Source organism: Stenella coeruleoalba (assembly GCF_951394435.1).
Source record: "Stenella coeruleoalba genome assembly, chromosome: 2".
Classification (NCBI taxonomy): domain Eukaryota; kingdom Metazoa; phylum Chordata; class Mammalia; order Artiodactyla; family Delphinidae; genus Stenella; species Stenella coeruleoalba.
This window is the reverse complement of record NC_137147.1, coordinates 175,533,748-175,677,926: the sequence shown is the minus strand read 5'-3', so window position 1 is coordinate 175,677,926 and position 144,179 is coordinate 175,533,748. Positions and strand designations below refer to the sequence as shown.

Sequence of the window (144,179 nt, the reverse complement as noted above, 5' to 3'; positions counted from 1 at the left end):
AGAAGACAGTGTGGTGTAGGTGGAGGGATAAACAAATGCAGAGGCCAAAAAACGATTCTAACTATTCTATGTTGCCCCTCATGTTTGCTCCTAAACCCACTCTAATCAGGCTTGCCCCCCTCCCGCGATGACTGCATCACCACGTCCCTTTAGGTCATCAGTGATCTTGACAATGACCTAAATCCCGTTGTTAATTCTCAGTTCTCATCTAACCTAACACACTTTCTCACTCCTTAAGCTTTCTCAACACCGCATTCTCTTGGTTTTTCTCTTACTTGAGTGATCACTTCTCTGCCTCCTTTGCTCCTTCTTCCTCTTCTCCCCAAACATTTGGTGTTGGGATTTCCCATGGCTCACTCCTCAGTTCTCTCTCCTTTTCTCCTCTATACACATTTCTTTTCTAGGGCCATCCTGTCTCCAGGTTCTAAACACCATCTCTATGACCATGAGTCCCAGATTTATATACCCAGCCCAGTCGAGACTTGAATATCTACCTGCCTATTCGGCGTCTCCACTTGGATGTCTGATATCTCAAACGCAGCATGTCCAAAACTCCACTTCTGATCTTTGCCACCCCACCAAGCCTACTCCACCTATGGTCCTTCCGGTTACTCAGGGCAAGCATCTTGGAGTTATCCTGACGCCTCTCTTTCTCACATTGCACGTAGAATCTCTCAGGGACTCCTGTTGACTCTACCTTCAAAATACATCCAGAATCTGAACGACTTCTCACTACCTCTGCTGCTACGACCTGAGTTGGAGACCCCCATAAGTTCTCCCCTGGATTATTATTACAGTAAGAATCTTGCTTCCAACCGTGTTCTTTGTAGTCATAGCAACAGGAGTGATCCTTTAAAAAAGTAAGTCAGATCATGTCAGTCCTCACTCAAAACCATTCAGTGGTTCTGTTTCACTCCCACTTGAAGCCAGATGCCTTTGTGCAAGGTCTCATATGATCTGGTCTCCATCTCTTTCGCTCTTACCTCCTCTCTTGCTCCTCTGCTCTGGCCACGCTGGCCCCTCGCTGTTCCTCACATCTGCCAGGAAGCTCATTCCTTAGGGACTTTGTACCGGACGCTGCTTTTGCAAGGGAAACACTTCCCCAGGGATCTTCCAGGTCCGCTCCCTCATCTCCTTCAGTTTTTACTCAAATGTCATCTTCCCAAGAGGCATACCCTGATCACCGTATTTACAGTTGCAAGTCATCTCCTCACTCCACATACACAAGATCCTCCATCCCTTTGCTCTGCTCTTTTTAAAAATAACACCTATCACCTAACATCTTTTAATAGACTATATAATTTGCTTATTATATGTGTTTATTATCTGTCATCCCCTACCAGGATGTGACACAGGGATAGGGATCCTTGTTTGTTTTGCTGACTGATGATTCTCAGAAACCTAGAATGGTGCCTGGCTCATGGTGGCACTCAGTAACTATTTGAATGAATGAATGAATGAATAAGGCAGATAGGATGGATTGGAAAGAGGAGAGTCACAAAGGTAAAGGGAATGTTCTGTTTCTTAAACTGGCGGTATGTTCATACATGTGCCCTTTATTTTTAAAATTTTACTTATGTATGTATGCATACTGGTTTATAATCAATATTTAATTACATAGTAAAAAAAAAAAAGAACTTGATTGTCCAACTTGACTGACTCCCTAAGGGTTCCACAAAGCTGAGTTTTCACTATACCTAGTATGTTATTATCGCTGAATAGAGGACACCAGTGTTTCCATTGTCTCTTTCTTTTTGCTCCTTGAGACAGGCCATCAATGGCTCTGGCATCCAGTCGGAGGATGGTAAGAGAAGAACATGTTTTGAAAAGAGTTCTTAAAAGAACCTTCTAGACTCAGAGGATAAAATGGAGGATAAATGGAGGATAAAAAAATATCTTTTCTCTCCTCTTCTTCTGATTTCTTATAATGACTATAATGCCAAATTATCTCGGCTGCAAATGCACACCGATATTGGACCTCACTGCAGTATTTCCCTGCTGACACACTGATAAACAGGGCTCTCCCCAGCAGACAAGAGCGCTCGCTGTTCTTAAGCTGCTGTTTCCTTTGCGCCTTTGTGTTTCTCATAGTCGGGAAATTAGAAAGAAAAAAAAAATCCTGCCCAGTACATTTTTCTTTCTCTTCTTTTCTTTTTTTTTGGCCACGCCACAAGGCTTGTGGGATTTTAGTTCCCCAACCAGGGATCACCAGGGATCGAATGGGGCCCTCAGCAGTGAAAGTGCAGAGTCCTAACCACTGGACTGCCAGGGAATTCCCCCCAGTATATTTTTCTAAAATTTGTTTTTGTTCTTTATTTGGAAACTCATTGATTTCACCATGGAAATATTTTCGAGGAGAAAATAAAAAATCAAGGGATTTACATGAAAAAATAGCAAATAATTTTTAAATGTAATTTTATGCAAAAACAAGCTACGGTGTTTCGGGGCCTCGAATTGCTATACGTTGTTGCATTGTTAGACATTTCAAATCAATAACTTTCTTAAAACTAAGTTTGCCGTTTCTTCCAGTCACTTTGCCCCACTAAGGCTTCTATGTAAATATAGAGTCCGAAATGAACTCCTCGGAAGACCAGAAAATGCAGTTCCAGTTCTTTGAAAATTTAATCAAATGTGAATCAAAACCCCATCCTGTGTCTGCAGACTTGGAGTGACACTGGGTTTGTTCCCCTGGAGAATGGGGTCAACTTGAAGAGTCCTGTGCTTTTTACCCTAATTCGGGGTGTTTGCAGCGCGTATTCAAAATCTAAGTGGCCTAACGAGGAGAAAAGAGACAAACTACCACCAGCCTTTTTCATTCCTGATGGGCTGTGCGTAGAGACCGGTGGGGAGACCAGAGAGGTCTGAAGAAACACCTGCCTGCCTTCCAGGTTTTTAGGAATCATGCAGAGGACAGAGATACATATCAAAAGAAATCCCAAGTGAGGTCCGTGCCCCAGGGAGACAGACCTCTCTGGATTTCCTGCAAACAACCTCTTGAGAAAGAATAGGGCAGCGAGCCAGAGGCGGAGTAGAACTCATTTGAATTCCTGTCCCTTAGCTTTGCCCAGCCAGGCGCCGCGGGCAGGGCGGGCGCCGCTCACCGCCCAGCCCCGCTCTCCAAGGGCAGCGACCAATGGGAGACGGGCGGGCCCGAGAGCACGGCCAATGGGAACCGGCGGGCGGAGGCGCGCTGCCCTTTAAGGAGCGGCGGGCCGCGGCGTCGGGGGAGCCCAGCGCCTGGGGTGGCGCAGCGTTCGGGCGTCGCGCAACCGTGTCCCCGCAGGTGAGCTGGGGGTGCGTCGGCCGCGGGGGGTGGGGAGAGGCGTGCTTCCTGCAGGGAAGCGCTCGAGTGGGGCGTGGGGCCGGCGTGATACCCCCCCGGATGGCACGGCGCTTCGGGCAGCCCAGGGTGCTCGCCCCCGCAAGCCGTCTGCGGGGACCCCGAGACACGCCCACTCCATCGCGACCGCCCCGTGGTTGCCGGTAGCCAGCGGTGGTGCCAGCTGTTGACGGCGAACCTAGCTCCCTATGGCAACTCTTGTGAACCCCGGGGATTGGTTAGACGCAAAATAGGCATGGGCCGAGGGGGAGGGCGGGCGCCGAGTTGCTCCGGGAAGATCCTCCGGCTCTTCCCATCCTGGAGAAGAAGGTGTAGGCGCCTGCGGTCTCACCCGCGCCCCTTGTTCCTTGGTGTGTCCAGGGGCTCTCCCAGGCAAGTGCAGTCTGGAAAACCACGATCTAAAAATACTGTTTTTATGATCTTTGGGAAAAAAATGTTCAGTGTGGAAATTTGCAGGAAAGCACAAATATAAGGTAAAACCATCAGGTATTCCTTCACCCAAGTGATAACCACGTTAACTGTCTATGTGCGCATGTGCATATATATGTGCGTGTTTATACACATACCGATTTTGCTATTTATATAGTTTTGCTCTTTTTTTTTGTATTATGAGCGTTTTGTCAAAACTAAATATTCTTTAAAATGTTTTAAATGTCTGCATTGGGTGCATGGCAGGATGCACCCGATGCGAGTGTCGGTGGTGACACGGGGGTCACTGCTACATTAGGGGCGGGGTCGGGGGCCTTGTGAAACCTGAAAACATGAACAGAAGGTCTGAGGAGAGGCCTTCAGGCAGTTGTTTTGAAGAGCCTCGAGTACAGATGCGGGGGAAATGAAGTGCACGCACATTCAGCCGGGATGCTGAGGACCCAGCTCCAGGAGAGTCAGCTCAGCGGAGGCTGAAATTGCTCACCAAAAGCACTGAGCCCAGCTCTACAGCAGCGCGGGAACATGAAACTTTCCCTTTGGCCCAGAATGCTTGGAATCGAATGTAAACAGCTGTACGTCTAAAGCTGTGGCTCACCTATGGTAACTCTCAGGCCCTCCTAATATCCACTCACGCATCATGCATTCCTTCAACAAGGAGGCGCAGGGCTCAGATGGGTTCCTACCACCTGCCGAGGCTCTTGCTACCAAGATGAATGTTTGTGCCTGTCCTCTAGCATGGTTGCGTGGGGGAACAAATAAATACGTTTCCAGCAGACTTTGTGCCGGGTCCTAATAAATGCTGTCCGGGGCTGCCTGCAACCCTTCCCTGCCTCTGTCCATCCCCCAGGCGCTGACCCCCCAGGCTCAGCTAAGCACCATCTCCTCTGCGAAGCTTCTTCCACACCCGCTGCTGCTCCTTCCTCTGTGGTCCCAGAGCACCCACTGCTCCTCCGTTAGAGCAGGTATCCCAGGTCACTGTGACCTGCTCATCTCCCTCTAGATGCCGAGATCTGTGAGAGCCGGCTGCCCTGCTCACCCCTGTGTGCTCCGCCAAGGCCTGGCCCATCAGGGGTGTTCGATGCGTGGCGAATAGTACGATACAAGTGATGAGCTCTGGGTGGGCAGAGTTAACAGAATGAAATCAAGACTACGTTATTAATCTTGTTTAATCCTCACACTTCCCTGCTGAGGTTGATATTATCCTTTTTTTGGCCGAAGCTGAATCTCAGAGGAACTTCATTGCTTGTGCAGAGTCCCGTGGCAGTGTGTCTCAAAGCTAGATTCAAATCCAGGTTCCTGATGCAAGGCCGATGTTTTTCCCACGGCAGCTCGTCATGGTTGGACTGGGGGAGCTGTACATTGGAACTACCACATACAGCAGGAGTGTATCAAGTCGGGACGCTAGGGAAGGGCATGCTGGAGAGGAAGAGCGGTCCTGGGCCCTGCTCTGGAATGGGCTTCTCTCTACCTGGGGAGGGAGGAGGGAGGGGACCCCTGAAATTGCCTGGGAAACTGTCAGGGGCTGCATTCTTGTGTGGAGCGGGTCCGAGACATTCATGGGATCACCAAATGGTTCCCTACCCTCAAAACGTGAAGCACAATTTTCCAGAAACTCCTTCCTGGAAGGCAGGGACTTAGCATGGTTTTTAAGAAGCCTTAGAATTCTAATCGAGTCTTAGCTTGCCAAAAGGCACTGAGTTGCTGTCATTGGAAAATGGCATGAGACTTGACAGCAAACAACACCTGAGATGCCTGCCAACCCTGCAGGGGAGGATCCCTATGCCTCTGGACAGCCTAGCCCTGCTCTGCCCTTAGGAAGCTGAGGGCAGTAATGTGGCGTTTTAACTTTGTCCTTGTTATAGATACGATATGTGCACATTATAGGAAATTTAGAGAGTACAGACAGTAAACAAACAAACAGGAAACTTACCAATAATCAGAGGCAATTAGTATTGACACGTTTTAGTATATATTTTCTATTCATTGTTTTCTAAAAGCTGAGTGTATACTAACATTTGTTAAGTCATAAAAAGCACTTTTCACATCTTGTTTCATTGCAAGTACTTTTTGCATTTTATTCTAGAACTTTTTTTTTCAAAAAACCTTATAATAAAAATTGTAGCAGCTGTACTTTATTGAACACTCATTATGTGCCAGGCACTATTTAAAATATTTTGCGTGTGTTGTTGTCAACTTATATCCTCATAAATAAGTTTTACAAGTGGGTGGGTGGTGGTATTGTAGCATATATTGTTCCATATTTCAGATGAAGAAACAGACACACAGAGGTTAAGTAACCTGCCCAAGACCACCACCCACCCAGCTCTTAAGTGCTGAAGCTGAGAGTCAAACCAAGGCAGTCTAGGTCCAGGGCTTGTGTTCTTAACCATATTATCTATAAAGCAGCTGACAATTTCCTAGAAAAAAACTCAGATGAGGCAGGGGGTCTGTGCTTCATCCTAGTCACATGTACCCACACTTCTCAGATCCCCATAAAGATTGATTAGGTGGCTGGGCTATTTTCAAGGATATTTAGGGTAGAGACACTGGTCTCTGGCTTACAAGTGATTGTTGTTCATCGCAATACAACTATTCTAGTTGTGCTACTGTCCTGTCTTTGGAGGTTGATGGAAGTTTTACCCAGCAACTCTGCTGAGATCACAGGGATTCTGATGTCACAGTGGTCTCTCCACTTTCTCTACCAGGTCTTTGGATCAAAAGGGAGCTCTGGCTTCAAAGAAGGAAAGTAGTAGGTAGGGGTAGAATGCTTCTTTGAACCTCTCTTGTTTCATACACAGGCTGCTGACAATTCCCGCTTACTCCTGATTTCAAACAAATAACACAAGAATGGAAAAAAGAAAAGAATGGGAAAAATGGAGAAAAAAAGAATGGAACAATTCCATTGTTCAAAGTAATCAGCAAAGCCTTTGTATATAAACTAAGAGGTTAAAAGGAGAAAGGAATAAATCTGCTAGGAGCACCTTATCCCTATGTGGAACAGTACAGGGGAAGGGGATGACTGCTGGCCGAGCCCCGGGCTGAGAACGCTGGGCCAATCCTAGCGCCTTGGGAACTAGGCAGGTCAGGGTTTTCAGAGGTAAGTCATGAATGGGGAGGAGAGGTTTATTATTCAGTATATTTATATACAGAATTTCCGGGAAGTCAGTTTCTTTTTACTAATCAGCTAAGTTGACTGAACAACTTCTCTTTTCTGGAAATCAATTGAAATAAGTCTTAGAAGTTTTGGTCTCAATTTTTAAAGGAATCTATACAGGCAACTCAGCGCAATCAGAAGTACTGCCCTCAGAAACTAGCTAGCCCACTCAATAGGTATAAATAAAACTGCTGTTGAAGCATGTGGGCAGAGAGGCGCTGGGAGATGAATGCCCTGGACAAAGATATTCATTGGCAGCAAAGCTATTGCACACAGCAAAGTGTAGATTTTGGAAGAAGAGGAGGACGTGCTCATGAGGTGATCAAGAAAGTGAAGGTAATGCCATCTAAAAAAATTAATAGAAACTTGTATTTATATACTTCTAACTTATGAGAAAAACTTTGCGTTGGAATTTCTCAGATATAATTTTTTTGCATGTTTTTCTTTTACCTTTTCACCATCTTCAACCATTCTTCCCCCCACCTCTGGCAACTACCGATTTGCTCTCTGTTTCTATTAATTTCTTTTTATTTTTAGATTCCACATATAAGTGAGATCATACAGTATTTATCTTTCTGCGTCTGACTTATTTCACTTAGCATAATGTCCTCCAAGTCCATCCATATTGTTGCAAATGTCGATAGCTCCTTCTTTTTTTTTTTTTTTTTTTTTTGTGGTACGTGGGCCTCTCACTGTTGTGGCCTCTCCCGTTGCGGAGCACAGGCTCAGTGGCCATGGCTCACGGGCCCAGCCGCTCCGCGGCATGTGGGATCTTCCCGGGCTGGGGCACGAACCCGCGTCCCCTGCATCGGCAGGCGGACTCCCAACCACTGCACCACCAGGGAAGCCCGATAGCTCCTTCTTTTTCATGGTTGATTAATATTCTGTTATATCTATATAATGGAATATTTTATATATATATATATATATATATATATATATATATATAACATTCTTTATCCATTCATCCATCAACGGATACTTAGGTTGCTTCCATGTCTTGGCTATTGTAAATACAGCTGCAGTGTACACAGTGGGTGCAGATATCCCTTTGAGATAGTGATTTCATTTCCTTTAGATAAATACCCAGAAGTGGGATTGCTGGATCGTATGGTAGTTATTTTTTAAATTTTTTGAGGAAACTTCATACTGTTTTCCACAGTGCCTGCACCAATTTACAGTCCCACCAACAGCGTATAGGGTTTCCTTTTCTCCACACCCTCCTCAACGTTTGTTATTTCTTGTCTCTTAGATGATAGCCATTCTGACAGGTATGACGTGATATCTCACTGTTGTTTTGATTTACATTTCTGTGTTGGTTAATGGTGTGGCCACCTGTATGTCTTCTGTGGAAAAATCTCCTGGCTATTTTTAAATCAAATTGTTTCCTTTTGCTTTTTTTTTTTTTTTTTTTTTGCTTTTGAGTCATATGAGTTCTTTATATATTTTGAATATATATATTCAAAGGCCCCTTAGACATATGATTTGCAAATATTTTGTCCCACTCAGCCTTTTCATTTTGTTTATTTTTGCTTTAGCTAGTTTTACTCTTGGTGTCAAATCCAAAATAAATCATTAAGATTGATGTTAAGGAGCTTATTCTCTGTCTTTTTCTAGTTGTTTTACAGTTTTAAGCCTTATGTTCAAATTTTTAATTCGTTTTGAGTTGATTTTTGTATATGGTGTAAGGTGGGGTCCAGTTTCATTTTTTTTTGCATGTTCTCTTCAGTTTTCTCAGCACCGTTAATTGAAGACACTGTCCTTTCCCCATTGTATATTCTTGGCTCCTTTGTCATAAATTACAAAGGGTTTATTTCTGGGCTCTTGATTCTGTTTCATTGATCTATGTGTCTGTTTTTATGCCAATACCATACTGTTTTGCTTACTATAGCTTGTAATATTGTTTGAAATCAGGAATTATGATGCCTCCAACTTTGTTCTTCTTTCTCAAGATTGCTTTGGCTTTTGTGGCTCCATACACATTTTAGGATTGCTTTTTCTATTTCTGTGAAAAATGCCATTGGAATTTTGATAGGGATTGAGTTGAATTTGTATTGATAGATGACTTTGGGTAGGATGAACATTTTACTACTATTAACTCTTCCTATCCATGCACATGGAATATCTTTCCATTTATTCATGTCTTCTTCAGTTTTTAAACATAGATAAATTAAACATTTTAAATATTAACTCATTGTTGACCAGGAGATTTTTGCAGAAACTAACACCTGTGGCCAGCGATTTGTTACGTAAATGAATATTGAAATGTCTCTGGTCAATAACATTCGGGTAACAAAAAATGTGTTAATACGTCTGTGGTCAGTAATGTGTTAAGAATTTTATTTAGTTCTCCGTATCTAATACGTGGGTACATTGTCTATGTAGCAGGTAAGGACCAGGAGAAGTGTCCACGAATTAAAATAGGTTAGGATAATTCTGGTGGAACCAGAGCAGTAATAGTTCATTTCTGTTTGAAAGCTCCCTCCTCCTCTTTACGTTTCCCCAAAGCAGATGGACCTGCCGAAAGTTAGCAAATGCACACTTTGTGCCTTTTTGCTTTAGGCTGATTTTGAAAAGGCGGCCAAAGACATGAGGAAGCTGAAAACCAGGCCAGATGATGAGGAACTAAAAGAACCCTATGGGCTCTACAAACAATCTGTAATTGGAGATGTAGATACTGGTACTGGGTTGTCATTTAAAAAATAACAATACGTTTCACTGAACAGTATTTCTAGAAGCATAGAGTAAAAAGTAACCCTGAAAATATATCTGTCCTCCTTTTGGCAGAGTGTCCAGGACTGTTAAATCTAAAAGGCAAGGCTAAGTGGGAAGCTTGGAACCTCAGCAAGGTGGTTAATTTGTAAATAAGTGAAACAAACCTTCTTAATTTCCCAATAACATCGGTCAGTGAGTCAATCTGTTTGTATCTTTCTAGGATTATCAAAGGCAGATGCCATGAGTGCCTGTATTTCTAAAGCAAAAGAGCTAATAGAAAAATATGGAATATAGAATTCAGTATGTGAGAAAATTTTCCTTTTGAAGACTTCATAATGGTACCGTGACCTAATATTTTGGGGAGAAATGCACGGTTAACTCTTTATGTATCATCCATATTTTTGCTAGTAACATGAATTGTAATTCCTATTTAGAGGTATGCTGAAACTACATATTTAATGAAATTTTTAAATTTTCAGGTGATTTTTAAAAGTTCTTTTTAAAAAAGTGTTGCTCTGATGGTACGTTGTTGGACTTATGACCAAATTGGACTTACGGACGCACTGTCAGAATGGAACTCGTTCATATGTAGGGGACTTAACTTACTAAGTTTTGCCTAAAGACATTAACAGCTGTTCTTTTGGCTTCTGTTTTTTCTGCAGTGAGGTGGTCTTACTGGTATAATCAGAACAGTTTATTAAGAACTAATCACAAGACTCTTTGTTTCACTGTGTAGCACTGGGTTTCACACTTACACAGGGCTTTGGCAGTCACAGGCACACCTGGTTCCAGTCCCAGTTCGGTGACTATTTACTAGGTAACCTGAGGCAAGTTACCGAAGCTTGCTAAGCTCATCTGTGGAGTAGGGGGAAAATGTCAGTCTCACAGGGGTGTAAGAACTGAATGAGGTAACTGTAGTTACCCTACGTCCATTTTAAAGCATACACTGTATAAAAGCTGACAGTAATGGTCTTCATGACAATTTTTTTTGTTTTGTTTTTTAGATTCCATATATATGTGTTAGCATACGGTATTTGTTTTTCTCTTTCTGACTTACTTCACTCTGTATAACAGACTCTAGGTCCATTCACCTCACTACAAATAACTCAATTTCGTTTCTTTTCATGGCTGAGTAATATTCCATTGTATATATGTGCCACATCTTCTTTATCCATTCATCTGTCGTTGGACACTTAGGTTGCTTCCATGTCCTGGCTATTGTAAATAGAGCTGCAATGAACATTGTGGTACATGACTCTTTTTGAATTATGGTTTTCTCAGGGTATATGCACAGTAGTGGGATTGCTGGGTCGTATGATAGTTCTATTTTTAGTTTTTTTGAGGAACCTCCATACTGTTCTCCATAGTGGCTGTATCAATTTACATTCCCACCAACAGTGCAAGAGGGTTCCCTTTTCTCCGCACCCTCTCCAGCATTTATTGTTTCTAGATTTTTTGATGATGGCCATTCTGACCAGTGTGAGGTGATACCTCATTGTAGTTTTGATTTGCATTTCGCTAATGATTAATGATGTTGAGCATTCTTTCATGTGTTTGTTGGCAATCTGTGTATCTTCTTTGGAGAAATTTAGGTCTATTTAGGTCTTCTGCCCATTTTTGGATTGGGTTGTTTGTTTTTTTGATATTGAGCTTCATGAGCTGCTTGTAAATTTTGGCGATTAATTTTGTCAGTTGCTTCATTTGCAAATATTTTCTCCCATTCTGAGGGTTGTCTTTTGGTCTTGTTTATGGTTTCCTTTGCTGTGCAAAATCTTTTGAGTTTCATTAGGTCCCATTTGTTTATTTTTGTTTTTATTTCCATTTCTCTAGGAGGTGGGTCAAAAAGGATCTTGCTGTGATTTATGTCATAGAGTGTCCTACCTGTGTTTTCCTCTAAGAGTTTGATAGTCTCTGGCCTTACATTTAGGTCTTTAATCCATTTTGAGTTTATTTTTGTGTATGCTGTTGGGGAGTGTTCTAATTTCATTCTTTTACATGTAGCTGTCCAGTTTTCCCAGCACCACTTATTAAAGAGGCTCTCTTTTCTCCACTGTATATTCTTGCCTCCTTTATCAAAGATAAGGTGACCACATGTGTGTGGGTTTATCTCTGGGCTTTCTATCCTGTTCCATTGATCTCTCTTTCTGTTTTTGTGCCGGTACCATACTGTCTTGATGACTGTAGCTTTGTGGTATAGTCTGAAGTCAGGGAGCCTGATTCCTCCAGCTCCGTTTTTCTTTCTCAAGATTGCTTTGGCTATTCGGGGTCTTTTGTCTTTCCATACAAATTGTGAAATTTTTTGTTTTAGTTCTGTGAAAAATGCCAGTGGTAGTTTGATAGGGATTGCATTGAATCTGTAGATTGCTTTGGGTAGTAGAGTCATTTTCACAATGTTGATTCTTCCAATCCAAGAACATGGTATGTCTCTCCATCTATTTGTATCATCTTTAATTTCTTTCATCGGTGTCTTATAATTTTCTGCATACAGGTCTTTTGTCTCCTTAGGTAGGTTTATTCCTAGATATTTTATTCTTTTTGTTGCAATGGTAAATGGGAGTGTTTTCTTAATTTCACTTTCAGATTCTTCATCATTAGTGTATAGGAATGCAAGAGATTTCTGTGCATTAACTTTGTATCCTGCTACTTTCCCAAATTCATTGATTAGCTCTAGTAGTTTTCTGGTAGCATCTTTAGGATTCTCTATAGTATAGTGTCATGTCATCTGCAAACAGTGACAGCTTTACTTCTTCTTTTCTGATTTGGATTCCTTTTATTTCTTTTTCTTCTCTGATTGCTGTAGCTAAAACTTCCAAAACTATGTTGAATAAGAGTGGTGAGAGTGGGCAACCTTGTCTTGTTCCTGATCTTAGTGGAAATGGTTTCAGTTTTTCACCATTGCGGACGATGTTGGCCGTGTTTGTCATATATGGCCTTTATTCTGTTGCGGTAAGGTCCCTCTATGCCTACTCTCTGGAGAGTTTTTATCATAAATGGGTGTTGAATGTTGTCAAAAGCTTTTTCTGCATCTATTGAGATGATCATATGGTTTTTATTCTTCAGGTTGTTAATATGGTGTATCACATTGATTGATTTGCATATATTGAAGAATCCTTGCATTCCTGGAATAAACCCCACTTGGTCATGGTGTATAATCCTTTTAATGTGCTGTTGGATTCTGTTTGCTAGTATTTTGTTGAGGATTTTTGCGTCTATGTTCATCAGAGATATTGGCTTGTAGTTTTCTTTCTTTGTGACATTTTTGTCTGGTTTTGGTATCAGGATGATGGTGGCCTCGTAGAATGAGTTTGGGAGTGTTCCTCGCTCTGCTATATTTTGGAAGAGTTTGAGAAGGATAGGTGTTAGCTCTTCTCTAAATGTTTGATGGAATTCTCCTGTGAAGCCATCTGGTCCTGGGCTTTTGTTTGTTGGAAGATTTTAAATCACAGTTTCAATTTCAGTACTTGTGATTGGTCTGTTTGTATTTTCTATTTCTTCCTGGTTCAGTCTCAGAAGGTTGTGCATTTCTAAGAATTTGTCCATTTCTTCTAGTTTGTCCATTTTATTGGCATATAGTTGCTTGTAGTAATCTCACTTGAGGTTATTTTTAGCTCAAATTTATTACATGAATTCTAACTCAAAACCCAAAACTGCCCCCATAATGAAATGTATATTATTTGCACTTGGTTAAAAAGGAATGATACATTCTAAAAAATACCTCCTGTGTGCACTTTAATCTTATGTACTAAGACTCTCTATATACTATTTTTAAATCATAACAAAAACATGAACCCATATTATGTGATCCTAAATATATCCATGCTTTAAAAGGTGACATTTTAGTGTATAATGCTGTGTCAAGCAGTTTAAGCCATAAGGAAGAGACATCGGTTGCATCAAGTAGGGGGGTTTATTGCGAAGATCAGTGGGAGATAACAAATCAAGATACCGATTGGACAGCCAGGATTCCAAGAGACAAACACGGTCTGGGAATTGCTGGAGATCGCAGGATGCACGCAGCTCTGGGTATATGGTGCCTCTTCATTCCCTGTGAATCCTGTCTGTAGTGTTCTGTCATTGCTCCGTCTCAGATAATTTTCCGTATTTCCCTTTTTATTCTTGTCTGTTTCCAACTGTTGCGCTTTCTCCCTACATCTGAGGCAGCCTGTTGGGTGTGTTTGACCCTCTGTACGCCAAGGGCTGTCCATGGTAGGCTCGCCCTGGGTCCCTGTCTGTCACCACCAGAGCAACAGCAGGACCACACAGAGACAATGGGCAGTCCAGGTCGGAGGAACCCCTTAGAGGAGAACCAGGGCTATGGGCATTCCGAGGACTTGCCAGGACAGGCAGCAATGATTAGTCGGGACTGTCTTATTTTTAAAAAAATTTTTTTGTGTGTGTGGTACGCGGGCCTCTCACTGTTGTGGCCTCTCCCGTTGCGGAGCACAGGCTCCGGACGCACAGGCTCAGCGGCCATGGCTCACGGGCCCAGCCGCTCCGTGGCATGTGGGATCCTCCTGGACCGGTGCACGAACCGTATCCCCTGCAACGGCAGGTGGACTCTCAACCACTGCGCCACCAGGGAAGCCCGGGACTGTCTTATTTTAACAAAGCAGTAGGCTGCTTTTCCTCATTGAATGGGATGACCCTATATTTCAAAAGATGAGATCAGGCTTTGAGCCACAGTGTGTTTATGAAACAATCATTTCATTTCAAGCACTTCCCCTGTCTATCATTTTCACTGTCAAAATAACTGAAGGGAAGAAATGGATCACTGACCAAGCAGGAACTTCATTGACAGAGCTTCCACAGATGAGACTCAAATGAGATTCTAATATGAAGAAGAAAGACCCTCCCAGAAGTATTCTCGACTGGTTTGTCTTTCATCCCCCAGATACTTAAATGCTCTGTGGGGAAATACATTTGTAGGTAACAAATCACCCTGACAGTAGCAAATGTATCTTTTTCCAATCTCTGAATCAAACTCATGAGCTACTCTGAAAACTGAAGAGGAGTATCGGATAATCATTTGGACTATTTTAAGACCTAGAGGGAAAATATCCAACAACAGTGAAGCATCGATACTTCTAGAGACTTGGTTATGTAACTCTTGATGAAGATCTCGTTGGAAGGTTCCAAAAGGTAAAAGTGGCGTCCTGGAAGCGCACGAATATCAAAACTTCCACTGGTTACATCTTCCCAGGCTAAAAAGAAACAGAATTATATTCAATAACAAATGATACCACCACCAATAGAAGATTAACTTCCAGATGTTACATTTCTAAGAGCTGCCACCAGTGATAGAGTTACTTCCAAGGTCTCAGGTTCCATATATCCTGTATTTTTTTTTTTTTTTTTTTGCGGTACGCGGGCCTCTCACTATTGTGGCCTCTCACGTTGCGGAGCACAGGCTCTGGACGCACAGGCTCAGTGGCCATGGCTCACGGGCCCAGCCACTCCGCAGCATGTGGAATCTTCCCGGACCAGGGCACGAACCCGTGTCCCCTGCATCGGCAGGCGGACTCTCAACCACTGCGCCACCAGGGAAGCCCTATCCTGTATTTTTAATTTCTCAGAGACCTATCAGTATACAGCAGTATTACCTGCCTTCTCTCATTTCATACACAACCAACATCTCTCCATTTACACTAAATAAAACTTGGGCCAATTTTCTACTCCATGTAAACGCTAGTTGACATTAGCTGAAGAATCATCAGATATCTCAATAAAATACCTCAAACCATCAAAATAATTTCACCTTCCAAATCTGCTGGTGTATCTTCAGATACAGTAATGCATGTTGAGCCATGTTAACTCACAAGAAAGAACAGCCTCAGAGGGTGTATCAAAGCTGCAAACATAGAAGAGCTGGGTGGGAACTTTTCACAATAGACATGCCCAGAACCTTTTCCTATTAATAACTTCATTTATTTATTAAAAAATTTATTTATTTATATTTTTGGCTGCGTTGGGTCTTAGTGGCGGTGCACGGGCTTCTCACTGCGGTGACTTCTCTTGTTGCGGAGCATGGGCTCTAGGCACACGGTCTTCAGTAGTTGTGGAATGAGAGCTCAGTAGTTGTGGCACCCTGGCTTAGTTGTTCCGTGGCATGTGGGATCTTCCCGGACCAGGGCTCGAACCCGTGTCCCCTGCATTGGCAGGCGGACTCTCAACCACTGCGCCACCAGGGAAGCCCTAATAACTTCATTTAAATCAAACATGGCGTGTCCTCACTTCTTTCCCTTTTGCTATTTACAGCAATACAAACATTTTTTTATCCATGGTTCTTACCTGTCAGCACCTGTCTGAGAGTCACTGTGGTCCAGGCTATTTTCCAAGATCATCTGGCTTCTAGAACAATGCCAGTGGCAGCAGGATGGCACCTGGGCACCCAGTCCAGCTCAGGGTGAGGCTGGTTATATAGTATCTTTAAGCGTCATTCCCCCAAAATGACCACCTCTCTATTCCCCAGCCCTCCGTTGTCCGGCAGAGGGTTGCTGTGTACAGAAGAGAAGCAGGTTTATGGAAGCAGGGCCCCCGAGTTGGTTCCACCAATTCTCAGTTTAATCACAACAGCAGGAAATATTGACTGAGCTCGGTGCTGGGTGCTGTGTTAGCCCCTAGGGACACTCAAATAAATAAGCACAGTCCCTTTCCTCCTGCAGTTTAGAGACTGGCTGGGGAGACAGACATTAATTAAATCATCGGACGACTGGAGAAATGTGTCACCAAGTTCAGGGTCATCTGTGAGCTCTTGACAGGTGGGGGTAGGGTGTCATCAAGCAGGGACTCCCTGGGAAATGGACCTGAGATCTGAATAAATAGGAAAAACTTGGCAAAGGGGAGAGAGGCAGCAGGGGAAGAGGGAACAGATGAGCACAAACCAATGGCTATTGTTCCAAGAGCGAATGGGGAATTGGGACAAACTGAGGTAGAAAAAGCAAGCAAGGGCCAAGTGTAGGCCTCATGAAGGACTTCGGTCATAAGACAGCCAGGAAGCCCCCAAGAGGATTTAAGGGAGGCAAATCATGACCAAACTTGACTGTTATCCCTCTGGGTATAATGTGAGGGACACATTGTAATGTGGGACTGAAAGGGGCAAAGGGTTGTTTCAATCGTCCAGGCAAGAATTCCCACTTCTGCTCAGAATGTAGAAAACTAGGAACATGACTCGTAGCCTAAGGAGGAACAAAAGCCCAACAGACTGCAACATCGTAACTTCTCTCGAGCCCATCAGAGAGCTGCGTTTGCAAGGCAAACTAGAAACCGAACTCCAGGGAAGGTCAGGCCCCTCTAAGCAGAGGTGGTACATGTGGACTGGCTCACATGGGCAAAGCATGGAGGAAGGGGTGCCTGCTGTCCATGTGGGTAAGAAGAAATCCGCTAAAATGTGCAAGTGCTGGAGACCAAGCGTGGGGTGGTGTGTCAGATGCAGTTCACACTGACTCACAGGCTCCCGTCCATGGGCCCCCACTAGGGGTGTCACGAGAAAGACTGGGAACAAGGCGAGAGGCCAGAAAGAGCCTTCTCTGTGGGGCAGGTGGGCAGCAGGAAAGTGGATGTGACCATGAACTGGGCACTAACCCTGCCCCCTGCCCAAGTCCTCCCCTCCTACTAAGCAGGCCTCAGCTGCTGGAGTCGGGGCATCAAACACTTCCACCCCCAGGCGCAGGAGGAGACCCACAGATGTAGAGGATAGAAGCATTAACCCTCTACCCTTGGGGAAGGAGTGCGAAAGGGTCTTGGGGCCACAATTCTTTTTCTTTGTTTACATAAAGGTGACAGATCATGAGTCATTTTTATTGGATAAGCTTGAGAAACACAACTACACATCTAATTCCCTTTAAATACCAGTTTCCCATAGAAGTTCTCCCTTGCTCCATTTTCTTTTTTTTCTTTTTGCTCTCTTTTTTTTTTTCAGGCATGCCATGTGGCACGTGGGATCTTAGTTCCCCGACCAGGGATCGAACCTGTGCCCCTTGCATTGAAAGCACAGAGTCTTAACCACTGGACTGCCAGGAAGTCCCCGGGGCCACAGTTGTATACAAAAACCAAGAAAACTGGCTAGGATGTCCAAGAACTCCCCATGTTACCCCAGAGGCTAGCACCTCACATAGGGTACCAAGCAACAGCTGTCTGTCAGTGGCGCGAGCCTGGGGAGAGACTGTGCTATGAGGCATAGAGAAGACGGGAAAATTGAGAAAAATTCTCCAGCAGCCCAGACTCCACAGTACGCACACAGTAACTTGGGAGCAGTGTTGTCCTGGAGTAACCATAGTAACAACAAAATCCAAACACAGCTCATCTCCAGTCTGGGTTGACCCAACTCCCCACATTAATGGCCTGACAGAAGAGGGGATGTGCTCAAATCCAAGTGTAAAAAATACTTATGTCAGTTTCATGCATGATATCTAGCTTTCAATCCAAAAAATTGATCAGACACAAAAGAAGGCAAAAAATAATTCCATTGTCAAGTGCCAAAGCAATCCAAAGAATCAGACTCAGATAAGACCCAGATGTCAGAACTATCAGACACAGGCTTTACACGACCTACGGTTCAGATGTCAAAGCATTTCATGGAAAAGGTAGGCATGCATGAACAAACGGGGAAGTTCATTAGAGAGATGAAGGCTGTGAGAGCCCAAAAGAAATTCTAGAAAGAAGCAGCCACAGCAAGGAGGCATTCCTTTGTGAAGCTCATCAGGAGACCTGACACAGCTGAGGAAAGAATCAGTGAACCTGAAGATGGTTAATAGCAATTACCCAAACTGAAACATACAGGGAAAAGGTTAAAAAAAGAGAACATCTGAGAGCCCTGGGACAATATCAGGCAGCCTGACATGTGGTGTTGTCAGGGTCCCAGACGGAGAAGAGAGCAGCACCTTAGGCCAGGTAGGGCAGGAGGACAGCTTAAGTGAGGTGGGAGCTGACAAAGCTTTCCCACCTGTCACAGATTTGCATTTTGGCCGCCAGGCTCTGAGCCTTGGGGTTGGGTGATGGGAAAGAGCTGAGAGACATTCTGATTTCATTTCTATTGGAAAAACCTGAGAGCTACAGCGAGGCAGAGAGAACAGAACAGACTGAGCAAGGGGAAGGGGCAGGAGTGAAAAGAGAAGACTGCAATGAGCAGGCCTGGGGAGAACGTTTGGGATTTGGGGAGAGGACGCGAAGCGTTGTGAGTAGCTACTGTGATTTGATTCTCTGGGGAGAGGGGGAGAATGTTACAGAGTTTTTGTTGGTTTTTTTGTTCTCTGAGTGGAATATCCCTGTGAGTGATTTGTCTTATTTTTGGTTTGGAGGAGGTTTCTTTTGAGAGCTCTTGGGAATTTAGCAGAAGTACTTTATAATACTGCTGCCTCGGCATCCACGCTGCGTGGCCAAGTGGCCTGTGGGAGCTTTGCACGACACTAGCCCTTCCTGTGAGCACACGTAGAGTCACAAATAAGGGTCAGTTCCTGGGAATTGCCTGGCGGTCCAGTGACTAGGACTCTGCGCTCTCGGTGCCGAGGGCCCGAGTTCGATCTCTGGTTGGGGAACTGAGATCCCACAAGCCGTGCAGCTTGGCAAAAAAAAAGTGAGTTCCTCATAGGACCCTCCCAACAGCTTTTGTGATAGGTTTCTTCTGGCCTCCCAGAGCCTTCCCTCGTGTGCCTCTTAGAAAACTCTCCCGTGAAGTTTACCAAAACCCGCTCTTTGGGGTTTGAATTGACCAGTTTGGCCTATAGCCTGGGAACCCCAAAGCCCTCCACCCATGCATAAAGCACCCCCTAGTAAGGGCATGTCCTTCAGGTCCTGCCACCTCTCTGCCTGCAGCCCGCCTTGACCTCCCTGTGTGGCCCCTCCCGTTGTGCCTTGGACATCCTCCAGGACCTGAGTTGTGAGCTTCTCTATTTCACTTTCTCTTGGGGTCTGTTATTGAACTTCTGCTCCCTTTCCAACACCCAGGGTTCTTCTTAACAAATGTTAATTCAACAAAGTCACAAGAGCCTTTGGTAGTGAATTGTTTTGTTGTGTTTGGTTTTTAAAATTGCATGAGGTTTGTGAGGTGCCGTGCTGTCTCCTAAACACGGTCCCCTTGAATCCCCACCACCACACCTGGAGAGTTACTCTCATCAGATGAGACCCTTGCTGTGAATCTCACAGCTACTAAGCCAAGGGTTTGGATCCTGGGAAGCAGACTCTACAGACGGCATGCTTGTGCGAGGCTTAATGATTAAAAAGCAGCTTTTGCCTACGGTATCACTTCAGTGAATGCCCACGGGGGTTTGGATTTTGCCTTCGTTACCAGCGGGAGCTGGAGGAGGAGATCAGGGAACTCTGAGAACTTCTGCGAAGCACAAGGGTAGCAAGGATGGCTTCAGCACCTTCCAGATGCAGTGCCCTTCACAGGCATGTGGCTTTGTACATAGCCTCAGGCCTCACTGGCTTTATTGGTCTAGGTGGTGGCTCAGCTGTTCAGCTGTACGGTGGGACTGCTGTTAAGAGCACTTCTCACCCGGGGATACATCAGGTGCTCTGGTCAGTATCGTGAGCTGGGCGGTGCTGTTGATTCTGGTACAGCGTATGCGTTAGAACAGGCCACTTCTCACGTTGGTAATTCCACTCGGGCTGCTGGGAGGGAAGCAGTTGTTGGGAGACCATCCTTGGATAAAAACGCTCAGTAGCATCTTAACAAGAGGATGCAGCAAGACCCTGGCCCGCCCCTTCTGATTTCTGGGCTTCTGCCACGGTCACAGGTCCGTGGCCGGACGGGTGTTTCTTGGATTCTGACTCTGTGCTAAGCCAGGAACACAGACAGCTCAGCCCTGTGAGGACCACGTTTGCTTAGATGGGGTAGAAATGGAGAGCGATGGTCAGACTTGGGGCAGCTGGGAGACGGATGGTGGACCTAGTGATAGAGTAGAGGTGGGCATTAGGGTGAATGCGGGGATGTGATGAACGCGATTGTCTCTGTTCTCAAGGTGCTTCAAATCTGCTCCACTTTTTTTTTTTTTTTAAAGCTATTTGTGTAAACTTCTAGTCACAGGCAGTGCCCAAGGTGGCGCTAGGCCCAGTTCCAGGGTTTTTTGGTGGAAATAAACACAGGCCCAAGCATCTACCTCCTCCACAGAGGAGACAAAGCCCAGACAAACTAGAAGAAATGCATGACGGTAGATAACGGTGACCAAGGGCTGCATGCTGGCCCCATAGTGCCTGCCATGGGGAAGTTAGAATAGGAAGAACCGTTTGTAGGTTCCGATTATTGGGGCCAGCATCTGGAATGTTAGGACGTCAGTCCTGTTAGAAGAGTCAAGTGTCAATGAGACATCTCAGGAGACAGAGGAATGGTCATGTACCATGGAGCCAATGAGCTCTGGAACAAAATTCCCAGAAAAGCAAACCACTCCCCGGTCCTGGGTCACCTCCACACTTAATAAGTGGGGATCCCCTTTTGCTGACCCCCTAAGATGAGAATCCTTTGGCATTAGTAATTTATTCAGCAAATATTTATGTGATAAAACATACATTTTTTTTTGAAGAAAAAGATGCTCTATTCATCCTTGATTGATGTAATTTCCAGGCCCAGCTCCATTCTAAGGCAGCAAAAATATTACAGATGGGCCTCAAAGGGAAGGAAGTCAAACTGCCTTCCTGGATAAGCAGCCCCAGAGAACCGCCAACCTGCATCTTCCATAGATAATTATATATCAGAAAAAAACTTGTCTCGATTACTTACATGGAATTACTAACAATGGGACTATCTGTCACCAGTTTGGGAAATGGTTGGTAAAATGCCTTGTCATCAACAAAATCCACAGGAGTGCCTCCCAAATCCTTTAGGAGACAGGTAATTTGTTCTTCTGACAGATCTTCGGAAAAACAAAGCCTGGCCTTTGACTTAAAACATTAAGAACATTAGTCTGATGTTTCATGTAACACACCTGTTCAGACACCAAAAGCTATCCCACTCTCCCTTTTGGTGATTTCAAGAATTCTCTGATCCAGTTAGTTTGCTGAAAGTTAAGTTCTCATCTGCCTCAGAATGAAAGAAAATACACCTAGAGTCAATATTAGCTTGGAGATGCTAGGGCCAGTGCAGGCACTGACCAGAAACAGTTAAAGTGCATTTCAGAGGAGAGGAGAGAAGATACTGAAAGAGATTTGTGGGTGTTTCATTAACCAATAGTATCGTTCATTAATCCTTCATTCCGCTGGATCAAAATTCACCAGATAGGAAAATAACAACTTGATTTCCGCCCCCTCACATTTCCCTCCTTTCCACCACCCTCCCTCAGGAAAACGAAATTACTTACATGAGGAGCACTATACCTGACACAAATAAATGCACCGGTTCTAGCTTATATTTTTCTTTTAGATGTAGCACGGGCATAAAAGTAACATAACATCCGATACTACATTTAGGGAAGAAAAACATGATAATAACTGTTCAACCAAACTCTTGATAATCCATCGGGACTCCACAAGAACACGCATCATGCGCACGGCAATGGTCATGAAATAGTCCAAAGAAAAGCATACCTTAGTTGATAACTAACTTATTTGTAAAAGGTATATTTTCAATGATTTATAGCAGCATGAGAAGTGTTTCAAGACATCCTAGGTAATTCAAACTAAGATCTGGTACTGATTTCCACAATGTCTTAAAATTAATTTCAATTTCCTTTTCTCTATGAAAGATAGATATATCACTATGTCTTTAATAATAGTTATCAGCAGTTCTCAAAGTACAGTCTGGGGACTTCCAGGAATTCCTGAGACGTTCTCACATGGTCTATGAGGTTTTATCAGGTGGCCTATGAGGTTAAAACTAGTTTAGGATAATACTAAAATATCGTTTGCCTTTAAAACTCTCATTTTTTCATGAGAGCATTGTTGAATTTTCCATACCGCATTTGTGATACGGGGTATTGCCGCAGTTGGAATGCAGAGGCAGAAGGGAGAATCTAGCTGCCTTCTAATAAGCCAGATGTTAAAGATATGCCAAAGTGTAAAATGGTGCTACTCTTCTCACTATGTTTTTTGGAAAAATATATTCTTTTACATAAAATATATATTCTTTATGTCAGCATATAAGGGATTTATTAATGTTAAGTCAAGTATTTTTATAAATTTATTTATTTATTTTTTGGCTGTGTTGGGTCTTTGTTGCTGCGTGTGGGCTTTCTCTAGTTGCGGCGAGTGGGAGCTACTCTTTGTTGAGGTGCGCGGGCTTCTCATTGCGGTGGCTTCTCTTGTTGCAGAGCACAGGCTCTAGGCACGTGGGCTTCAGTAGTTGTGGCACGCAGGCTCAGTAGTTGTGGCTCGTGGGCTCTAGAGCGCAGGCTCAGTAGTTGTGGTGCACGGGCTTAGTTGCTCTGTGGCATGTGGGATCTTCCTGGACCAGGGCTTGAACCTGTATCCCCTGCATTGGCAGGTGGATTATTTTATTTTATTTTTTTTTGCGGTATGCAGGCCTCTCACTGTTGTGGCCTCTCCCGTTGTGGAGCACAGGCTCCGGACGCGCAGGCCCAGCGGCTGTGGCTCAGGGGCCCAGCCGCTCCGTGGCATGTGGGATCTTCCCGGACGGGGGCACAACCCCGTGTCCCCTGCATTGGCAGGCGGACTCTCAACCACTGCGCCACCAGGGAAGCCCGGCAGGTGGATCCTTAACCACTGAGCTACCAGGGAAGTCTCAAGTGTTTTTAAAGTTTCATAGTTTTAATTTCTAATATGGTAAATATTGACAGATATATCACACATAAAACTTCATTGAGGTCCTCAATGTTTTTTAGAAGTATTAAAATAGTGCTGGGACCAAAAAGTTTATGGGCTGCTGTGCACATTATGTAGTTATATTTTGTAGACAATATTGCCAGAGGTAATTTTTTGTAACTATATTTGGAGGATGAAGAAAGGGCAACTCAGTCCCATGTTCACTGCTGATGGAGTGTAAATTGCAGGTAATTTGGAAATATATATCAAGAGCTTTATCAATGTCATATCAATAACCTAAATTCTGGAGATATGTCCTTAGGAAATTTATAAGAGGTGTATACTAAATTTTCTACAAAAGTGTTAATTGAAGTGCTTTCATAACAGAAAACACTTTTCTCTCCACAAAAGGGGATTGATAAAGTCATGAAGCAGTGTAATCTGACAGCAGTAAAAGGTCTCCACAGCAATAGTAAGTGGGGAAAAAAATCAGGAAAAAATATAAAATAGGATCTCATAATGCAAAAATACTATGAAGCCACATCACAATTCTGAAGGCTTATCTAGGATACTGGATACTTTTTATTTTTCATTTTTTGCTTGAGCATATCTATAAATATTGCGTTAGCCAATAAATTTGTTCATTTTTTCCCATAAGATGGCTCTAGCAGCACTTGGTTGTCTTTAACTTCATTAAAAACAATCTTGTTAGATTGCATGTGACAGCTGTCATATCAGTGTGCATTTAAAAAAGACATCAAAATTGGTGAATTTTTGTCTAGCCATTTTAATATTGAAGGTGGAAGAAAAAAGCAACATTTTCGGCATATTATGCTTTATTATTTCAAGAAAGGTAAAAGCTCAACTGAAATGCCCCGAAGGATTTGCGCAGTGTATGGAGAAGGTGCTGTGACTGATCGAACGTGTCAAAAGTGGTTTCATGCTGGAGATTTCTCGCTGGACGATGCTCCACAGTCAGGTAGACCAGTTGAAGTTAACAGCGATCAAATCGAAACAATAAATGAGAATAGTCAACGTCATACCACGCGGGAGATAGCCGACATACTCAAAAATACCCAAATCAAACGTTGAAAATCATTTGCACCAGCTTAGTTATGTGAATCACTTCGATGTTTAGGTTCCACAGAAGTTAAGCGACAAAAATCTCCTTGACCATAGTTCCTCATGCGATTCTCTCCTTAAACGTAATGAAAACGTTCCGTTTTTAAAACAAATTGTGACGAGCGATGAAAAGTGGTTACTGTACAATAATGTGGAATGGAAGAGATCGTGGGGCAAGTGAAGTGAACCACCACCAACCACAACAAAGTCCGGTCTTCATCCAAAGAAGGTGATGTTGTGTATATGGTGGGATTGGAAGGGAGTCCTCTATTATGAGCTCCTTCCGGAAAACCAAACATTAATTCCAACAAGTACTGCTCCCAGTTAGATCAACTAAAAGCAGCACTCACCAAAAAGCGTCCAGAATTAGTCAACAGAAAACGTATAATCTTCCATTAGTATAACGCAAGACCACAGGTTTCTGTGATGAGCAGGCAAAAACTGTTAGAGCTTGGCTGGGAAGTTCTGATTCAACTGCTGTATTCACCAGACATCGCACCTTCATATTTCTGTTTATTTAGGTCTTTACAAAATTCTCTTAATGGAAAAAATTTCAATTCCCTGGAAGACTGTAAAAGGCACCTGGAACAGTTCTTTGCTCAAAAAGTTTTAGGAAGATGGAATTATGAAGTTGCCTGAAAAATAGTAGAAGGTAGTGGAACAAAAGGGTGAATACGTTGTTCAATACAGTTCTTGGTGAAAATGAAAAATGTGTCTTTTATTTTAACTTAAAAACTGAAGGCACGTTTGGCCAACCCAATATATATAATATAGTAGCCAAAATTATTGAGTCCTTACCATAATACCAAGTAACTTATGATTACTATCCATTTAATCCTCACAAATGGGAACCATTATTATTCCAGCTTTACAGAGAAGGAAACTTAATTTAGAAGCCTAAGGAAGTTGCCCAAGTTCGAACGGAGTAGGAGGCAGACAGAACTCCAGAATTCATGACCTAACCGTACAATTCTATAACTTAGCTTAAGAAACATATACTATTTATATCCTTTTTAAATTTTAAAAATAAATGGAATATAAGTTGCTGCCTAGAGTCTTGATTTTACAAGTCTTGATTTTTTTTTTTTCCTAAAAGGATAAAAGGTAAGAAGACTACACAGGCCATTTGTAAGAGCTGTGGCTGGTTAAAATTACCCAACATGCTGGGACTGTTTTCAAAGGAGAAGATACCAAGCGGAGCCTAGGATTTACACACTCCTGAAAAACAGATTTCAGTTAATCTCACCACCTGACATTTCTATCTTTTTGGTCCCTACTGCAGGGCTTCTTTTGGTCTGACTTTCTCATCTGAGAACAGCTATAACCATATTGAATCAATCATTCTTTCAAGCAGTGGTGAAGCAGTGTAACCAAAACAAAGGCATGCGTCCCACAAGACACAAAGGACAACATTAACCATAGATTTGTGGTGGAAGAAACTCCCCCAAATGTCTTTCAAAACAGAGATTAAATACCTGTGGCCAAAAAATGCAAAATTTTTACCCTGGAGGACCGGCAGCAGAGCACAGGCAATTTCATCAACCATCTGGTAGATGTCACTTGGAAAAGGATCTTCCAGCCAACTTTCTCTCCCAGCAAGCCTTATGGCATGCACTGGAGATTGAGGAAGACAGTTAATACATAGAGACAGCGAGAGGAATGCTGTGATACTGTGAGAGAGCTTATGTTAATATGATGGGAGCAGTTTCAAAGACATGAATAGCAATGGTCAATGTAAGGAGAGAAAAGTTTTGGAATTTGCTGACTAGAAAGAGCACAAAGTACAGCAGACTAAGTATCTGAAAAATATTCTCCAACTATAAAACATTTAGAAATACTAGCTGAGTCACATGTGTGCAGGGTTTGGCTCACAGTAAGGTAAATGGAATACCTAGAAGAAAAAAAATAAGAGGGAGTGAAAATTCCAGTCATGAACCTGTGCTAACAGAATGGCTGTTTATTGCTTGTATCAGGAAAATAAAATACCAGGTTTAAAGGGTGACCAAGAGGGACAAGGCATTGGAGTGCCTTAAATTTTTGAGAAAGGCAGATAGACCAATGGAACAAAATAGAGAGCTTAGAATCAATATTGTGAAAGTACTATACTACCCAAAGCAATCTAAAGATTCAATGCAATCCCTACCAAATTACCAGTGGCATTCTTCACAGAATTAGAACAAATAAGTTAAAAATATGTATGGAAACAACAAAAGACCCTGATAGCCAAAACAATCTTGAGAAAGAAGAACAGAGCTGGAGGAATCACGCTCCCTGACTGGACTACAAAGCTACAGTAATCAAGACAGTATGGTACTGGCACAAAAACAGAAATATAGATCAATGGTACAGGATAGAAAGCCCAGAGATAAGCCCTCACACATATGGTCACCTAATTTATGACAAAGGAGGCAAGAACATACAATGGAGAAAAGACAGCCTCTTCAATAAGTGGTGCTGGGAAAACTGGACAGCTACATGTAAAAGAGTGAAATTAGAACACTACCTAACACCATACACAAAAATGAACTCCAAATGGATTAAAGACCTGAATGTAAGACCAGACACTATAAAACTCTTAGAGTAAAACATAGTAAAAACACTCTTTGACGTAAACCACAGCAAGTGGTCTTTTTTGACCCACCTCCTAGAGTAATGAAAATAAAAACAAAAATAAACTATGAGACCTAATGAAACCTAAAAGCTTTTGCACAGCAAAGAAAACCATAAACAAGATGAAAAGACAACCCTCAGAATGGGAGAAAATATTTGCAAATGAAGCAACGGACAAAAGATTAATCTCCAAAATATACAAACAGCCCATGAAGTTCAATATCAAAAAAACAAACAACCCAATCCGAAAATGGGCAGAAGACCTAAATAGACATTTTAGCAAAGAAGACATACAGATGGCCAAGAGGCACATGAAAGGATGCTCAACATCACTATTAGAGAAATGCAAATCAAAACTACAATGAGGTATCATCTCACACCGGTCAGAATGGCCATCATCAAAAAAATCTACAAACAATAAATGCTGGAGAGGGTGTGGAGAAAAGGGAACCCTTTGGCACTGTTGGTGGGAATGTAAATTGATACAGCCACTGTGGAGAACAGTATGGAGGTTCCTTAAAAAACTACAAATAGAACTACCATATGACCCAGCAATCCCACTCCTGGGCATATACCCTGAGAAAATGATAATATTAATATTAATTAATTAATTAATATTAATATTAATAAATATGCATGTTTTAATTTCTAAGGCAAGCCTTTAAAAGAACAGAAACACATGATATGCCACCCAAACTGGAAGAGAGGAATGTTTAGTGAATCAGAAAGAAACGAGAAAAGTAAGGAAAAACATAGAACAGGTAAAACAAGCAGAAAATACAAGATAGCAGATTTAAACCCCAAATATCAGTGACTGTGTTTTATATTACAAATTAATGGACTAAATTCTCTAGGAATGATGCAAAATTATCAGATTTGGTTAAATGCTGTGTGTATGAGACATATCTAGTAAGATATTACTCTTATGATTTTGAAATAATTTCAAATGTGAAATATTCACTGCCAGGCTCTGGCACAGAAGAAACAAGTTCTGAAAGATGACTAGCTACCAGCTAGGCAGTGGAAAAGAAGGCATGGAGAATGGAGTGCCAGAGAACAAGGCAGAAAGAACAACAGGTGCCTTAGCCCCAGAAGTGAGATGGTGCATGGTCAGTTCAGAAACTGAAAGGATGTGGATTTGTATATGGATGGAGGGCAGAGCATGGATGGGAAGGTGGTGAAAGAACAAGCAAGTATATAAGTAGGAGACAGATTGTGAATGACCTTGTGAGCAAGCAACTTGAAAGGTTTGGGACTTGATCTTAACAACGATGAGAATCCATGGAAAGGTACACTGACCAGAATCACCTTTCAGGATGATGCCTCTGACTACAAGGTCATGGCAAAGAGAAAGTTAGGAGGCTCTTGTAAGATCTAGGAGAGAAAGGATGATACTTGGGGTAATCCTAACATTAGGAAACACTTAAAGAACAGTTACTAAGGGCCAGGCATCACTCATAATTTTAATATGTATTAAGTCTTTAATTTTCACAATTATGTGGACATTCTTCCCCCCACATGGTGAAGGTATTATTATAAAATATTATAAAATTATTATTTTATTTTATTTGTTTTTATGGCTGCACTGTGAGGCTTGTGGGATCTTGGTTCCCTGACCAGGGATCGAACCCATGCCCCCTGCAGTGGAAGCACGGAGTCCTAACCACTGGACTGCCGGGGAATTCCCAAGGTATTATTATTATCTACATTTTGAAAATGAAGAAACTAAGGCACAGAGATGTTAAGTGAGTAAAAGACACATGTTGGCAAGGAGTAGACCCAGATAGCCTGGTTCCAGAAGTTGTGCTCTTAAACCCTGGATACGCCACCACACTCTGCATTGTGCATTGCGTGCCACAGCTGCTTCCACCCCTGGAGTCCATGGGATTTGGTGATTTATTAGATGTGAGGAGTGTGGGAGAGCTCCAAACAGGATGACTCCCAGCTTTCTGGCTTAGGCAACAGACAGAGTGTGTGGTGATGTCATTTCTAGAGACAGAAAACAGGAGAAGTGGATTTGGGGGAAAGGTGGTGTGTTTCGTTTCGGATTGTTAAGGTTAAGGTATCTGTGAGGCATCTGTGGGGGGATTTCCAGAGAGTATTTGGCTGTAGGGATCTGGATCTCAGGAGAGTGTGGGAGTAGATTTGGGGATTGTCTGCCTCAAGGGCAGGGCATGAGAAGGCCTGCAGAGAACTGAGAACAGTGTTCTCAACTGGGAGTGGAGGCTGGGGAGGCGTAAGAGACTCCACGCCATATCAGACATGTACGGCGGACGCTCTTTCTAGAAGAAATGCCCCTGCCTATTTATTGCATTTGTGCCTGGTGCCATTGTGGGAGTGGAGGTGAGGGTTGTGGATGCCCTCTCTCAAACCCACCCATAGATTCCGTAAGGGTCAGTGGGTTTCAGGTTAAGAGCGACAAGAAAATGGCTGAGGACAGAGCTCCAGGATTCACTAGTATCGAATCCAAGGGAAGCTTGGATGGGGCAGCCAGGAAATTAGGAAAAGTGAGCAAGAAGCCCCCTCAGGAAGAGGGCCCTCTGCCGCAGCTTGGGCCCTACACTCTGGACAGTGGTGTAGACATCATTTCAGCAGGACAGTGCTGGCTGAGGGTCTCAAAAAAACACCTACAAGTGCAACTTTATAGGGAGATATTTAAGACTCCAGCTTTTTTTTTTTTTTTTTTTAATGAGCTGACCATTTTTGCCAGAGTGCAGCGTGGTCATGCTACAGACACATGAATGAGATTGGCAAATTCTCTGAGAACCTGCCCTTCAAAGCTACCACCGCATCCCCTCTTAGTGACTTTTAGTACATCCAGTGTTTTCTCCTGAAATCTCTCCAGTATGGGTCAAGTTGCCAGAGACTCCTACACCTGCTGTTTGCCCCGCGGGCCGGGGTGTGCCTCTCCTGATCCATCCAGACTGCGGTCTTGGCCTTTGGCTCTCTGCCTTGGCCGTACAGCTTGGAGAAGTCTTGTTCTCGGGCAGAGTTGTTGTCAAACAGAGTAAAGACCAGCACTTACAATGAAGAGGCCGCTTAAGTTCAATGCCTCCCAAATGTAGAGACTTCAGGCCCAGGAGCTGTGGGCGTGCAGGATTCCTGGACCATTCCTTTGCCCCATTCAGATGCTCCACTGTCTGTGGACAGCTCAGGAGAAATGGGTTGCATATTTGCTGAAGAGACCACCAGGGAATGAAGTCTGCCCGTGTAGACATCCTGTATGCATTTTATTCTAAATGAATTAGAAAGCTAAATATTTTTTCCCAAAAGTTATAAAGCTAAAAGTGAAAAGGTTATAGGAAGATACTTATGTAATGTTGGAATTGGGAAGACTTTCTAAGCAAGGTAGCCGTAAGGCCATAAGGGAAAATTTTAAATAGTAGACCCCATAAAAATTTTGTGTCTATAAAGGAGAAAATACCATAAATTAAGCTGAATGCTAAAAACTAAACTGGGTAAAGTATTTGCAGTCTGAACAATAGACAACAAACTAGGCAATGGAATATAAGCAGAGGGGAGTATCTCTCATAGGCCTGTTGTGAGGATTAAATGAGATTAAAGTGCCCAAAGTAAAAATTCTTAATAAATGACAGGTTCTATCCGTGCTTTTATAAAGGACACCTACAAATCATTGTTTAAAAAGATGGATAAAGGAAAAAGGATATGAATGAGCTATTTGTGGAAAAATATAAACGGCCCATAAACATATGAAAAGATATGTAGCCCCACTCCTGGTTAAATAAAGGAACATTAAATCTACAGTGAGATTTTTTTCTACCTTTCAGATTGTCGGGGATGAAAAAGAATGGTTATATTTCAGTGCTGGCAAAGACATAGGGAAATTGCTGTTCTCATTTACTGTTTGGTCCTTTGTTCTTCTACAGGTAAGGTAATTTTTCCTCTCCGGCTCTTTTCATCTTTGATTTTCTGTAGTTTGAGAATGATTTGCCAAGATGCCATTTTAGGGGCATTTATCCTGTTTGGTGTTCTCTGAGCTTCTTGGACCTGTGGGTTAGCACCTGCTTTTGACTTGCGGAAATCCCCAGTCATTATTGTTTCAAGTATTTCTTCCATTTCTTCCTCTCTTCTCCTTCTGGTTCTCCCATTACACATATGTTATACTCTCTGTAGTTTTCCCACAGTCCTCGGATGTTCCGTTCTGTTTTTTCCATCTTTGTTCTCTTTGCTTTTCAGGTTTAGGGGGGTCTCTGAGGTTTCCACTGCTGTATCCTCAAGCTCAGAGATTCTTTCCTCAGCCACGTCCAGTCTACCAACAAGCCCATCAAAGACATCCTTCATTTCTGTTGCAGCGTTTTTGATTCTTCTCGGTTCTTTCTTAGGATTTCCATCTCTGCTTACATCGCCTGTCTGTTCTCACGTGCTGTCTGCTTTGTCCATTTGAGCCCTTAGCATATTAATCAGAGTTGTTTCGAATCCCATGCCTGATCATTCCACCGTCCCTGCCACGTCTGGCTCTGATGCTTGCGGTATCTTTCCCAGGCATGTTTTTGGCCTTTTGGAATGCCTTGTAGTTTTTTCCTGATAGCCAGACATGATGTCCTGGGTGAAAGGAACTGCTGTAAGTAGGCCTTTGGTCATGTGGTGGTGAGGCGTGTGGGGCGGGAGGCATTGCGGGGTCCTGTGATCCGGCCTCAGTCTTTCAGTGATCCTGCGCCTCTGGACCGTGAGCTCACAAATGTGAACAGGATGGCTAACGGGGGCTGGAGCCAGGTATTTCTTTTCCCCAGATTAGTTAAGCTCTGACCGTAGCCCAGGCTCTGACCGTAGCCCAGCTGCTTAGGCTCTGGTTGACTAGTTTCTGCTGAGGACAGACCTTGTTAAGAAGCACAGAACGTCTGGCGTTTTTCAGAAATGATTCCTCTTCCCCTCCCTCTACCAGAAGCACGAGGGGATTTTTCTCTGCTCTCTACTGTGGGAACCTGACTGCGCTCCTGAGGGTAGAACTCACAAAAGCGTGGGAGACCCTGTGACTGGGCTCCTGACTCTGGGTCTTGTTTACATGTAGCCTCCAGGGCTTTGTGAATTGCGGTCCAGGGGTTCCTGCCTGAGCGCTGGCTCCCATGGAGGTTACCACGCGTGAGTCTCTGCTCCCAGAAGCTGTCTCTCCAATCTTGGGGGCAGCAGTTTGTCCTGTGTCCCTGCCTCCCACCCTTAGGGATCTCAGAAGAACTGTTGACTTTTCAGTCTGCTGGGATGGAGTGGTAATCCGTGGTAATCAGCCTCCAGAACAGGCTGATTAACTGTACATTTTCTTTTTTGGGGGCTGCACCTCGTGGCTTGTGGGATCTTAGTTCCCCAGCCAGGGATCGTACCCACGACCTCGGCAGTGAAATCTCGGAGCCCTCACCACTGGACCGCCGGGGAATTCCCCAGACGAGGGCCTCTCGAAAGGTGCATCTGCAGTGTTTCCTTAGCGGCCTCCTCCACCCAAGCCGACACCACTGTGGGGAGCTGGAGGCGTCTGGGCTACTTCTCACATCTCAGCCACCCCGAGGCAGTGGCAAAGCACACACCTCTGTGGGCCTGGATTTCCCCCACGGCCTCAGGGGATGGGTGTGAGATCCGAGGACAGTATGAACGAGGAAAGGAGGGGTGCTGGGCCCTGTGGTCTCCAAGGTGCCTTTTGGTTCTGACATTCTTCGATTTCATGACTTGCCAAGTTGGAAAATGGCATGCGATGCGCCTGTGCTCCTTCACCCCCAGCGGGTCAGTTCTACCTCCGTACCTCCTCCTGGGGTCTCAACCCAGCCCCACGAAAAGAAAGGGTGAGATGCTTTCGACTCGGAAGAAAAACAGGGCACGGAAGATGGTGTCGTTGGTGCTATTCCCAGGATTTGGAAGGTCACTGCTCCAACAGGCCAAGCGTTCTCTGGTCTGTGGCCTCCTTTTCTCTCCTGTTGCTTTTCTCCACGTTCTAGAAGGTGCGGCGCCTTCCCTCGCTGCATTCTCTCCCAGCTCCTTCTCAACTCCTACTTCCAGCAAGTTGAACGAAGGACCCCAGCTTTTCAACTCTCAGGGCTTCCCAGTGGAAAACTGACTCTACATCCTCAGACACTCTGCAGTGTCAGCAACAGCTACAGTGGTACCCAGGGTGGACTCCCAAGATGACACGTCATTCGTCCATCGTGGAGAGTACCTACAAGACCAAGATGGCAGGCCGCAGGCTGTTTCCAGCCTCAGCACAGTCTGCCACAGGCTAGCTTTCCTTCACCACCATTAGACCCCAGGATGGCCTTGGCCTTCTCCCATCACTGCCTTTTCTTCTGGAGTTCCTTGCCCATCAAAGAAGGCTTCCGTGCCTCCTGTAAAAATTTCTTCACCTCTTTCTCTACTAGCAGTTCTACGTGCTAAGGATTATTGGGAGGGGCAGCTCTCCTTGAGTTAGAAAAGGTCCATACTCTCCTTAGGGCCATAGGTGGCTATCTGGCCCCAGCTCACTTAACTAAGAGGAGGGACTTTGTTGAACAGCCAGCAGGCTCCCACCACCAGCAGCTTTCCCTAAATTTCCACATTACCTGGCCCTGTCTGTCTGTCTGTCTCCTTTACTATCTCCACACCTCTCCCTCCCCTGCCCTCTCTTCCTCCCTCTCTTCTTTCCTTCCTCATCCTCTACTGCTTTCTTTCTATGCATATGTTAATGGTAAAGAAAAAAAAGGAGTCGGTCATGCTTTTACGCCTAGATTTTTAACTTAGGAAAGGACTTGACCTTTTCTGTCACCCAGTATCTTGATTAAGTACATCCAGAAATCTGAACTTATGACCCTTAAAAAGTTAGGAACCACTGATTTCTAGCAATTATTCTTGCTAAGTACAAAATCCAAAGTCAGTAAAATCGCTGAACGAGATCAATACTTTCCTTCCTTGATAGGTATCAGAACGAAGAAAGCTGTTTTTCTCATGAGATAGAAAGGTAGAGAGGAATTTAATTTCCACTTCTCTGAATTTAAGAACATTTTGACCTCATGCCTTCTGAGAACCCCTTTAGAAATCCCTTCTCATGCCAGAAATGGCAGTAGTGAGAAGCCTAATGTATGTGGCACTTTGACCAGCAAGTCACAAAATTCTCTGCGATGCACCTGTTGGGGTAGTTTTCACTTACAGGATTTATTTGTGTTCTTGTTGAGAAGCATCATGCTAAGATTTCCACAAACTGCCTATTACCTTCCGGGCAATAAGGCAACACACGAAAGATGCTGGACAGTAAAGATGCTGGACAGTATCCGTACGGCCCTAGGGCAGTTTTCATTAAAGTTTTCATCTTTGTTTTATAGATTATGTGTGGTAACAAGAGGAACCCTGTACACCACTAAAAAATCATTCTGTGAAAGACAGAAAATAACACGATAAATTAAGCGAAAGTAAAATAGCTTTTCCTCAATGCAGAACGTCTAGGTAGCTGCAGTTTAGAATGACTAGAAAGGTACAGGGAGGGCTTTGAAGCCAACATGCCGAGTTCATCTCCCAACTCTACCATCTAACCAGCTCTGTGACCTGGGGCCAGTTACTGAATCTCTCTGTGCCATATGGGGTTACCGTGAGAATTCGGGAGTCTCAAATGTTAGCTGTAGTCCTTTTGGTTAGAAAGAAATACACCAACATTGTAATATGTTTGGTATTTGAGCATGAAACCATAGGTGACTTAATTTTTCCTACTTAGGATAATTTCCTAAATGTTGTTTAATGAACGTGTACCACTTTCAAATAAAAAAAAAAAAAAGAAAAAGAAATTCATCCAGAGTTTCCATTTCGGAATCCACTTGGATTCCATTTTCCAATGGACCCAACTTATTCTGGTAATAAATTATTCCTACCTTTCTATCCTAGAGTTCTACCTCAGTTGTAACAATAGAATTCTATTTTGTTAGTTACTAGTCATTGGTACTATTCTTACTAGTTTGTTTAGTATTAGTATTATTCATTCATTCATCTACCCACCCATCCGTACTAGGTCTTCGGTGCTAAGTGACACAAAGACGATAAACACGGGCAGTTCTGCCTCCTTGACTTCATCGTCTTGTAAGGAGACAAGGGGCGTGAGAAAACTGTGACAAGTGCTGAAATAAAAGGGCTCTATCAGGGGAAGGACCTCTCACCCAGATTGGAGGCGGTGGAGACCGTGACGAAAGTCTTCCTCTGAAATGTGGCCCAGCTGAGCAAGAGGAAGAGTGGAAGCCAACCAGGAAAAAAGCATCGGGCTGGCTTGTGGGGAGAGCCACATGCGGCCAGTGAGAAGCCTTAACGGTCTGAAAACAGGTCAATTAGGTGTGGAGGCTGGAAGCTTTCAGAGAAGACGCCCAAGGACTAAACAATGACAAAGTCATGAAGGGCCATGCGGAACACTGGGTGGCATCGACGCTTCATTTTCAGAATGATAGGGAACTTCCAAGAGTTTTACCAGCGAGGCAGCTTTCAGATTTGCGGTTTAGAAAGCTCACTCTGGCCGCAGTGAAGATAATGGGTCGGAAGGGACGAGAGCGGAGGCTGGGAAACCAGCGTGGAAGTTGGGTGAGGCCTGGGAAGGTCCCAAGGTCGGGAGCTTCTGTCCCTGTGGAGTTGGGGCATGACACCCTCTCCATACAGATGTTTGTCCCACACCCTGGGAAGCTGTCTGAACCCTCTGCTACTGGGATTCTGCGGACGCTTCGTCACTAGGCACGATGGAACATTAGCTCCATTTCTAGCCCCTCTCCCTTCTCTGGAGGATGTGGGGTTAGGGCTGAAAATTCCAAGCTTGATCTTTTTGGTGACCAGCCCCCATCCAGGAGCTCACCCAGAGTCGCCTCAGTGGAACAAAAGATGCGCCCAGTCCTCTTGTCACTTAGGAATTTACAAGGATTTTAGGAGCCCTGTGTCAGAGACGGGGGTCAGAGATGAATATGAGAGCAAGAGATGCTTCTGGGGGGGGGGGGTCTCACACTTAGGAAGTTGTGAAACCGTGCCATCCAGATTGGGACTTGAACCCACATTCTTCTAACTTAGGTCGCACACCTGGTCTCAGGACTTAATGAAGCTCAGGTTCTTGATGTCTCATCGCAGAGAGAATTCAGTGAGAGACAAAGTGATAGGTAAGAAGTGGATTTATTTAGAGAGAAACACACTCCACAGAGTGTGGGCCATCTCAGAAGGCAAGAGCAACACCAGGGTATGGGGTTCTCTGTCTTTATATAGGGCTGGGTAATTTCACGGGCTAATGAGTGGGAGGAGTATTCCAGCTATTTTGGAGAAGGGGCGGGGATTTCCAGGAATTGGGCCACCGCCCACTTTTTGACCTTTATGGTCAGCCTTGGAACTGTCATGGCGCCTGTGGGTGTGTCATTTAGCTTGCTGACGTGTTACAGTGAGCGTTTACTGAGACTCAAGGTCTAGTGGAAGTCGACTCATCCACCATCTTGGACCTGTTTGGTTCTAATCAGTTTACGTCGTGTCCTCGGGCTATGTCATTCTTTTAAAGGTTGTGCCCTGCCCCCTTCCCTCCTGTTTCAGTTACAAGGGTTTCAGGAACTCTGTGCTAGCAACTGAGGACAGATGTGTGTGTGTGTGTGTGTGTGTGTGTGTCTGTGTGTCTGTGTGTGTGTATAGTTTTTTCCCTATGATCTGACCCCAGAGATTATGGTTTAACTGGAATGGGGTGGGGTCCAGGCATCAGTATTGTTTAAATAATGCCTTGTGCTATTCCAGTGCACAGCCGGGCTAGAGAACCAATGAATGTGGAAGAATAAATACATGGTTAGTGAGTAATCAGCTGCTTCTTGACAAGCATCACCAAGTGCAACTTAATGGCAGAAACGAAACAGGTTTCTGATCCCCTGGAGAGAGGGGTCCTCCCCAAGTGCTCACTCATACTGGGGATGTCCTGCCAAGCTGGGGAGCCTGGCCCTCTTGCTGCTTCAGTCTGAAACCGGCACCTGCGTGTTAGGACAGCTCTTCTCCAGTATCTAGTATGGAACAGGACTGGGGTTCTCTTGCCATCATGGACCAAAGCCTGTGGGCCAAGTCCCAACACAGAACAGACACCCTACTATGAGTGACTGCCAACGCCGCTCTCCACAGCACCATACTGGTTAGCTGGCACAAGCACTTATGAAAAGTGGCCAAAAGGAGCTGAGAAGAAAGTGGCTTACCCATTTTTTAAGAAAGATTGGCACCCGCTATGCTCCCCATAAGGCACATTGGGAAGGCACTGGTCACACGGACTCAGCGAACCAAAACTGCATCTCGTGGTCCCAAGGGCCATGTTTCTGAAGTGAGTCTTGCTGCAGAGAGATACTGTCACATTTAGAACATTCGAGCTAATTACTGAGAGCTTTCCAGATAAAAACTGCCTGACCAACTTCCTTGGATTGAATCTGAACCTGTAGCAAAATGTCCAAAGTGGCAGGCCACGGCTGACCCTCATGCTTACTTCGAGACTACGGATGGTTACGGCTTCATCTATTCCATGTCAGTGTCCACTTCCTACCGCTGCTCTAACAGATCACCACAAACGGTGTAAAACAACATGAGTTTATCCTGTTACGGTTCTGGAAGCCAGAAGTCTGAAACGGGTCTTATCTGGTAAAACCAAGGGGTTAGCAGGGTCGTGTTCCTTTTGGAGACTCTTGGGGCTTTGTGTATTCTATGCTCCTTCCTTGCACGTCTCAGGCCTCTGCCTCCTTCATCACATCTTCTCTGACTCTGACTTGTCTTCTCCCCTCTTTAAGGTCCCGGGTGATGACACGGGGTCCACCTAGGTTTTCCAGGATAATGTCCACATATCAAGTTCTTAATCACATCTGCAGTGTTTCTTTAGCCATATAAGGTACCACGTCCACAGGTTCCAGGAATAAGGATGTGGTTGCCTTTGCAGACAATTATTCTACCACAGTAATTTTTTTTTAAAAGCATTATCAGATTCAGAAGACCTCCTATGCCCAGCACCCAGTGGTGTGCCAAACCTGGAAGACAGACAGTGACAGAAATCCTGACCATAGAGGTACAGATAAATGACTTGAAACAAGTGCTAAATAAGATGACCCCGGGCAGCATGGGAAAGGCACAAAAGAGGCTTACCAATCTATTTATCCTTTCCACGATGTGTTTGTTCTGAAAAGGCACACTTTTGTTTTTTAAATGTTCACATCTTTTGCCTAATTTTATTATTTTTATTTTTTTGCCTAATTTTAATTGTCTTGTCTTAATATTGAGAATTCATTATATACTGTGGACATAAGTCCTTTATTTTGTGTATGTTTTGCAGACTTAGTCTCCCAGTCAGTGCCTTGCCTTTTCTTTCATTTTTCAAAATATTTATTTATTTATTTTTGGCTGTATTGGGTCTTTGTTTTTGTGCGCGGGCTTTCTCTAGTTGCGGCGAGCAGGGGCTACTCTTTGTTGCGTGCGTGGGCTTCTCATTGCGGTGGCTTCTCTTGTTGCAGAGCACGGGCTCTAGGCGCGCAGGTTCAGTAGTTGTGGCACACGGGCTCAGTAGTTGCGGCTCACAGGCTCTAGAGCACAGGCTCAGTAGTTGTGGCGCACGGGCTTACTTGTTCCGTGGCATGTGGGATCTTCCTGGACCAGGGCTTGAACCCGTGTCCCCTGCCTTGGCAGGCGGATTCTTAACCACTGTGCCACCAGGGAAGTCCCAAAGGCACAGTTTTGAACTGGGAAAAACTAACGGAGCTTCGTGGGGCAGGTAGTTCTGGAAAACAGGACCTGAAGTTGAATGAATTGATATATGTGAGCTCGTAACCCAAAAGCTATTTAAAGGTCAGAACTTATCAATGGGAACAAAAAGTCTTATCAGTGACAAAAAAGTTATAATGAAAATGATATCTTTCATCTAGTTAATTTCAAAGCCTCAAGGCTCACTGATCTGGGGGGACTTCGTAAGTCTCCCGGGGTTTAATTGTCTTCTTTGCACATTAGCACTTGGGCAGTTTCTGCAGTGATGCCAGGCAGCACTGGAACACGTCTTCTATGGTGGTGGTGGCGGGGAGGGGACCCAGAAGCTGACCCCAGGACCAGGCTCCAAGTCCCAGGAGGTGATTCAGGAGGGAAAGAGCCGCTGGCAGGGGAGTGGGGGAAGGGAGCAAGGACGGAAGAGAGCCAGTTGCCTGCGTCATCCAATGAGTTACTGCTGCACGTGAGCAAAGATTAACCTCAGGTTGATTCCTCCCTGCGGAAGCAGGTGGCTGGGCCTTTGATACCTCTCCGCCCCAGGCACCATCATTTCTTGGCATTTTCACTCAACTCAGTGAGAGGCAAAGGACTCCAGAGGCAAGAGAAAGCCCCTCGGGCCACAGAATGCAGATCTAGCAGTTCAAAGTGATGGGCGTGGGGGGACTAACCTCTACACAACCTCTACACAACCGCTGCAATAGTTTCAAGTGGGGCTCTTTCTTCCCCTGCGTAGTACAGTAAGTCTCCTGCATACGAACCTTCAAGTTGCGAACTTTCCAAGATACGAACGTGCGTTCCATCAGTGTCAGGCGTGAGTGGAATTGCCGCTCGCCCTCCGTCTCCTATCGCTGACGATCCTTCAGCTCTACCGTCGCCCACCTCCTCTCCCTCCTCCAGTCAGTAACTCTTCTTGCCGGCTCACTCGATGTCAGCCCCTGGATGCCAGCTGTTGTGCTGTACTACTGTCCTTTTCAAGGGACTGTACTGTAAGAGTAAAAATGTCTTCTTTATTTTTTGTGTTTGTTTTTTATGTATTATTTGTGTGAAAAGTATTCTAAACCTATTACAGTACAGTACTATATAGCCGATTGTGTTAGTCGGGTACCTAGGCTAGCTCTGTTGGACTTACGAACAAACTGGACTCACGAACGCGCTCTCAGAACAGAACTCGTTTGTATGTAGGGGACTTACTGTAGTTCTGCTACCACGGTTAAAACGGGAAGAACCAGACCAAGGCGGGCACCAATGGAATGCTACTGCAGTTATATTTTAGAACAGAATGGGATGATTATTGGAGACCAAGTTTCATGGCTTTTGTGTCTCAAAACATTCCATTGAAGTCTGCATGTTGGAGTCTTTTGTAAAATGACACTTACATATGTAGAATCAAACAGTGGATTTTTAAAAAGATAATGACAGGTAATACAAAGAAGTAAGGCTAGTAAGCATAAATTTTCACTTTGTGGACTTCCTTGTCATCACATTCCCTCTGTCTGTTGTAGTAATAGAAAGTATTGTCCCGTCTCTGAAGTTTCTTCACATATCCTGTCTCTGGCCAACGATCTACCTGTATATTGAAAACCAGAGTACCAATATTGTAATGTTGATGTTCTTTTTATATAATATTTCACTATCAAACAGTTAAAAACACAAGTCACATCAAACAATTAAAGTACAACATTAAATTTAAAACTACTTGAGCTCTTAGTGATATCTTACACACACACACACACACACACACACACACACAACACACACAACATACGTTAAGTGGCAGCCTTACACTGCAGGGCAACTAATTCAGATCCCAATTTCTACTCTGCAGCCAAGATAAAACATTCAAAATAATCTAAACTTTATCCTTATGTTTACAAACTATTTTAAGCATTATTACTTACTAACTTCTAAAAATAATACCCAAGGAGGAAATTAGGGCTAGGCCCAGGCCACAGGGGTGACTAAAGGAAGCAGTTAGACTAGAGATATCTAAATCTCTACATCTAGAAAATCTCTATATCTAGAGAAATACACGTGTATTTCCTCATGTCCATGTTTCAAGTTCACACCTGAAAACTCAATTTTTCGTAGAAATTGAGGTCATGAACATAGTCCTTAGCAATCTCTTCTTACCTTCTCCCCACTAGTCTCTCTCGTTCGCCACATTGGTTTGCTTACTTGATCGTTCGGCTCGATCTTTTTGGACATTTTCCTCCCCTTCCTCTCTGAATTCGCGTTATACTTTCTTGCTCAGGTCAGTGCATTTTTGCTGTGGTTAGGTATGTTGCTTCTGGATTGTGTGACATGTACTCCACCACTGTCAAGACCCTAGTATTTCGATTTTGTGTTCCCGGCATAAAAAACAAGTCCTGTCCTTCAACATCATCTCTACAGGCAGCTACTCATTCGCCAATCCCCCACTTATAAATCACAGCTTCCAAACTGGAACACGAACATGCCACGCATACAAAAGAACACACATCCTTTATTTTCTAGCAACATATTTTCGCTTTCTTCTGTGGTCTCGTTTATTTAGGAGTTAGCAAAAACGGGTAGCAGCCTATCTGGTAAACCTTGGCAGGCTCTCTGACACGTACATCATAGAGAAAAGCAATGCTTTCCATCACTTAGGTCAAGCCTGCCCTTTGTTGCTTCCATTACCCTCAGCAGAGAAAGGAAGAAGTTCTCAAGATACCGTTACCGCTGTCTTCCTCTTGGGGCCAAGAGGCTCTCTCATTTAGTAGGGTCCCCCAACCACCTTATTCAGTGAAGAAACAGTACACTGCTGCTGCTTCAGAATACCCACAGCACTTTATGTGGGATTGAGGAAGGAGACAGATGGGCCCAGGCTGAGCAGCTGCAACCAGCCTCCTGCTGACACCTCGAGATAAGAGGCCAGCAGGAGCAGAGCCCTGATTGGGTGGAAGACAATGTGACCACAGTCTTCTCATTCTTGTGGCAAAGGGGATTTTCCAGCTGGACACGTGCGCAGAGAAGGTCCTCAGTCTCGGGAGGTGCCAAAGGAGAGAGGAGCCACCAGCCCATAATATGTCCTGCCAACCTCCCAGAAACCTTCACGCTGGAATCCATCTTGGCTGAGAGATACGTGTGCACCCACCAGGAAGGACCCTGAGTCAGGCCAAATGTGGGCACGAACAGGACGATTGGCCAGAGGTAACCCAGAAGACTGCCCCCATATAAGCGATCTCAGCCACCCCTATTGCGTGCAACTCGGAGTCTGCCTGTGTGTTCTTCAACACGTACTTTACTCCCAATGAACACTTTATCTGCTTCACAATCTTTGTCACTTTGCTGAATTATTTCTTCAAAGAAGACAAGGACTGAGGTCCTGCTTCCAGCTGCCTCACCCTAGGAAATCGGGGGGGCTTCCAAACAGATGTGCTGGTCCTGCCTCATCAACCTCTAGGATTTTTTCTTTCTATAACCCTTTGCTCTTTCATAATTTTTTCTTCTTGGCTTTCTACCCATCACTCCCATTCAACCTAGGAAACCTTCATTCCTTAGAGAATGGTGGAGGCGGGTGCTATGGTCCTCAAGTCAGCGCTCCTTGGGCAGGAGATCAGTAAGCACTAATAGTGCCCATAAGGACGTGTGCTTTAGGTAAGGACAAGAACATCACCCAAACCCTTCAGACCACTGCCAATCAAGGCAAGCCTTCAGTTATCCTCCTGTCCATCCTTTAAGGCCCACTGCAAATGCCTCTCGGGGCATGAAGCCCTTTTGGAAGATTGTCCATGAAGGAAGAAAATTTTATCTTCCTTTAATTTGGGGGGGCATATATTTTCACTTGCATAAGTTTTTATTGTTCGTCACTCTTAATCTTCCACTCCAAGATACAGGAATAATAAAAGCTATCATTCACTGAACACCATTCATTCACTCAACAAACTACTACTGAGCACTACAATAGGAGGCACTTGCAACACATGGTTTCATTTTGTTCCTGAGACAATTTTCTAAAGCAGGCAGTGGCATCGCCATTTTACACTTGAGCTCAGTAAGGGTTACGAACCCTGTTCAGGGTTCCCTAGCCAAGGAGGAGAGCCAGGATGCAAGGCCTGGGCAGACTGATTCCAAATCCTGTACTCTAAATTTCTTGAGGTCAGGCACTTGCTTTTATATTTATCTTTTTAAAGCACCTGGCACAGAAATTTGCACATGGCGGGTACCCAATAAATATACACTGAAGTGAAATGCAAAACCTCTCTACAACTGTCAAGTCATACAGTGGATCGGGCTGTTACACACACACACACACACACACACACACACACACACACACACACACACATACACAACCCTCAGGTGCTTTTTGGGACTTCCCCTTTAAGGGTGTTGTTTGTGTTCCCTTAAATCTGATCTTATCTCAGTCTCTTATCTCTTATCTGATCTCAGTCACAGCAGTTTCTGGGGTGGTTGGTGGTGTAGGTGCATCAGCGCCTGTGTGATCACCTTGCCTATATGATCCTGGCTCTTACACCCCTTTCAGGGGCATTGCCTATCCCAATCTCAAGGCAAGTGTATGAAGCTTATGTTTGAACTGTATTAAAATGCTGATGCTTGTGTTTTACAACTATTTAGAAGCCACAGATGATAGAGTAATGAAAACTCCCTTTTGGTAATGGGGACCAAAGAGTAAAATGCTAGTAGATATGAAGAAATGGATATGTGAAAGTCATAGTCAGCCATCAAACCCTCATTTGATCAGTATGTTTAATTTCATTCCTTACCACCCCTAATAATCTCTACTGAATTAACATCCGTTAAATGAAAGAGTCTATTACATTTTAGCTCTGTATTGCCTCCATCTTTTTTCCTATCTACTTTTTTAGGACGTGTTAAGTAGAGATCAAAGAGTAGAATGAAGGAAGAAAAAGAATATGGGGATCTGAAAAACCCATCTAAGAATTAGTCTCTGAACAATGGTGAGTTAATAATAAAAAAACATAAAACAAAAATAAAAAACAAGTTAATAATAAACACTTTGTTGCAACCTCAGCTCTAAAAATTAAAATACATTTATGAATACTATGTTATATTCTATAATATCCTTCCGAACTCAGCCTCCTAGTATTCAGTAGAATAAATGAATTTAAAAAATCACATTATAAACTGGGGCCGTATCTAGATTTTGGTATAATCTCTGAAAAGCAAAACCATGTCTCTAGTCTCTCAAGAAAGTCTGGACACCGCGATGAAGAGTGGCCCCCGCTTGCCACAACTAGAGAAAGCCCTCGCACAGAAACGAAGATGCAACACAGCAAAAAAAAAAAATAAATTAATTAATAAACTCCTACCCCCAACATCTTCTTAAAAAAAAAAGAAAGTCTGGAATACACAACCAAAGTCGGGAGATTTTGTCACCTAAAGAAGAATTTAACCCCTTTATAATTTGTGGTAAAAATAAAAAAGAAACAGGAAAGAAATAATAGTTCCACAGCAAACTGAATATCTGATAATAGAATTACCTTAGGGAGAGAAAATGACTCTGCTTTGATGGTCTACCATAAAAGATTCACAGCGCAGTTGTCAGTAAAAGCTAGAAAATTCTTAATGTTTCTGTGCTGAGGAACCACCTCTTGCCTCAGTCTGCCTGAAACTCATTCTTCTGGGCCTCAGCTCCCCATCAGTAAAACGAGAGGCTGGAGTAGAATTCCCTTTTAGTATTCTCTGGTTCTTTGTTGGTGGTGGGTTTTTTGGTTTGTTTGTTTGTTTGTTTTTATTAATTAATTAATTTATGGCTGTGTTGGGTCCTCGTTTCTGTGCGAGGGCTTTCTCTAGCTGTGGCAAGCGGGGGCCACTCTTCATCACGGTGCGCGGGCCTCTCACTATCGTGGCCTCTCTTGTTGTGGAGCACAGGCTCCAGACACGCAGGCTCAGTAATTGTGGCTCACGGGCCCAGTTGCTCCGCGGCATGTGGGATCTTCCCAGACCAGGGCTCGAACCTGTGTTCCCTGCATTGGCAGGCAGATTCTCAACCACTGCGCCACCAGGGAAGCGCTGGTGGTGGGTTTTTGTTTTTTTTTTTTTTTTTTAGTGCTTTTCACCACCTAACAAACTCATATTGAGTTCAGGTTTGTAGAGGCATAAGTCTTACCATAGCAACTTGCTTCACTTGTTTATATTCAATTTCATCTCGATATCCTGCGTGTTGAAATCTGTACAGATTTTCTATCTCTTCTGACCACTTTTTGGCATGACTTACTGATTTTGGTTTCACGTCAGAACTAGCCATGCCTACAGAGGTCTTATTACCAGTTATTTCTGAAAGATGTGAAAACAACATTAATAGATAACATAATAGTGACAGTTTGGGAAATCCCTTTAAGAATGGACAAAACTAGCATTTAAAAAAAATTAGAGAGTTAAGAATCCCATTAAATATATTAGATTTTTAAACATTCAATTCCAAGAGTGAGAAGGATTCATGTTCTATTTTGGAAATAAAATAAAATCAACCCTGAAAGATACATAAATTTGCATTCAGAGTTACAGAGTGCTGTCCTAAATGCTGCAGACTAATTCTGCTATTTCAGACAATAGTTTATACATTTCTGAAATCACACTCCTGGTTTTAACTGCTCAGGAGATTGTCAAAATATCCCACCACCATTTCATTTAATCATATTCAAAACTTTATCTCCCTTTTTGTCCGTTAAGGGAATGTAAGATCAGTCTTCTCACTCTCTTCCTTTTCTTCTTACTGGGAAGCAATGGTTTCTTCCTCTTCCTTTTCTTGACTGTTTGGAAACATGCCAGTCACTGCAGTCCACTGACTTAGGCCACTGTGTCCTGATGTGAGAAGATGGACTACTGACACAGTCAATGACAGCTGTGTGGCTGTCCTGACACTGAGATCCCTGACTTTAAAACAATGTAGTCCTTAAAATTAAATTTTCAGCTCTAGTTCACATAACAGTCTAGTCACCAAACTTGTATAGCCAGTTTTTCAAAGACATAATCTTGCACTTGTGTTTTTGGTGACTTCTTATTTTATTACCAAAATATATCATTCATTTAACATTTATTATTATATGTAATATTATATAATACCTATTATATACAATATATGTATATTTTAATATTCTATAATTATTATATATTAATATATGTTACAGTCATTTATTAAAATAAAGTGCCCAGAATTTTCACCATGATTCCTTGAATTCATTCTTCTATTTAAATATGTTTCTATTGGCTGAAATACATTAAAATCAGACCTAATAAAGTAGGTCTCATCCTGTAAATGAAATCAAAGTTTTGAATTTTTTCAGTTATAATTACAAATGCTTATTGCGTTTTGTTGTTGTTGTTGTTTTTTTGCGGTAAGCAGGCCTCTCACTGTTGTGGCCTCTCCCAGGCTCTGGACGCGCAGGCTCAGCGGCCATGGCTCGTGGGCCCAGCCGCTCCGCGGCATGTGGGATCCTCCCGGACCGGGGCACGAACCCGTGTCCCCTACATCGGCAGGCGGACTCTCAACCACTGCGCCACCAGGGAAGCCCAGCAGTGACACTATCTTAATTTTTGTTTCACCCAAGCCATTTCTGCTTGAGGCTTGGCTTTTTGATATATAATAAAATACTTCTATTTACTCAAAGTCATTCAAAAAGTATTTTCCGGGCTTCCCTGATGGCGCAGTGATTGAGAGTCCTCCTGCCGATGCAGGGGACACGGGTTCGTGCCCCGGTCCGGGAAGATCCCACACGCCGCGGAGCGGCTGGGCCCGTGCGCCATGGCCGTTGAGCCTGCGCGTCCGGAGCCTGTGCTCTGCAACGGGAGAGGCCACAACAGTGAGAGGCCCGCGTACCGCAAAAAAAAAAAAAAAAAAAAAGTATTTTCCTAAATGTTATCTATGTAACCTTTCATCATTTTCAAACATTTAATAGAGCAGAAAAATATGCTGCATTCAGCTTAACTACTGGGGAAATCGCCATTTTTCTCAGTAGAAATATGCATCCCCCTAAACATATCAGGCATTTGGGAGTTCCCTGGCAGTCCAGTGGTTAGGGCTCTGTGCTTCCACGTCAGGGGGCACAGGTTCAATCCCTGCACAGGGGAACTAAGATCCCGCATGCCACGCGGCCAAATAAATAAATAAACATATCAGGCATTTCAATACTCTGCTTTCCCAAAATATCTAAAGGGGACATGAGTGTATTTTCACCATAAGAGGAACCCTAGTGGCTATACTATATGGTGATGGTGTAAATTCTTTTGGTCTCTCTTACCACTTACTACTTATTAAAAACAGAATGCAACTAAAAATAGGAAAGATCAACTTAAAATTCCTTAAAGATTTCCGTGATTTCCAGAAATTCACTGGCAGCACTAATTCTGCTGGTAGCCTTCAGCACTGCGAAAGTTAGCGGTTTCTTTAATGATAGCTGTGGCAAAAAATAATTTATATAAAATACATTTGACCTCTGTAATACTAAGCTGTGTCTGGAAAAACAGGAAATGGCAATGCCTGACTCTCTAGTTTGCAAAAATCAAATTTTATTAAACAGTATTAGGGTTTATGTGGGTATTTAAAAATCCCACCAATATTAAGTCCGTGACAATCTGAGGTTTTAATCTAACAGAAGCCTTTGATGTAATTTCAAACTCCCTTCTGTGCAAAAAGCCATCCATCACCTTCTTCTAGCTCTGAAAAGTGCTTTTACTTTTATAGTCGTATTAAAACCCCAAGAGCTATAAGAAAGGCTAATCTTCCATTTCTTTCCCCATTTTATTTTTTCTATTCCTAGACACAGAAGAATACGGGCGGAGGGGCCCTTTAACTAGCATGTAACCTGGACCAAGTCAGTTCACTCTCTCGGGCCTCTGCTTCCTGAACTGAGAAGAGGTCTCTAGATTATCTCTACAATTCTTACACTTCCCTTCCCAAAGTTTTTTGGGGTTCAGCTGAACAACAGAATTGGTTTCCATAACAGGCCTTGGTGGTCCATGGTCCAGGTGTGCTAGTGTGCATCTGCACAGCAGAAAGTCCCTCCTTTCGGGGACCCCGCGAGCTGACCGATGGGGCTTCTCTGGTCCCTCAAACTTTTTTTTTTCTTCTTCCAGAAATCAACAATCACGTCTGTAAGGTACAATCTGCCTAGAGAAGGCTGAGATGGAGAAAGTATCCTAAACCCTGGGGATCAAATGACTGACCTGCAGGAGGAACTCAGAAAGGAGCCCCCAGAATCGAGACCCCTAAAGACAAAGGGGGTGCGGAAACTACGGAGACTCGAAATTAAAGACCCTTCCTAAAAAAAGAGGAAACGAGAAAAAAGAGGAGCGAGGTGGACAGATCTCAGGTACCCAGAAGGAGCAGCGGGGCAGAAGGGGCGGAGCCTGGGCTTCGGGGCGGGGCCTGGCAGGCACAGGGGCGGGGCGGGCAGGGCCCGGCCCCGCAGTGACGCGCCCACTCACCCGTGGGTCCTGCTCGCCTGGGTAACCCTCGCTCGGCCACCCTTAAGAGGCCGGGGCGCCCCGCCTGGGAGCTCGCCAGCGAGTCCGGTGGTGCTCGTGTTCTCCACTCGGGATCCGTGGGCTGGGCTGGGCCAGCGAGAGGCCAACTGTAGCGGCCTCGGCGACACTCGCTTCGCCCGGCAACGCCCAGCGCAGCACGAGCGCTCAACTCTTTCAGGCCCCTTTGTGCTCGCTCAGGCCCCGCCCCCTGCGATCGGGCCTTTGTGCGCAAGCGCGTGGGCGGGGCCCAGTTTGGAGAGTGAAAGTCGATCGCAGGGTGGAGCCTTGCAACTTCTCAACCCCACTTCGAGGTGGAGAGAGGACTGCTTGCCGCTGCATCAATCACAGACGGAATTCCTTAAAAAAGCCGGTCAGAGAACAGAGACCATTGGTGCTTCTGGTCCCTGATGGTAGATACCTCCTATCTGTCCCACCTCTTCTTATTTTGTTGGAATTAAATGAGCCAATCCACTGGGTCGAGCACAGTGCCTGACAATTAGTAAACCTATGAGAAATGACACCTATAGCTTTATCTTTTCCCAACATTACCTACATTATTAATCATTTAAAAGACTGCCTATTTACTTACAACTCACAAATTTATTTCCTTAGACCAGATCTCTCTCCAAATTCTAGACTTGTGTAACCAACGTGTATTCAACGTCTGTCTGGTTGTCCAAAACAGCCACCCTCCGAGCACCCACCCTCAAACCTGCCCCTTCCACGCTCTCCCCCTTTCGGTAGGTGGTCCCTAGAGTCCACTTTCTCTGGCCCTCCATCAGCAAAATATCCATCCATCCGCAAAACCTGTTGGCTCTACTGATCCCATCCAGCGCAATCCACCATCACCTTTCCCCCTCTGGTTATTGCAATAGTTCCCAACAGGCTCTTCTTGTCCCCTGCAGTCCATTCTCAACAAAACAATAGGTTAGATCTTGTTAAAACCTAAACAAGATTATGTCATTTCTCTCTCCCAATCCTGCAATGGCTTCCTGTTTTACAGAGTAAAAACCAACAAAGCCCTACAAGATTTGCATGCAATCCCTCCTCCCTTGCTCTGTAGCCGGGGATCACTCTGCTCCAGCCACACTGGCCTGGCTGTTCCTCGCCCTGCTCCCACATTAAGGATTTAGATGTAGCTGCTTCCTCTGCCTGGAATGGTCTTCATTTATTCCCTTGGCTAACTTCCTTGTTTTTAAGTCTTTGTTGATATCTCAACTTGCCCATCCCAATCCCTGTAGCTCTCTCTTCCCATCACGTTCTCTATCTGTCTTACTATGTTCTCGTGTTTCTTTTTTCCACAAGACTTATCGCCTTCTAATATACTATTTATATTGCTTGCTTCTTTTTTTTCCTTTTCTTAGCATAATGCTTTTTTATATTGCTTGTTTCTTTTTCTTTCTTTTTTTTTTTTGCGGTACGTGGGCCTCTCACTGCTGTGGCCTCTCCCGTTGCGGAGCACAGGCTCTGGACGCGCAGGCTCAGCGGCCATGGCTCACGGGCCCAGCTGCTCCGCGGCATGTGGGATCTTCCCAGACCGGGGCAAGAACACTTGTCCCCTGCATCGGCAGGTGGACTCTCAACCACTGCACCACCAGGGAAGCCCTATATTGCTTGTTTCTTAATTTTATTATTTATCTTTCACTAGAATGTAGTTTCCATCAAGAGAGAGATCTTGTTAACTAAATTCCTAGAACAGTGCTTAGCACTCAGTAGGTACTAAAACAATATATTCTGAATAAATATCTTTCACTACCACTGCCACTATGATGCTGTGGAAGCAGTACAGCATGGTGCCTAGGACATTGGCATCTAGGGCATGACCTTGGATTTGAATCTGGGTTCTACTACTTAAACTAAGTTTCCTTAATTGTAAAATGAAGACAAAAACTGTACCTATCTGATGGGGTTGTTGTGAGGATGAAGAAATAAATATACACCTAAATGTATTTAGGACAGCATCTGGAACTGCATAAACGATGTCGATAGATATTATTTCCACTAGAACGTGCGCTCCATTACCGCATGGGCTTTGCTTTGCTCACCGCTGAATCTTTAGTGTCTAGAACGGTGTCTAGCACATAGTAGATGGTCAACAAGTATTTGTTAAATGAAAAAATGAATTCTCACTATCGTATTTCCTGGAGTGTTGCAGTAGCTCCCTACCCAGACACCCAGCCCCAGACTGAGTGGTCTTTCTAAACTTGAATCCAGTGGTTCTCAAACTTTAGCATCTATCAGAATCGCCTGGAGGGAAGGTGTGTTAAAACAGACTGCCATGGGACTTCCCTGGTGGTCCAGTGGTTAAGACTCCGCGCTTCCAGCACAGGGGGTGCGGGTTCCATCCATGGTTGGGGAACTAAGACCCCACATGCCAAGTGGCACGGCCAAACAAACAAACAAAAACAGTCAAACAAAAAAAAAAAAACCCCAAAAGACTGTTGGGCCCATCCCCAGAGTTTCTGATTCAGTAGGTCTGGGCTGGGGGAGAGAATTTTCATTTCTAACCCATTTCCAAATATACTACTGGTGATGTTCTTCCAGGTGTCATATTTTGAGAAATACTGCTCTAATCTCACCTGTCACTGCCTTGTTTCAAACCACCCTGGCTTGCCACTGTCACTCAAGTTAGAGTTTCAACTCCTTGGCTTGGTGTACAAGACCTTCTTGATCTGGTCCTTTCCTTAAAATAATTTTCTTATTGGTGTGCAGTTGATGTACAAGATTATATAAGTTTCAGGTGTACAACATAGTGATTCACAATATTTAAATGTTATACTGCACTTATGGTTATTATAAAATCTTGGCTATAGTCGCTGTGTTGTACAATATATCCTTGTAGCTTGTATATTTTATACATAGTAGTTTGTACCTCTTAATCCCCTACCCCTATCTTGCCCCTGCCTGCTTCCCTCTCCCTACTGGTAACCACTAGTTTGTTCTCTATATCTGTGAGTCTGTTGCTTTTTTGTTATATTCACTAGTTTTAAAAATTTTTTTAGATTCTACAAATAAGCGATATCATACAGTATTTGTCTTTCTCTATCTACCTTATTTCACTTAGCATAATGCCCTCCAAGTCCATCCATGTTGTTGCAAATGACAAAATTTCATTCTTTTTTTATGGCTGAGTAGTAGTTCACTTTATATATATATATCTATCTCCTCTTATTTACCCATTCATCTGGTGATGGACACTTAGGTTGATTCCATATCTTGGTAATTGTAAATAATGCTGCTATGAACCTTGGAGTGCATGTATCTTTTCGAATTAGTGGGGATTTTTTTTTTTTTTGATATATACCCAGGAGTGGAATTGCTGGGTCATATGAGAGTTCTATTTTTAGTTTTTTGAGAAACTTCCATACTGTTTTCCACAGTGGCTGCACCAATTTACATTCCCCCCAACAGTGTACAAGGGATCTCTTTTCTCCACACCTTCACCAATATTTATTTGTGTTCTTTTTGATGATAGTCATTCTGGTGTAAGGTGATATCTCATTGTGGTACTAATTTGCATTTCTCTGTTGATTAATGATGTTGAGCATCTTTTCATGTCCCTGTTGGCCAGCTGTATGTCTTCCTTGGAAAAATGTCTGTTCAGGTCTTCTACCCATTTTTAAATTAGATTGTTTGTTTTTTTGCTGTTGAGTTGTATGAGCTGTTTAAATATTTTGTATATTAACCCCTTATAGGTCGTATTACTTGCAAATATTTTCTCCCATTTAGTAGGTTATCTTTCGGGCTTGTTGATGGTTTCCTAGCTGCGCAAAAGTTTTTAAGCTTAATTAGGTCCCATCTGTTTATTTTGCTTTTATTTCCTTTGCTTTAGGAGACAGACCTCCAAAAACATTGTGACAATCTTTTATTTTAACTTTATCATTTATTTATTTATTTGGCTGCGTTGGGTCTAAGTTGCTGCGCGCGGGCTTTCTCTTGTTGCGGCGAGCGGGGGCTGCTCTTCGTTGTGGTGCGCGGGCTTCTTATTGCAGTGGCTTCTCTTGTTGTGGAGCACAGGCTCTAGGCACACAGGCTTCAGTAGTTGTGGCACGTGGGCTCAGTAGTTGTGGTGCGTGGGCTCAGTAGTTGTGGCTCGCAGGCTCTAGAGCACAGGCTCAGTAGTTGTGGTGCATGGGCTTAGCTGCTCCGCGGCATGTGGGATCTTCCCGGGCCAGGGCTCAAACCCGTGTCCCCTGCATTGGCAGGCGGATTCTTAACGACTGCACCACCAGGGAGGTCCCACATTGTGACAATTTATGTCAGAGTGTTACGCCTATGTTTTCTTTTAGGAATCTTATGGCTTCTGGTGTTACATTTAGGTCTTTAATCTATTTTGAGTTATTTTTGTATATGATGTTAGAAGTGTTCTAATTTCATTTTTTACATGTAGCTGTCCAGTTTTCCCAACAACACCATTGAAGAGACTGTCTTTTCTCCATTGTATATCCTTGCCTTCTTTGTTGTAGATTAATTAACCATAAATGTGTGGTTTATTTCTGGGCTCTCTGTCCTGTTCCACTGATCTATGTGTCTGTTCTTGTGCCAGTATCATACTGTTTTGATTACTGTAGTTTTGTAGTCCAGTCTGAAGTCAGGGAGTGTGATTCCTCCAGCTCTGTTCTTTCTCAAGATCGTTTTGGCTATCAGGGTCTTTGGTGTTTCCATACAAATTTTAAAACTATTTGTTATAGTTCTGTGAAAAATGCCCTTGATATTTTGATAGGGAATGCTTTGAATCTATAGATTGCCTTGGGTAGCATGGTCATTTTAACAATATTAATTCTTCCAATCCATGAACATGGTATATCTTTCCATCTGTTTGTGTCGTCTTCAATTTCTTTCATCACTGTCTTATAGTTTTCCAAGTACAGGTTTTTTACCACCTTCAGTAGGCTTATTCCTAGGTATTTTATTCTTTTTGATGTGATTGTAAATGGGATTGTTTCCTTAATTTCTCTGTCCAATAGCTCATTGTTAGTGTACAGAAATGCAACTGATTTCTGTTTATTAATTTTATGTCCTGGAACTTTACCAAATTCATTGATGAGCTCTAGTAGTTTTCTAGTGGCATCTTTAGGGTTTTCTATGTATAGTATCATGTCATCTGTAAACAGCAATAGTTTTACTTCTTCTTTCCAATTTGGATTCCTTTTATTTCTTTTTCTTGTCTGACTGTTGTGGCTAGGACTCCCAATACTATGTTGAATGAAAGTGGCAAGAGTGGGCAACTTTGTCTTCTCCCTGTTCTTAGAGGAAGTGCTTTCAGCTTTTCACCATTGAGTTTGATGTTAGCTGTGGGCTCGTTATATATGGCCTTTATTATGCTGAGGCATGTTCCCTCTATGCCCACTTTCTGGAGGGTTTTTATCATAAATGGATGTTGAATTTTGTCAAAAGCTTTTTATTGAGACAATTATATGATTTTTATTCTTCAATTTGTTAATGTGGTATATCACATTGATTTGTGGATACTGAAAAATACTTGCATCCCTGGGATAAATTCCACTTGATCATGCTATATGATCCTTTTAATGTAATGTTGGATTCAGTTTGTTAATATTTTGTTGAGGATTTTTGCATCTATACTCCTCAGTGATACTGGTCTGTAATTTTTGTGTGTGTGTGATCTCTTTAATTTTGGCATCAGGGCGATGCTGGCCTTGTAGAATAAATTTGGAAGCATTCCTCCCTCTGCAATTTTTTGGAATAGGTTGAGAAGGTTAGGTGTTAACTCTTTTGTAAATGTTTGGTAGAATTCACCTGTGAAGCCATCTGGCCCTGGACTTTTGGGGAGTTTCCTTTTTATTATTACTGATTCAGTTTCATTACTGGCAATTGGTCTGTTCATATTTTCTATTTCTTCCTGCTTCAGTCTTGGAAGATTGTGCATTTCTAGAAATGTGTCCATTCCTTCTAGGTTGTCCGTACTATTGGCATATAGTTGTTTGTAGTATTCTCTTATAACCCTTGGTATTTTTGTGGTATCAGTTGTAATTTCTTATTTTTCATTTCTGATTTTATAGATTTGGGCCCTCACGCTTTTTTTTCTTGATGAGTCTGGCTAAAGACTTGTCAATTTTGCTTATCTTTTCAAAGAATCAGATCATTGATCTTTTCTATATATATATATTTTTTAGTCTCTATTTCATTTTTTTTTTTTTTTTTTTTTGCGGTATGCGGGCCTCTCACTGCCGTGGCCTCTCCCACCGCGGAGCACAGGCTCCAGACGCGCAGGCCCAGAGGCCATGGCTCACGGGCCCAGCCGCTCCGCAGCACGTGGGATCTTCTCGGACCAGGGCACGAACCCACGTCCCCTGCATCAGCAGGCAGACTCTCAACCACTGCCCACCAGGGAAGCCCTCTATTTCATTTATTTCTCCTCTGATCTTTATAATTTCTTTCCTTCTACTAACTTTGGGTTTTGTTTGTTCTTCTTTTTCTGGTTCTTTTAGGTATAAGGATAGGTTGTTTATTTGAGATTTTTCTTATTTCCTGAGGTAAGCTTTTATCGCTATAAACTTCCCTCTTAGAACTGCTTTTGCTTCATTCCATAGATTTTGGATCATTGTGTTTTCATTTTCATTTGTCTCCAGGTATTTTTTGATTTCCTCTTTGATTTCTTCAGTGATCCTTTGGTTGCTTAGTAGCATATTGTTTAGCCTCCAAGTGCTTGTGGGTTTTTTTCTTGTAGTTGATTTCTAGTCTCATAGCATAGTGGTAAGAAAAGATGTTTGATATGATTTCAATTTTCTTAAATGTACTGACGCTTGTTTTGTGGCCTAGCTTGTGATCTATCCTGGAAAATGTTCCATATGCACTTGAAAAAAATGTGTATTCTGCTACTTTGGGATGGAATGCTCTATAAAAATCAATTAAGTCCATCTGGTCTAGTGCATCATTTAAGGCCAGTGTTTCCTTATTGATTTTCTGTCTGGATGATCTATTAATTTAACTGGGGTGTTAAATTCCCCTATTATCATTACGTTACTGTCTTTTCTCCCTTTATATCTGTTAATATTTGCTTTATGTATTTAGATGCTCCAATATTGTGTGCCTATGTACTTACAATTGTTATAATTTCTTCTTGGATAGACCCCTTGATCCTTATGTATTATCCTTCCTTGTCTCTTATAACAGCCTTTATTTTAAATTTACTTTGTCTGATATAAGTATTGCTACTCTGGCTTTCTTTTGATTTCCATTTGGATGGAATATCTTTTTCTATCCCTTCAGTTTCAATCTGTGTGTGTCTTTAAGTCTGAAGGAATTCTCTTACAGGCAGCATATATATGAGTCTTGTTTTTGTATCCAATCAGCCACTCTATGTCTTTTGATTGGAGCATTTAGTCCATTTACATTTAAGGTAATTATTGATATATATATGTTCTTATTGCCATTTTGTTAATTGTTTGGGAGTTGTTTTTGTGGGTCTTTTTTTTCCCTTCTTTTGTTCTCTTGCAATTTGATGATTATCTTTAGTGTTATATTTGGATTCCTTTTTCCTTTTTTTTTTTTGCAGTATGCGGGCCTCTCACTATTGTGGCCTCTCCCGTTGCGGAGCACAGGCTCCGGACGCGCAGGCTCAGCGGCCATGGCTCACGGGTCCAGCCGCTTCACGGCATGTGGGATCCTCCCGGATCGGGGCACGAACCCGTGTCCCCTGCATCTGCAGGCGGACTCTCAACCACTGCGCCACCAGGGAAGCCCTCCTTTTTCCTTTTTTATGTGTATCTATTATAGATTTTTGGTTTGTGGTTACCATGAGGTTTTTAAATAAATAAATGTGTGTGTGTGATTGTTTTAAGTTGCTGATTAATTTTAAATGCATCTTAACTCTGCATTTATACTCTCCTCTGCTCACAATTACTATTTTTGATATCATATTTAATTTCTAACTGTTTTGTGTATCCCTTAACTGCATATTGTGAATATAGATGATTTTACTTATATTATCTTTTAACTTTCCTACTGTCTTTTTGTGTGGATGATTCACTACCTTTACTGTATATTTGCCTTTACTGATGAGCTTTTTCCTTTTATAATTTTCAGATTTCCAGATGTGGCCTATCCTTTTTCACTTAGAGAAGTTCCTTTAACATTCCTTGTAAAGCTGGCTTGGTGATGGTGAACTCTTAGCTTTTGCTTGTCTGTAAAGATTTTGATCTCTCCATCAAATCTGAATGAGAGCCTTGCTGTAGAGTATTCTTGGTTGTAGATTTTCCCCTTTCATCACTTTAAATATATCGTGCCACTCCTTCTGGCTTGCAGAATATCTGCTGAAATGTCATCTGATAGCCTTATCAGAGTTCTCTTATACATTACTTGTTATTTTTCCTTGCGCTTTTAATATTCTCTCTTTATGTTTAATTTTTGCCATTTTAATTACAATGTGTCTTGGTGTGTTCCTCTTTGGGTAAATCCTGTATGGGTCTCTCTGTGCTTCCTGGACTTGGATATCTGTTTCCTTTCCCAGGTTAGGGAAGTTTTCAGCTGCTACATCTTCAAGTATGTTCTCAGCCCCTTTATCTCTTTCTTCTCCTTCTGGGACCCCTATAATGTGAATATTAGTATGCTTTATGTTTTCCCAGAGATCTCTTAAACTGTCCTCATTTCTTTTCATTATTTTTTTCTGTTCAGCATCAGGGATTTTCACTACTCTGTCTTCCAGGTTGCTGATTTGTTCCTTTGTATTGTTGATGCCTTCTAGTGCATTTTTCATTTCAGTTATTATATTCTTAATTTCTGGTTGTTCTTTACAGTTTATAACTCTTTGTTAAAAACTTCTAACTTCTCACTCTGTGTATCCATTCTTCTCCCGTGTTCTTTGACCATCTTACCTATCACTACCCCGAACTCTTTCTTGGGTAGATTGCCTATCTCCACTTCACTTAGCTCTTCTTCTGGGATTTTATCTTGTTCCTTCATTTGGAACATGTTCCTCTGTCACCTCATTTTGCCTAGGTTACTGTTTTTATTTTTATGTGTCTGGTAGATTGGTTGTTTCCTGACCTTAGAGAACTGGCCTTTTGTAGGAGATATCCTGTGCATCCCATCAGCACACTCCCCTCTTGTCACCCGAGCTATAGGTTCCCTCTTATGAGGGCTGTTGGGTCCTTCTGTTGTGGCAGGCTGACTATGTAGGCAGGTTGGTAGGCTTGGTTGGCCCCTGGTCTGGTTTGTTGCCAGGCCCTGCCTTGTATGGAGGCTGCCAGCCACTGGTTGGTAGGACCAGATCACGAGGTGGCTGACTGCAGAACCCTGTGTGTAGGGGTGGTCCTGGGGCTAGTGCTGACTCACTGGTAGGAGTCGTCCGGGTCCAGAAGACTTTGGAGCTGTTGCTACCCACTGGTGGGTGAAACCAGGTCCTGGAGCTAATGCCAGTCTACTGGCAGGCAGAGTTGGCTCCTGCAGTCTTGTTGCATGGCCCGGGGTTGGGGTGGGGGGGGTCTCAGAGCTGGTGTCAGATTGCTGGTGGGTGGGGCTGGTTCCTGACACAGCTGGAGGCAGGGTCTGGGGCATCTTGAAGCTTTTATTGGCCTGCTAGTGGGCAGGGCCAGGGCTCAGCTGGTCCCAGTGCAGGGTCTGATCTCCTGGTAGGCAGGCTGGGTCCACAGGCTGTGGAGCTGTGGTTTTCTCGTGACTGGTGTCTGCTCCCCAGTGGGTGAGGATGGTCTAGAGGCTAGAGCAGGCTCACTGGAGACTGGAGCCAGGCCCAGGGGAGTATGGGGCCAGTGCCCGCCCACTGGTGGGTGGAGCTATGTCCTGGGCCCTCTGGTAGGCAGGGCTGTGTCCAGTAGCGGCTGGGGGCTCAGGAGGTAGTGAGGCAGCCTGTCTGCTGGTAGGTAGGGCCGTGGGCCCATGCAGTTAGTTGCTTGGCCTAAGGCATCCCCGCACTTGCCCCTGTAGGCTGTGGGGCCAGGGCAGGGCTGGGTCCTGGGACTCATAAGCTAGAGAAAGGGTTCCGTACTGGTGCTTGCCAGTGCCAGTGTCCACAAGGTAGAGCAAGCTCCTAATACTGGCTCCGAGTGTCTGTGTCTCCAGGAAGAGCTGCAGTCGCCTCCTGCCTCTCTGGGAGACTGTCCAAGATCAGCAGGTAGGTTTGACCCAGGCTCCTATTAAATTACAGCTTCTGGGAATTCCCTGGTGGTCTAGTGGTTAGGACTCTGCACTCTCACTGCCAAGAGCCCAGGTTTGATCCCTGGTTGGGGAATTCAAATCCCGCAAGCCGTGCAACGCAGCCAATAAAAATAAAAAACATTTCAGCTTCTGCTCTAGGTCCCGGTGTGCATGAGATTTTGTGTGTGCCTTTGAAGACTGAAGTCTCTATTTCCCCCAGTCCTCTGGCACTCCCGAGAGCATACAGTTTTCGTTTTCTTGTGATGAGAACTTTTAATACCCACTTCCTCAGCCACTGTCAAGTATACAGTACAGTATTGTCAACTATAGTCACTGTGCTGTACATTACAATTCCCGTGATTTTTTTCATCTTATAACTGGAAGTCTGTACCTTCTGACCACCTTCAGTCATCTCTCCCACCCCTCCCCCACCTCTGGCAACCACCAGTCTGTTCTTTGTTTCTATGAGTGCAATTTCTTTAAAGTCCACATATCAGTGAGATCATATAGTAGTAAATACCCCAAATAAATAATAATAGCTAATATTTATTGAGCTCTTACAGTTTTCCAGGACGTTGTGTGGACTTCATTGTTACCACCATTTTAAGATGAGAAAGCTGAGTTATGCAGAGGTTACCTTAACCAAGATCACATAAATAGTAGTGGCTCAGATGCAGCGCTATCCAGAGCCTGTATTTTTTATAAAAGAATAGCATAGGATACAGTAAATTTATAATGCAAGTTGTTTATATTGTCAACTGAAAAAAAGAAAGCACAACCTAAAAGTTGAGACTTATGTTTTATTTGGCAGACTGAGGACTTAAGCCTGGGATACAGCCTCTCAGATAGCTCTCAGGGTCTGTTTCAAAGAGGTAAGGGAGGAGCTAGGATATATAGGAGTTTCTGCAAAAAACAAAACAACAACAAATCAGGTAGTCAAACATCAAAAAATTATGGCTAATTAAAGAAAAACCAGACATCTCCTTGAGTGCGTTTCTATGTATGGGAGGATGCAAGAGTCTGGGCTTACTGAAATTATTCCCTTGATCTGCACCTTAACTATCTAGGGCTGGTATCCTATTTTTCTCCATCCTGAATCCCCTCAGGGTGCATTGTTGGGGGGGGGTAACTGCAGTGGCTGATTTCTCGATGGCAGAAACATCCTCTGCTGACTGATACGGCAAGTGACATTCTTCCTCCACACTATGGACAACGATTTATAAGTACATAAAATTAAGAAAAAGATATTCTGTACTGAGTTCCTAACAAAAACTTGTATCTACCTCAATAAGTAGTTTTTAGGTATTTAACATAAACTTAATAGCAGTTTTCTGTCCTTCTGGGACAGAATAAATTGAGGACTTGGAAGTCCAAAGAGCTTTGAGATTGCAGAAGGATAGAAATTCCCAGCTGGGGAAGGAGGACATAGCAAGGACTAATCATGTTTCACTCTTTTCTTTACGAGCAACCACAAGAGGCATTTCTCCTGGGACTTAGTATCCAGGTAATTGGGCTTCTTCCGAAAGTCCATTTCATCTGTATTGTGAGGATGCCAAAGTCTAGTAAGTGACTGAATCTTCCTCTACAAGAGCCAATATTACATGTGCTTGGGCTATGCTTACCCATCTTTACTATTTTATACCCTATCTTTTTATCCTGACTCTCTGTTTGCCTTTATTCTCTTGTCCTGTATCCATTGTTTAGAGGAGGGAATAAACACGGGGACAAATAAATAAGAATACGAGCCTCATCTTGACCTGTATGGCCAGGAGCTTCATTGTCAGAGGTAGACACACTGGATTCTGCAAATACCAGGCTCAGTGCAAGATTTGGTTTTAGGTATAGACAGCCTAGTCACAGCGACAGCCTTCTTTTATCCTATGACAAACCATCTTATGCCAAATCAAAGGTGTTGGCAATGTACACTAGCAGGGTGTTTTACTCAGATTCGTGACAATGTGTCCACACCTCCTCCCTGTTCTCCCCCCCCCTCCTCCTTAGCATTTCACCAGACTCTGTATTTGAATAGAACTGTCTGCCGTGGCTGCAGGGAACACGCCGATATTCTCTGAGGGTGGCATTCTGATTCTTGTTTTCCCTGGCTAGAACGCATTGTTACTGAATTTATTCCTACATTATCTTGTGTCTCTGTGGAAAGTTCTGCAAAGTTCTTGTCTCCAAACAGATTGAAAATGACTCGTAGGCGCATCTTAGTCGTCTCTGTCATCACGGCAGGGCTTGTTCGGTGCTGTGCACAAAGTAGGACTTCAAGTATTGGAGTTGTGATTAATAATACTGTGGTGTCTAAGGAGACTTGCTGCTAAGGGGCGCGGGTAATGCCATTGTGACTATTCGGTGAATGTTAATACTTTAGCAAACCTTTTCATAAAGTTGCTTTGGTGGTGAAAAAATTCCAGACCTTTCGCCCATTACCCTACCAATCTTTTTTCTTTTATACATCTTTCTAACTTCCAAAAGAAAAAAAAAGTTAGAAAAAAGAAAAAGGTCAAAAGGGGTGTAGGTAGGGGAGACTAGCAGCTCAGCTCTCCTTGGGATCTTTACTTATCTACCCTAAGATCATGCATCTGAGCTGTGATCATCAGGGATCATGGATTTACTCCGTTTGTAGATTACGTATAAAGGGAAGCAGGGACTAAGAGTTTTCGAATCTACCACAAGCCTGATACCGTTTTCTCACACAATTCTGACATTTATCCTATAAGGTAGACATTGGGAAGGGACAAGAAAGAGGAGGAGAAGCAAAAGAAGGCTTGCAGGATCGCAGCTGACAAGCAGGAAGTGGAACGCATCCGATTTCAAAGCCAAGCTCCGCATCCCTGGGTGGAGCCGTCTGTTCTGGGTGTTGTCTCCCTTGGCGTTCTCGTTCCTGCACAGACACGGGCAACTCTTCACCAGAGTGACACCGTGTTGTGTCAAGGTATCCGGGAGGAGCCTCACTCCTCGCGCTGCACCCTAGATTCCTCCACCCGGCCTCCCAGCTCTGAGCGCAGGGTAGCCCAATTAGTTGGTTTCACCCCGCAGGTCGCGGGCTGCGGGAACTGACTGGAAGCTCCTTGGCACTGCCCCCCTCCCGCCCCCCGGGCCGAGGGGCTGCTATGATTGGACGTGGCTGCGCCCGGCCGGCCAATGGTGAGGCGGCGGCAGCTTCCCGGAAGTGGCGGCGCGGCCGGCGGCGGCTAGGGCTTCCGTTGCTTTCTAGGCTGGGGGCCAGTCGGGCCGGGTTGGCGGACGCAATGAGCTGCTTCGAGGGGCAGATGGCCGAGTATCCAACCATCTCCATAGACCGCTTCGACCGGGAGAACCTGAGGGCCCGCGCCTACTTCCTGTCGCACTGCCACAAAGGTGAGCGAGCGCAGCGCGCCGCCCGGTCCCGGGGAGCCGGGTTGCGCGGGTTCGGGCCCCGCAGCGAGGTCGCCCAGGGGCTGGAGGGAGGGAAGGCGGGGGTCGGGGTCCTTCAGGAGGGAGTTCAGGCTTTGGGAGGCCAGGGGAGAGACTAGCGACTCGCCTTGTCCCGGCGGGCTCTTCAGTCCGTCTGACGCTTTAATTCCTCATCGGTACCGCGGGACAGAACAGCGACTCCCAGTTGTCACTGACCCAAGCCACTTTGATCAGGCACAACTATTCGATTTTGGGGGAAGTTCTCCCAAGGCCCAATAGTCAGAGGTTGGCAAGGATTACTTAGTTCTTCCCCCATATCCTCGCGATCATGTTATAAAGACAAGTTTAGATGAAATTGTGCCATACCCGCAGACGTTGATTAGCAAGCATGCACGCACTCAAATTAAACATCCTGTCTGTAAGCTCGGCGAAGTGCAAGCTCCGCCTCCTTATAGATGTTCTTTTCCCCTATGAAAGGTTCATTTTGGTCTAGAGGTAGGATGCGGTTTACTTTACAGACGGCCAGGTCAGGCAACCAGAATACCAAGATTTCACAGCTGGAGGCGGTTAGGACTTAAGCTTGGAGCATCACCCCCTAATGATATGGTCCCGAGGCTAGATGCTCCAGGCAGGACTGGAGCGTCTCTAAAACATTTTAGCCGGTCTCCAGAGCTGGAGCAACACTAACTTCACAACCACTGTCCATTTTTAACGTCTAGTATGCTGACTGACACGTCACTAACTTTACCTATGAAAACAGGTTTAATATTCATTGTGCTAATTAGCACGGCCTTGGGCATTGACCAGAGATGAAGCTTAACTGAAGCGTTCTAGAAGCTTACTCTTGGAGTGTGGACTCCCAGAGTAGCTTAAGCAGGATGCCCCCAACCCCTCTTCTGAGGAGTGACTCAGATACATATTCACGTATATATCACACGGTGTGATTTTAAAGTAAATTACAGATATCAAAACATGCCCTTCATCACACAGTTGGTGTGAAGATCAGCTGTTGTGTGTGGAATCACTCACTTTAACCTGGTGTAAATCATTGAAATTTCTGCTTTTGGGGAATGGCTCTGCTTTCTGGTTCTAAGTCCCTAATTCTCTCTCTTTAATGACGAAAATCTGGACCTCCTCTATCAATTTGCTAAAAAAGCACATGAGCCTCTGTGAGGGTCTTTCTGCTTCTTTTTGAGGACAATATTTTTGTTTTTGTCTTGTTTTTCATTGAGAAGCCACTGGTGGAGGAGGATATTTTTACCTTTTGTGTTGAGTCTGCCAGCATTTCTGAACTCACATGTGGTGGCCACAATTAAAGAATGGATTTGGGTTTGGCCTTCATGTTTTGGAGTAGTGAGTTTGGAGAATGAGTTCATCTAGAGGAATTTGTTCGTTTGTTTTTCTATTTGTGTATTTATATTATTTATTGATTTTACTTTTTAAATTGAAGTGTAGTTGTGAAGGCAGCGTCATTAGTTTGTACATTAAGCAAGACTCTCTCCTGTCCAGCAGTGTATACTAACTTTTCCTGTGCTCTAATCCCACGTGGGTCTGTTTTCCCAATGAGGAGGTAAACTGATCAAGGGCAAGAACTCAACTTCTGCTTTCTGAGGTTTGCCACATTACCTACTGGTGGTTTTTAACCTTTTTGGGAAACAAGACTTCTTTGGATGTGCCATGGACTGAATTGTGTCCCCCCCCCCAATTCATGTATTGAATCCCTGACCCCCAGTGTGACTGTATTTGGAGAAAGGGCTTTTAGGAGGTGATTAAGGTTAAATGAGGTCATAGGGGTGGGGTCCTAATTTGATAGGCTTGGTGGCCTTCGAAGAAAAGGAAGAGAGATCTCACACTGAGGAGAGGCCATGTGAGCACACAGCAAGAAGGGGGCTCTTTATAAGGCAGGAGAGGCCTTGCCAGAAACCAACCTTGGCACCTTGATCTTGGACTTTAGCTTCCAGAACTGTTAGAAATACATTCTGTTTAAGCTACCCTGCCTGAGCTGAGTAATATAGAATATCTGACAAGGTCCATGGACTCTTGTTAAAAAAAAATGCACATGAGCATGTTAACATCACAGTTTGATAGAAGTTGAGGTGGGCCATGGACCCGCTTGATGCCTCTTTATGGCCCATCTGGAACCCAGCGCTGTGCTCAGGGCAGAATTGACTAAGCACCAGTGAGGCCTGGAGGACACAAGAGAACCCGTGGCCTGAGATAGTGGCCCAGCGTGGGGGAGGACCCCTTCCGGAGACCACTTAAGATGATTTATTCTGGTCGAGGAAAAGGAAAGAGGCCCTGGAAGGGAGATGCTGGGTGCAGTCCTAGCATCACAAAGTAAACTCCCCAGATTCCCTTGACTGGGGTGGTGGGCTGGGTTGTCTTGATAGGACGGGTTGCTGCGCACTGAGGTAGTTTGGAAGCCTGGAGCAGAGTCCTGAGTCAGCCTTGTGTTTGCCGTGACTCAGACTCTCTGGAAACCCCCATAAGGGAGAGTCCTGCCCTGGCATGCACTCATTGGCCCTAAAAGCATGGACCAGGAGTGACCTGAGGCGATGCACACTGTGAGGGGGCAGGTGGACTGTCCTGTGGCGGCACGTGTTTGGTCAACGTCGCCCACTTGAGGTGTGGTGACGGCCTTGTTTTCAAGAGTTAAGGATTGTCACATACAAATTTGAGGGCACATGTGTTGGTGGTAATTAGGATAATTAGATTTTTTTCTTGTGGTTTATTGTTAGGCTGTTTAACATTGTCTCCCCATCAACCCAGCTGGACTGCCTTTGCCGTTTGCCTTCTTCAAGGGTGGTAACAGGCAGTGTTTACATAAATTAATCAAAATGCAGATGAAAGTCATTTTTGGTAAATGATCTGAGGAGGAAAAGACTTTCAAAATAATCTACTTGGTTATAGTTTTTTTTTTTTAAGTAAAATTAACTTTCCAGCAGCATTTATGTATTAATCTTAAAAGAGCTGGAAAAAAGTTATATAGAGAAAATAATTTTGTATAATTAGCTTTAAACTTATCAGTTTTTAGAAAATTTATAATGAAGATTGTTAATTCGTGGTGAGACAGCAGTTTTCATGGCTGAATAATATTTCATTGTGCATATATACCACATCTTCTTTATGCATTCATTCACTGATGGACACTTAGGTTGTTTCCATGTCTTGGCTATTGTAAATAATGCTTCAGTGAACCTGGGGGTGCAGATGTCTTTTTGAGTTAGTGTTTTTGTTTTCTTTAGTTAAGTACCCAGACGTGGAATTGCTGGATCATATGATAGTTCTGTTTTTAATTTTTTGAGGAACCTCCATACTGTTTCCCATAGTGGCTGCACCAATTTACATTCCTACCAACAGTGCACAAGGGTTCCCATTTCTCCACATCCTTTTCAACATTTGTTATTTTTCTTTTTGATAATAGCCAGTCTAATGGGTGTGAGGCGGTATCTCATTGTGGTTTTGATTTGCATTTTCCTGATGATTAATGATGTGGAACATCTTTTCATGTGCCCGTTGGCCATCTGTATGTCTTGGGGAAAATGTCTATTCAGATCTGCCCATTAAAAAAATCAGATTGTTTTTTTGCTGTTGAGTTATGAGTTCTTCATATATTTTGGATATTAGTCCCTTATCAGATACATGATTTGCAAATGTTTTCTCCTATTCAGTAGGTTTTTTCATTTCGTTGATGCTTTCCTTTGCTGTGCAAAAACTTTTTAATTTGATGTCATTTGCTTAGTTTTGCTTTTGGTGTCAGATTCAAAAGATCACCACCAAGACCTATGTCAAGGAGCTTACGGCCTATGTTTTCTTCTAGAAATTTTATGGTTTCAGATCTTAGATTCAAGTCTTTAATCTATTTTGAGTTAATTTTTGTGTGTGGTATATAAGATAATGGTTAGGTTTCATTCTTTTGCATGTGGCTGTCCAGTTTTCCTACCACCATTTATTCAAGAGACTGTCCTTTCCCCATCATATATTCTTGGTTTCTTTATCATATATTCTCAGTAATTGACACTATATGTGTGGCTTTATTTCTGGGCTTGCTATTCTGTTCTGTTGATCTATGTGGTTTTATGCCAGTACCATACTGTTTTAATTACTATACATTTGAAACAATACATTTTGTAACCAGGGAGCATGTCTCCAGTTTTGTTTTTTTTTCAAGATTGCTTTGGCTATTTGGGGTTCTTTTGTGGTTCTATACAAATTTTATGATTATTTGTTCTGTTCCTATGAAAAATGCCATTGGAATTTTGATATGGGTTGCACTGAACCTGTTGATTGCTTTGGGTAGTATGGGCAATTTAACAGTATTGATTCTTTCAATCTATGAGCATGGAATAGCTTTACATTTATTTGTGTCATCAATTTCTTTTATTAATGCATGTAGTTTTCAATATACCGGTCTTTACTTCCTTGGTTAAATTTATTCCTACATATTTTATTCTTTTTGATGTAGCTGTGAATGGGATCATTTTCTTAATTTCTCTTTCTGATGGTTATTTGTGTGTAGAAATGCAGCAGACTTCTGTATGTTGATATCCTGCAACTTTACTGAATTCCTTTATTCTAACAGTTTTTTGTTTTTAATAGATCTTTATTGGAGTATAATTGCTTCACAATATTGTGTTAGTTTCTGTTGCACAACAAAGCGAATCTAGGTTCATCAGTACCGGTTTTTTAGATTCCACATATATGCGTTAGCATGTGGTATTTGTTTTTCTCTTTCTGACTTACTTCACTCTGTATGACAGACTTAGGTCCATCCACCTCACCACAAATAACTCAATTTCGTTTCTTTTTATGGCTGAGTGAGATTCCATTGTATATATGTACCACATCTTCTTTATCCATTCGTCTGTCAATGGACACCTAGGTTGCTTCCTAGTCCTGGCTATTGTAAATAGTGCTGCAGTGTGGTACATGACTGTTTTTGAATTATGGTTTTCTCAGGGTATATACCCAATAGTGGGATTGCTGGGTCGTTTGGTAGTTCTATTTTTAGTTTTTTAAGGAACCTCCATACTGTTTTCCATAGTGGTTGTATCAATTTACATTCCCACCAACAGTGCAGGAGGGTTCCCTTTTCACCACACCCTCTCCAGCATTTATTGTTTCTAGACTTTTTGATAATGGCCATTCTGACCAGCATGAGGGGATACCTCACTGTAGTTTTGATTTACGTTTCTCTGATAATTAGAGATGCTGAGCATCTTTTCACGTGCCTCTTGGCCATCTGTATGTCTTCTTTGCTGAAATGTCTATTTAGGTCTTCTGCCCATTTTTTAACTGGGTTGTTTGTTTTTTTGATATTGAGCTCCATGAGCTGTTTGTATATTCTGGAGATTAATCCTTTGTCTGTTGTTTTCATTTGCAAATATTTTCTCCCATTCTGAGGGTTGTCTTTATGTCTTGTTTATGGTTTTCTTTGCTGTGCAAAAGCTTTTAAGTTTAATTAAGTCCTATTTGTTTATTTTTGTTTTTATTTCCATTACTCAAGAGGTGGGTCAAAAAAGATCTGGCTGTGGTTTATGTCAAAGAGTGTTTTTCCTATGGCTTCCTCTAAGAGTTTTGTAGTGTCTGGTCTTACATTTAGGTCTTTAATCCATTTGGAATTTATTTTTGTCTATGGTGTTAGGTAGTGTTCTAATTTCACTCTTTTACATGTAGCTGTCCAGTTTTCCCAGCACCACTTATTGAAGAGGCTGTCTTTTCTCCATTGTATGTTCTTGCTTCCTTTGTCGTAAATTAGGTGACCATATGTGTGTGGGTTTATCTCTGGGCATTCTATCCTGTACCATTGATCTATATTTCTGTTTTTGTGCCAGTACCAAACTGTCTTGATTACTGTAGCTTTGTAGTATAGTTTGAAGTCAGGGAGCCTGATTCCTCCAACTCCATTTTTCTTTCTCAAGATTGCTTTGGCTATTTGGGGTCTTTTGTGTTTCCATACGAACTGTAAATTTTTTTTTTTATAATTCTGTGAAGAATGCCATTGGTAGTTTGATGGGGATTGCATTGAATCTGTAGATTGCTTTGGGTCGTGTAGTCATTTTCACAACATTGATTCTTCCAATCCAAGAACATGGTATCTTTCTCCATCTGTTTTATGTCATCTTTGATTTCTTTCATCAGTGGTTTATAGTTTTCTGAGTACAAGTCTTTTGCCTCCTTAGGCAGGTTTATTCCTAAGTATTTTATTTTTTTGTTGCAATGGTAAATGGGAGTGTTTCCTTAATTTCTCTTTCTGATTTTTCATTGTTGATGTATAGGAATGCAAGAGATTTCTGTGCATTAATTTTGTATCCTGCAACCTTGCCAAATTCATTGATTAGTTCTAGTAGTTTTCTGGTGGCATCTTGAGGATTTTCTATGTATAGTATCATGTCATTGGCAAACAGTGACAGTTTTACTTCCTTTCCAATTTGTATTCCTTTTATTTCTTTTTCTTCTCTGATTGCTGTGGCTAGGAATTCCAATAGTATGTTGAATAAGAGTGGTGAGAGTGGACATCCTTGTCTTGTTCCTGATCTTAGTGGAAATGCTTTCAGTTTTTCACCATCGAGTATGATGTTGGCTGTGGGTTTGTCATATGTGGTGTTTATTATGTTGAGGTAGGTTCCCTCTATGCCCACTTTCTGGAGAGTTTTTATCATAAATTGGTGTTGAATTTTGTCAAAAACTTTTTCTGCATCTATTGAGATGATCATATGGTTTTTATTCCTTAATTTGTTAATGTGGTGTATCACATTGATTGATTTGCGTACATCGAAGAATTCTTGCATCCCTGGGATAAATCCCACTTGATCATGGTGTATGATCCTCTTAATGTGCTGTTGGATTCTCTTTGCTAGTATTTTGTTCAGGATTTTTGCATCTATGTTCATCAGGGATATTGGTCTATAATTTTCTTTTTTTGTGATATCTTCTTCTGGTTTTGGTATCAAGGTGATGGCGGCCTCGTACAATGTATGTGGGAGTGTCCCTCCCTCTGCAACTTTTTGGAAGAGTTTAAGAAGGATTGGTGTTAGCTCTTCACTAAATGTTTGATAGAATTCGCCTGTGAAGCCATCTGGTCCTGGACTTTTGTTTGTTAGAAGATTTTTAATTACAGTTTCAATTTCATTGCTTGTGATAGGTCTGTATATATTTTCTAATTCGTCCTTTTTCAGCCTTGGAAAGTTGTACCTTTCCAAGAATTTGTCCATTTCTTTGTGTTTGTCCATTTTATTGGCATATAGTTGTTTGTAGTAGTCTCTTATATTCCTTTGTATTTCTGCAGTGTCACTTGTGATTTCTCCTTTTTCATTTCTAATTTTATTGATTTGCGTCCTCTGCCTTTTTTTCCTTGATGAGTCCGGCCAAGGGTTTCTCAATTTTTTTTATCTTCTCAGAGAACCAGCTTTTAGTTTTATTGATCTTTGCTATTGTTTTCTTCGTTTCTATTTCATTATTTCTGCTCTGATCTTTATGATTTCTTTCCTTATACTGACTTTGAGTTTTCCTTGTTCTTCTTTCTCTAGTTGTTTTAAGTGTAGGGTTAGATTATTTATTTGAGAGTTTTCTTGTTTCTTGAGGTGAGATTGAACTGCTCTCAACTTCCCTCTTAGAACTTCTTTTGCTGCGTCCCATAGGTTTTGGGTCATTGTGTTTTCGCTGTCATTTGTTTCTATGTATTTTTAAATTTCTTCTTTGATTTCTTCTGTGATGTCTTAGTTATTTAGTAGTGCACTGTTTAGCCTCCATGTATTTGTGTTTTTTACAGTTTTTTTCCTGTAATTGATTTCCAATCTCATAGTGTTGTGGTCAGAAAAGATGCTTGAACTATTTCAATTTTCTTAAGTTTTCCGAGGCTTGATTTGTCACCCAAGATGTGATCCATCCTGGAGAATGTTCCATGTGCACTTGAGAAGAAAGTGTATTCTGCCACTTTTGGGTGGAATGTTCTATAAATATCAATTAGATCTATCTGATATATTGTGTCATTTAAAGCTTGTGTTTTCTTACTTATTTTCTGTTTGGATGATCTGTCCATTGGTGTAAGTGGGGTGTTAAAGTCCCCTACTGTTAACGTGTTACTGTCTATTTCTCCTTTCATGGTTGTTAGCATTTGCCTTATGTATTGAGGTGCTCCTGTGTTGTGTGCATATACATTTATAATTGTTATGTCTTCTTCTTGGATTGATCCTTTGATCAGTATGTAGTGTCCCTCCTTATCTCTTGTAACAGTCTTTATTTTAAAGTCTATTTTATCTGATATAAGTATTGCTACCCTAGCTTTCTTTTGATTTCCATTTGCATGCAATATCTTTTTCCATCCCTTCACTTTCAGTCCATATGTGTCCCTAGGTCTGAACTGGGTCTCTTGTAGACAGCATATATATGGATCTTGTTTTTGTATCCATTCAGCCAGTCTGTGTCTTTTGGTTGGGGCATTTAATCCATTTACATTCAAGGTTATTATCAATATGTATGTTCCTATTACCATTTTCTTAATTGTTTTGGATTTGTTTTTGTGGGTCTTTTTCTTCTTTTGTGTTTCCTGCTTAGAGAAGTTTCTTTAGCATTTATTGTAAAGTTGGTTTGGTGGTGCTGAATTCTCTTAGCTTTTGCCTGTCTGAAAACCTTTTCACTTCTCCATCGAATCTGAATGAGATCCTTGCTGGATAGAGTAATCTTGATTGTAGGTTTTTCTCTTTCATCACTTTAAGTATATCCTGCCACTGCCTTCTGGCTGCAGAGTTTCTGCTGAAAAATCAGCTGATAACCTCATGGGGATTCCTTTGTATGTTATTTTTTGTTTTTCCATTGCTGCTTTTAATATTTTTTCTTTGAATTTAATTTTTGTTAGTTTGATTAATATGTGTCTTGGTGTGTTTCTCCTAGGGTTTATCCTGTATGGGACTCCCTGTGCTTCCTGGACTTGGGTGACTATTTCCTTTCCCTGTTAGAGAAGTTTTCAACTATAATCTGTTCAAATATTTTCTCAGACCCTTTCTTTTTCTCTTCTTCTTCTGGGACCCCTATAATTTGAATGTTGGTGCGTTTAGTGTTGTCCCAGAGGTCTCTGAGATTGTCCTCAATTCTTTTCATTCTTTTTTCTTTATTCTGCTCCTCAGCAGTTATTTCCACCATTTTGTCTTCCAGCTCACCTATTCGTTCTTCTGCCTCCGTTATTCTGTTATTGATTCCTTCTAGTGTATTTTTCATTTCAGTTATTGTGTTGTTTATCTCTGTTTGTTTGTTCCTTAGTTCTTCTAGATCTTTGTTAAACATTTCTTGTATTTTCTCGATCCGTGCCTCCATTCTATTTCCGAGATTCTGGATCATCTTTACTGTCATTACTCTGAATTCTTGTTCTGGTAGGTTGCCTATTTCCTCTTCATTTATTTGGTTTTGTAGGTTTTTACCTGTCTCCTTCATCTGTGACATATTTGTGTGCTGTCTCATTTTTTTTTTTTTTTTTTTTTTTACGAGTGGGATTGTGTTCTTGTCTTACTGGTTGTTTGGCCTGCGGCTTCCAACACTGGAGTCTGTAGGCTATTGGGTGGAGCTGGATCTTGGTGCTGAGATGAGGAACGCCATGAGCCCTCACTCTGATGAATATTCCCTGGGGTCTGAGGTTCTCTGTTAGTCCAGTGGTTCAGACTTGAAGCTCCCACTGCAGGAGCTTCGGCCCGACCCTGGGCTTGTGATCCAAGATCCCGCAAGCTGCATGGGGCGGCAAAAAAAAAAAAAAAAAAGAACAATAACAAAGTAAAAAATAAAATTAGACTAGGAAACTAACAGATATGTTAGAAAGAATATAAAAATAAAAATATAGATGAATCAACAACTGGAAGGTACATCAGTACCACAATAGTAAAAAAAGAGGAGGAGGGAAAAGAAGAAAAAGGGGGGAAGGCCTTGGCTGTGGAGGGCGGGGCCTAAGCAAGGGCGAGGTTTGGGTGGTGGGCGGGGCCTATGCTCAGGACCCACAGGGCTGGAAAAGGTCCTGGGGGCCGTGTGGGGTGGGGCTTAGGCTCAAGGAACAGAAGGGGCCCAGGCGTGCCCCCCACCCCTGGTCTCATAGGGCAGGGGACCTCACCTGGGAGCCCATCAGGCTTCCTGGGCTCTAGTGGGTGGAGCAATCACCCTCCGCTCCTCTCCCGCTCCTCCTGGATGACTCCTCCCACCTGCCTCTCCTGATCTCCCCAGCCTCCCTCTTATGCCTCCAGGACCCATGTGGCCTGGATCAGGCTTTGGGGGGGTGGGTACTGGTTTGGGAGCTCAGCAGGCTCCCTGGCCCAAGTGGGCTGGGAGATTGCCCTCCACTCCTCTCCTGCTCTTCCCAGAGGGCCCCTCTCTCCTGCCTCTCCTGATCTCCCTGGCCTCAGGGGCACTGATCCTGTCTGGCACCCACTTCTCCTCCCCTCTCAGTCCCCCTACATCCTACCGGTTCACTTTGGAGTTCCTCCCGTCTCCTTGGGCGTCAGAGTTCCCCACCCGCGGCCTTCAGGCACCCTAGTTGTGGGGAGATGCTAACTCTGCGTCTTCCGACACTGCCATCTTGACCAATATTCCTCTAACAGTTTTTTGATGGAGTCTTTAGTATTTTCTATATATGTATCATGTTGTCTGTAAATAGTGCCAGTTTTACTTCTTCCTTTCAACTTTGCATGCTTTTTCTTTCTTTTTCTTGCCTAATTCCTATGGCTGGAATTTATAATATTATGTTGAATAAAAGGGCAAGAATGGGTGTTCTTGTCTTATTTCTGATCTTAGAGAAATAGCTTTCAGCTTTTCACCACTGATTATGATGTTTGCTGAGAGCTTGTCACATATGGTCTTTATTATATTGAAGTTTGTTCCCTCTATACCTGATTTATTGAGAGTTTTTATCATAAATGGATGTCAAGTTTTGTCCAGTGCTTTTTGTGCATCTGTTGAGATGATTATATGGTTTTTTGTCCTTCATTTTGTTCATGTGATTATAACATTGACTGATTTGTGGATGTTGAACCAAATTTGCATCCCTGGAATAAATCCCACTAAATCATGGTGTATGATCCTTTTAATGTGTTGTTGAATTCTGTTTGCTAATATCTTGTTGAGGATTTTTTTCATCTATGTTCATCAGGGATATTGGTCTGTAATTTGTGTGATGTCCTTGTCTGGTTTTGGTATCAGGGTAATGCTAGCCTCATAAATTGAGTTCTTTGAATGTTTGTAGAATTCACTAGCAAAGCCATCTGGTCCGGGAATTTTGTTTGTTGGATTTTTAAAGTTACTGATATTAGTAGAGATATTTAGTATCCTTACTAGTTATCAGTCTATTCCGATTTTCTGTTTCACCATGATTCAGTCTTGGTAGGTTGTATGTTTCTAAGAATTTATCCATTTCTTCTAGGTTGTCCACTTTGTTGGTGTATAATTGTTCATAGTAGTCTCTTACCCTTTCTTTTCCGTTTTAAGAGTTGTAATAGCTCCTGTTTCATTTCTGATTTTATTTATTTGAGTCCTATCTCTCCCTCCCTCCCTCCCTCCCTCTCTCTCTCTCTCTCTCTCTCTCCCCCCCCTTCTCCTTTGTTGCTTAGTCTAGCAAAGGCTTGTCAATTTTGTTTACCTTTTCAAAGAACCAGCTCTTAGTTTCACAACTTAGTTTCTCTGTTGCCTTTTTAGTCTGTTTTTTATTTATTTTTGTTCTAATCTTGGTTATTTCCTTCCTTCTGCTAATTTTGGGCTTTGTTTGTTCTTCTTTTTCTAGTTTCTTGGGTTGTAAAGTTAGGTTGGTTATTTGAGATTTTTCTTGTTTCTTGAGGTAGGCATTTGTCTCTTGACCTTCCCCCTTAGAACTGCTTTTGCTGCAACCCACAAATTTTGGTATGTTTTATTTCCATTCTCAGTTGTCTCAAGGTATTTTAAAATTTCTCTTTTGATTTATTCTTTGACCCATTGGTTGTTCAGTAGCATGTTGTTTAATCTCCACTTATTTGTGAATTTTCCAGTTTTCTTCTTGTAATTAATTTTAGTTTCATACCATTGTAGTTGGAAAAGATGCTTGATATGATTTTAATCATCTTAAATTTATTGAGACTCATTTTGTGGTCTAATATATGGTCTATCCTGGAAAATGTTCCATGTGCACTTGAGAAGATTGTGTGTTCTGTTGCCTTTGCATGAAGTGTTCTTTATATATTTGTGAAGTTCATCTGATTTTATGTGTTGTTTAGGTCCAATGTTTTGTTACTGATTTTCTGACTGAATGATCCATCCATTGACTTAAGTGCAGTATTAAAGTCCCCTGCTCTTACTGTATTGCTGTCTATTTCTCCTTTTAAGTCTGTTAATATTTGCTTTATGTATTTAGATGTTCCTCTGTTGGGTGCATAAATGTTTACAAACGTTATATCCTCTTGTTGGATGGACCCAACAAGAGGATATAACATTTGTAAATATTACATTATCATATGTAATATGATAATGTCTCTTATTAGAGTCTTTGTTTTAAAGTCTGTTTTGTCTAAGTATAGTTACTCCAGCTTTCTTTTGGTTTTTATTTGGAATTAGGATAATTAGAATTGGTTTGATTTAACTAAGCAATTTCAAAATGTTTGGTTCTTGTTATCTGGGCTTTTGCATGCTAAAGATTCAAAATGTAATATTATAATGCACTATATATTTAATGTACCATTTGGTTTAAATGTTACCTTTCTTTAAAAGTCACCTTTCTGTGTTTGTTAATTTGGCAAGCTGTGGAGCAAGCCTCTGTGGGTAGCAATAACCCACCTTTCAACACAGCAGTCACAGTAGGCTGAGAAGATAATGAAACTCTTCTTATTCTGGCCTAAGCCTGAATGGTTTTCTCAAGGATTCCATGGAAGCAAACTTGAATTTCTAGATGGACTAACTTTAGTGACTGGAATTGAAGAGGTCACAGAGAGCATGTGGTTGGATTGAAATGAAAGAAGAGAGTAAAGGAAAGTGATGGAAGCAGTTCTGAATGAGGTCATGCATTCTCCTGTGGCTACTCTGAGTGATTTAGCCCTAAGATGCGGAGGATCATTCTCCTTTTAAATGGCTTCTGTTGGCTCAGAGATGGTCAACTTTTAGTGGTTCTTTTCCTATTTTCAGTGGATTCTTCATCTGCAGAAGCAAGAGCCAGTAGCTCATACAAATCAGTGCTCCTATCAAAGTGAACCTCTCATTTATTTTCTCTTAAAAGGAAGCCTAAAAAGAACAGACAGCTCAGTTTCCTTGGGCCAAGGAATCCTCTGAAAAAGATAATGTATTTATGATTTCTGATTCTTTTGTTTTCAGATCACATGAAAGGATTAAGAGCCCCTACCTTGAAAAGAAGGTTGGAGTGCAGGTAATTTCTTTTCTTTTCTTTTTTAAAATTATTTACTGGGCTGAGCTGGGGCTTAGTTGTGGCATGTGGGATCTTCGTTGTGGCATGTGGATCTTTAGTTGCGGCATGTGGGAACTTTAGTTGCAGCATACAGACTCTTAGTTGTGGCATGTGGGATCTAGTTCCCTGGCCAGGGATTGAACCCAGGTCCCCTGCATTGGGAGCGCGGAGCCTTAGCCACTGGACCACCAGGGAGGTCCCCAGGTAATTTCCTTTGCTATTTATTTGTGTGTTCTATTTTTTTAAGTAAAAATTTTAATTGAGCTGTAACATCTACATAGAAAAGTACTCACATCATATGGGAATAGTCTGATGAACTTTTACAAGTGAACACATGTGTAGTGTCTGCCCAGTCCAAGAAATAGAACAGCATCAATATCCTGGGACAGAACCCTGTCCCTCCCCCAGTCAGTCTTCCCCACCCACAGGTAACCTCTCTTCTGACTTTTGTCATCATCGTTTAGCTTTGGTTGTTTTTGAACTTTATTTAAATAGAATCATACTGAATAGACTCTTCTACTTGTTTTCTTTTACTTAACATTATATTTGAATGATTCATCCATGCTATTGGGTGCAGTAATAGTCTGTTCATTTTTATTTCTGTAAGAGTGTGTCTGTGTGTGTGCGTAAATGATTGTTCCTTTATAAAGAGTCATATAATATTGTTGGATCCTTTCTTAAAGCTGAGTCATTGCATTCTTTTCCTGCAGTCATTGCCTAAGTCAGATTCCAAATTCTCAAGATATATGCAGTTGACCCTTGAACAACACAGTGGTTAGGGGCACCGACCTTCTATGAGGTCAAAAATCCACATATAACTTTATAGTTGGCCCTCCCTATCCTGGTTCCGCATCTATGGGTTCAACTAACTGCAGATTGTGTAGTACTATGGTACTTATTTAGTGAAGAAAAAAATTCCGTGCATAAGTGGACCCTCCCAGTTGAAATCCATGTTGTTCAAGGGTCAACTGTATATAGAAAGGACGCTATTGACTTTTTGACTATTTGATCTTTGACTTAGCAGGCTTCTTTGCTAAGTGATATCAATAGTCTGTGTTTTTGATAATGGTAGCTAATATTTATTAAAAATATATATTCATGGGCTTCCCTGGTGGTGCAGTGGTTGAGAGTCCGCCTGCCGATGCAGGGGACATGGGTTTGTGCCCCAGTCCAGGAAGATCCCACATGCCGCAGGGTAGCTGGGCCCGTGAGCCATGGCCACTGAGCCTGCGCTCCACAACGAGAGAGGCCACAACAGTGAGAGGCCCGCGTATTGCAAAAAAAAAAAAAAAGAGGAAAAAAAATATATATTCATACTAGATGTTGAAGATACAGTAGTGAGGAAAATAGGCAAAAATCCCTCTCTTCTTGGAGCTGACATTCTCCTTAGAGCCTCTTGATAATATTTTGAATAGATACTATTATTATTTCTATCTTACAGATGAGGAAACTGAGGAACCAGAAGGGTTAAATTAGTTGCCCAAGGTCACGCAGCCAGTAAGTGGCAGGACCAGGATTCCCACCAGGTCTGTCTGATTTTAGAGCCTATGTATTAGTTATCTATTGCTGCGTAACAAACTACCCCCAAACTCAGTGACTTAAAACAACACTAATCATGTATTCTCTCTGTCTGTTTCTATGGGTCAGGAGTTCTGACAGGGTACAGTGGGGATGGCTGGTTTCTGCCTGACTGGGTGTCGTATGGGGGCTGACATTATCTGAAGGCTCATTCATTAATGTCTGACATCTGGGCTGGGGAGACTCAAACAGTTGGGGCACTTTGGGCATCTCTGTCTCTAAAAAATAGCTCTTCAGCATAGTGGTTTCAGAATAGCAGGACTTCTTAAATGGAAACTAAAAAAAAAAAGTGTATGTCCCAAGAGAGGGCCAGCGGCAGCCACACTGCCTGGAGATCTAGCCTCGAAAGGCCTGCTGTATTATGTCCATCACATTCTGTTGGCTAAGGCAGTTACAAAGCTCTATCTGGGTTCAAGGGGAGGTTAACACAGACGCCTCCTGTCAGTGGGGGAATTTCCATGACCACTTTGTAAGAAGACAGTGTGTGGTTAGGGTGTATACGTCAGTGTGGGCATCTCTGGAAAGTATGATCCGCTGTAGACTGTATTCCTAACCTCTGAACTGGAGTGTTGAATTTTTAAAGATTGTCATGAAGTTGATTTCTGCCCACTAAACATAAACAGAATAGATTTATATGAAGTAAAAGGCAGCCGTCTCCTGTCCCACTTCCCGTTCTGCAGAGGTAGTTTACCATTGGGTGGTATCTCTCCAGACATACCTGATTGTCTAAAACCTGTGTCTTTAAGATGAGAATGGTGAGGACCAGCCTTTGAGGAGGTCAGAGGACACAGTATTTTCCCTCCTCTGCTTCTTGCCCGTCCCTTTATAGTCTCGATGGGACTGAGGTGGGCACTGGAGTATTGGCCTGCCAGCTCAGTTTCTGAATTATTCAAGGCAACTGACATACTTTGAAACATATTTCCTAGTCACCCAGATGTCTCATTATCGATTTTTTTGGTCTCTTGTTTTCAGCTTGAAGGTGTACTTATACTGTTCGCCTGTTACTAAAGAGCTGTTGTTAACGAGCCCGAGGTACAGATTTTGGGAGAAACGAATCGTAAGTTTTATTTTTTGAATGACACTAATTCTTCTTTCCAAGTGGGAAATATGTTTCGAGGTGTATTGAGCAAAGCATTGGCATTATTCAAAGCCCGCTTCCGCCACACTGTATCTACCCGCAGTAATTACAGTGTTGCTGGTTAGCCTTTGTAATTCATTAGTTTGGAAGAGGTTGGCATTTTATCGCTGCTGATTTTTCTTTCTTGTCCCTCAACATGTTGACCTAGATTCTTAGTTTTGTCTAATCTCACAGGCTCTCTTGCTGAGTTACGTTTTATTACTTTAAAGTATAAAACATTCATTGACATAATTGATAAATCCTTTTATTTAGATCATGGGATAGATTAGGAAAAACAAACAGAATTTATGGGTTATAATAAGAAAGGGATAACAATCAGAATGAAAATAGAATGGATACTTTTGAATGTGGCAGAATAAAATGGATCTATCCAACAGAAGGTAAAGGGGAGAAAAAAGCATGGCACGTTGAAAATGCGAAGATGGTGGCAAAAGTTCTATTATAACAGTAATCGCTATGAATATGAATGGATTTACTTCAACCCTGGATCAAAAGACAAATTCTTGGTTTGGGCTAAAAAAAAAAAAAAAAGATCCACCAGTCTTGGTCTACAAGAGACATAAATTGCTCTAAAGGAAAAATGCAGGTTAGAGGGGAAAAAATAAAAAGGAAAAAATATAATGAACAATTAGAAGCTAAACATGCCAGAGTGGCAACTTTCATATCATACAGAGATTGAAGGCAAAAAAAAATACCATAAGCGTCACAGAAGGTGTTATTTACTATTAAAAGGAACTACCTTTTAATAGTATCAAGAAGATATGAACATAAATGCAATTGACAAAGTAGCCTCAACCTGGATGCAGTAGTACCTGACCACCCAGTGCTTGAGCAGAGGAAGAACCACGAGGAGCAGATAGCATCAGGGTTTGTGATATGGATTAAACGGTCAGGAACTGGGGGTGCTGGCAGAGAAGTCTGAACAAGCATCACCAGGAATGTTTGATGTCTGATTGCTGGCAGCTTTCCGCTCCCACCTCCACTTGCCCCACATCTGGGCAAACTGATTAAAAAAAAAAAAAGCCTCCCCCTTCCTTGGTGCCTACATGGATTTCAAACATGCAAGCCCAGGCCCACCCCGTAACCACGATAAAAACCAGGGCCACCTGCTCCCATTTTCTCAGGTCACACAAACCACTTCCTCCCAGCCTGCTCTCCCCAGAAAGTCCCACAGTGAACATACCGCAGTGTTTTCACACTCTCTTCGTTCATGTGTGGCATCTTCAGTCTTAGCCTCTGATCTGTCAGTTGGGTGGGATCCGTCCCCCCTCTGCAGAGGGACACAACAGCAAGGCTGTAACGTTGGCCTTGGTATTAGGCCTGAAGTTACTGTGGGTCAATCTGGCCACCAGTCAGGAAGGAAAGCTGAAAAAGAAGGAGAGAAGAGCAGAGACAGGCTGGAGTCCACAGGGACAAATGGGGACCCATGTCTGCCTCCCGCTCCTCGGTCACTGAGTTCCACACACGTGGCCCAGGGCTCCAAGAAGCTCGGGAGGATGCCCAGCGGAAGACGGAGCTGCGGCCGTACTGCCCATGTCAGTGAGGTAAGCCAACAGATCAACAGCGTACCTGAGCTGTTATAATTTCTGGTGCCTTTCAGAGCATTGAAAAATGGCTGCTGGTTCACTTCTGCCTTCCAAATCTCACACAGGTGTTTCTTGTGGCCACTGCTAACCTGGAAGTGTACGTGGAAGGGGCTTGTAGGATCATTCCAGGTCAGCTGAGTGGATGTAGTTCAAGGCCACCTCATAATCTAAGGGAGAAAGGGTAGCTGGAGAGCTACCCAGACCATTCTGAGAAGCTGAGAGCTACCCAGACCACTCTCAGAAGCTGAGAAATGACGAGACAGGAAGTAAGTGAATATACAGAAGATTTAAATGGCGTAATTAATACATGCGAACCAATCGAAACACAGAGCTTTAAACCGAACAGAGAAGAGATCTTTGGGTAAACTTGGAACGTTTATCAAAACTGAGCATGTACTACGTCACTAAAGAAGTTTCAAGGAACCCTAGTGATCTGTTCTTTTACCATAATACAATGGTAAAAGATGGTAATACGATGGTAATACAATGATGTTGGAAATCAGACATACAAGGAGAGTTAAAATCATCCCATACATATGGGAGCTAAATGCATACCACAAGCAACTCTAGGTTAAAGAGGAAATTGTAAAGAAAAACATACAATACTTAGGACTGATGGACAATGAAAGTGTGACATGTCAAAGTGTGTGGAGCACAGCTAAGTTAGTACTTGAAGGGAAATTGAGAGCATTAAATGCATTTCTTAGAAAACAGACTGGAACTAAATGGAATAAGCCTTTGACTCAAGAAGAATGAAAAGGAGCAACAAAGCAAACCTAAGGATATGTGAAAGAAGAAAATAATAGAGAGAAAAGGACAGGTTAGCGATATAGAGACTAACTACCACAGAGAATAAAAGGGAAGATTAACAAAAGTAAAAGCTGGTTTCTAGAGAAATAGAGGTAAATTTAGGGACTTCCTGGTGGTCCAGCAGTTAAGACTCTGTGCTTCCAATGCAGGGGATGCGGGTTTGATTTCTGGTTGGGGAACTAAGATCCCACATGCCGCACAGTGTGGCCAAAGCAAAGAAACAAAACAAACAAAAGAAAACAAAACGAAATAGAGATAAATCTTGCCAAGATCGATTAAAAGAACAAAGATGCATATAAAAATACAGAATGATAAAAAGGAAAATACCTATTAATAATAGCAGTGCCTTGTCTTGAAAATTAATATGATAGTATATTCAATAATTTAGACACAGTGGATAAATACTGGAAAAGTAGGAAAATACCAAATTGAGGGAAGAAAAGTAGACCACTTGAATAAAGAAGTAGGCGTCAAAGACATTAAAACAGTTTTCAAAGATCTCTTCTTCAAAAAAGCCCCACACCCAGATGGTTTTATAGGTGCGTTTTGCCAAATGTTCAAAGAACAAATGATCCCTATTGTAGGAGAGACTAAAAAGATAAGCTGCTCAACCTCACTGGCAGGATGGATAGTGATAGTAAGTGGGGGGAAAAAGGCCATTTCACGTGTGAATATCCTAATTAAGGTCATAGCTGACTGAATCTCGCAGTATTAAAAAATAGTTTATCATGAATACAGTGTGTTTATTCCAGAAATGCAAGGATATTTTCACACCTGAATTTCAGTCACTGTAAATCTTATGACATCAGTGGGCTAAAAAGGTGGGAAATTCTGTTTATTCATCAGCTACTTACTGGATGCCTCTCTGTGCTCCTCGCTCTTCTAGTAAAATGTGCACGTACACTCCGACCTTTTCATAGCAGCTCAAATCTGTGAATTAGGCCAACACACCGTGGACTGATGGCAGACTGTGTTCTGCAGCAGAAAACCTAAACACATAGAATACATGGGGAGGTGAAGGGAGGGAAATTGAATTCATAGATGTAGGATTGCTGTGTCTGAGGATGTGTAAGTTTATAAGGCATTCAATCCGTATTGCCACATCAACTTCAGGAAAGGTGCTGTATTAGCTTTATCATGTTTTGGGGCTGTTAAACCATTATTATAGTGAAATCAGAAATTGTTCCACAGAGAGTCTGTAACGTCTCTTAGTTCCCTTTCTGTGTTTGAGATGGCAAAGGCATATAAAGCCATGAAAACCCATGAAAATGTATAATGCAATGTATACATGACCTCTTATTTTATTTTAATAGATATCCATTGAAATTGAAACTCCTACCCAGATATCTTTAGTCGACGAAGCGTCAGGCGAGGTAACTAAATATTAAATACTGTGTGTTTAAAAATTATTATTATACTCAGCATTAAATGATGGTTTATCTTTCTCCTTGATTTGATTGCTCATGTAACCAGAAATAACATTTATAGTAAATGAGTGAGTTTGTAGGGAAAAAACGTTTGTGATGTATTTATTTTCTACATCCAAAGGACTGGACCATGTGGGAACTGCTTCTGTTTAGTGTCACATGCTAACTATAGGAGCTCCATAGAGATGATGTTACCATACAGTGTGATTGTCACATTCATTAAGTTTATTATAATGTTCGGGATATAAAACCGTGCTTAATGTTTTTACAGCAAATTTATGTATATTGTGATCTTTTTCTTCTGAATCATTTTCGTATTCAAGAAAAAGACATTGTCCAAGTGGATCCAATTTATTTTTTTGTCCTTAAATTTAGAGGCAGGTACTTTTGTGTTGTGCATTTATCTTTCTTAATACTAAGTAGGAGTACCAACCCACCTTTTCTGTATTTATTTATTTTTATCTCAAATTATACCTAGGGCTAGGCGTTGTTTTCCTATCTTATGGCAAATCTAGTTAATATTTGTTCCGTAGCCCGATTAGAACCTGCTCTGTGGACACATTTAACTCTGAAGGGTGTCCTTGGTGGTGTGACTGTGATGGGACAGGGGCCGACATTTCACTTGTCCTCCCTGGAGGAGATCAGGCATTGGAGTACTTCTAGACTTACTGTCCTGAGGGAGGGGAAAGAGATGGCCTGAACCTTCCTAAATGCCATCCTGAGCTCAGTTAGCTGACACTTTTGGGGATATGCTGTCAGTGCCGGTGGCCTGTAATGTGTGTTGGTGAAAGGCTTTCTCAGAATCGGGCATCGGGCAGCAGGTGGCTCTTGGTGAGCTGAGTCCAGCCGCTCCGCTCTTGCCCTTTCCATTTCTCCTCTCCCACTGAGACTTGTGTGTCTCCAGCTCCAACCAGCGAGAAAGCCCCTTCTAAAGGGCCTTTGGAACGAACGATGTCAGACATCCAGGGGGAGTTACCATGGTCGAGTGGAGAGCTGACGCATCCAGAGCTCTGCCCCACCACATACTGAGCCCCGAGAGGCTGTAGTGCCCATGAGGCTCCGCCTAACAGGACAGTACAGCGTGCTGCATGGTGACTTGGGACCAGGCTGCATCAGACTTTTTTTTTTTTTAACTGTCCGTGTGGCTTGCAGGAACCTAGTTCCCTGACCAGGGATTGAACCCGTGCTCCTTGCAGTGGAAGCGTGGAGTTCTAACCACTTGACTGCCAGGAAATTCCTTTTTATTTTTATTTTTTTAAATAACAGCTTTATTGAGACATAATTCACATACCGTACCATTCACCCCAGTTAAAGTACACTGTTCAATGGCTTTTAGTGTATTCACAGAGTTGTGTATCCATCACCACAATCAATTTCAGAATATTTTCATTGCCCAGAAAGAAGTGCGGGACCCTGTTTCTCCCTCCCCCCAGCTCCTGGCCGCTGCTAGTCTAGTGTAAGTCTCTGTGGATTTGCCCATTCTGGACATCGTATTTAAATGGACTCATACAGTGTGCGGTCTTTCGTGACTTCTTTCACTTTGCATAATGCTTTCAGTGTTTATCCATGGTGTAGGATGTATCAGTTCTTCATTTCTTTTTTTGGCCAAAGAATATTCCATCGTGTGGCTAGACCACATTTTGCCGGTTCAGTCGTCAGCCAGTAGACATTTTGGCTGCTTCTCCCCTGGCTAGTGTGAATAACGCTGCGGTGAACGTTCACGTTTTGTGTGGACCTGAGTTTTCGCGTCTCTCGCGTGTATACCCAAGAGTGGAATTGCTGTGTCACACTGTAACTCTCCGTTTAACCATTTGTTGTGGGTGAGGATTCCACTTGTTTCCAGGGTTTGGAGAGTGGGGAAATGAGGAGAAAGGCACACCACGTTCTTGGGAAGTAGTTGTGTGTGTTGTATTCAGGAGGGCTTTGTTTAGCTGGGTCCCAATGATAACTTGTATGATTATTATTTTCTTCTTTTATTTTCTTTTTAGAAGGAAGAGATTGTTGTGACTCTCTTACCAGCTGGTCATTGCCCAGGATCAGTTATGTAAGGGGCTCATCTATTTTGCCCATTTATTTTGTGTAGATATGTATTATATTTGTGGAAATAAACTTGTAGGGTCTAGAAAATAACCTGTACAGGGAGGTTCGAGTCTTATGATGGCAATTCCTGTAATCTTTGCTTCCAAATTGAACTTGGGGGACTGAGGTGCAGGTCACGTTCGAAACGTGGCTTTCTTACAATGGAAGTCTTCAGTAGCAGTCTTTCCACTGGCTTTGCATTTTCCCATCACATGGATTTTTCTCTCCATGAGCAGGGATGATCTCAGTACACAGTGGAAGGTGCGGATGTATTTCAGAGGACATTTCTTGCAAACTCAGCGATATCTCCATCATGTTATTATTTCCCCCCTTTGGGAAGAGGTGCAGCTGAGTGCCTGGTGTGGTTTAGTGCTGTGGAAGTTCCATTATCATAGTGGCTGTGCTTGGCAGGCAACATGGGCTGTGGATTTAGTATATATTTGCTTTATTAGGATTTTGTCTGAGACTTAGAAGTCACTGAGGTCTGTACCCTTTTCAGGTTTTTATTTCAGGGCAACAATGGGACCGTCTTGTACACGGGAGACTTCAGATTGGCAAAAGGAGAAGCTGCCCGAATGGAGCTCCTGCACTCCGGGGGCAGGTACTCTGGGCTTTACGTAATTCTTGAATGTTAAGGCTGCACTGTTTTAAAGGTTTCATTGTTCTCCCCCCTCCCCCCAAATATAAGCCTTTGTTTCTATTAGAAATCTAACTCGATTATAATAATATTTGTAACAGTAAAGCAAACTTTTCCTCTTGAAACGAGGTAATGGTAACATTCCGTGTGCTGACTGCGGTAGTAGTTACGTGAATTGGTCACAAGTCACTGAACCACATATGCAAAATCTGTGTTATTTTGTTATATGGAAATCATTTCCTGACAAAGTTGTTAATAAAAAGAAAATTCCAAATGGACCATCCATTTGGATGTCTTAGATTTTCTCTCTCTAACGAAGAGTTTAGATTTTATCCATGTTTTATTTCCCATGAGGTGAGTCACACCCCTTGTTTCATTTTTGTTTTCAGAGTGAAGGACATCCAGAGTGTGTACTTAGACACGACTTTCTGCGATCCGAAATACTACCAAATTCCTAGTCGGGTACGTCTCCCTGGAGCACGGCCCGCATTTCTTAGAGGGAAGCTTGTGGGATTACAGATCGCATGGTGATTGTCTCCATTTGCGTGAATATCTGGGAATCCTGAGAATGGAACAGCGTTAACTGCCTTTGAACCTTCCTGCCCAGGAGGAGTGTCTGCACGGGATCCTGGAGCTGGTTCGCAGCTGGATCACGCGGAGTCCCTACCACGTAGTGTGGCTGAGCTGCAAGGCCGCCTACGGGTACGAGTATCTCTTCACCAACCTCAGCGAGGAGTTCGGAGTCCAGGTGCCTGACAGCTCTTTCTTTCCTCTTGGTCCTGTCCATCCTCCCAACTCTGCCTTTCCCCTCCTTCCCCCTTGCCCCCCAAAGCCCCCCCCCCCCGACTGGAAACCGTGACAGCCTTTGTCGTCTTTGTTTATTCGCTTCCTCTTGGGAGGAATTGACAGTGGGAAGAGCCCTTTGGTGAAAAGTCCCCTAAAGGAAGTAGTTTTTCAAAACTGTGGGTCATGAAATAAATTCAGTGTTTGTGACCAGCAATGAGAATAAAATTGAACTAGGAAATATCTGAGTGTATTGCTTACAGTCAGAATAAACATTGTCCTGTGAAAATTTATGTGGGGAATCAGACACGTACCTATCTAGATCTTCCTCGACTTAACCACAGGGCTACAGCCCAATAAATGCATCGTAAGTTGAAAATCTCATTGAGTCAAAATGTATTTAAATACCCCTGACCCACTGAACACCATAGCTTAGCCTCAGCTACCTTAAACCTGCTCAGACTTGAGGACACGGGGAGGGGGAAGGGGAAGCTGGGACGAAGTGAGAGAGTGGCATGGACATATATACACTACCAAATGTAAAGTAGATAGCCAGTGGGAAGCAGCCGCATAGCACAGGGAGATCAGCTCGGTGCTTTGTGATCACCTAGAGGGGTGGGATAGGGAGGGTGGGAGGGAGACGCAAGAGGGAGGGGATATGGGGATATATGTATACATAGAGCTGATTCACTTTGTTGTACAGCAGAAACTAACGTGACATTGTAACGTAATTATACTCCAATAAAGATGTAAAAAAGAAAAGCGCTCGCAACACTTGGATTAGCCTACAGTTGGGCAAAATCACGTAACGCAAAGCCTATCTTACAATAAAGTGGGGAGTGTCTCGGGTAATTTATCGAGTGCTGTAGTGAAAGTGAAAACCAGAAGGGTTGCCTGGGTCCAGAACGGTGGTCGGCGTGTGGACGGTGGCCGTTCACCCGCGGGATCGCGTGGCTCACTGGGGCGGCAGCTGGCTGCGGTGCTGACCAGCATCATGAGAGAGGATCGTACCGCCAGCTCAGGAAAAGATCGTAACTCAGAATCCGAAGTCCGTTTTCTACTGGATGCATGTTGGTCTCTCACCATCGCAAAGCCGAATAATCCTGGGTCGAGCATCTCAATTTGGGACCGTCTGTACATACATGCTGCGTATGCATCCTCGGTTGCCGTGGAAACATATTTCTTACCGGGGGTCATGGTCAGAAGTGTGTGAAGAACGCTGTCCTGAGGCACTGAGCCCCCTCCCCATGGACGATTCACATCAGGTCAGGCTGGGAGCCAGTGTTCAACCGTCCCTTCCAGGTGGCTCGATGCTGGGCTCTCGGGACCCCGGGCAGCCGGGTGAGCATGCCAAGTGCTTCCTGCAGCGCCCGCTTCCCATGAGAGGAGATGGAGTTTTGGTGGCGACTCTGGACAAAACGAAACGCTGGAACGAGTCGGACATTTAAATTCTACTTCATTCGTCAACTTTTACTGTCTATCCCCCAGCTAACAGACTTGTGCTAAGAACTTAGCACTTATATACAACGTAATTTAGTAAAACTGAAAAGATCTAGTGCTTCTGCATTTGCAATTTAAAAAATTCCTCCCTCCCTCCCTAAGCCCTTACTTCCTAAGCCCTTCTTTCCTTAATTTCTTCCTTCCTTAAGTTTTTGTGTCCAAATGTTTTTGGTGAAAAGCTGCCAATTCTCCATTTGGGGAAGGACTTGCTTTCGTTCTGAGATTGTCGTTCTTATGTTCTTTGGTGTTCAAATGGTCCTTTACCTTAAAATCACAGTGGTAATAGGTTGTATGTTGCACACATTTTACTATTTGCTTTTTTTTTTTCTCACGTCCTCTCTTGGCAAAATACAAAGGTAGCAACCACTTACCAGTCCCAAATTTGTTTTGTGAATTTTAGTGGTGTGTGAAATCGAAACGACTGGAAGCTCCTCCAGCTCTGAGGCCTCATAGGGAGAAACCCTGGGCTGAGGAGGGGTCCAGGGATGGAGGTGGGGGAAGAGAAGGCAGGCCTTAGGAAGGTGACCCCGGAAGCACCCCAGAGTGAGCCCTCTTTCAAGTCTCTTAATCCCTCTGTAGGGGTTAGAAACAATTCTAGAGAAGGAATTTTAAAAGGGAGAAGAGTGAGGTTTTTTCATTTAAAAATTTATTTATTTATTTATTTATGTCCATGCCGGGCGGCATGCGGGATCTTTGTTCCCCGACCAGGGATCGAACCTGCGCCCCCTTGCAGTGGAAGCGTGGAGTCTTAACGACTGGACCACCAGGGAAGGCCCTGGTGAGGTCTTTTGATAGAGGGACCTAAGAGATGATTTATGGCAACCTTTTCAAGCATCTTCATTTTTGTGAGGATGAAAGTTTCTCCCTGTCTCTGTACATCTCAGAATTTGCCTCTTTCATATCCTTCTTAGGCCAGAAAAGTCAATTCCTTGTTACTTCTTGTTACTGATTAGTAAACAGGTAGTGAGAGGAATAAGGATAAGTTACAGGATATCACAGGATAAGTAAGAAGTCATGCTCGGGTTCTTTTTTAATTTATTCATTTATTTTTGGATCTGTTGGGTCTTCGTTGCTGCGCGCGGGCTTCCTCTAGTTACGGCGAGCGGGAGCTGCTCTTTGTTGCAGTGCACAGGTTTCTCATTGCGGTGGTTTCTCTTGTTGCAGAGCACAGGCTCTAGGTGCGCGGGCTTCAGTAGTTGCAGTACGCAGGCTCAGTAGTTGTGGCTCACGGGCTCTAGGTGCGCGGGCTTCAGTAGTTGTGGCGCACGGGCTTAGTTGCTCCGCGGCATGTGGCATCTTCCAGGACCAGGGCTCGAGCCTGTGTCCCCTGCATTGGCAGGCGGATTCTTAACCACTGCGCCACCAGGGAAGTCTCATGCTCGGGTTCTTGCTATAGCTGTCTTGGTATTAATTACCACAGCGATTTAACATTATTCTAAAGTGTTTCGTTATTCAGACTTCAAAATGAGCATACTTTTTTGAGGAGTGCTATTTCATTATCCTTGTATTAATCTAAGTATTTGCTATTTACTCAAAACTACCCAGAAAACGATTCAAGTAAAACCGACATGTGGGTTTTAACAATTTAAAACATATTCGCTTTAAAATTCTAAAGGTGGCTGAGGTTTGTTTTGTTTTGTTTTGCTTTTTTGCATCTGCCCTCCTCCTTTTCATCCAATAAAAAGGTGTGTGGAAAGGGAGAACCTGGGTCTCCACTTCCTCGTCCCACTGGCCTCCCTCTCCCCCAGCTGCCCGTATGCAGCGTGTTGTGTGTGTCTTCATGAGCAAGTGATTCATTTGTTTAGTATTTTATTTTATTTATTTTTTGTTTGTGCCTCATGGCTTGCGGGATCTTAGTTCCCTGACCAGGGATCAAACCCGGGCCCCGGCCGTGGAAGTGCCAAGTCCTAACCACTGGACCGCCAGGGAATCCCATGAGCAAGTGATTCTTGATTGTTCTCTGCAGTACACCCCATATTTAGAATAAAGCTTGACATAGAGCAGGTGCACAATAAATATGAATCGAATGACTCTTGATGGATCGATCCAATGAAATCCACCAGCCGAGTCGCCAGACTTTTCATTACCACCCACAACGGGTGGTAACGCAGACTGCTGGAAATGGGATCTCAGCGTCCTGCGTTGAAATAGCTGAAAACTAGGCTTCGAGGAAGAAGAAAGACTTAGTTTTAACTGGATGATTTGCCCTTGCCTAATTACCCTTGAACACTTTATTTACAGGAAATACAGTTCCAATAATGTGCTTTATTTGTGTTGTTTTCCTCAGGTTCACGTGAATAAACTAGACATGTTTCGAAACATGCCTGACATTCTTCATCATCTCACAACAGACCGTGACACTCAGATCCATGCGTGTCGGCATCCAAAGGTATGTGGTGAAGTGTTTCTCTTACTGTTTGTGTGATCCATGAAAAACAGAATTTTAGGTCCAGAAGGAATCTCAAATTCCATTTTGTTGGCTCTTCAATTTACAAACGTAAAAACTGAGGCTGAGATCGTGTTCGTAGATCAAGGTCATGCAACTACACATCACTGTATTCCATTACCGTAAACTTCCTAATTAGGAAACAGACACAGATATTCAGTACTTTTAATTTATTTTACATCTTTATTGGAGTATAATTGCTTTACAATGGTATGTTAGTTTCTGCTTTATAACAAAGTGAATCAGTTATACATATACATATGTTCCCATATCTCTTCCCTCTTGCGTCTCCCTCCCTCCCACCCTCCCTATCCCACCCCTCTAGGTGGTCACAAAGCACCGAGCTGATCTCCCTGTGCTATGTACCTGCTTCCCACTAGCTATCTATTTTACGTTTGGTAGTGTATATATGTCCATGCCATTCTCTTGCTTTGTCACAGCTTACCCTTCCCCCCTCCCCATATCCTCAAGTCCATTCTCTAGTAGGTCTGTGTTTTTATTCCTGTTTTACCCCTAGGTTCTTCATGACATTTTTTTTTCTTAAATTCCATATACATGTGTTAGCATACGGTATTTGTCTTTCTCTTTCTGACTTACTTCACTCTGTATGACAGACTCTAGGTCCATCCACCTCATTACAAATAGCTCAATTTCGTTTCTTTTTATTGCTGAGTAATATTCCATTGTATATATGTGCCACATCTTCTTTATCCATTCATCCGATAATGGACACTTAGGTTGTTTCCATCTCCGGGCTATTGTAAATAGAGCTGCAATGAACATTTTGGTACATGACTCTTTTTGAATTATGGTTTTCTCAGGGTATATGCCCAGTAGTGGGATTGCTGGGTCATATGGTAGTTCTATTTGTAGTTTTTTAAGGAACCTCCATACTGTTCTCCATAGTGGCTGTACCAATTCACATTCCCACCAGCAGTGCAAGAGTGTTCCCTTTTCTCCACACCCTCTCCAGCATTTATTGTTTCTAGATTTTTTGATGATGGCCATTCTGACTGGTGTGAGATGATATCTCATTGTAGTTTTGATTGGCATTTCTCTAATGATTAATGATGTTGAGCATTCTTTCATATGTTTGTTGGCAGTCTGTATATCTTCTTTGGAGGAATGTCTATTTAGGTCTTCTGCCCATTTTTGGATTGGGTTGTTTGTTTTTTTGTTATTGAGCTGCATGAGCTGCTTATAAATTTTGGAGATTAATCCTTTTTCAGTTGCTTCATTTGCAAATATTTTCTCCCATTCTGAGGGTTGTCTTTTGGTCTTGTTTATGGTTTCCTTTGCTGTGCAAAAGCTTTGACGTTTCATTAGGTCCCATTTGTTTATTTTTGTTTTTATTTCCATTACTCTAGGAGGTGGGTCAAAAAGGATCTTGCTGTGATATATGTCATAGAGTGTTCTGCCTATGTTTTCCTCTAAGAGTTTGATAGTTTCTAGCCTTACATTTAGGTCTTTAATCCATTTTGCGCTTATTTTTGTGTATGGTGTTAGGGAGTGATCTAATCTCATACTTTTACATGTACCTGTCCAGTTTTCCCAGCACCACTTATTCAAGAGGCTGTCCTTTCTCCACTGTACATTCCTGCCTCCTTTATCAAAGATAAGGTGACCATATGTGTGTGGGATTATCTCTGGGCTTTCTATCCTGTTCCATTGATCTATATTTCTGTTTTTGTGCCAGTACCATACTGTCTTGATTACTGTAGCTTTGTGGTATAGTCTGAAGTCAGGGAGCCTGATTCCTCCAGCTCCGTTTTTCTTTCTCAAAATTGCTTTGCCTATTCGGGGTCTTTTGTGTTTCCATACAAATTGTGAAATTTTTTGTTCTAGTTCTGTGAAGAATGCCAGTGGTAGTTTGATAGGGATTGCATTGAATCTGTAGATTGCTTTGGGTAGTAGAGTCATTTTCACAATGTTGATTCTTCCAATCCAAGAACATGGCATATCTCTCCATCTATTTGTATCATCTTTAATTTCTTTCATCAGTGTCTTATAATTTTCTGCATACAGGTCTTTTGTCTCCTTAGGTAGGTTTATTCCTAGATATTTTATTCTTTTTGTTGCAGTGGTAAATGGGAGTGTTTTCTTGATTTCACTTTCAGATTTTTCATCATTAGTGTATAGGAATGCCAGAGATTTCTGTGCATTAATTTTGTATCCTGCTACTTTACCAAATTCATTGATGACCTCTAGTAGTCTTCTGGTAGCATCTTGAGGATTCTCTATGTATAGTATCATGTCATCTGTAAACAGTGACAGCTTTACTTCTTCTTTTCCAATTTGGATTCCTTTTATTTACTTTTCTTCTCTGATTGCTGTGGCTAAATCTTCCAAAACTATGTTGAATAAGAGTGGTGCGAGTGGGCAGCCTTGTCTTGTTCCTGATCTTAGTGGAAATACTTTCAGTTTTTCACCATTGAGGATGATGTTGGCTGTGGGTTTGCCATATATGGCCTTTATTATGTTGAGGAAAGTTCCCTCTATGCCTACTTTCTGGAGGGTTTTTATCATAAATGGGTGTTGAATTTTGTTGAAAGCTTTTTCTGCATCTATTGAGATGATCATATGGTTTTTCTCCTTCAGTTTGTTAATATGGTGTATCACGTTGATTGATTTGCGTATATTGAAGAATCCTTGCATTCCTGCAATAAACCCCACTTGATCATGGTGTATGATCCATTTAATGTGCTGTTGGATTCTGTTTGCTAGTATTTTGTTGAGGATTTTTGCATCTATGTTCATCAGTGATATTGGCCTGTAGTTTTCTTTCTTTGTGACATCCTTGTCTGGTTTTGGTATCAGGGTGATGGTGGCCTTGTAGAATGAGTTTGGGAGTGTTCCTCCCTCTGCTATATTTTGGAAGAGTTTGAGAAGGATAGGTGCTACCTCTTCTCCAAAAGTTTGGTAGAATTCTCCTGTGAAGCCATCTGGTCCTGGGCTTTTGTTTGTTGGAAGATTTTTAATCACAGTTTCAATTTCCATGCTTGTGATTGGTCTATTCATATTTTCTATTTCTTCCTGATTCAGTCTTGGCAGGTTGTGCATTTCTAAGAATTTGTCCATTTCTTCCAGGTTGTCCATTTTATTGGCATAGAGTTGCTTGTAGTAATCTCTCATGATCTTTTGTATTTCTGTAATGTCAGTTGTTACTTCTCCTTTTTCATTTCTAATTCTATTGATTTGAGTCTTCTCCCTTTTTTTCTTGATGAGTCTGGCTAATGGTTTATCAATTTTCCTTATCTTCTCAAAGAACCAGCTTTTAGTTTTATTGATCTTTGCTATCGTTTCCTTCATTTCTTTTTCATTTATTTCTGATCTGATTTTTATGATTTCTTTCCTTCTGCTAACTTTGGGGGTTTTTGTTCTTCTTTCTCTAATTGCTTTAGGTGCAAGGTTAGGTTGTTTATTCGAGATGTTTGCTGTTTCTTAAGGTAGGATTGTATTGCTATAAACTTCCCTCTTAGAACTGCTTTTGCTTCATCCCATAGGTTTTGGGTCATCATGTCTCCACTGTCATTTGTTTCTAGGTATTTTTTAATTTCCTGTTTGATTTCTTCAGTGATCACTTCGTTATTAAGGAGTGTATTGTTTAGCCTCCATGTGTTTCTATTTTTTACAGATCTTTTCCTGTAATTGATATCTAGTCTCATAGCGTTGTGGTCAGAAAAGATACTTGATACAATTTCAATTTTCTTAAATTTACCAAGGCTTGATTTGTGACCCAAGATATGATCTATTCTGGAGAATTTTCCATGAGCACTTGAGAAAAATGTGTATTCTGTTGTTTTTGGATGGAATGTCCTGTAAATATCAATTAAGTTCATCTTGTTTAATGTATCATTTAAAGCTTGTGTTTCCTTATTTATTTTCATTTTGGATGATCTGTCCATTGGTGAAAGTGGGGGTGTTAAAGTCCCCTACTATGAATGTGTTACTGTCGATTTCCCCTTTTATGGCTGTTAGTATTTGCCTTATGTATTGAGGTGCTCCTATGTTGGGTGCATAAATATTTACAATTGTTATATCTTCTTCTTGGATCGATCCCTTGATCATTATGTAGTGTCCTTCTTTGTCTCTTCTAATAGTCTTTATTTTAAAGTCTATTTTGTCTGATATGAGAATTGCTACTCCAGCTTTCTTTTGGTTTCCATTTGCATGGAATATCTTTTTCCATCCCCTTACTTCAGTCTGTATGTGTCTCTAGGTCTGAAGTGGGTCTCTTGTAGACAGCATATATATGGGTCTAGTTTTTGTATCCATTCAGCCAATCTGTGTCTTTTGGTGGGAGCATTTAGTCCATTTACATTTAAGGTAATTATCGATATGTATGTTCCTATTCCCATTTTCTTAATTGTTTTGGGATCGTTATTGTAGATCTTTATCTTCTCTTGTGTTTCTTGCCTAGAGAAGTTCCTTTAGCGTTTGTTGTAAAGCTGGTTTGTTGGTGCTGAACTCTCTCAGCTTTTGCTTGTCTGTAAAGGTTTTGATTTCTCCATCAAATCTGAATGAGATCCTTGCCGGGTAGAGTAATCTTGGTTGCAGGTTTTTCTCCTTCATCACTTTAAATATGTCTTGCCAGTCCCTTCTGGCTTGCAGAGTTTCTGCTGAAAGATCAGCTGTTAACCTTATGGGGATTCCCTTGTGTGTTATTTGTTGTTTTTCCCTTGCTGCTTTTAACATGTTTTCTTCGTATTTAATTTTTGACAGTTTGATTAATATGTGTCTTGGCGTATTTCTCCTTGGATTTATCCTGTATGGGACTCTCTGTGCTTCCTGGACTTGATTAACTATTTCTTTTCCCATATTAGGGAAGTTTTCAACTCTAATCTCTTCAAATATTCTCTCAGTCCCTTTCTTTTTCTCTTCTTCTCTGGAACCCCTATAATTCGAATGTTGGTGCATTTAATGTTGTTCCAGAGGCCTCTGAGACTGTCCTCAGTTCTTTTCATTCTTTTTTCTTTATTCTGCTCTGCAGTAGTTATTTCCACTATTTTATCTTCCAGGTCACTTATCTGTTCTTCTGCCTCAGTTATTCTGCTATTGATCCATCTAGAGTATTTTTAATTTCATTTATTGTGTTGTTCATCATTGCTTGTTTCATCTTTAGTTTTTCTAGGTCCTTGTTAAATGTTTCTTGCATTTTCTCTATTCTATTTTCAAGATTTTGGATCATCTTTACTATCATTATTCTGAATTCTTTTTCAGGTAGACTGCCTATTTCCTCTTCATTTGTTAGGTCTGGTGGGTTTTTATCTTGCTCCTTCATCTGCTGTGTGTTTTTCTGTCTTCTCATTTTGCTTATCTTACTGTGTTTGGGGTCTCCTTTTTTGCAGGCTGCAGCTTTGTAGTTCCTGTTGTTTTTGGTGTCTGTCCCCAGTAGCTAAAGTTGGTTCAGTGGGTTGTGTAGGCTTCCTGGTGGAGGGGACTAGTGGCTGTGTTCTGGTGGATGAGGCTGGATCTTGTCTTTCTGGTGGGCAGGTGCACGTCTGGTGGTGTGTTTTGGGGTGTCTGTGGACTTATTATGATTTTAGGCAGCCTCTCTGCTAATGGGTGGGGTTGTGTTCCTGTCTTGCTAGTTGTTTGGCATAGTGTGTCCAGCACTGTAGCTTGCTGGTCGTTGAGTGGAGCTGGGTGCTAGTGTTGAGATGGAGATCTCTGGGAGATTTTCGCCATTTGATGTTATGTGGTGCTGGGAGGTCTCTTGTGCACCAGTATTCTGAAGTTGGCTCTCCCACCTCAGAGGCACAGCACTGACTCCTGGCTGCAGCACCAAGAGCCTTTCATCCCCATGGCTCAGAATAAAAGGGGAAAGAAAGAAAGAGAGAGAGAGAGAGAGAGAGAGAGAGGGAGGGAGGGAGGGAGGGAGGAAGGAAGGAAGGAGATAAAATAATATAATATAAAGATAAAATAAAATACAGTTATTAAAAGAAAAAATAATTATTAAGAAAAAAAATTTTTTTAAAGAAAAAAAAAACATGGACGGATAGAACCCAAGGACAAATGTTGGGAGCAAAGCTATACAGACAAAATCTCACACAGAAGCATACACATACACACTCACAAAAAGAGGAAAAGGGGGAAAAAATCATAAATCTTGCTCTCGAAGCCCACCTCCTCAATTTGGGATGATTCGTTTTCTATTCAGGTATTCCACAGATGCAGGTACATCAAATTGATTGTGGAGCTTTAATCCACTGCTTCTGAGGCTGCTGGGAGAGATTTCCCTTTCTCTTCTTTGTTCTCACAGCTCCGGGGTTCAGGTTTGGATTTGGCCCCGCCTCTGCGTGTAGGTCACAGGAGGGCGTCTGTTCTTCGCTCAGACAGGACGGGGTTAAAGGAGCAGCTGCTTCGGGGGCTCTGGCTCACTCAGGCCGGGGGGAGGGAGGAGCACGGAGGCAGGGCGAGCCTGCGGCGGCGGCAGAGGCCGGCGTGACATTGCACCAGCCTGAGGCGTGCCGTGCGTTCTCCCGGGGGAGTTTTCCCTGGATCCCGGGACCCTGGCAGTGGCGGGCTGCACAGGCTCCCCAGAATGGGGGTGTGGAGAGTGACCTGTGCTCGCACACAGGCTTCCTGGTGGCGGCAGCAGCAGCCTTAGTGTCTCATGCCCGTCTCTGGGGTCCGCGCTGTTAGCCGTGGCTCGCGCCCGTCTCTGGAGCTCCTTTAAGCAGCGCTCTTAATCCCCTCTCCTCGCGCACCAGGAAACAAAGAGGGAAGAAAAAGTCTCTTGCCTCTTCGGCAGCTCCAGACTTTTCCCGGACTCCCTCCCGGCTAGCCGTGGTGCACTAACCCCCTGTAGGCTGTGTTCACGCCCCCAACCCCAGTCCTCTCCCTGCGCTCGGACCGGACTGAAGCCCGAGCCTCAGCTCCCAGCCCCGCCCGCCCCGGCGGGGGAGCAGACAAGCCTCTCGGGCTGGTGAGTGCCGATTGGCACTGATCCTCTGTGCGGGAATCTCTCCGCTTTGCCCCCACACCCCCGTTGCTGCGCTCTCCTCCGCGGCTCCGAAGCTTCCCCCCTCCGCCACCCGCAGTCTCCGCCCGCAAAGGGGCTCCTAGTGTATGGAAACCTTCCCTCCTTCATGGCTCCCTCCCACTGGTGCAGGTCCTATCCCTATCCTTTTGTCTCTGTTTATTCTTTTGCCCTACCCAAGTACGTGGGGGGTTTCTTGCCTTTTGGGAGGTTTGAGGTCTCCTGCCAGCGTTCAGTAGGTGTTCTGTAGGAGTTGTTCCCGTGTAGATGTATTTCTGGTGTATCTCTATTACAAAGGGTAGGTTTTTTGGGTTCTTTTTTCTGTTCCATTTCCTGAGACACAATGGGTCTTCAGCTGTGGCATGAGGATCACAGGGTTTGGTGTCCTTTCTTTCTTGGCTTAAGGCTTTTGTTCCTGCTAGTGTTGAAGGGTCTCCTGCAGAGGTGGTGGGGGGTGGGGGCTGTGGCTCACCGTGGGGCAAGGACACTGGCAGCAGAAGTTGTGGGAAGTACCCCTTGGCATGAGCCCTCCCAGAGTCTCAGTACTTTTAATTATTAATGAAATATATTTATACAATTGATACGTGTTTATTTGTAATGACATATGTAATGAACAGTTTATTTGTAAGGAAATTAGTAACATGTTAGAGCTTATAATTTAAGAAAACAATCACAACCCGTTGTGATTTACTTTTTAAAAAAATAAATTTATTTATTTATTTATGTTTGGCTGCCTTAGGTCTTCGTTTCTGTGCAGGCTTTCTCTAGTTGCGGCGAGTGGGGGACTTCTCTTCCTTGCGAGGCGCAGGCTTCTCATTGCAGTGGCTTCTCTTGTTGCGGAGCACAGGCTCTAGGTGTGCGGGCTTCAGTAGTTGTGGCACGTGGGCTCAGTAGTTGTGGCTCGCAGGCTCCAGAGCACAGGCTCAGTATTTGTGGCTCACAGGCTTAGTTGTTCCGCGGCATGTGGGATCTTCCCGGACCAGGGCTTGAACCTGTGTCCCCTGCATTGGCAGGCGGATTCTCAACCACTGCGCCACCAGGAAAGCCCGTGATTTACTTCTGAGACTCATGACACGTGCGCATTTATAAACTTTATTTTCCTTCTCCTCATTTGAGATAAATGTCTAGATATAACTTTGCTTTGAATTTTGAAACAGTTACATGTATTGCTGGTCCAATTTCAAATGAATGTTTTTAGTGTCTTTGAAACTCACTGGTAATTGGTTTTCTGATGCCACCATAGAACTCCCTTCTCTTATTACCTGCCAGGTGTTAAATTTTAAATTGGCCTTTAACATTTCCATTTTAATTTATATTGTCATTCAATGTCACTGCTACTAATTAGTCATCTTACATGTAGGGGTATGTGTGATTCTAATTGTTCTCTAAATCTTTAGTCTTAGCATTCATATGCTGAGTAATTTTTATTTTAGTAAACAGTGCATTTATACATTTAGATAATCATTGTAACAGTAATATTAGGGCTTCCCTGGTGGCGCAGTGGTTGGGAATCCGCCTGCCAATGCAGGGGACACGGGTTCGAGCCCTGGTCCAGGAAGATCTCACATGCCGTGGAGCACCTAAACCCGTGCGCCACAACTACTGAGCCCATGCGCCCCAACTATTGAGGCTTGCATGCCTAGAGCCCATGCTCTGCAACGAGAGGCCGCCGCAATGAGAAGCCCGTGCACCGCAACGAAGAGTAGCCCCCGCTTGACGCAACTGGAGAAAGCCCACGCACAGCAACAAAGGCCCAACACTGCCAAAAATAAAAATAAATAAAATAAATAAATTAAAAAATAAACAGTGATATTAGCTCCATCAGCCAAAATCCTAAAGTAAAGTTGCTCAGCACTAAAGTAAAGCAAAATTTAAAAACAACAACAACAAAAAACGATTCTTATCCATAGCATGGAAGATTCTATTTCAGACCACTGCAGGAGAGCTACTAGGTAAGAAATTACTTTTGATGATTGGTCAGCTGCATACTATAACTTGCATCATGAATTTATTTCATCATTCTGTTTGTATATGTACACATACACATGCAATGAATTAATGGATGGATAAAAACAATGTAGATACAAAGTAGAAACTGTTTTGTCCTTTTTCTTTTGGACTTGTAGTCTTTGCCCCTACCATGCCCTGTAAATATTTTAATTGGCAGATTTCTTTTTGGTCTAAATTTTCTCACAAACCACAAAGTAGCTTAACTCACCCCCTGTCATTTCCCACATGGCTACTCGCCTTGAAATACTACTTCTAGCAGCTTAAGGTATGTGTCTCAGGTCACATAGCCTTAAAAATATTCAACAGAGCAGCCTGCACAGCCCTGGAGCACTCATCCACAGCCTCGTGAGAAACAGCACCAAAAGTGCTCCAGTGATGTTTGATTTGGATGGAGTGTTCATGGTTTTGAAGGATTCCTATCTAAATGTAGTGTCTTTGGGAAAATAGTCGCATTGGTTTTCAACCTTTTAAAAACACATGTTACTTTCTTCTCCAACTTTATTTTGATAAATTTTAAAGCAGGACTTCCCTGGTGGCGCAGTGGTTGAGAGTGCACCTGCCGATGCAGGGGACATGGGTTCGTGACCCGGTCCGGGAGGATCCCACATGCCGCGGAGTGGCTGGGCCCGTGAGCCATGGCCGCTGAGCCTGCGCGTCTGGAGCCTGTGCTCCGCAACGGGAGAGGCCACGACAGTGAGAGGCCCGCATGCCACAAAAAAAAAAAAAAAAAAATTTAAAGCAGTAAATTTGTTAGACTAGTACAAAGAACACCATGTACTCTTTTATTTTAAATTGAAGTGTAGTTGATGTACAATGTTATATGTTACAGTTGTACAATGTAGTGATTCAGTTTTTAAAGGTTGTATTCCATTTATAGCTACTATAAAATATTGGCTCTATTGCGTGTGTTGTACCATATATCCTTGTAGCTCATTTTAAACCTAAGAGTTTGTACCTCTTAGTCCCATGCCCTTATTTGCCCCTCCCCCTTCCCTCTCCCCACTGATAACCACTAGTTTATTCTCTATATCTGTGAGTTTTGTTATATTCACTAGTTTGTTGTATTTTTTAGATTCTACATATATCATACAGTATTTGTCTTTCTCTGTCTGACTTATTTCACTTAGCATAATACCCTACAAGTCCATCCATGTTGTTGCAGATGGCAAAATTTTATTCTTTTTTATGGCTGAGTAGTAGTTCATTGTATATATTTTTATACACCACATCTTCTTTATTCATTCATTTGTTGATGGACACTTAAGTTGATTCCATATCTTGGCAGTTGTAAATAATGCTGCTATGAACATTGGGGTGCATGTATCTTTTCAAATTAGTGTTTTTGGTTTTTTTTCTGGATATATACCCGGGTGTGGAATCACTGGGTCATACAAACACCGCGTCTTCTTCCTCTGGCTTCCCGTGTGTTAACACCATCACGTCTGCTCCCTGACGTACTCTGTGTCTGTCTCTGTGTAACTAGCACCCCCATCCCCCAATCCACTTGAGAGTCAGTTGCAGATGCCATGACACTTTGCCATAAACAAGGACGTTCTCCTGCACGACCACAGTACAGTTCCCACACTCAGGAAGTTTAGCATTGATACGACCCTACTGGATGTGATGGAGTCCATATTCAAATTTCCCTATTTGTCCCGATCATGTCCTTTATGGCTTGTGGAGGGAAGAGCAGGGCCTCCTGTTCTTAATACAGTCATCCAGGATTTTATTAAGAATCATCTTTTGCATTTGCTCAGGCCTCTTCAGTTTCTTTTCATGTAGATCAAGTCTCAAACCTTTTGCTTTTCTTTCATCACACTGACATATTTGAAGAGTTCAGGTCAGTTGTTTTGTGGAACATTCCTCAATTTGGGCTTACCTGTTTCCTCATGTCTATATATATATATTTTTTTCATGTGTGAAAACCCATCTACATTTGTTTTTGAGGCCCTGCCTACAAACAGATTTGTTGAAAATATTAAACTGCTTTACTATATTTTTAAAATCTTTTTTAGGCAGAGGAATATTTTCAGTGGAATAAGTTACCCTGTGGCGTTACCTCCAAAAATAGAATTCCACTCCACACAATCAGCATTAAGCCATCCACTATGTGGTTTGGAGAAAGAGCCAGAAAAACCAATGTCATTGTGAGGTAAGCAAGGAGTGTCTTTCGAGAGAAACCTTGCCTTGAGGTAAATCGATAGTTGAAATGCAATCTAGCCTAAGCCTAAGAAGAGGATATATTATAATTGTAGAAAATAACTTCTGAAATTTAAACTCTATTTAAACTAAAGAGATGCGGCTTTCAAAGCTGTCTATTGGCTAATACCATTAGCCAGTATTGCCTGGGGTCTACTTGAGTTAGACAGATGAGAGGGTTAGAGACAGGGCCTCTTGCCTGGCAGAGAGTTAGGAACTGACGTTGTATGAAGTAGAAGCCTTTGGTGGAGTAGAGGAGTCCCATACTGATCACCACGTTTTAGCAAATTTCCTTAACGTTGGCCATTCAGAATGTCTACAAAAATTTACATTTCTGGAAAGAGTTCCCCCTTGTCCCAGGAAGAAATTCTTTTTGGTAAGGTGATTTCATACTGCAGGAGCCTGAATAAGAAGACTTGAAATTTAGAACTTAGCTTAGTTTTGATAAGTGACCTTTAATTTTGTGTTTTCATCTCACTTTAGGACTGGAGCGAGTTCGTACAGAGCCTGCTTTTCTTTTCACTCCTCCTACAGTGAGGTAAGAGGACCTCATATACTCCCCTTTGTGGCTTCTGCGGGCATCTCTTTTTCTACCGCTTAAGACAGGTTGTGGCTTTTCCTAAAGAAATTTAGGGAAGACATCTCAGTGGATGAGCTGTGTTACTAAGTCTAAAGGAAATTGCTATCATCACTTGTTTTCAGCCTAAACATTGAAGAAAACATATGATTAAGGTTTTCTTTCCAACTTGCTTTCTAAATGTATTTTAAATTCCCCACTTCAGTTCTGTTCATGTGTTGTAAAAAATCGTAAATCTGACTGTTTAGCACTTGGAACTGTATTCAGTGTCTTGTGATGACCTATAATGGAAAAGAATCTGAAGCTGTACACCTGAAACTAACACAATATTGTAAATCAACTATAGTTTAATAAATAAAATTAAAAAGCAAACAAGCAAAACATAAAAAGCTTCCCCAAGGAAGTAATAGTTAAGAAGATAAAAGAAGATACTCCAACATTATACAAGCCAGGGAATATGGCCAGTATTCTATAATAACTATATGTGGAGTATAACCTTTCAAAGTTGTAAATCACTGCATTGTGTACCTGTAACTTACATATAATATTGTACATCAACTATACTTCAGTAAGAAAAAAAGAAGATTGAAAAAAAAATAATCGTAAATCTTATTTGAAGGAGTACTACAGATAAAATCTCATTATTGGTAGCCTTAGGGTACTGTGCAGATTCTTGGCCTCTTCCAAAATTTGATTGTACTGAAAAGCCGTTTAAAAAATTGTCCTGAATATTCAGCAATGAGGAAGAACAAAGGTGACTGAGGTGTAGACCCTGTCCTTAGGACATAGTATAGTAGAATTATTCAGTTGAAGAGGGCTTAAAATGGTATTGTTATGGTACTTTTTTTTTTGCCTGTGCCACACGAAATGCGGGATCTTAGTTCCCCGACCAGGGACCGAACCCGTGACCCCTGCAGTGGAAGCTGAGAGTCCTAACCACTGGACCGCCAGGAAAGTCCCCGTTATGGTACTTTTTATATAGGAAATTGACATACTAGAATGGGAACCTGACATATGTAATTTATTTGCAGAATCCTCATGCATTTCCAAAGTAAATGCTAGCATCTTACAAGTGCAGGGATTCAGTAATTTCATGTATTGGAGAAAAAGCAATATAAAAGCTGGCTTTTTATGACACTTTAAGTCATACATAATTTTAGTTTTGCCTCTTCTGCACTTAACGCATTTCCCTGATAGTGATTATTTTTGTATTGGGGGTACATGGATATAGCTCTGCAGCAGTGAGCATGGGCATGGTGATGATTTGAACAGGTGGATTCTTGCAGAGCTCCAGGTAGCAGCATTTTTTAAAAATTTTTTATTGAAGTATGGTTGGTTTACAATGTTGTTAGTTTCTGGTGTACAGTAAAGTGACTCAGTTATTTATATATATAAATATATATATTTATCTACATTCTTTTTCAGATTCTTTTCCCTTATAGGTTATTACAAAATATTGAATATAGTTCCCTGTGCCATACAGTAGGTCCTTGTTGTTTATCTATTTTATATATAGTAGTGTGTGTATCTGTTAATCCCAAACTCCTAACTTTTCCCTCCCCTGCCCCCTTTCCCCTTGGTAACCATAAGTCTGTTTTCTATGTCTGTAAATAAGTTCATTTGTATCACTTTTTAGATTTCACATATAAGTGATATAATACTTGGCTTTTTCTGACTTTCTTCACTTAGTATGATAATCTCTGGGTCCGCCCATGTTGCTGCAAATGGCATTATTTCATTCTTTTTTATGGCTGAGTAATATCCCATTGTATATATGTACCACATCTTCTTTATCCATTCGTCTGTTGATGGACACTTAGGTTGCTTCCATGTCTTGGCGATTGTAAATTGTGCTGCTATGAACATTGGGGTCAGGTAGCAGCATTCTTTTCAAGTCAGCCAGAAAACTGTAAATGATTATTTGGTATCAAAGTACCCCAGTGACATCTCTCTTCAGTAGCTGGGCTTAGCTTCCAGGTGCAAATGGATTATTTGAGAGTAGCCTGGAAGTAATTCATCTGGATGGTATAATCCAGTTAACGTTTTCTTTATCAGTTTATCCTGACTTTTACGTTGTTGTCAAAGCCCCTTCCTGGTGATCTGTCCTGGGCTAGGCATCTAGCCCAGCATCGCTGTTGCTCAACCTTCCTCTTACCCCTCAGCATCCTTTTCTGTCTCAGCCACAGGGAGGGCCTCTAATTGGGGAAAACTTTTCAGTCAAAACTGCTCTTATTTCTCTTCTTCAGTATAGTTAGCAGCCAAGTTGGGAAGCACAGCCTTCCTGGGATTCTATAAAGTTAGCTCCCAATGGGGAGGCATCTCCCTGCTGCTTGGGTAGAGGGGTGGAGCGGCTGACCTGCTTCCTCTCTTCCCTCTCTCCTCGGATGACAGCAGTTATCCTGCTTGTGGCGGGGTTACCCTGAGCTCTGGTTACTCACCTTCTCTCACTGTGTCCAGTGAGAAGAGAGAGGCTTTCCGGAAAACTGCTTTAATTAATACGCCTATATCCTGTGTATAGAACACGCTGAACTATATTTAAAAATGTAAATAGTAGGGGGCATTCCCCAGCGGTCCAGTAGTTAGAACTCCGCGCATCCACTGCAGGGGGCACGGGTTCCATCCCTGGTCAGGGAAGGAAGATCCCGCATGCCGCATGGCGAGACCCAAAAAAAAAGGAAAACAAATGTGAATAGATTTAAAGATCATTTCTTTTTTTTTTTTTTTCCCCCAAGTACGGTTGATCCTCATTATTTGCGGATTCCTCATTTACAAATCTGCCTGCTCACTGACATTTGTTTGAATCCCCACATCAGCGCGAGTGGCGCTCTGTGGTCATTTGCAGACGTGCACGGCAGGGCCGCAAAAGATTTGAGTCGTCCGACACGCACATTCCCGACTCAGGTCGCACATGGTGGCCTGCCTTCTTGTTTCAGCTCCCGGGCTGTAAACGAGTGTCCTCTTTGCCGTCTCTTTACTGCTGCGTTTTCCATATTTGTGTGCTTTTTGGGGGTGATTTTGCCGTTTGAAACAGCCTCCAAGTGTAGCGCTGAAGTGCTCTCAAGTGTTCCTAAGCTCCAGGAAGGCCGAGATGTGCCCTGCTGAGGCGGTGCCTGTGTCGGGTAAGTTCTCTACAGGCGTGAGCTGCAGCGCCACTGGCTATGAGCTCAGTGTTCATGGATCAACAGTGTATTCTACGGACGATATCTTTAAAGAGAAGCACACATAAAAGAAGGTTGTGTACTTGATCGGTTGACAAAGCGCTGTGACTGGAGGTTCAGGGAAACACTGTATTTATTTCCCCCAGGAACAGTGGTCTACTGTCTGCAGTGGCTTATGGAGTGGAACTACTGCACTGAACCAGAACGGACTGTGTTAATGGGTAGTTTTAAGGCAGGCATCTGAAGAAAGGGCATCGGTGTGGACCAGTGGGAGAGGATGCCCTCTCCTGGGTACCTCTTGTCTCCTTGTGGCCACTTCATCTCTGAGTAGATAGGGGCCATTTCTGGTGTGGGTCTGACCAGACTCTCTTCATTCTTATTCCCTTCAAAAGCCTCAGATTTCTACCAGCCTCAACTCTGGATTGATTATGCAAATCATATAGGTTGTGGGCAAGGTAAATAATGGCTTCTTTTTGCATGCCTACTCTGAAAGTACAAAGGAAATTGTTTATGAGAAGTATCCAAAGAATGTATCTGTTCCTGTCTTTCCCCTTTGTCTTAAGGTTCCCATTTTATTTGAATATAGAGTTATTAATAATTCCTGGGTTCCCTACCTCTTTTGACTTGGTGCTTTATTTGAAAAAGTTGGGTGCTAACAACTACTTTGTGTCTCTGTCTCCCCATTTGCAGAAGGGAATAAAAATCTTTGTGTTGTCATTACCAACTTTGTAATAGACAGTTTTATTGAATGTTCAACTATGTGCCAGGTACCAGGGCTAAGCACTTTACCCACATTATCTCATTTATACTTTTAGATGAAGACTCTAAGACTCAGAGACGTTAGGTAACTTAACCGAGACCACAAGCTCACCAAGATCTAATAAGTGGCAAAGCAGAAGCTCTTCTGGGTTGTTAGAGGTGTTTTGAGGAATAGTGACAGAAGCCCTCCTGTTTAGCATTCTGAGCTTTGCAGAAAATCAAGGTATTCACGATGTTTTGGCATGTCCTTGTTTAGATTAGAATAAACCCTGAGAACAAATCAAGCAATCTCAAAGATGTGGTTCCCCTTGGTATTGCTAACGATTATGTCGGAGGAAAGAAATGCAACTCTAAGACCTTGTTTCCTTGTGCGTCTTAAATACTCAGATGAATCCTCACTTCCTTGAAGGGGATTGGTTAACTACGGGTGAGTGACCCTAGATAAGGGAACTAATGTCATCTGAAGAAACGGAGCCTCTGCATCCCATTCATCAGTGATCCTCACTCCTTACTGGAGAACAGAATCACCTGAAGAACGTCCAAACCTACTGACCTCCAGGCCCCATCATAGCTCAGTTAGGGGACTTTTGGGGTTGGGTCTGTCTTCTCCTAGGAGGTCCCCAGGTGCTCCCCACGTGCAGCTGGCATTGGGACCAGAGTCTTGAGAGACTTCTACTTCTCTTTCCCCGCATCCCTTTATCTGCTGCTCTAACGCTGGGGCTCTTCACCATAGAGATAACTGATGCATTTTATTTTCCTTCTTCCAGATTAAAGATTTCTTGAGCTACATCTATCCTGTGAATGTATATCCAAATGTCATCCCGTTAGGCACAACTATGGGTAAAGTTCAGGAAATGTGAGTAGTTACTACTTGTGGGACTTGTGTTTTTGGGCGGGATGGATCCAGAGAATAGTTTTGGGCCGGAAACCAGGGGCAAGGATGTAAAATGGGTGTGGCTGTAAATATGGTACTGGTTGGGAGTACATGGGCTTTCCTCACGTGAGTGTGTTAACATAAAATCCTAAACGCTTCTGGGAATCTGGCATAAGGAAGCCATTGCGATACTGAATTCCCTGAATGCCAGAACGTGTTCCTCTATTGCTTAATAGGTTATTAGAATAGGACCTGCTTTTCTGCAGCGTAAGAACAAAGATAAAAGTTTTGCTTTCCCCCCAATCCTACAATTAGATGAATATCTACCAGGTTGTTTTAAGTGCTTGTATTTACCACTTTATTATACTGAATTTTTAAAAAAAATAAATTTATTTATTTTTGTGGTACACGGGCCTCTCACTGTTGTGGCCTTTCCCGTTGCGGAGCATAGGCTCCGGACACACAGGCTCAGCGGCCGTGGCTCACGGGCCCAGCCGCTCCGCGGCATGTGGGATCTTCCCAGACCAGGGCACGAACCCATGTCCCCTGCATTGGCAGGCGGACTCTCAACCACTGCGCCACCAGGGAAGCCCCTAATTTTATTTATTTTTGGCTTTGTTGGGTGTTCGTTGCTGCACGCGCGCAGGCTTTCTCTAGTTGCGGCAAGAGGGAGCTACTCTGTCGCTGGGTGTGGGCTTCTCATTGTGGTGGCTTCTTTTTTGCGGAGCACAGGCTGTAGGCGCGCGGGCGTCAGTTGTGGCACGCGGGCTCAGTAGTTGTGGCTCACAGGCTGTAGAGCGCAGGCTCAGTAGTTGTGGCACACAGGCTTAGTTGCTCCGCGGCATGTGGGATCTTCCTGGACCAGGGCTCGTACCGTGCCCCCTGCATTGGCAGGTGGATTCTTAACCACTGTGCCACCAGGGAAGTCCCTGAAGTAATTTTTAATTATTAAACAATGCTTTTCAGTTTTGAAAAGTAGTGGTATGGTTTCCCCCATAGTTAGGTTTTTATAATCTCTAAAAGTGATGCTTACATTCCAGCAACTTCCCAACAGGAAAAATAAAATATTCGTATTCATTTCAGCTTAAAGCCTTTATGCCGATCTTCCCAAAGTACTGAGCCGAAGTATAAACCACTTGGAAAACTGAAGAGAGCAAGAACAATCCACCTAGACTCAGGTAAGAAGAATGACCTGCGTCCCAGGTGTGGGTTTCCCTGCAAGACCGCTTTTCAGGGTGCTCTGGTCTGTGAAAGCTGTCTTTTTTACTTTCTTCATGATGTCTTTGGAAGTGTAAAATTTAAAATTTTTGATGAAGTCCAATTTAATTTCTTTTATAGCTTGTGCTTTTTTTGCTTTTGGTGTCATATCTAAGAAACTGTTGCTTAACCCAAGGTAATGAAGATTTACTCTCATATTTTATCATTTCTGGGTAGTTTTGACTTTTTTCCTTATTATATAGGGTATTTTCCCACCTTTGTACACGTCTGTGGTAATTTTTTGAATGCCGTGACTATATGATGGTATATTTAATCTGTCGTACATGTTAGGTTATTTTGAACTTTTCACTTTTATAAATATTGTGATGAGCGACATTATATGTAAGTCTGTTTCACAGCTCTCATTATTGGGTTAAATTGTAGAAATTATGGTGCCTGATACATACATATTGCCCAATTGTTTTCCGGTAGCTTATACCAGTTTATACAGACATCAGCAGTACACGATGGTGGAAAGTACCTATGAATTATGACATTTGTCTTTTTTTATTAGGTTTAGGTGTGTTATCAGTTTGTGTAAATGTTAAGGATTTCAACACTTTACTGTGTTTTCTGTTATATGCCTTCCCATTTTCATAGAGAGAAATTTCAAAATTTTATATTGTCATAACAAAGAATACATAATGTCAGAATAAACTTCTAATAGTATAGAAACTTTACTTTTTTTTCCAGATACATACAGGTGAGTTAATGTGAAAATGTTTTGACAGATTATTTTTACAGTTGAAACATACCATGATACTGGTATAGTCACTGATCCAGAAGAACATGAAACTGTCCAACTTAGAGGTGATACAAAAAAGTTCCACAGAAAGGTAACTGGCACATTAGTGGAGGAGCTATAACAAATTAATCCGTGGCTCAAAATGAAGCCATAATTTGGAGACCAGGGTGACTCCGAGTATAGACCCTAGACATCTTAGTCACCTTAAGTCCTTTAGAAAAGAAGATAAATAGCTGTTTGTTTAAACAACTGTAGTTGTAATACAGAACACTGGACTTCGGTCTCCTGACTGCGCACCGTCACACATCTTCTCCGGGCCTCCCTCCTCACTGGTAAAATGGGAGCTGGATGACGGTTTCTATTCCCCCTCCGCCTCCATTTAAAAGCAGCTTTTAAAAATGCAGTTTTAAGCTACATCCTTTATCAGTGGGAAAATAGTTAACTTATAATTACCTGCTTCGTAACACGAGGTTCTGCACTAGAACATAAGCTGCCCTCTACAGTAAGTAGCCTCATGAGCATTTTATTTCCTTCTTCGAGGTTAGGTTAGGTGCCATTAGGGCGCAGGAAAGTATCTGTCTTCCCCCAGTTCCATGCCATGTCATTTTAATTTATGTAAATTTCATCCTCCACGTAAGGTCCTCATTTTCAGAATGTAAGTGGACGAGGCTCACTCCAGGCTAGTGCAGCATGCTTAAGACAGTAAAATGACACTAGATGTGGCTTATTAAGTGTCTTGGTTAAAGCTGACTCGATCTGTGTGTCCCCCAGTGTCTCTCATGGCCTGTGCTCTTGGCATAGGGCTGCATAACAATCACCAGAGACTGGGTGGCTACTTCTCACAGTTCTGGTGGCTGTTGGGATGTCCAAGCCCAAGGTGCTGGCAGATGTGGTTCCTGGTAGGGGCCCACTTCCTGGCTCTCAGCCACCTTCTCACTGTGCACTCACATGGCCTTTCCTCTGTGCATGGGCGTGGAGAAGGTGAGAAATCTGCTTCCTCTTCTCACAGGGACACTAAAATCCCATCACACGGGTCCCCCCCCCCCCCATGAGCTAATTATCATCTAAAGGCCCCACCTTCACATACCACCATCACACTGTAGTCAGAAATTCAAATTATGAATTTTGGGAGGACACAGACATTCAGCCTATATAACATGCATAAAGTAGGTATCAGAAAATGTTCACAGAAGGAAAATGTTAGGAAAAAATTGTCTCTGTTAGGTCAATCAGCCAACTCCTTGAGCATCTACTATCTGCAGAGCACAGCGAGTTTGCAAACGTCTCTCTTAGTCTGGGTGGTTCAAAAACCTAGCTGATATACAGAATCGGCTGTAGAACTTAACTTTAAAAGTAAATTATTCCTACTTTCAGGGACTCAGTAGGTGTGAAATGAAATGTAGAAAGCTGTTTTATTTAAAAAGCTCTCCAGAGGAGAACCACTGATTAAGGCTCTGTGGCCTTATTTGGGGAGCACAGATCTTTAGTCTCAACGCACAGTCTGGCTTTATGACAAGTTGAAGGCTGGTAGATAAATTGTTCAGAATAGCCCAAGAATATAGGGCCTTTTAACTTCTCTTGGAAGAAGAGTGAACACCCACTAATTGCAATTCCATGAATTAAAAAATGTAGCTAAGAGCTACAAATTGGATTTTTAATTAGAAGCACAAATTGGTTCCTTTTGCATTGTGTTACCTACACACCTGTTCTGTTTATCCCACAGAGGAGGACGATGACAGTGACCTCTTTGATGATCCTCTGCCAGTACCTTTAAGGCACAAGATTCCAAACCAGCCAACTCTTCACCCTGAGGTATTTCCCACAACTGCGATATCACAAAACCAGCCTGAAAAACAGAGAGAAAGCACAGGATGCTTCAGAGCAGAGAGTATGCCAACTTTTCTTTGGGCAGACTTTATAGATTGTGAGGAATCCAACAGTGAAAGTGAAGAATCAGAAATCCCAGCTTCAGCTCAAGGAGACATGGGTCCTGTCCCACAGCTCCAGAAGAAGGCTGACGGGGAAGTACCACAGTGGGAAGTATTCTTTAAAAGAAGTGCTGACCTCACTGATGACTGTTTGGAAAACCTCCCGTCCTCCACAGAGGCAGGGGGCTCTCAGTCTCCGAAGCTTTTCAGTGACTCCTCTGATGGGGACTCAACTCACATCTCTTCCCAGACGTCTTCCCAGTCAACACACATATCAGAACAAGGAAGTCAAGGCTGGGACAGCCAGTCTGACACTGTTCTGTTATCTTCCCAAGAGAGAAATGGGGGTATGACCTCCTCGAGCAGACGCGTCTATAGGCCAGGAATCAACGACAATACTCTTGCCCCTCAGATCGAACAAAATGTACTTTGCCCAAAGGACACATATTCTGATTTGAAAAGCAGAGATCAAGATGTAAGTATAGCCTCTAGTGTTGGAGAAACAACTACTCTAAGCAGCGGGAAGCACATGCCTCAGGAGAAAAGGCCACTAAACCTTAGCAGCAGCGCAGATTCACAAAGCTCCTCTGATTTTGAAATTCCCGCCACTCCAGAAGCCGAGCTACCTACACGAGAGCATTTACAACATTTCTATGAGAAGTTGGCAACAGGGGAGAGGATAGTAGTTGAAAAAAGAAAACGCTCACTTCATTCTAGAGCAACCACTAAAAAACCTATACCAAGAGATAACAGTCAAAATCCTAACAGATAAATTAAAATGGAATACTTAAAAATGTTCCTATAACCTAAAAGGTGGCAGTAAAGGGGAAACGGAGGACCAAAAAATAGAGGGAAAACACAGGAAACAAGATATGGGAGAACTAAATCCAAACCTATCAATAATTACATCAAAACAGGAAAAACCATAAACCAACTATATACTGTCTATAGGAAGCTGACTTCAAAAGACTTGGGTAGGTTTACCAGTGAAAGGATGGAAACCTTTACCATGTAAACATTACTTAAAAGAAAGATGGAGTGGCTATGTTACTAGTGATAAAGCATCCAGTTCACTGAGACAGAAGCCTAAAAGTACCGTACAACTTTGGAATATACAAAGCAAAAACAACTGAAAGGAGAAAGACACACTAATGCACAATTACAGCTGTAACAATCAGTCTACAGAATATCAGCAAGGATACAGAAGAACTGAACAGCACCGTCAACCAACTGGATTTAACTGACACTAAGAACACTTCACTTCATCCAACAGCAGAAGACACGCTTCTCAAGTTTACAAAGGACGACGTTCACCAAGACAGACCATATCCTGGGTTGTAAAAATACTTCAGATTTAAAGAATAAACTTGGATCTATTACCATAAACTGATGGCGATAGAAGAAAGTCAGCCCCTTACCTATCTCAGGTGTTCCATCACTTAAGAGTATTGATGTGAATACTGTGGTAAAATCAAAACCTAAAAGAAAATACTTACTTAAAAGGCATTCAGCTTCCTTAAAGTCCATCGATAGGTTATGTTTTTGCATAGTTATGTATGTGGATTTAATAAAGTTATTAGCAAATATTCATAAACCCTTTGGTTTGCTGATATTTCATAGATTAAGAAAGCAAAAGCAGAGATTTCACTTCAAACAAGTTTAAGCAGAGTCTCTAAAAAACAATTTTCGGATCAATTAAACAATGAAATGCAGTATCACCATGGTACATTGTAATTAAACCAAAAATCAGTACTGGAGCCACAAAACTAATTAAGGTTGCAAGACTTAGGGTCAGCGGGAAAGGAAGATAAACTGGGTGTTCAGGGGAACCAATGTCAAGTGGACCCAGGAAGCCAGCCCTCTCACTTGTCCAGAAGGGAATTTTCCATTCCCAAATGTTGGCAGAAGGATAAATTAGCCCTTGTCCATTGACATGGGAGAAAAACTGGACAGTGGCGACTACACTTCAAATTTCGGCTAAGAAACTGGCACCAGAGAGGGGTGAGGGGAAGGAACCGACACAATTATTAAGGGTCAGGGCTGAGAGTAAGGGTGCAACTCCTTCCTGACTGTTCTCTGAGGAATATGTTGAATCACAATTTATAGCAAGTGTCTCTGCCCTAAATTACTCAACAGTAAGTTTTATTAATATGTACACCAACACAGACTGGTCTGAGCATAGTAAGGTAGCTGAGGGCAGAGGTGTGTAAGCAAGAATGTGAAGTTTAAAGGGAACACTGACCCCTTTCTTTCTAGCTCAGATGCTACCCTGAGCTGCTGATGAAATACACTCTACAGACTCAGTATGACTGGGGCAGGAGTATATTACTCCATTTTGCCCAGCTCCCCGATGAGTACCATTACCTAAGTTCAAGGTGATGAATGTATAAGTCACTGGAGAGATCCAGTAGGGACTGCAAAACGTTCAATACTCATAACTACAACAGGCCTATTACAGGAACCCAGAGACTTCATTTTTAATCTTAGGCTCTAAAAACTAGTTACACTTCATAATTACACATCACATAATCAAATGTTACTACTACATACATTTGTATATATTCACTGACATTTAAGACTTCATTTTAATAGTATAGCTTATGATCCAAGGTGGGTGTTTAAAACATGCCTGTAAACATTCTTCTGAATATATTCTTAGCATTTTATAATCTCACCATGAATTTAATATTCCATACTGCCACATTTTCATTGTTGCTTCATAGGCAAGCCTGGCATAATAAACGCTGGCTGAACGAATTTAAGGGCTAAGCACTAGAACAGACGTCGATCAAAAAACTTGTAGTGACCACCAAATATTTTAAAGTACAGGTTTATAGTACAGAGTAATTACAGCTAATTCTTATATATGGTACTTACTCTGTGACAATGCTCGATTCTCTTACACACTCTCTCCTCCTCACAACCGCCCTTTGAGGTAGGTACACTTACTATCCCCACTCACAGATGAGGAGGTGAAGGCACAGCGAGGTCAGTCCGTGTAGTTCGTAAGGGGTGAAGCCACGACTCAAACAAGGCACTTCAGGCCCCTAGTCCATGCTCTTAACCACTCTGCACTAACGCCTCTCAAAAAGAGCATAGAAGTGGGCAGGGTTAATTACAGGGGCTACTTGATTTTTACTTCAAGAACTGTGACGTATGAAGAAGTGAAAACCAAGTTTCAAGATACCAAGATACGTCACAAAGGAAACCCAGTGGCTAGCTACATTTGCCTTAGAGAGGAATCCAGGACTTGGAAGTTTGTTTAAACTAACAAACATAGAAATGGATTTTTTAAAACAGTCTGCCTGAAGTTGGTCAAATATTTTAAAAGTAGTCAAGTTTAGTTTATGATCCTGGGGATGTTAACGTTCCCTAGCCGGTCTAAGCCTGTTTTTTCAGTATGCTGCCATAGGGAGGACGGCACCAACCTCACAGACTCATGAGAAGCACAGGAGTACGGATAAAGGGCTTAAGACTTGCTCAGAGATTATTAGCTCTAATTCTAAAATGCCTCTGTACTTCCAGGCAGTACTTAGCACAATATGTTTAAGTACCTGGTGACTAATAGTAATGCTCAAAACTTTTAAAAAGTATCCGTCTACCTTATGCTAAGTGTAAAATTCTACTTTGATATTCAAATGCATGAATCATGACAATAATAGACTTTCTTAAAAGTAACATTTAAAGGAATGGTATATAAACCTTTGGTTAATCTCAATAACAGGTAGTCATGAATACATCAATATTTTTCTGCCCTTTTTGTAGCCTTACTGGAAATGACAGTAAAATATTCAGAAATAAAGCTAAGCCATGATAAATAGAAAGTCAAATGCCAAACTAAATTTATTTTGCTAAAGAGAAACTGTTGAACTATAAGAAAAATAAGTGCAGTCTAGATTTTGTGCATATGTGGGGAAAAAACCCTGAGATTACCAATTGTGTACCACAATCCTCTTCTGGAGATACCGAGAACAACGGTACCGATACAACTTGAACAGTGGATTAATTTACAGTTTAAACTTGATCTAAATATTGCCCTTGAATATTTGCTTTATATTGAGAGAACAAATTCTGACAACTTAGGGAACTAAAGAAGCTAAATGTTGACTTAAAACAGTTAAAGCTCCGAACAGCTTCGTTTAAATAGTTTCTATCATTTTACTGCTTAAGTTCAGCTTTTCAGCAACTTAAGGGTAATGCAGGTTTTTAAAAATTTCAAAGGTTCATTACGTTTCTATTAATAAGGACAAGACAAAACGGGTTTACCGAAAACAGTCAACCTCCCTTTGTCCTCCAGCTTTACGTTTCTTTAACAGAGAGTAGACAAGATCAAATAACTAGACAGTAAAACACTGACCTTTTAAAAAGAATGGTACAATTACATCTTTGAACCTGTGAGAATTATAATTCAAAGCAAGTTTGGCCTGTAAACCTGTGACGCTTTTTTACCACTGACGCCATGTGACTATTTTTTCATAAAGAAAAAAATGGCACTAAAAATATATATTTTTCCTTGACACCTTCGGCAAATTTTGGTGAGCAGACAGAATATACTCTGAGACTCCAAACATGTAAACAATTTACCCTATGTTATGAAAGAGCAAAATCCCGTGACAGCAATATAACAAAGTGTAGCTTCTCCCAAAAAAGAGGTTAAGGATGAAGATGTGAAGTGCTGCTTTCTTAAAGTCAGCTCAGCTTTACCCAAGCTTACTGTAGGTCATTAAAGCCTCGGGCAGGGACCTCTGGCAGAACTTAATTAAGAATACCAAGATTTAGACTTATCTGCTGCATTCGCCTTCATGTTGGACACCGTGATTAGAAGTCCCAGGATCAGAAAGAGATGAAAATATAGTTTTTCTGGACTGAGGTTTCACTACATAGGAAAAAACAAAAACAACAAAAAAACCCCAAACAATGAATATATTCCATTTCAGTCTTCATAGTTCAAGTAATAAATGGTCATAATTCAGACACGCACTTTGGCCAAGCCAAGTTTAGCTTTATCACATTAAAAAAATTCATGTATAAAATAAGTATCAGTTCAAAATATAGATCACTTCTTAAAAAGGGCCTGCAGGCCCTTTATTTATTATAAAAATAATTAAATTTGGTGGAAAGGAAATGTTAAAATTACCTGAAAATTCAGAAAATGTAATGTTAATTATAGTGAGGAACATTATCGTTACATACAGCCGCTCTCAGGGGGCATCTCGTTTTACTGTGGAGGCCAGAGCTACTCAGCATGGACCGCCTACTTCATGTTATCAAGTGCTGCATCCCCCCTGCCTGGCACTCCAAAAAACCCCCCTGGTCCCAACCGCCCCATCCTTTCAAAGAAGCATAACAGCTAGCCATTCTAGAATTTTAGGGAGAACATTTTGGGTATTTTTCTTCTACAGGATTAAAAAATATTTTAGAATTACTGGTTCAGACATCCACCGCTCCTAGTGGTCTAGATTGCTTCAAAATATTAAATCAAGCTGTAATTAAACTTTTTTACATTTAATTTTAGACCTTAAATTTCTATATCATTAAGACCTCAATGTTTTAATGAAAGTAGAAAATAGAGTATAATTCAGTATCACCTATTTGTCTCAAATACAAGTACAATGAGTAGTAAGTAGGTAAACAGGAATGACAATAACAAAAATAGAACTTGTGTATTTGTCCAATAAGAATTAACTCTATTTCTCTAAATTCAAGGTGTATGGCAAGTCGAATATTTGATCTTAGTGACTATTACATCATTAGTTTAACACTTAAACACTGAAGGAGGCAGTTCTCTATTCACACAGACTTCTTTCTACACAGATCTGTAAACAGTCTGAATATGTATATTTCAAATTAGTCTATGTGACCCTGTGTTCCTCTCTTCAGAAGCATCAGTAATGCATTTGGCCAATAGTCTGAAACACGAATTGTAAATTAACATAGTGTATAATCTTGATAATATGAAAAGAGTCCCAAATACTTATTTTTTAAAAATGGTAACATTAGGAAAAAAACTATAATCATCATCAGTTCTATTTCCTGAAAATTCAGTTGAGGTAACCTCTGCAAGTCACAGCTCCACATTTGCACACAGTTCTGGCCCTCTTTTTGGCTGGGCTGTGGTCAACAGAATCTGAAGATATATCTCCAGAACCTGAATACGTAGAAAAAGAAATACAGAAGAGTTAAGACAATTCATAATGAGTTTCAAATTTTCTTTCAGTTGTAAATTGACAGAATCTTTACAAACTGTCTTGAAAGGATGCTGTGGGCTAGTGAGAGGTAAAGTCTATGTTATTAGTCCATATTTATGAGAATGGATTTGTGAAATGATGAAACTTACTAGTAAAATCCAGTATACACGCATTCATTTCATAAATTGCTTAAGAGCCATAAAGCAAGGTCAAGTAGTAACAATACGTAAAGGGCATCATACTTAGAAAAACAAAGAAAAGAAAACACATGTTGTCACAGTAAAGCAAACAGAATTAAATGTTCTCTTTAAAAGCCAGATTCAGTTAGGAATGGAATAAGCTCATATGTGATTTAAATCATATTTTCAATCTTACGAATATACATCTTTCAGTAAATATTCAGAAATGTAGGCTTAAAATTTTTTAAATACAAGTAATATTGAGAAAAGATGTTATAATAAATAAGCTTCTGTATGGAAGTTCTGAAAAAAGCAGGCAGCAACATGCTGTAGAAGAAAGAGCATTACTCAGCCCAAGATCAGGCAGACCTGGATTCTAGTATTAGCTCTGTCAGGTTAGCTTTGTGCCCTCAGCAAAAAGACAAACTCTTATAGCCTCATTTTTTAAAACCTTAACATGAGTTTGGTTCAGATACTCTAAGGTCTTCTCCTATTCTGATTAGATTCTTCACACTGAAACTCCACCAAAGAAACTGTATTTGAAAATCATACCTTTCATTTGATAATCAAAAGTGAGCTCTTCTCCAGCATTTATAGTTCTCGTGGAAAATAATGCTATTCGGGGAAGACGGGTGTCGAGGTTATCAATGAAAACGTTGAACACCTGAAGATTCGGGTCACACTAAAAAGGAACATGAGAACCCACTGAAGTAAAATTGACATGAACGAGCTCTGCTACATGCTATATAAAATCTTTAATTTCCCAAAGTATTAGTTTTAAGTTCTACTAGAAATTAACTTGCTTATTGTTTAGAGGGCTTTGAGGCATGCACATTTAAAAATACTGTGTTCCCTTACAGAAAATGTCAGACATACATAGAACTAGAGAAAATAATATAGTAAGTCCACATAGATCCACTATGCAACTTCAAAGCTTATTAACATTTTTGTCAATCTTGTTTCATCTAGTCCCAACTTCTTAATTGTTTTTGGGGAATTTTAATGCAAATGTTAGATAACATTATCATTTCACCTGTAAATATTTTAGTAAGGTATATATATATATTTTTTGTTGTTGTTGTTGTTTTTTGCTTGTTTCTGAAATTTTTAATTTAATATTTTTGGAGCATGTTTCACAGCCGGTAACTAAAACCACAGAAGGTGCAACTGCAGATAAGGAGGGACTACTGTATCAAAAGTTTATTGAAGAGCCTAGAAAGATTCAAAAAATGCCCAAGTAGAACATCTAGACATAGAAATAGAATTATTGAAATTAAAAGTAAAACATGCTCTAGTAAGGCATATTTAAAGAACTTGAGTAACTTTTAAAAAAATCAAATCAGCATTGTAGAGCTCAAATTTCATGTTGCATGGGGTTTCATTTCTTAAACTTCTGTTTGAAATTGCTCAGCATTTCGAGAACTCGGCACTACATTCTAGCATATGCAAGAAAGATCTGGTGAATCATACTGAGAAATCAAAGTAACTATTTAATTGTCCTTGAATAGAATACATCTATTTGGAGAGTATCTCAATTTTATCGTTAAGAAAAGATTCAACATGTAAGTAAACCAGGAAACAAAGGAGTCAGAAGGTCCCTGACATTTCGTTACTAATCATAAACTAGTTTTTTGGTATAAAATCCATCAAAAGATTAACATGGTCTACCTCCTTATATGATCAGCTATAGAACTTATGCTCCAAGAAACATTTTCCTTGTAATCTATGAAATGGAGATAATGTCATCTAATCTATAGAATATTGTCAGTCTCACAAGCCTAATACTATGTTATCCATCTAGCACTTAGGAGGTGTCCAGTAACTCCTAACCTCCCTTACTTTTGGAAATAGTTTTTATAGAGTATAAGATTCTGGAGTTAAGGGTCCAAGTGTATTCTAAGTTCTTTTCAAACAAGAATTAAGAATACTAATTCATAATTTAGAAAAGTAGCCCTAAATACTTCCTCTAGAAATTCTTAAATTTTATAAAAATGTTAACATGTTTACATTTTAAGAGAACACGGCAAATCTACCCTTCTTTAGTTGTGTATCCTAAATTTAGCTGTGTTTACTTCTCTAACCCATATAGCTATGTGTTAATTCTTAACCTTTTGCCTCTTAACTCCTCTGCTCATCAATCTCCTCCTCTATGCGAGGTCAATACCTATCTCGTAAAGTTGTTGGCAAGTGTAAATGAAGCAACATATGTAAAGAGGCCTGCAAAATGGATGTTATTTGGTAGGCACCTCGATGAATTTTCCTGAAACAGCAATAATACCAGGAATTAACAGAAGAGGCCCTTGTATTAAAATACTTTGGAGATAATAAAAGAGTATATAATTTAAAGACAATTATTCCTCAAGTATGGAAAATCTTTTAAAACAGTACTAATTAGTCCTGTCTATACTTTCTCTCTTACACTGTGATTCACAAAATGAGACACATTTCCATATCGAGCTGCATCCACTGTGAATTCATCAGATTCATAGTCCAGATCAAAGAGATATGTGATTCCTTTGTTGTCATATAACTGCCCCCGTCTTTCAGCTTCTTCACTTGTGATAACCTAAAAAGAAAAAACTATAGTATATTATATAGCTATTGCTGAAGAAACACCCATCCATAAATCTATTAGTTAACATATTAATGCCTTCAGGTGCATAAAAAGAAGTAAAAGTGCCATCAAAGTAAACATTCACATAAACTAAAAGAGCTAGATGAACAGAGGAGGGCAATCAGAGAGGAGAACGGGTGGCGCAAACGAAGTATGACTGTTCAAATGAGAGTGAGGACAACCCAACAATCAGCAAGCGGAAACAGTACCCACCTTCGATTCTCATTTATTTGATATGTTCAAAAAAGCTACACAACTACAGCTCTGTGTAAGACATAACAGAGTGTAAAGGACTAAATTTAGAAGTAGGTATGCTCTAAATAGGCTCTGAAGGCATATTTTTCCTATAACGAATCTGTGTACAGTTACAAATGGAAATTTACAAATACAGGAGAGAAGGTACATTAAATTTGCGGTCAACTGTTTGGAAAGTTTAGTTTTGTAGAATACGTGGTTTTCATGAAATTCTGTAGCTCACAACCATCATCTATACAGTTCTGCTCTGAAGAACACAGCCTGACCACACGCTCAGCTCAAGAAACCAAAAATGGCTCAAGTGATTCATGGTGTCAACCAAATTTAGCTGCCACATTCAGTAAACCAGAAGAAGAGAACAATTTGATTATACAAGGTCTAGTATTCTGAATCGTGATTTATAATAATCTGCCATTATCTAAAAATTTCAGGATCAAAATAGGGATGCAGTTTAACCTCAGAATTCTGGATGAATACAGATAATTAAAGGGGATCTAATTCCAAACAACTTTTAAAATACCTGGTTTGACAACCCCAGACATGCAGTCACACTCATTGTTCTAGCCACAGCTTAGCCCACCACTCAGTTTGAGGAAGTGTGGTGTACAGGTGAAGTGCAGCGATTCTGCAGCCTTGGTTTTGAACCTCGGCTCTTCTTTACTAACTAAGTGACCTTGGGCGAGCTGCTTAATTTTTCTGTGCCTCAGTTTCCTGCTGTACAATAATGGAGGAAATACTACCACCTCACAGAGTTGTTGAGAGAATTTAGTAAGAGTTGAAACGCAAGGTGCTTAGAATAGTATGCCTAAAATAGTATGTGGTAAACACTATTTTTTGTATATAAGCATTATATGTATGAAAATAAATGTGCTCAGTAGTTGGTATTTTAGAGAATGGTCTTTGTAGCTGAGTTACAGATGCAAAGAGTTTGGATTTTTCTTATCGGTGGCTGCAATAAATGTTTTTTTTTTTTTTTTTTTTTTTTGCGGTACGCGGGCCTCTCACTGCTGTGGCCTCTCCCGTTGCGGAGCACAGGCTCCGGACGCGCAGGCTCAGCGGCCATGGCTCACGGGCCCAGCCGCTCCGCGGCATGTGGGATTTTCCCGGACCGGGGCACGAACCCAAGTCCCCTGCATCGGCAGGCGGACTCTCAACCACTGCGCCACCAGGGAAGCCCAATAAATGTTTTTATGTGTACTTTACAATACTTGCTCATAAAACATTCATGTACTCTACAGTATCATTCATGCTGATGCAAAATTGAGTTTTGCCAACTACACTTAATCATATTTGGTCAAATGGGTGAAGTAAATTACAATTTAAAAGTTTCTAAGTCAGGATGTATTTAGATCTGATATTCTTCTTAGGACTTTTGTGTAAAAATACTGGTCATATTTTCAAAGTTGCAAATGCCAGTTTCAATGACTATGAGCGGGTGTTTGTTGAAAGGCGACTCTACTTCATTTGGCACTGCGTATAATTTTTTTGGTTCACATTCAAGTTTGTATTTCTCATGATGCCAGTGAACCCTTCCCTCAAACCTGAAGTCTGTACATATCTGCAAACGGTAACAGCAAAACGTACCAAGCGTGTTTGTTACTGAGGTAAAAGGCGGCGCCTCAAGAGCACGAGCCTCCCGCACACTGTGCGCTATGAGAGAAGCGAGCGTACCTCTCCGACATACTCCATGACAAAGCTCCTTCTCCTAATCTTCACGAGGGTCTTTACGCCCCAGCCACAGCCATTGCTGGTCCGAAAGATGCAAAGTGAATACTGCGTGCCTTTTTGGACAATCCTGTTGGGACAATCGGGTCCACACTGACACCTTGAGTTGCATTCGTAAATGGGGGTGCCAGGTGGGATTTTAATTTGCTGATTTTTATTATAAGCCAAAAGAACTCCAGCTTCAGCAGGACAACATTTCTCAAAGAAGCAATCTGTGCATGAACAACCAAAGGTGGCTTCATTCACTAAGCTGATTCCAGGAGCTGGTTTGTATTCATTAATGTAGTAGAAGTCTGAAGGGGGGCCCTCTAAGTCCACAGTATTTTCAACAAAAATCATTCCTTTGTGATTCTTCCTTCTGTTGAGTTCATCCTGCCATCTCTGCAGAGCTATCCTTTGTTTAGCCTTCTTTACAATGTATTCAGCAATGGCAGGTTTCAAAGCTCTGTGATTTTCTTTTAGAGTTATTGCTTTGCCTTTCTTTACCTGAGATAAATAATTATGCTTGTCATTAGAGAACTGCTGAAGCAGTAATGGGCACTTGAGATTTTGCAAAGGTTCCCAAGTATTTGTAGAATCTGGCCATCCTTTCCATTTTACAAGATAATATTCCATATCCTTAAAATATAAAAGAAAATGCAAATCAGATTATGACAGACCCAATTACTGAAAAGAATTTAATATCTTAAAGAGTAAGGTATTATCATTTTTCTTAATAAAGTTCAGAATACACAGTCACAAGTTACTAGCAGATGAAATACAAATCATAAAAATAAAACTATTTTTCTTTATATTACATAAACTATGCATAGAATTTAGATGTGGCATGACGTTTGACCAGAGACAAAAGAGTCGCACCTGGAGAAAGATAAAAGTACTGAAAGTCATGAATATGTTACCAAACAGTGATCAAGTGACACAAAATATATTGATCTTGATCATGGAAATAAGTTGTCCCAAAATGAATAATTTATGACCCAGCTCAGTGGCTTGCTTGGCCAGCACAGATGTAGGCATCCTCTAAGGTCCGTAATTTCATATTTTACACTGGCTGTGAGGGAAGTTCTTTTTCTCAATGTCCTGGGCACACATCCCCTAGATTTTCTAGAGTGAACTGTTCCATACAGTCACTCCTGGCTGCATGTGGCTATGGAGCACAGGAAATGTGGCTAGTCTGAATTGAGATGTGCTCTAAGTGTAATACACACTGCACTTCAACAACTCAGCACAAAAAAATAACGCACAATATTTGTTAATTTTTAAAAAATATTTCTTAATGTGTAAATATCGATTACACGTTGAAATAATATTTGGGGTTAAATTAAATATATTACTCAAAGCAATTTCACCTGTTTCTTTCCATTTTGTTTAACGTGGTTACAAGGAAATTTAAAATCATAGTCGTCCTTCGGTATTCACCAGAGGATTGGTTCCAGGACCCCTCTCGGAACCCAAAATCCACGGATGCTCAAGTCTCATATGTAAAAATGGCACAGCATTTGCATATAACCTACTCATATACTTTAAATCATCTCTAGATTACTTACAATATCTAATATAATGTGAATGCTATATAAATCGTTGCCAACACATGGCAAATTCAAGTTCTGCTTTGGAACTTTCTGGAATGTTTTTCTTTTGCAAGTATTTTCGATCCGGGGTTAGTTGAATCCTGGGATGCAGAACCAGAGGACACATAGGGCCGACTGTATACATATGTAGCTTGTACTATATTTCTATTGAACAGCACAATTCCAGAGAGTTCTTACCTTAGACTCACCCGTGGCTGGATTAGGTGGCAGGCCCTCAAGGCACCAAAGATCAAATACTTTGACTTATCCCTCAGACTGCTGCTGGCCACCATGGTACCTGAAATCTTGCCTTCCCACCCCAGTGACTGGCTACGTTTTCTTCCCTTAAAGCCAGGCAATGCTATGTTAAGTTTCTCTTAAAAAAGGTAGTCTAGTGTACGTAAGAAAAAAATTTTTCAAGCAAAGTCTCTCAATTTTGTCTTTGTTCTCTGGAATAGTGAACATATATCCACGAGTGCTAGGGTAAAAGGCCTTCTGAAATATGAAAGTGATTAAACTGCATTCTACGGTTTTTAGTTATTTTAATTCATAGATATTGATAAAAACTTAACTGGGATACATTTGCTTTTTCCTGAAATTTTTAATAAAGGTTTTATTATAAAGTAAGGATGTTTTACTACTCAGTTTATTAACGCCAAGTGGCCTGGCAGGTCTAGGCAATGTGGTATAAGCCGCACTGTGGAGGCACCACTGGGGGAGGGGCACTGAGGCAGCTTTGCAGGAGGTCACCTGACGAGTGAGAGGGCTTATCTTCATCTCGAGGTTTTATTGTATTCTACCCGATAAGCAGTAATGCTTGTTAATTAAAAGACCTTTGCTTCTTTGTGAAAACGGTCAAAATATGTTTTGTTAAAAAAAGTGGCTCAATTATGGTGTGCGCATATGCACAAAAACTGTACTTCTATGAAAATATATACTATGATTCCAGGAAAAAAAAAAGCCTAGACATATACTGAAGTGTCAGTCATACTGGCTCACTAAAACGTAACATGGATTTCTCCCTCCTGAGGTGACTACTACAATTCGGGATTGCTGTTGGCAGATATATGCTCAATAATAATGAGATCCACTTGGCAGTATCTAACATTACCGATTCCCCTTAATTATGAAAGTTAAAAATGTTTCTGATTCCAAAATAAAGCAATGCAACCCTGGTCCTCTTTTTTTTTTTTTCCTGCTGTAGTTTTTCCTACCATAGCCCTGGGTTATACCAAAGTTACCAGCAAACAATGAAAGAAACAGAAATGGTGGCTTCAAGTCAGATGATTAAGCTAAATTATCATTCAGCAAAACTAAAAACACTATGCCACTGTAGTCAACTTCCAAAATAATGTTTTATGATGAGTCGCTTGCAAGTTTTGTATGTTAATCACATGGTACCTACCTAATTTACGGATGGTAAAGATGCTTCAAAAACCTGAGTGCTACAGAAATATTAGTAACGTTTTATTTCTACTTTGTAGACTCCTTTTATTTTATAAGCCTTGTTTTACTTTTAAAATCAAAAAAAGATCTTTCCATTTTGAAAAATAAGATAATTTTATACAGAAAAATCAGTTTGACTTAACAAATTCAATTACTTCAATACCCTAAAATTTCAAATAAAAGTCAAAAATTTCTTAAGTCTCATAGGATATCAGTATCTTATTCAGATATGCAATCAACTCTTGATTACCTATAGAAATGGAGTGGAGTCATAAAAATGGTCTGCTAATCATTCCTGTATAATTTGGAATGCATCTTATTAATTTTTTTCTTCAAGACATTTTCCCCACTATGTTTAGCTTAGGTTAAATTCATTCAAATATTTTAGTATCTATTATGAGCATATGAAAGTTTGGTCACTAGAGGGTGTGATGAGATGCAAGGTAATACTAGCCTTTAGGAGCAAAATCTCGCTGGGAAAGGAAGGCAATAGTATGTAAAATAAGTAGCAGTGCAAGGTGGTACAATTTTAAATGCCAAAACAAATAAGACAATAGATACCACTAAAATACACAGAGGGAAATCAATATAGGTCAATGAGAAAAAGGTACAGAGGAAGTAGAACAAACTACACTGTGAAAGATTGATAGCATTTGTTGGGTAGGGCACAGGGCAGGCAGGATGAAAAACACAAGCAGAAGCCTGGAGCTAAGATTTGCGTGAAGTATCCAGAAAACAGTGAAGAGATGGACTTAGCCAGCTTTACAGTTTAGAACACTGAAGCGAGAGAGAGAACGGTAACGGCAAGGCAAGAGCAAATTCCGGACAGCTCTGAACACCTGACTTTATCGTAGGCCAATGGTTTTTACAATTCTTAGAAACCATGGTGTTTCTGTGGGGAGCTTCATTCCATGTAAATACATTTAATTCCATCTTGTCTACTAGGAACTGCACTTACACAATGCAAACACTCAGGGCTCTGTCTTTGGCCCCTTTTCACACTAAACAAGGGTTCATCTCTTTTGAGAATCTGAAGAAAGCTACAGACCTTCCCCTATCAAAAGTCACATGTATGATACAATGGGTAAATTCAGGATATGTGGATTCCAGACTAAGAATTCTTGCTCCAAATGTTCTCTCTGGGCAACCTCTTCACTCCAATGGTTTTAACTGTATGCTGATTCTCCCAAAATTTTAGCTGCAACCCCATATAGTCAATAGCCTACTGGATGTCTGTCCCACAGGTTCTTAATCAATCTATCTACATGGAACTCGCCACTGTTGTTCCTGAATGGTTTCTCTCTGTATTCGCCATCAATGGCAGCCTTACCCCCATCTACCTAGTCACACAAGTCGCAAACCACGTCAATCTCATCTCTTCCTTCCTCTCAACCCAACCCATCACCAAGTTTCTCCACATGCTTCTTCTGGCCCACCTCTTTCGCCAGAATGCCCGTTCCTGCAAGCCTTCAGCTTTGCCTGGATTAGGACACTGATCTCCTACCGGTTTCCCTGCCACCAGACTGATAACACTCCACTCTGTCCTTCTCTACTAACATGTAGTTTTCTTATAAAAACAAAACATCCACAGTGCCAGCCATTCTGTTATTTTCTTGCTTAAAAATTTTAATGGCTCGCCCACTGCCTAAAGAATTAAGCTCAAACTTCCTATTATAACAAAGATCATTCTTGACTGGGTCCCTGATGCCTCCCTGACTCAACGTTCCAATGTGGCCCCATTCACACACCACCCTCCAGCCACACTGAACTGCTGTTAGTAACTGAACATGCCAGGCCTTTTCATACTTTTCTGTTGCTTTGTTCACACAGTTATTTCTAATTAGAATGTCTTCTTCCATTTGCCTACTGAACACTTATTTCAGTCTCATCTTTTATATGCAGAAAAACCTACTCATCTTTAAAACTCAGCTCAAATGTCATCTCTCCCGTGAAGTCTTCCCTCCCTCTGATTACTGCCAACTCGTGTTCCCATTTCTAATCTAAACTATAAGCCATTTGTGGGGAAGGAAAGAATCTTATTCTTTGCAGCCCCAGAACCAAGCACAATTCCCTACTATATCCTAGGCTTTGACTAAATGTTTCTGAATGTATAACGAAAAATACAACTACCAACACATATGCAATATAAAAATCACAACAGTAACGATATGAATCCTTAAAAGAAATACAGGCTGCTCAACTTAACCTGGAGATAGCAATTCATGGTTTTTCAATATTTGTTCTGTCATCTGCTGTCTGTAGCCAGTAAGTGGTAGCTAGCACAAACACTTTGAAATACATATACATATGGGGGCACAAAAAAGAACAACAACAAAATCTGCCTTCCCATTAGCTATTTTTCCCCTGCAAGTTTTGAAGTAATCACCGTATTCACTATTAGTGGCAGAACAGCCTTAATCTGATTATGAAAATCCCAGTGTTCCATGAGAACACAGTTCGAGAACTATTACAGTCAATGGAAAGTCACTAGATTTCCATACCAGTAACTGACAGAGGGTAGGAGTTTGGGGGCCTGGGTTAGAGGCCCAAGGCTGACACAAATGAACAACATGACCTTGGAGAAGTCCCTCTTGGAGCTCTGCTTTCCTGGTCTCTAAAATTCAGGTTTTAGTCTAATGATTTCTGTTATTCCAGTTCTTAACAAATCACTCTTAAGTGCAATCAGTCTTTTAGGAGTATGACTCTATTGTTAAATGTGGCTATTTTGTTAGTATGTGGTAGTACGTGTTAGTATGTGGTAGTATGTGGCCGTGCAGTATAGTGGTAGTCCTAGAGACACAGAATGATCTGGATACTTTAAGAAATCAAAGCTTTGGGTAGTATTTCTTTAATATTTGATTCCTAAGGGAGAAGCCCCACTGATGTGCATGGGTGTTCTTCACTGATGAGATGAGGATGTTAATAAAGAGAACCCAGTTTTGTCAGAAATTTTTCTGTATGAAGGGGTGACATGGCAACAACACGGCACAGGAAACTCACACAGCAGTGAGACTACCACAGTTTACATCCTTTGAGTTCCACTGGACCTGACATGAGCTCATCACGGTAACCACCTGCTTGTTCCCCCAGCTAGCATTCTTTCCACTTTCCGAGCTGGCTATTTCAGACCTCCTCCACTTCCCTCAGGAGTCCCTATCCCACCGCCTCCCGTTATTTTTAGTAGCATGTGACCCTAGCGTGGAGCTAGACAAGAAGGGGACCACAGACACAACAGGAGAGAGGCCCTTCCTCCGTCAATTACCCCCATCTCCTGTCCCTTCAGTCTCTTGCTCTCTCCTGATCCTCTCTAGCATCTGAATCTCCCTTATTTTTTTTTTTTTTTTGGTGGTACGCGGGCCTCTCACTGTTGTGGCCTCTCCCGTTGCGGAGCACAGGCTCCGGACGCGCAGGCTCAGCGGCCATGGCTCACGGGCCCAGCCGCTCCGCGGCATGTGGGATCTCCCCGGACCGGGGCACGAACCCGTGTCCCCTGCATCGGCAGGTGGACTCTCAACCACTGCGCCACCAGGGAAGCCTTCCCTTATTTTTTAAAGGCAAAATTAAACTAAGTCTCCTTTGAGATATAAATGCTTGAATAAGTAAGGGATCTTGAAAAGATATGATAAATTACTAAAAGGTCAGAGATCGGAGACTAAGGTATAGTCTCAGTATAAGATGCTTTATAACATGCAATTTTTAAAATCATATTATCTACTCGGATTTTTTTTTAAATTAAAAATTATAAACACCCTTAGACCCTACATAGCCCTTCTTCAAAGCTAGAGTTCTGGAAAGAGTCACCCATACCACTTGACCCTACTTTCTCACCTCCAACTAATTCTTTAATTCATTCTATTTCGGCTTCTTCTATCCATACCACAGAAATGCTCTAAGGGTGTCAATGACCCGTCCATTGCTCAATCCAGAGGGAGCTTTATACTTCTTTGACCCACTGGGTATGACTCTATTTTACTGACATTATCTCCTCCTCAGGCTGCCGTGTTTACTCTTCTGATTTTCTTCCTACCTTTCCCGCCAGTTTTTCTCCGTTGCTTTGACAGTTCTTCCTGGGAGTACCACTTACTGTTCCTCAGTCCTGGCTCTTCACCCATTTTCTTTACTTGGATCACTGCAATGGCCTCTTACCCTTTCAATCCACTCACGGCACAACAGCCAGAGTGATATTTTCAACACTCCTCTCTCCCCAGGTCACTCCCCTGCTCAAAACTACAAAATATTTCCCTATTGCCCTTAAGATTAAGTCCAAAATTCCTTTCTTGGCCTACAAGAAAATGCACTTTCTGGGGCCTGCCCCATCCTTCCAGCCTCATTTCAATCCCTCTATGTTCCACTCACACTGCAAATTCCTTGAAGGAGTCAGGCTCTCTTCTGACTCAATACCCTCCCCCATTATCTTTTCACCCTTTAGTACTAAGTTTAAACATCAGTCCTTACGGACACCTGCCTACTCTCTCCAGGATGAGCTAGAGCCTTCTGTTACATTAGCCTTACCTCAACTATAATTAAGTCCTTCGTACAATGATATTTAAGGTTTTTCTACTCTCACTGAAAGATAGACCCCATGATATCAGGGACCACGCCTCTGTGTCATTCTCTGCTGAGATTGCTAGTGCCCAGTGCGTGACATGGTAGATGGTAGAAGACTGGAGAAATATCTGCAGAGTTAATGAAGGTGTAACTGTACCCAGTCCTGGGGCTTCAATCCCCGTCTTCTTGCCAATCGCTTCAAGAGCAATGCTTCCACTTAGTTCTCACTCTTGATTTGGAGCCACATTTCCAACTATCTACTGGTCGTCTTACACTTAAATGCTCTCAACCTTCTTCTCCAACTTCAATCTAGTCTTCCTATCCTAATCCTCCTTAAGCCTCATCTTCCTATATTCCTGGGTCTTGGTGAACAGTATTACTCTCTACGCCATGGCAAGCTTTCCTAGATGTGGATCCCTCACTGCTGGATCCCCAGCCAACCCCCTGACCACTAAGCCACAGACTTAAATTTTACATCCGCTATAATTCAAAATATCACGAACTTATCTTTATCTTTATTGTTACTACTTTAGTTCAAGCACCATCTCTTCTTGCCCAGATTACTGCAACAGCCTTTCAGAATGTGTAAGTTATACATATGACATTCCCCTTCCTGCCAATCCACGTTCCTCACTGCAGAGAGAAAACTCTCTGAATTGCACATCTGATAGCGTCACTCTTTTCAGAACCGTTCAGGTGACTACCCACTGCTGCAGGACGGCTGGAGTTCCTCTACTCGTCTCTCACTGTCTCCCACTTCCAGATCCTACCACCCCATTCTCTCTGTTAAAGCCTTAAGGAAAGACTCTACTCATCTTATCAGGCCCCAGCTGGATATTATCTTTTCTGGGAAGCCTTCTCTGACCAGCCCAGGCATACCTCTCACAGATCACATCATGATGTCTGCCCTAACACTTATTATACTATTGCATTGGGTGATTTACTTGTCAATCTTTTTCACTGGGCTGTGAGTTCCTTAAGGTTAGGGACAGTTTCTCATGAACCTTTATTTTCCCACTGCCTAATGTAGTACCTGACACACAGAAGAAACTCAAATGTTTACTGAGTGAGACAACAGAAAGGTGAAACCAGAGATATCAGGCAATAAATTGCTGCTATAATTTAAGCGTGACGCTATGGAGGTCTAGTCTAACAGTGACGGTGAGGACTGGAGAAATCACTGATGCAACACCCAATTCAATTCATCAACCATGAACTAAATATCCATTACGTACTAGGGGCTATAGTAAGACACAGTCCTGGCCCTCAAATTGTTGCCAGTTCAGCAGGTATGAAACAAAGCTACAAAATGTGAACAGCTCTAGAATAATGACAAGAACAGTGCTTTATAAGTCCTGAATATAAAGCAATTAATTTTGCTAGAGGTGGGGAAGGGAAGAAGGTTCTATGGTTGGTGGTAACCTTTCAGTTGAACTTTGCAGGCCATGCAGATTTTGCAAGGAGAGAAGGGAAACAATATTTCAAAGAGGGAAGTGGATGAGAAAAGCAAAAGGGCACAAAGGTGCATGATGTGTTCAGATATTGGAATATAAGCTATGTTTGTTTTTTAGCTAGATTCTCAATGCTTAGAAGAGTGCTCAGCTCTTAGTAGATACTCAGTAAACCTTAGCTACATGGAAGAATTTACAAGTATATCAATGCCTAAGGAAGTAGGAAATGTTACAAGAGAACATACAAGTAGGATATGTTACAAGTAGGGTATGTTACAAGCTGGAAAGGGGGCTGGTGGCCAGATGATAACAGCCTTAGTCCAAAGGGTCTCAGCTTAGACTGGCAGACACCAGGGAGCCATTTAAAGGGCTAAAGGAAGGTCCTAATGCAATCAGAGCTCTGTTTCAGAAACAACTGTAATGGCTTTGAAGAATATGGTACTGAGACAGTGTCTTTCATGAGCTAAATGGAGGGGAACACAGAAGAAAAGGATAGGGTGTTAAGATCTTTCACCTGCCCTGAACATGAGAGACAGACAGACAGAAAGACAGAAAAGGTAGAGGTACGTTCAAGTAATACTGGCTTACAGATTCAGTTATCTGTGCTAGGCAGGATAAGAATGAGGAATAGGGATCCCCTGGTGGCACAGTGGTTGAGAGTCTGCCTGCCGATGCAGGAGACACGGGTTCATGCCCCGGTCTGGGAAGATCCCACATGCCGCGGAGCGGCTGGGCCCGTGAGCCATGGCCGCTGAACCTGTGCTCCGCAGCAGGAGAGGCCACAACAGTGAGAGGCCCGCGTACCGCAAAAAAAAAAAAAAAAAAGAAGTGAGGAATATAAGTGGGTTGTAGGAGGACATAAGTGTGCAAAGCGTGCTTACTCCAAAGCAAGGAACCAAAAGGAGAAGGATGAAGGAGAAACTAGCAGCAAAAGTTACCCAAACTGAACTATAATACTCAGAATTCTGTAGCATAAGAAAGAAAACTGGCAGCTCCTTCAATGTAAGCACAGACTCCGTGGTAACTTACTCTGTCTGTCAAAGTATAACAGGAATGAACAGGAAAAGACAGAGAGGCAGAGACTACATAATCTGATGACCTATTAGATTTAGAGGGTGGGGAGGAAGGAAGAATTAAAAAAGTATGAAATTATAAGGTTAGGTAACTGGGAGTATTATGATTCTGTCAAACTAGGTAGGGAACACTAGATCAGGACACAGATTTGAGGGAGGAAAATGGGTACAGTTTTGAATACGCCGAATGTGGTACCTGTAGGGTGTCCAGCTTAAAATGAAGCTCAGAAAGAAGTCAATGCCTCACGAAGATCTGAGGGTCATGAGCCAAATAGACAGAAGTAGAAACCACTGGGAAAGAGGTCGTCTGCAGAGCAGCTTCGAGGTGAGAAGGGGGCCAAGGACAGAGCCTTGGAGACTATGTATTAACACTTGAGAAGGACAGGGAAGAGACTGTAAAGGAGATTCAGAAAGAACAGTAAGAAAAACTGGTGGCGAAAAGAAGTGGAGATAGAGGTGAGTAACAATGATGAGAGTACACCCCTCTACGGCATGACCGCCGCAGGTCAGTCTCCGCTCACAGTAACCCCACGAGCCGGTGCTATAAAGATCCTCATCCCGTACGGGAAGCAGCGAAGGAGAGAACCTACGCAATGTGCTGAAGGTCACGCAACTAGTACATGGTAGAAGCAGAATGTGAACCAGAACCTAGGCAGTCTCTCCAAGACACGAGTTTCAGAGAAGAAAAGAGTAGCCAACAGTGTTAGGTGTTGCAAAGTGGCACAGTAAGATCTGAGGTCCTCGAGTTTGGCCTTGAGGAGGCCACTGACAGCCGTCAATCAGACAGAGAGGGTTAAAAAGTCAGTAACAAGTGGAAAGGCAAGCTACAGCAGAAATTTTTTGCAAACTGTGTATCTGATAAGGGACTATCTAGAATACACAAAGAACTGTTACAACTCAATATAAAAAGACAAACAGCCCAATTTAAGAAAACAGGTAAAGGATCTGAATAGACAGTTCTCCGGAGAAGATACACAAATGGCTACAAGCAGCAGTCCCCAACCTTTTTGGCACCAGGGACCGGTTTCGTGGAAGACAATGTTTCCATGGATTGGGGTGGGGGAGGCGGGGGGAGGATGGTTCAGGCGGTGACGTGAGCGACGGGGAGCGGCAGGTGAAGCCTCGCTCACTCCCCGGCCACTCACCTCCTGCTGTGAGGCCTGGTTCCTAACAGGCTGCGGACCGAGAGCTATAAGCACTTGAGAAGATGCTCAGCATCATTAGCCATCAGAGAAATGCAGATCAAAACCATGAGACACTCCATACCCACAAGGACAACTATAATCCAAAAGTCAGATAGTAGCAAGTATTGGTGAACATGTAGAAACTGAAACCCTCATACGCTGCTGGGGGGAATGTAAAATGGGGCGGTCACTTTGCAAAACAGTTTGACAGCTGCTCAAATGGTTAAACACAGAGGTACCATATAACCCAGCAATTCAACTCCTAGGTATATATCCAGGAGAAACGAAAACACGCCCACACAAAGGCTTGTACATGAATGTTCATAACAGCATTACTTATAATAGCCCCCAAACAGGAACAACCCAAATGTCCATCAAGCGATGAATGGATAAATTATATGTGATATATCCATACAATGGAATATTTGGCAATAAAAAAATGAAGTATTGATACGTGCTACAGCATGAATGGACCTTGAAAACATTATGTTAAATGCAGGAAGCCAATCATAAAGGATCACATAAATATTGTACAATTCCATTTATATGAAATGTCCAAATAGGCAAATCTATTGAGACAGGGAGCCATTGAGATTCCAAATCTATTGAGATTAGTGGTCGCCTAGGGTTAGCGGGGAAAAGAGATGGGGACGTTTGGGGGGTGATGGCTAAGCAGTATGGGGTTCTTTTTAGGGTAATGAAAATGTGCTACCATCTCCACAAAAAGTTTTAGAATAATTCTGAGAGGGTACAAAAACCTTAGAATTGTACAGTTTAAATTGGTGAATTGTAGGGTATGTGAATTATATGTCAATAAAGCCGTTTTTAAAAAGTTAATGGGAAATGAAGTAGAAGGAAAAGACAGGAAATGCTTGAGTGGGGATGGAAGACGTAAGAAAGATTTCGGAAGGTTAAGGAAGATCTGAATAGGTTTATTGATTAAGATAAAGCAGTGGAAAAACAGTGCTTGATACAAAAACGACATCAGAGAGCTTCCCTGGTGGCGCAGTGGTTGAGAGTCTGCCTGCCGATGCAGGGGACACAGGTTCGTGCCCCGGAGCGGCTGGGTCCGTGAGCCATGGCCGCTGAGCCTGCGCGTCCGGAGCCTGTGTTCCGCAATGGGAGAGGCCACAACAGTGAGAGGCCCGCGTACCGCAAAAAAAAAAAGGACATCAGAGATTAAGCAAAGTCCTAAAGGGGATGGGTAGGAAGAAAAAAGAAAAATGGTGACACCTCTGAAAGAATGAACAAAGATACAGATAACTGGTGTGAAGGTAACTTGAAAGTTCATCCTTGAAGGATCCAGTGAGGCAGAAGTCTGCAGCTGAATATGAGAGGGGGAGGGATACAGTCAGAAGTCCAGAAAAGTAATAAAATTTGGGGAAACTGATGACAAAAATGGAAGGAGCAAGCAAAAGATAAAAAGCTTGTCAAGTAGAACTGAGCAGTGCAAGAATAGAAATAATATGTAACGGAACCAAGAAGTGTGATTATATGACACCTGTGGCTAGACTGGTCAGGCCAGGGTTTATAAACTGAATTGGCAGATGACAGGGTTGTTTTGGGGTTGAAGGCTGCTGAGAGTGTAGGTGAAATGCTTCATCATAAAATCCCACTGAGTGGGGAAGTCAGTGACACCAAAAAGAAGATGGATGTTTCAAAGGAAGAATGGGATTTAATGACTGAATCCATATGGAGGATGAAAAAGAAGGAAAACAAAGAATTAAACAGGATTCCTGATTCATTCATCTGCAAGAATGGACAGATTAATTAATTGAAACAGAGTTCTTGTAGAGGAAGTAGACTACAGAAAGGTGAATTACTCAAAAATACATTGTAAGGTTTAGATTGAAAGAGCTTCTTGAAGAACAACCCTGTAGAGGAACAGAAACAAAGTGAGGCCCAGAGAAGTTAAATGACTTTACTGAAGTCATGAGGTTCTAGACGAAGCCTAGAAATGACTGTGAACTCCAGGCCATTTTATTGCACAACAGAACCTCACTGCTAGCAGGAGTTTGACAGGATGGCAGGAAATACAAACGGTGATGCTTCTTGAGGAGATTCAGTACCACTAAAATTGGCTTGAATTTCTAGGTTCATCTCAGGTGATAGTGGGGAAACATGATTCAGGAACAAAATGAATGACAGGAGAAGCCAATCTCAGATAAAACATTTGCTCTGGTAATCCACCTGGAGATAATCAAGAGTTGGATGTAGAATGATATTGATATAAGCACCTTGAAATATTCTAATATAAGAACATTTTATGCTTCAAAATCCTCTCAATGTTATTTGGCAAAACAGATGATAGGACACAACTTTATTATGGCCAAGAATTTTAACCATTAAGAAGAGTTCTGCTTACTTTTAAGGTTCTTTTTATGTCACAGAAATATGAAATACTGAATTGAAGTCTGATTAGGTCTCTTTTAAGGGTCTAGATATTTGCCTTACCTTTTCTACCTTGTAGTCACACAAGTATTCCACCTCATAATTGTTTAGATTCCTTTTGGTGATTCCAATCGATTTACATGTGAGCTTTTCTTTTCTACATAATTCCTGAAGAGTATCAAGTGAAACTAGGCAAGGCACACACCAAGCTACAATAAGAAAATAGAATTCTTTACTAGTGAAATAGCTACTCAATTAAAATAAAACAAAACAAAAAACCAAAAGAAAAAAAGGGGAAAACTCAAGACCTCTATATCCCCACCCTTCAAGTGGCAATTTTATAAGACTAAAAATTCATATGACAAGGAACCATATACACGTCTTTAAGAAAAAGTTAACCATTAAAGAACTCTCTTGGTAAATTGGTCTTCCTGGATTTTCTCATGGGTCTCTATCCTACATGTTTAACTGATGTCAATTTCTACTAGGCCCCCTGAACAAAATGTTTCATGTCTATAAGCTTGCATTAGATTATATATAGATGCAAAAGTCGAGATAATATTTTTGACTTTTTCATTGTATTCTACACAGAAATGCTCATTTAATAAAATGTAGATCTCAAGGACACGCTCATTATTGTTAGAAATACATCTTAAATATATTTTAAAATAATCTTACATTGTTAAAAAGTAACAATGTAAGATTCTTAGTTGAACAACAAGAACTGAAATCTAATTGAAATCTAATTCTATAGTTACATACTCATACATCACATGGCCTACTTTTCCCATTTTGGAAGGTTGCATAAAATTTTAACTCCGATTTTGCCCATGCTGCAATGTATTATTATCAAGGTCAATAAACCCAGGAGTTAAAATAAAACAACGGAGAGTATATTGAGTTTTGTTACTACTCATTTCCTATATTGCTTCCAAAGCCAAGAATGACAATACAGAGAGTATTCAATTTACATAATCCACACACCAAGCTTGAAGAAAGTCAGCCGTCCTCATGATCAACCTTGTAGAAGCCAATAACTAACTCTGCTGCGGAAGATTTTACCCTCAAATTCCCGTAAACAGTATGCTACCATACTGCATTTAAAGTATGTTAACACAAACTGATATTTAGAAACAGGTAATGAACCTGGCTTTATGGCTAGCGCTAGTAGAAGCACCAGGGAGGATCAAGAGGTCCTCTGCCCCAGCCTCCGCCAGGCCACCGAGCTGCATGATTTTAGGGAGGTTTCCATCTTTCTGGGTTTCAGCTTCGCTGAAAAAAATGGCAGGGTTGGAGTAAACTGGGATTCCCAAACAAAATTTATCAGTAAACGCTGGCTTTACTTGGTAGCTCTCCAAGGTAGTGGTGATAACCTTTTGGGTTAGAGGTAATTTCCAGAGAGGAGAGAACAGCTGGTCTTCCTATAATCTCCCCTCGCCCTCTCCATCTCACACCGGGATTTCACGGTCAGAAACCCTCAAGTACGATTTCCACACGTGCCCCCAACCCCTTCCAAAAAAGGATGCATGATTCTAGACCAAGAAAGCGAAAAGGATTTTCCCCCAAAATATCTGGGGGGCGAGTCTGCTGGTTTTGGAGTGGTGGCTTGGGGGGAGGGGAGCGGCAGAATAGAAACGACCCCTTAAGACCCCTGTATTGACATAACCTCAGGATGTTTTGTGTAAAAGGTAACCTCATTATGCTGATCACATGCAGAGGAGGTTCCTCTGGGCTATCTACCCAGCGTGGATTTGTCTGCCGTTCCTACCATTTTCACCCAGTCCGAGTTACACGAGGATTCAAGACGCGACCCTCCACGGAAATGCTGCTTTGGGGAATAAGAAAACTTGGAACATAAAAAACTGCAAACCCCCTGCCCCCACGGCAGAAAAATAATTCATTGGTAAGATTAAACATTTCATGACCACCACGAAAACTTGACACTAGTTCCACACTAACCCCTAGCGGAGGAAAAGTTGGGGGGTAATGAATCCATAATCCACGCAGAGAGGCGCAGCGCTGGAAAATACCTTTCAATTCTATAAGGCAGTGAAAGTTCCCGTCCTTCAGCGCGCGCACAAACACACGTTAGGCACCGAATTCTTCGGCGTCCACATAAATACCTCGCAAGTTACCGGGGTGGGGGGGGGGGGAACCGATTCCCGTAAGCCAGGGGCTGCCGCCGCCAGTACCCACTTACTGGGGTTCTCTGCAACGGGGACCCGCCCCTCCCGGTGCGTCCGCATCGGGGTGCATCCTCACTCAGCCTTCACACCTCTGCCCCGACCTCTCTCCGCTCCTCTGACACTGTGGTCACACTCACCCCACGGGGTCCTCCCGCTCCCCAGTTCCGAAGCCAGCCCGACCGCAAACGTCCCGCTCAAACCACCACAAAGGAGTCGCGCCCCCAGCGTGCCCACGGACCTCGAGCCGCGCCGGGCTCCGCCGGGGCCGCCCGGACGCCACCGCACGGCTGCCCCGCGGGGAGGGGGCTCGGGCGCGGCGGGCGGCGGGGGCCGGGCCGCCGGGTCGGCGGGCCGGCAGCGGTGCGCGCGGGCCGGGCCTCGCGGGGGTCGGGCGCGGGAGGGGACTGAGGGCAGCGGGCGGGCCGAGCCGCGAGGAGGGTCAGGGGCCGGGGGCAGGGAGGAGCCCGAGGCGCGCGTCTGGGGGCCGCGGTGTCAGTGGCGCGGGAGGCGGCGTTTCGCCGCGTCGCGCTCCGGCCGGCCCGCGCGTCCCGGCCCCGCTTCCCGGGCCTCGGGAGTTTGCCCGGCGGACGGGGGACAGTGCGGGGCGCCGCTCTCCAGCCCTCACCTCCTCGCGCCTCGGCCCCGGCCGCCGCCATCTTGAGGAGCTTTCATTCAAACTGGCGCGGTCTGACCGGATAGCTCAGCTGGCCTGACGCCCCGCCCCAGCCCGGCCCGCGCGGAACTCGGGGGCCGGGGCGGGGGACTAACCCGCGAGGCGTCCTGACGTCAGCGGAGGCCGACACAGCCGCGGCGGCGAGTGCGCCTGCGCCCCAAGTCTCCTCCGGGCGCTCGGAGGGGCGGGGCGCGGGGGTGGGGAGCGCTACCCTAGGTGAAGGGCCACCTGCCCTGGCCTGGCTGGCTTAGCGCCTGATTCAGGGTACCGACATTAGGCCTTCCCACGCTTGTTAGTTCTTCTACACGGGCGCTACGTGTACGTTATGCAAAATTGCAAACGCAGAGCGGAGCTATGCGGTGCAGAGTACGTTTGGCTCTCACACCTGCTCCTCAGCCACCTGAGCCCAACTGGCCATTGTTAACGTTTCCGTCCACGCTACGCCCCTAGATCACAGGTTCTCAAAATTGGCTGCACGTTGGGATCACTTACAGGTTTTGTATTTTGGTTTCACTCTCGGAGATTTGATAGGAATGGGGTGCAACCGGGACGTTGGAATTTTTTAAAGCTCCCCAGGTGATTCTAAGTGTGCAATTTGAAACCACTGTTCTAGATCAGTGCTTCTCACACTTGAATGGGCAGAGGAGTCTGGGCATCTGGTTAACATGCAGGTTCGAATTAGGTAGGTCTGGACTGGGACCTGAGGTTCTGCGTTTCTGACGAGCTCCCAGGCTACGTCCCACACCAGTAGCCGGGCTGAGGGATGCCCAGGTCCTCTCACCGGGCCCACACCGGTCTCCACCCCCCAGCCCGCCCCCATCCAGCCGTAGCACCGCATCCATGGTGATTGTTCTAAACAATCTGAGGCAGAAGTCTGCCAAGAGTAAATCGCGAAAGTTCGGTAGAAAGCCGTTTGACGTCTACCAAGGATTTTTAAAAGAAATTTGTGTAAAATAAAAAAATATTTTAAAGCATCCTGTGTAAGATTGACATGTTGGAAATAAACACAGAACATTAAAGGAATTAATTTGTTTTGATTACGTTATGAAATAGTGTCTAGTCATTTAAAAAGATGTTTATGAAGTCTTTGGTGTCATGGAGAAGTGTTTAACAGAACTTCTTAAGGAAAACATATAAAAACAAAAAGCTGTAAACATACAGAGTTTCAACTGTGTAAGGAAATGTATAGGAAGATAGATAATAAGATCTCTGGGAAGTAGTTTCCTTTTTGATTTCTTGTTTTTACATATTTTCTATAATGAGCATCTTATTACCTTGATAATAAGGAATAAAAAGTCCTCCAACCTTATTACATGGAAGGCCCTTTGTGATATGGGGATTCCTGCCCACTTCTCAAGCCTCATTGCTCATCATCTCCTCCTGTTCTAATTCGTAACTTCCTCGAATATTCATTTCCCTGCTCCTTGTCTGCAGGACTGTTCTCTCTGCCTAGAAAATGCCTACTTTCCCCGTCTGTGCTAGGATTACTCCTACAGACCCTTTAAGACTTGGACAGAGGCTCACCTCCAGCCAAGCCTCTTTCTGGGGCTTCTCCCCCGCCCCCGAATGTACTCTCTGCTCTTCATATGTGTTCTTACACCTAGGAAGGAGGAGAGCATCCATCCTCACCAACTGCCCTCCTGGTTTTCCCCCCACCTCATTGGCCACTCTTCACTCCCCCTTCTGGCTCCCTTTCCTCTATCCAACCTAAATGCTGGGGTTCCTCAAGGCTTGGCCTTGAGACATTTCTCTTATGCTTTTTCCCTAAGTGACTGCCTCAATTCCCATGAACTTAAATATCTTTATGGTTAAGATTCCCAACTTTTTGTCTCCAGCCCTGACCTCTATTCCGAATTCCAGACTTGAATATCCACGGTGTCTAGCTGACACATCCACTTAGGTGTTAAACAAACATCTCAAATTGAACATACCCCTTATTTACCCGGGATAAGTTCCAAGACCCCCAGTGGATGCCTGAAACCACAGATAGTACTGATCCCTATATATACTATGGTTTTTCCTATACATACATGCCTATGATTACGTTTACTTTACCAATTAAGGGATTAACAACAATAATAGAACAGTTATACTGTAATGAAAGTTATGTGAATGTGGTCTCTCTCAAAATATCTTGTATGACTCCTCACTGTGTTCATAACTATTGCAGTTTGAGGTGCGACAGCAGAACCAGTACAAATTTCTTTTTCCTATTTGTTTTTACTGAAGATGGTGGCAACCTCAGCATATGGCTTTTTCCCTTTCCTTGCTAAGTCGAGAACTTTCACCCTTTCACTTAAAGGAAGTACTTTATGGATTCTCTTTGGCATATATGAATTGCCAGCATCACTCCTCGTGTGCTCTGGGGTCATTGTTAGGTAAGATAAGAGTGACCTGAACACAAGCACTGTGATACTGTGACAGTCAATCTGATAACCCTCATGGCTACTAAATGACTAAGGGGCGAGATACGTTGGACAAAGGGATGATTCATGTCCCAGGTCGGCCAAGATGTCATCACGCTACTCAGAACAGTGTGCAATTGAAAACTTATTGATCATTTCTGGAATTTTCCATCTTGTATTTACAGACCAAGGTTGACTGTGGGTGACTGAAACCTAGGAAAGTGAAGCCTTGGGTGAGGGGACTAACTGTACTCATAAGAGTACCCTTGATTTTTGCCTCCTGACCTGGCCTTCTCCATGCTAGGCCCATGAACCATCTCATCTCCATACACTGGTACCACCCGCTCAGGTGTTCAAGAAGTAAATCTAGTCGTCACTTCCTATCCTCATCCTCCAAATTAATTCCATTAGCGAGTCGTGTCAGTGCCGGGTCCAAAATACACCTTGATTCTGCCCCTTTTCTCTATCACTACTGCTCTTAGTACAGGCTGTCATTTCTCAACTGGAGTCCTGCAAAAGCCTATGTGGTGTCACTCCACTATTGCTCCCCTCCAGCCCATCTTCCATACAGCTGAAAAAGTAGCCTTAAACCGAAGTGGGACATGTCCTCCTTCTGCTCTAAGTTCCCAGTGTGCCTGGAATACAACCCTAACCTCTGATGGCCTACACAGCCTCGTGCAACTGCTCCCTGAGCCTTACTTTGTGCCCCTCTCCCTCTGCTTGCTGCTCTCTAGGACTTGTTTCACTGATTCAGAAATCTGCACTGTGCATCTATGTGCCAGGTACTATACGAGGTGCTGGGAATATAACAATGGACAACCAAGAAACAGACCCTCTCCTCAGAGAGCTTATATCCTTGTGGGAGGAGCAGATAATAAACAAGGAAATAAATAACTTAAGGCAGCTCTAAATTACTTCCTAGTTCAGAGGACTCTCTCTCCACGTGGCTGGGTCTCAGCTTAAGTGTCACTTCTTCAGAGGCCTCTCCTGGTCACCCTGTCTAAAGGAGATATCTTTGGTCTTCTATTCTTTCTCCTTTGCACTCTTAAGTGCACTTATCAAAACTTGCAGTTATCTTGTCTGTTTTTTGGGTCTTGATCAGTTTCACTACAAATTTATAGAATGAATGTATTAGACTCTTGTAAATCAATTGTTTCCTTTGTTTTTCTGGTTTTGGATCCCATTAATTCCAGAGGACAGATTAGGCCTTGTGTCTTCAACACGCATCACTGTGCCTACTGTCTAGAGCAGCAACTCTCAATGTATGGTACAGGGACCCTAAGACCCTTCCAGGGGCTCTTAAGTTCAAAACTATTTCACAATAATACCAAAATGATGTTATCTGCCTTCTTCACTCTCCTCTCACGAGTATATGAAGTTTTCCAGAGGTTACACAACTTAGATATTGAAACAGATTGAATGAAGAAGCAGATAGCAGAAAAGAGCAATCTTCTTAAGCCAGACATTAGAGAGATTTGAAAAATGTAAAACAATACCACTCTTGCCACTAAATTTTTTTGGAAAGTTATTTTTCATAAAAGTGTTACTTATATTAACATTTTTTATTTAAAAAATGATTTTAAAAATATCTTGGTTTTAATTTCTACATGGTAAATAACAATGTATGTAACAAATATACACAAAAGTTAGGTTCTCAATAATTTCTAAGAGTGTAAAGGAGTCATGAGACTAAAAAGTCTGGTAAATCCTGGCTATAAATCAAGAGGGAAATAAAAAGGCACTAAGAAGCATACACCAGTGTCCTCAAGAAAAAAATTAAAGTACAGGATTATGCCTCCATATCCCAGTTTTTTTTCATAAAGACCACTGAAAATATATTTCTGGAGGGATATGGAATGTCTCCTTTCCCATTTAAACAGAGTTTCTTCTTCGAGAGGCAGAGAAGAATAGTAGAATGGACACCAGAAAATGTGAATTTAAATTAAAAAAAGGGGGGGGCACATAATGTGCTTAGGATAGTAAGCAATCAGAAGAAATTAAGTTTACCAAAAAAGCACCTGAATATTACTTCAAAATCCACCATTTATTTGCTGTGAGACCTTGGGAAGTTATTTAACTTCTCTGAATCTATTTCCATATCTAGAACACAGAAATAGGGAACTCCCGGGCAGTCCAGTGGTTAATACTCTGGGCTTTCGCTGCCAAGGGCCTGGGGGTTCAGTCCCTGGTCAGGAACTAAGATCCTGCAAGCCACACAGCGCAGCCAAAAACAAACAAACAAACAAAGTAGAACACAGAAATCATACATGCCACAGTACTCTCTCTATTGCAACTACTCATGTGGTAAAACCACAATTTAAAAAGGAAAAATGAATTAAAGCAAATTAACAGCAGTATTATTATAAATGTTACATGGTCACTCGCAGTTATTTTAGAAATCCTGGCATTTTCCCATAGGACTTGTTTTTGTGCTCTGATACTTTTTTCAATTTTTCTTTTTTTAATTAAAAAAAATTAATTAGTTAATTTTTTGGGTTGCATTGGGTCTTTGCTGCTGCACGCGGGCTTTCTCTAGTTGCGGAGAGCGGAGGCTACTCTTTGTTGTGGTGTGCGGGCTTCTCATTGCGGTGGCTTCTCTTGTTGCGGAGCACGGGCTCTAGGTGCACGGGCTTCAGTAGTTGTGGCACGTGGGCTCAGGAGTTGTGGCTCATGGGCTCTAGAGCGCAGCCTCAGTAGTTGTGGTGCACAGGCTTAGTTGCTCTGCGGCATGTGGGATCTTCCCAGACCAGGGCTCAAACCCGTGTCCCCTGCATTGGCAGGTGGATTCTTAACCACTGCGCCACCAGGGAAGTCCCTCAATCTTTAAAAACTCTTTGCGATGAAATATTTTGTGGCTTCCCAAGACTTTCATAGCATTACATATACTGTGAATATATTATGTATTATTATATATCATATTGTTTACAGGCATTTCTTTCTGTATTTATATTTGGCTCCATCCTTTAGACAATGTCAGATATGTAAATAGGCAAAATTATAATTTGACATAACATTCTGCTGGTAAAAGCACTCAGGTGTTTAAACATATATGAGATACTGCAAAGATAATTAGAAAGTGATTGAAAAGATTATCAAGATGCTCACCAAAAATATCTTAACAGTTGTTACTCTGGGTGGTAGAATATAGGATGTTTTATATTATCTTCTTTTTAAATTTTAATTTTATAATGAACATGTATAATCAGAAAAATGTTAAAGGTATTCTCACCTTAAAAAAAAACTAGAAAATTTAATTGGCAAATCTTCCGTAAATTTAGAAGAAAAAAAAGAAAACTTGTTATTTGTGGATACAAGAAAATTTGGGAGTACAGTTGACTCTTGAGCAACACAGGTTGGAACTGTGCAGGTCCACTAACAGGCGGATTTTTTAAAATAAATAGGTACTACAAGAGCTCCGCGGTTGGTTAAACCTATGGACGTGGAACCACAGATATGGAGGGCTGACTGTAAAGCTATGTGTGGACTTCAAACTGCGTGGTGGATCGGCACCCCAACCCCCAAGTTGTTCAAGGATCAACTTTATATTTCACTGAGCAACAGAGCACTTTTGATGACAATTTCAAATTTGGTATGTTTGGGGGAAAGAAAACGTGCAAAGATGACCAATAAAGAAGCAGTGGTATTCCTTTCTCTTTCTACTGTATTTCTAAACAAACCATAAAATATGCAAAAGTTGTATTTACTGGCCATTGTCCTGTAGGATACAAAGATGACATTGTTATTTTTTCTTCCATGTAATTCACTTATTCAGTAGACATTTACTGAACACCGATGTTCAGGGATTATTCTAGGGGCTAGGACATGATGGTGCCTAAAACTTAAGAGTCTCTTCCTTTCACAATGCTTAATAATCCAGTGGAGAAATAAGTAAATAAGCAGTCAAATAAGTAAATTATTACATGGATATGGAAGTAAAGAGAAATCTTGAATAAATCCTTATGATATTTTATTCTATAAGTTTCAATAATCTATTTCAGGGGTTGACAAACTTTTTCTGCAAAGGGCCAGACAGTAAATATTTAAAGCTCTGTGGGTCACACAGTCTGTTGCAACCATTCAACATTGCCATTAGAGTGGCAAACAACCACAAACAACACATACACGATTGAGTGTGGCTATGTTCTGGTAAAATTTTATTTACAAAGATAGGTGTGGGGTAGGACAGACACATTGCCAATAGTTTGCCAACCCCTGGTCTAAAGAGCTAACAATAACTACAAAATAAAATCCTACAGCACTTTTCCAAAGCATAACTGAAAGCATTTAGATGTAGCAGTTCAACTAGTTCAGCTGGTATCTTCCTATTTTCTGAAAATACTTAATGGCTTATATATAATTATTTTATTTCAAAGTTTTTGTAACTTGGGAAAAGATCATAAAAGATAACTAAGTACTCAGCCTTAGTCAAAAGGATATACCTTTGAGGCTCCCTCTTTGTGGACTTAGACTCATACCTTAATTTTCCTTGTGTTTCTGTCAATAATTTGATGCAGAATAATAATAAAAAATTTAAGTTTGGTTTCTGCATCTTTAGAAATAGAAGATTACTGCCATCTAACTCCATAAAAAGCAGCTATAATAATAAAGCACATCCCAAAGCTTGAACAGGTGGAAAATAGCACAGTTTTAAAATTTTACTGAGTAAAGATACTTCTTCTCAGTCTGCTGGGAAA

At 42.2% G+C, this 144,179-nt stretch overlaps 3 protein-coding genes across 5 annotated transcripts; 1 reads left to right on the top strand and 2 right to left on the bottom strand.

Moving 5' to 3' along the window:
- Positions 1-39,999: 39,999 nt before the first annotated feature.
- Positions 40,000-48,447, bottom strand: MEIG1 (meiosis/spermiogenesis associated 1). 2 transcript variants are annotated; one of them, XM_079914175.1, is made up of 3 exons: positions 48,174-48,447; positions 44,857-45,023; positions 40,000-40,308 (listed from the first exon to the last, which is right to left on the bottom strand). In XM_079914175.1, the coding sequence occupies exons 2-3, from the start codon at positions 44,992-44,994 to the stop codon at positions 40,180-40,182; spliced, it is 267 nt and encodes an 88-aa protein (XP_079770301.1). In that variant the 5' UTR covers positions 44,995-45,023; positions 48,174-48,447; the 3' UTR covers positions 40,000-40,179. The 2 variants fall into 2 exon arrangements, with proteins under 2 accessions (XP_079770301.1, XP_079770300.1); XM_079914174.1 differs by lacking the exon at positions 48,174-48,447 and adding an exon at positions 47,913-48,147.
- Positions 48,448-61,233: 12,786 nt separating this feature from the next.
- Positions 61,234-110,600, top strand: DCLRE1C (DNA cross-link repair 1C). The gene is made up of 14 exons (XM_079914928.1): positions 61,234-61,691; positions 75,033-75,084; positions 77,674-77,758; positions 81,549-81,608; positions 83,651-83,706; positions 84,241-84,342; positions 84,768-84,840; positions 84,986-85,126; positions 88,949-89,050; positions 100,115-100,251; positions 100,782-100,836; positions 105,560-105,648; positions 106,750-106,844; positions 109,392-110,600. Exons 1-14 carry the CDS (start codon positions 61,445-61,447, stop codon positions 110,366-110,368), a joined length of 2,271 nt encoding a protein of 756 aa, XP_079771054.1. The 5' UTR covers positions 61,234-61,444; the 3' UTR covers positions 110,369-110,600.
- A 146-nt stretch (positions 110,601-110,746) lies between these two features.
- SUV39H2 (SUV39H2 histone lysine methyltransferase) lies at positions 110,747-137,196 on the bottom strand. Of its 2 annotated transcripts, XM_079914929.1 has the most exons (6): positions 137,033-137,196; positions 134,285-134,430; positions 120,504-121,175; positions 118,383-118,529; positions 116,516-116,645; positions 110,747-115,744 (listed from the first exon to the last, which is right to left on the bottom strand). In XM_079914929.1, the coding sequence occupies exons 1-6, from the start codon at positions 137,061-137,063 to the stop codon at positions 115,638-115,640; spliced, it is 1,233 nt and encodes a 410-aa protein (XP_079771055.1). In that variant the 5' UTR covers positions 137,064-137,196; the 3' UTR covers positions 110,747-115,637. The 2 variants fall into 2 exon arrangements, with proteins under 2 accessions (XP_079771055.1, XP_079771056.1); XM_079914930.1 differs by lacking the exon at positions 134,285-134,430 and having other exon boundaries at positions 137,033-137,107.
- Positions 137,197-144,179: the final 6,983 nt, after the last annotated feature.

What these genes read in the sequence shown, in the direction of transcription:
- SUV39H2 (XM_079914929.1), bottom strand. Translation starts at nt 137,063, where the DNA reads ATGGCGGCGGCCGGGGCCGAGGCGCGAGGAG. An exon ending in TCATGGAGTATGTCGGAGAG is followed by an intron (nt 118,530 to 120,503) that starts GTACGCTCGCTT and finishes TTTTCTTTTTAG; the next exon opens with GTTATCACAAGTGAAGAAGC. An exon ending in TTTTGATTATCAAATGAAAG is followed by an intron (nt 115,745 to 116,515) that starts GTATGATTTTCA and finishes CTACGTATTCAG; the next exon opens with GTTCTGGAGATATATCTTCA.
- DCLRE1C (XM_079914928.1), top strand. Translation starts at nt 61,445, where the DNA reads ATGATTGGACGTGGCTGCGCCCGGCCGGCCAATGGTGAGGCGGCGGCA. An exon ending in AAAAGAAGGTTGGAGTGCAG is followed by an intron (nt 75,085 to 77,673) that starts GTAATTTCTTTT and finishes TCTTGTTTTCAG; the next exon opens with CTTGAAGGTGTACTTATACT. An exon ending in ATGGGTAAAGTTCAGGAAAT is followed by an intron (nt 105,649 to 106,749) that starts GTGAGTAGTTAC and finishes TATTCATTTCAG; the next exon opens with CTTAAAGCCTTTATGCCGAT.
- MEIG1 (XM_079914175.1), bottom strand. Translation starts at nt 44,994, where the DNA reads ATGGCTAGTTCTGACGTGAAACCAAAATCAGTAAGTCATGCCAAAAAG. An exon ending in AAGTGAAGCAAGTTGCTATG is followed by an intron (nt 40,309 to 44,856) that starts GTAAGACTTATG and finishes TTCAATATACAG; the next exon opens with GTAGATCGTTGGCCAGAGAC.